A 118,741-nucleotide genomic window follows, 5' to 3' on the forward strand; every position below is an offset into this window, starting at 1 on the left:
TGCTACAAAGACAAATAGTTCATATTAAACTTGAGATTGGATTGTTTTATGGTATTAAATACAGTTTGTGGCTTGCTTGTAGAGAAAAAATGAAATTGAATCCATAAACATTAAATGCATCAAATAAAATATCATAGTGGTAATGTTTGTAAAAGAAGATCAATCACATTATATTAAAGGAGGACTGACTATGTTGTTTTCTCTTCAAGGTCTAAATTGACAATCTAAGGGAGGCGTTTTGCTGTGAGATGTATGCGAACGTTAAGATAAGAACGTGACATTAATATTTTACACTCATATTTTCCAGCATGTGCTGTGCTTTTCTTGATGAATGCTTATGATGATGAATGAGGTATATGGCTTGTAGACCTCAGGCTTGTGTTATCAGACATAAATGATATTGTGTATAAAAGCAAACACCCACACATATTTAGCTAATGGGAACATGACATTCTAACTAAATAAATTATTGAAAACACTTTGTATTTGTCGCTGACTTTATATCAACAGCTGTAATTTTAGACACTGATGCATTTGAAATGGTGAACTATACAGTGTATACGCACTTGAATATGTTATCCTGAAGAAAAGGAACTGCTAAATGATGATTTTACATTTTCTTGGGGATCTAGACCAAAAGAAAAAAAACAGTATTGTTAGTTTTGGCATTTAATAACATGTAGCAATAAAGAGGACAGTTGAGCACAGAATGTTCAGTAGAAAACCAGAATGTTCAGTCATTTTGCTACAAATTTCCTTTTTGTTACAAATTTCCTTTTTTTAGAAAACCCCAAACTCTCATAAGTGACACAATAAACATGAACTGTCACAATGAGGTGGTTCTAAAACACACCGACTACCCCAAGCTAAAACATTTCCTAATGTCGAGTCATGTTCTGAAACCATGATCAATGTTAAATAATTATGAGAGGCAAATATCTTGTCCCATCTGTCTCCAGTAATATACAGAAATAAATAATTGAGTTTAGTTTAATTTTTGGATCATAATTTAGGAAAATTTACTTTTATTGTCGAAATAAACTAAATATGAATTCCTTTCCTAATATGCATTTTGAGGTTACACTTCCCGTTCAATATTATCAATTATCAAATTACCAATTTTATTTACCTGTTAATATAATTTGAATGCACATCAAATCTTCTAAGCTCATTTAAACAACTTTGTCGTCATAGAGGAGTCTAACATGACAAGTTTAGTGACTGTCCTCAGTGTTATCTTCTGTACTGTATGGATTTAGACATGTATACATCTTCAAATCAAGTTAAAAAATTTGAAAAGACCATGCTTATGCTGCATATTATCTATATCATGATTACAATTGCTAGAATACAAAAAGATAAAATGCTACATTTGCTTCTCAAAAAGCTCTATTCCCTTTTTTTTACCAAATGTTTTTTTTTCTACTCCCCTACATGCTTCATATGGAGACCATTAACCATGCCATTTGAGCCTGGTTGCGGTGAAAAATGTTTGACGTCTATCAGGATGTGTGCTGTGATGTCATTACTAGACTTATGAGCACAGGGAGTATCATATGGGAGCAGGAGAGGTGGGAGGGAGGGGTAGGCCCTACCGCTAAAAACTGAAGCTTTCCAGATGATAGTACAAAAAAACCTCAACTGAGTTTATCTTAAAAGTATGATGATTCCAGACATGTTCATGGTTTTCAGGACTGACACGCAATGTAATGTAAAAAGCTTTGCACCAATGCATTACCATAGGTCAGTCCCTGTTTCAAAACACTTTCAACACTGCCTTTTGATGTTCTCTAAATATATAGCCAATGGCAAGAACCATCTAAGCGGATTTGACAATATAGGTCATTTTTGAGGAAAGTAGGACCCATACAAGAAACACATGGTCATAAACTATCCTTCTTTTGACACAGTTTTGGGGCCCAGAAGCACCTGAAAGTGATCATAGGGTGGGGAAGGGAATATTCTCCATGATGAGGGTTTAAATAGTGGCACATGCCGAAACATCACTTGAATTCGGTGTTTACACATCTGTGCTCCTTCTCACTAGGTTCTTTGTTATTAGTAAACGAAAGATAAATAGAGGATGTTTGCCTATCCTTTCCCTGGGGAATTAATAGATAGATACCCCTTTAACTCATTACAGTTGTGAAAGTCTTAATAGGCTGTATGTGCACATATATTACAATACAATATGTCATCCGATTTAAAACAAAATCTTGAACTAAAAGCAATGGATCCAATGAAAACATGACTCTCTGTTAGTTATTTTAATCTTGTGACAATTAAAAAAAAATTGACAGAAGTCATATACATGGGGCAAGACAGGTAGCCACAGGACGTTCGTGTTCATTCACTGAAAAATTCATATCTACTTATCTGTTCTGCTCTTCACCAAGACGAAGTGTGTTGCAGTATCCCATCTGCATCCCATCTGTCACAATGCCTATACCTTATTGTCTTTATTATGAATAAATGTATATCAGCGAACGTTAATAAGATTAATTCACATTGAATTTATAGAAAGTGTGACATGCAAAAGTAGCTAGGTTCCCAATACACATCTGCACAAACGTATGTGATATTTTCAAAATGTCGATAAAAATAATATTGAATAAAAAAAATTATGCGACCGAATTGCAATTTTTTCTTTTTGTGATAAGTCATTCTTGACAAAATTCTTTGGGTTTTATGGTGGGTTGCGAACCACGTTAGAGGTGCCACCTACTGTGAGGAATTGTTAAGAGAAATCTAGCGCAATCGACAAAGACATTTTACATTGCAGTTTCTATATTCCTTTATCGAATATAACACATTATGCGAGCGTTAAACTTTTTTAGTGATTTTGTGCTTTTGCGAAATTTATGCATTTCTTTTGAACGCCATTTCATGGGTAATGGAAAAGCAGTTACTGTTCCATTCATATCCCTTGTGAGATGAGGAGAAATGGCAGACTAGTGAGAGAGGGAGATTTGGGCAACTGTGGTTTCTCATATGACCAACATTTATTTAGAGCTTAAAATGTGAGCCATGGACATTTGACCTCTCTGTCTGTTACTCAGCGGATCTAAAATTAGTCGTAATTGCAGCCTGAGGGGTGAAAAAAGGCAGAATATATGGTCTGATGCAGCCACGGTTTGGCGGCTACTCATTCCCAAGCATTTGGAGGGACAAGAACAGCTTGTCCTCCTCTGGTAACATCGCTGTTACTTTAGGCCCACTTTTGCTGACCACAGAAACCACATTTTCTAGGAACATCACCCCTGTTCACACACACTAAGTCTAAACCAATCCAACACAGTCGGGTGTTCAGAAGAATGTCCATCCTCCATCACCGGAAATGAAAATAAGAAGAATAAAGGCCTGAGAGGCTTGATCAACAAAATTAACTTGCCATCACTACAATTCTTGAACTGTTTTTCACAAAGTTTAACGTAAAAAGTACTGACCTCAACAAGTCAGTTGAGATGTCTTGTGTAATATGTAATATTAAATGGATGTTTTACTGCTCTCTCTCTTTGATTTAAAGGTTACGTGTCCTCTTCACATTTGAATATCTGAAATATTCCACAGTGATCTGTTTGACGCAGGTTATCTTGGCTCATATAAGGGTGTGTAGGCGGGAGGTTCAGACACTTGAAAAAAACAGATAAGATGATAGAGCGATTATGATAACATGTCAAGCCTATCATAAAGTGAATATCATTTTGTACAACAAAAGTTTAATACAGCCAGTTTGGGACATCTCTTTTGACTCCTTGTTTAAATATTAGATTGCGTTTAACATTCTTTTTCGCCAGGCGGTTTTCATGTGCAATGTTGAAGCATTTAGAGCTTTACAAAAATGTTAATATAAAACAAACAAGATACAAGTTGTGTCATGTTTTCGGTCTGGGCAAGAGTTGAGCATTTTATGGTAAGCAATGTTCGTTTGCGGTTCAAACACAAATCTTAACGCTTAGGATAAAAGGAAATAAGGCAGATTTTATTCAGCGAGACGTGATGAGCGAATGAGAAGTGCAGCCAAGGTTTTTAATCCAAAATTCCACTGAATAGTTGTCTAATTTATCTGTGAGTCACACCTCAAATAAAAACCAGATGCCCCTCGAGGAGATGGAATTTCATCTATTATGTGAAAAGATAGCGACCAAAAAGCCAAACACAGGTATTTTAAATGAAGATATAAACCATATGCTTTGAGATAGCAAGACACGCACAAGTGACACAACCAAGACTCTCTACAATCGAGAAAGCATGAAAGACTATGAAATAGCGAAGGATGTCTTGGTTGGGGAGGAACAGAATGTTGCATGCACAAATCTTAGAAACAGCTGTTTCAGAGACTATGCCAAATTGAGAAAAAACAGAACCACAAATGTTCAGAGGTTCTGTTACTGTTGGTGAGCTACAAACACAACACAAGTAGTGTTAACAAGTGTGTGATAAATGTTGATATAAAGTCAAATAAATAAATAAAAGAACTGAAGTTGAAGTCATATCGAAAGTTCCTGCAGACACCTAGACATATCCAGCATGAATGGGAATGAGTAAGAGTGACTTACTGGTAACAGTTTCATGTTAATATGGAGACGCTCAAATGAGCAAAGTGATGTTTCAAGCCAAAGTAACCACTAAACATAATCACACACATTCAGGCCTATTCGTCATCGGTATGAAACGCACACGCTGTGATCTTCCACATGAACTCAACAAGGCAGCTCAAGATGAAACAGATATTAAAGTTATGAATGGCATTGTGGGTAATGACACATGTGTCCTTAAAGAAGCTGACAGTCAACTATAACCACTTTCTGTATTACTTTTACTCACAATGAAACATAACCTACAACACTAATGTTATGCAATGGTTAAAAGTGACATTATGGATTAATCACTGAATGCCAAAAATAGCTTAAAGATGCACAACATTGGTTAACTGGCCCTAAAATGAAAAAAGTGAAAATTTATGATGGCCAAGATCTTATGACAGCTATGTGACCAGAGCACAACACAACCTTCCTAGTGAAGAGAGAGAAAGAGAGAGAGGTGCTACACATCAAGGAGGTTCTTGGCTCTACTCTTGTCTGCACTTGCACACCAGATGCGCTCTGCCTCAGCTCAGGAATGTGTTTGTGAGAGCAGTTTAACCACTGACCCACCCAACCATTACCACAGAAATCTGATCCAGACAATCCTCTCACCCTTCTTCATTGTGTGTGTGTTCTATCAGCTATCTAGCATCCTCTATCCACTTTCTATAATCTCTCCAAAAATGTGCTTAAAATCTACCTATCAAATTTTGTTCCCACAAATTTCTTGTTTCTTCGACCATTGAATACGTTTACGTGTTCACTGGAATGCGCACACACACACTTTACAAGCACCACTTCGCGCTCATACAGACTCTTCGCTGATTGTGTTTTAATGGTAACCCATGAGCCGTGACAGGGCAATAAAATAAAACTTGAGAAGTTAAAGACGGTTGTTTATTCTGCCACATAAAAGCGGAGGGGGAAGGTTTGTCTCTCCTTTTTTCCTGGTATAAATACAGCACCCTAACAAGAACAGAAGTATTCAATGTAAAGTCAATAAAGCTAATTACAGTTAATAAATAAATGATGTTCTGTTAGTGTTATAATTTTCACAGGGGATATTGAACCCTCTTATTTGTCATATGCTTTCCAACTTCAGTGTTAACGGGTTAAAATTGTATAAATTAATTAGTTTTGAGAACTGTTAACATTTACATCTGGCAAGCACTTTTGGCCAAAGCAACTAACAGTCTGTCCAGGGTATAGGGAATAAGCCCACATTTTATCAGTATGTGTGGCCACTGGGATCAAACCCATGAACCGTGTCGCTACGGGGTATTTATTTAATGCAACAACACCATCTTACAAAGACGATTTCCAAGTCCAGGTTTGGAAGCCAAAACGAATACAAAACATGCAATCAAAACAAGCTCTGGGACCTATTCATACAAAAGGCCCCATCCTCTAGCTAGCCCCCATACAGAATCTGAACGGACCTTATTTCTTCAGTGGTAAAACATGGCAGGACTGAGATGTAAAACCTGTTGCAAGATAAAAGATTTGCTAAATATTTTGTGCTATATGTAAATATGCTGCGTTCAAAACATCTCAAAGGTGGGATTTATTGTTACTGATGGTTTAGTAGCATTAAAACATTGCAAGTATGTTAACTTTAAAAGAGCAACGTTCCATAAATTATTTCCAGGTTGAAGAGGGAACTATTGAATTTCTGAGAGCAGGTGAAGACAGCAATGTTCCAAAGACATGTAATGAGAGCAAATATGACCCTGGATCACAAAACCAGTCTTAAGTAGCACGGGAACATTTTTAGTAAAAGACAAAAATACAATGTATGGGTCAAAATTATAGATTTTTCTTTTATGTCATAAATCATTAGGATATTAAGTAAAGATTATGTTCCATGAAGATATTAGGTACATTTCCTACCTTAAATATATAAAACTTTATTTTTGTGACTTCAACTTCAAAGGCAATTTTCTCAATATTTTTTTTGCTCCCTCAGATTCCTGAGTTTTGAACGGTTGTTTCTGCGGCAGATATTGTCCTATTCAAACAACACACACATCAATAGAAATCTAATTTCATCAGCTTTAAGATTATGTAAAAATCTCAATTTCGTAAAATTGACCCATACAACTGGTTTTGTTGTCAGGGTGACAACAGTTCATGGAGAACTGACAAAAACATCCAAACAAACCTCTCACAACCTGCAGACCAAAACAGACTGCATGACTAAAATCAGGGCATTTTGAAGCAGTATTGGCAAAAATAAACATTACCTGTATACATCTGAACTGTAAACATTTTCGTCACACTTTGTGACACCTCAAAGGAAAGGATGTAGAAATTGTTTTAACACGTGGTGAATTTCTCTGAATTACAATCACTTTGTGCTATAACCGATGCAATTCTGACCCCTAGTGGTATCTAGAATCAAATAAACAAAAAGCAGTAGATGTTTGCTACATGGCTAATTTTAGCGTACTGTACCTGCTTCTTGTTATCACACATCGTACTTTGTGTGCCCACCACATTTTAAAAATTGGATTACGTTGCACTTACTTCGAGGACCCTGGTGTTTTATAAGATTTAGCTCTTCTTCAAACAACCAGTATTCCCCATGTAATTTCTACAGAGCAATGACTCCCTGAACAATGACCGCGCAAAACACTGCTCCAGGTGAGGCTCGAACTCACAACCTCGGCATTGCTCTGCTTTGTACTGCTGTATAAGTACCGCGCGCTAACCGATTGCGCCACTGGAGCTCCAGCGGCAAAGCACAATAAAACAGTTCAAGACTGAACAAAAGCGACATATTACGATCATCATTTGCTTCTATTTGTCTTTTAAGAGTCAGATTTTTTTTGAAAATCTAAGTATTATGTTTTCTTGCTGTTCTCCATATTGCTTTCCACCCTCTTATGATGTCACTCTGACATCAAGTGTATTGAAGTAAAATGTTAAAGTGAAGTCATTTCCACAATTATTTTGATATGCGAGTAGTAAATGGGATGTAATGGGGAAACAACCTCTTGTAAATGGAATATGATCGTAACCAGTAATTCGTTCGGGGTGATTTATATGTTATGTTAGCGATGTTAAAACGTAGAAAACCGTGGAGTTATTAAACAGGCTTAAAAAACATTGCACTGTTGAACGAGATGTAACGTATTAATGACCATACGAAGGACACTCCGCCTACAGTGGTCAGTGTTGCCAGATCAGCCCAAAAGTTCAATAAAATCCCCCCACTCAAACCAAAACCAGCCCAAATGTGACCTGCCAAAATAAAAATCCGGTTTACTAGAGATATTACATCAGAAATCTATTGCAATGTCAATCAACGTGATTGACAGGCGAGGCCTCCTTATCCCAGACCTGAGTGGTTAAACTGAACAAATAAGGGCTGTGTTAAGGAATAATGTGTTTATGACTGCACACACACATTATTTCCGAACGCTTTAAAATAACTTGACACATCAAAAGCAATGAAAGTGTAGGTGGGTTTTTAATTTCATATGCAGCACAAATTTTGTCCATCCGCCCAATGCATTTTTCTCCGGTCCAACCCGTTCACAAGAAGCGCAAACCTGCCCAATCTGGCAACACATTGGTCATTGGTTTCATTTCCCAAAAGTTTTATGCAATCATCTTCCATCCGGTAGTAACAGAAAATTTACCAGTTGGTAAGTTTGATTTCTTCGAATTTTTTACATTGCTAAATAAATTTAAGACTAAGATATCAATTTAATGAATTTATTTTTGTCCTAAATATGTTTAATTCAAAATCATCAGTATTTACATCCTTTATTTCGCATTACATTTCTGGCCAAGGCAGGAAAACTCCCTTAACTTTCTTATAACACCATTTTAATGTAGGCTTTACTTTTTTGGTTAGGTGAGGTAGTGCCATCATGAGGAACGACACTACTTGCATGGATCCTCTGGAACATGTTTCTTCATTCCTGAAGCCCATCTTCATTTTGGAGTTTGTTTTAGGACTGCCTGGGAATGTCTTTGCCCTTTGGGTTTTTTTCTTCAAGTCTCCATGGAAAGCCGGTAACGTCTACCTGTTCTGTTTGGTAACAGCTGACTTCCTGCTGCTCATCGGCCTGCCTTTCCGCATAGATTACCTCTTTCGTGATGAAGACTGGATATTCGGTGAAGACTTTTGCCGCTTTGTCCTCTACATCGTATCAGTGAACTACTCAGCCAGCATGGCTTTCATGACGATTTTAGCAGTCGACCGCTTCTTCAGAATACTTCGCCCACACCATCCCATTTGTCGACTGAGTGTGAGACAAGGAATAATGATGGTTAGTGCCGTTTGGGTGGGAATTCTCTTAATTCGCCTTCCACCTGCTCTGACCCTGGATCTTCAGTACCATACGAACACTTCGAAGCTCACATGCGAAGCTTCTCTCTCATGGACATCACCATCATTGGGATTGAGGATCTACAACTCAATACACCTGACAGAGGTGCTGGTAGCTTTCATACTGGTGCTCTACTGCTTTGTGCGTGTTTTTTCTTATGCCCGTGAACGCCAGTTGAAGGCCCATCGCAGGGTGAATCGAGCAGTGAGGTTGCTTTTGTTTATTGTGATCATGTTTGTTTTCTGTTTCCTACCCACTGGCATATCTGGTATTTTGCTTCAAGGGTTTCCCTGTTCTGAATACCTGCAGTTATGTCTCAATATCTCTTTAGCTATAACCTACATGAACAGTGCACTGGATCAAGTCATCTACTGCTACTCTAATGCCTGGTTTAGAGATACTCTTAAAGCCAAATCCAACTCTGTGGTCCAGACGCAATTCAAGATGAGTCTCAAGAAAAACAAAAAACCTAAACCTTAACCGGAGAAACATTAAATATGAAATCATATAGGTTATAAATGACAGATATTTATACTCAATGTATGTGTTGTACATATACAGCCACAGAAATTATTAGGAGACCATTTTATCATTTTTTTCTGAATTTACTATCTATGTGTGTTTAGGTAAAATAATGAACTACTAACAATATTTCTACCAAATTTCAAGTAAAATTATAGTTTCTATTTGCATTTTGTTGCAGAAAATAAAAACTGGAGCAACAGGTCAAAATAACAGAAAGGAGAACTTCTGTGACCCTGGATCACAAAACCAGTCTTAAGTTGCAGGGGAACATTTTTAGTTAAAGCCAAAAATACATTGTATGGGTAAAAATCATAGATTTTTCTTTTATGCCAAAAATCATTAGGATATGAAGTAAAGATCATGTTACATGAAGATACTTTGTAAATTTCCTACCTTAAATATATAAAATCTTTATTTTTGTGAGTGGATGACCAGTAACAGTGCATCTTATTAACAACTTCAAAAGCAATTTTCTCAATATTTCGATTCTTTTGCACCCTCACATTCCAGAGATTTAAACAGTTTTATCTCCGCCAGATATCATCATATCCTAACAACCAATACACCAATAGAAAGATTAATTACTCAGCTTTCCAAAAATTGACCCATAAGACTTGTTTTGTTGTCGGGGTTCACATTATTAACTTTTAAGCAAGGCAACAGTAATATATTTTGTACATTTATTAATGAAAAGTTTGAAAATTAATTTTGATGTTATAACCTAAATTTTTGACCATTTTTAAAAGGTTTTGTCATGCTGTCAGTCTTTAACATTGCTGTTGGATGACTTTATGTCACTCCTGAGGTTTGAGTTTGTTTAAATTCAACAAATGCAGATTAAATTAAAATTTCGAAGGGTCTCTTAACTCTTTTCTATTTAGAGTAAACATGCATTGAACAGTTGTCTTTACACAGACATACAATCTGTACTGCGCTTTTTTTATTAGGCATATTTCAGTAAATGTGTGACATACAATGAAACACAACATAAATGTATGAGGCATAGAAATCAAAATGAGCTTATCATTATCACGGTCACATGCTATATAAACAGCCTGGATGATGAATATTCCCATAGAGGAATGCTCTGAATTGTAAGAATCTCATTTGAAATAGTTAACGCGAAAGTCAAGTGCAAAAAAAATCGCTGTTTCTTTTTCCCCCTCTTAAGTCAACATGCCAGTGATTTTCTAAACCAAAAGGTGTTATTGAACACCGTAAACTGTAAAGTCTCTAATATTCTAGATTCATGATCAGAATAGTTGTTTAAATTTAAGGGGAAATGCAAATACTGGCATGACCTCCGCAAATCATTATATGCAGTAACAAAACATCATCAGGTAAAAGAATCTATTGAACATGCTCCCAGTTAAGATCATTATTTAAATTAAGGAATCGTCAATAACATACAATACTGTCGGACAGAGAGGTCCAGTCCTTGTTTAAATACAATATAAAAAACAGTTCACAAACTTGTACTTGTCATGATACACACAGAAGATATAGAGAAAAAAAGGAATCCATAGCAGAGCAAATGAACTTACAAAGAGTACATTAAAACTTCTCAAAAAAGTCTTTTGAGAGTGGTCAGCATTCGTTAGCATTGATCTGTACATGATACCTATGTGGCATGGCCAACTCCATTTAGTCCCTTCAGCCGTTCTTACCAAAGACCTGCTGATGCTATACCTCGCTTCCAGGTAAAGTGTTGAAATTAAACTTGAGTATTCAGTACTTACAAAATGGCTTAATGCTTTATTTACTATGTGCCTTGAAGCTTTTTGTCCAGAAGAGTAAGCGAATGTACAAAATTTAAAGAACTAGAAGCTTTTAAGTGGTTTGTGGCCTGTGCAGTGCAGATTTAGGCAGCGAATGACAAACTAACAGAACAGGCCGAGGGAGCATCGCAGGCGAGGGTCAGTCGTGGATGACGATCGGACCTCGCATCCGTAAACTGGGGTGGGGGGGTGCCAGTACAGGTACCTGCGCTGGCCCCTGAGGGATCCTGCACAGGTTGATCTGCTCACAAGGTTGTCTACACGCTCTTCTTAACTGTGAACGGGAGAGCATCCTTCTGGCTTTCCTAAAAGGAAATAAGAGAAATTTTATATATTGCTTTTTGCAAAACATGTCTAGACAGATTTTTGTATATTAAAGTATTTCTTGTGAGCAAGCCGTACAGAACTTATAAGAAGATGTTTGAAAGAAAACATGATTTTCTGTTTTGAGTTATTTGGTTTTGTCATGTTGTACATGAACCATAAAAGACTGATTAAATCAATAATCTGCAGTTATGAAAAATGACAGTGATTCAGCATGTACATGAACTCATCTCTGACGGTCATGTGGTAAATTGTTACTGATCATGTACAAACAGGATATTGCTAAAATATCGAGCAGAACTAACATGCTTTGTTCTGTTTTGCAAGTTTGTGGGATCTTGATGTTGCATATTGTTTCCAAACTCAGTAGAGCTGATGTCAATTCCCTTCTGAGAAAAATGAATAAAGTTTGTAAATTGTGTAGTAGAAACAGACGATAGACTAGTAGACACTGTCACAAGTTGATGTGTGATGACAACATGCCCTCATAATTGCTTGTTTGTGTAAAATACATCATGTTAAATGTATTAAATATATAATACCATTCAAACTTCAAAAAGTCCACTTGTTAAAATGCTTCTTTTGCATTGTAACAAATTTGCTTATTTGAGCAAATATCTTAAATCTTTTTAATGCATTTCTTTGATATTATTTAAAAACTATAAAAATTCTAAAAGTTTGTTATTTCCAAGTTCAGGATTTCAACGTAGACTCAGATGTTTGAATAGCAAAGAAAGAAAGAAAGAAGAAAGAAAGAAGGAATGAAAAAGAAAGAAATAGTTTTTGTGTGCACAGCTCGAGTGGGCACGTACGATAGATGTAACAGCTTGGAATTATTAGGTGAAAATGACATAAATCAACATGACTCAGTGACATAAATAATGTTCTACTCATGATCAGAAGCAATGTAAGTAATGGAAAATTGCCTGGGTGCTATGTTCATGCAAAAATGAATGTGGCCGACAGTCATCCACAGGGAACTGCCTTTAGATTAAATTGACCCTAATGACAAAACCATGAAAAAGGTCTCGAACAACAAATGAATGATTTTGATCTAAAATGTGCTGTGTGCATTCATAACATCAGTGTTTACTATATAAATCACACTACATGAGTGAATCCAAGTACACATTAATCGGAAGGAAATCACAGAAGACGCTGATGGATATGAGCCATTTAAGCAACCACAAACACTACACAAACTACAAAGTGACTGAGTTAAAACATTCAAGTGTCATGTAAAAAAACAACCTAAAAAGTATAAAAAATGTCAAGAAGAGGGAAACCTGACAGTCTGTTATGATGGTGTAAAACTGGTCTGAGCCACAGACCAAATTTCATTTGTCTCCAGGTTTCCTGCCTAGTTAAAGGCTAATCTTTCAGAACAGGGGCTCTAAATTTAGCCATGCATCCGTTTAGTGCTGAAGGCCAGAGGGAGTCGTGCGGGTCGTGGCTCATGGATGGGACTGTAATGGAAAAGCTTTTTTCTTACAGCTCCAGTTCACAGCTACTTAGACTTGGATTTTCTCAGCACCAAACCTCCTATAAATATCTGCATTCTACCCCACATTGGGAAAATTATGCAGTTTGAGGTGTCAACGCCAAAAAATAGCCAATCATATTCATTGCATTGGTTAATCCTGTGTCTGTTTTGGTCATACATTTTATGCATTTTGCAAGACTCCACAGGTAATGTGGTTTAGCCTTTGTGTACGGTGTGTGCGATCTTACCATGAGAAGGTGTCTAACAGCTGCAGCAACAAAATGAGACAACAAACAGTCACTAGTAAGTAGTCAAGAAAAAACGGATCCATGAAACAGGGTAAATCAAAATGTCTAATTTCCTCTACCCAACGTAACTAATTTGTAATTTAAATTAATACATGTTTTATTTAATGTTCCAATCTGTACTCCAGAGCAAACAGGGATGTCAGTCATTAACATGGTGGATGCGGAAAATTCATGCAGCTGTACATATTTAGTTAGGAATTCATTCAATTCTGCAGCTTGTAATCCTTTTATATTTCATTTCTGTTGACTGAGAATTAAAAGTGGATGAGTTAATATTTTCTGCATAAAAAAGTGTCAAGAAATATTGTGAAAAGGGGATAGTGGATTACTGAACTATTCTGAGGTGCTTCGCCATAACATTTAATAAAGGGAAATAAATCTAATTTACATTGAGGTCTGTGTATTTCTGCAGAAACACTACCAGTAAAGCGTTTAGACACACCAGCCTTATTGTTATTATTAATTCTTTGTATTCTATTTATTTAGCAGTGAAAATAAAGGTGAATAAGCTGTAAAATAAACTAAATTAAACTGCAAAATAAAATGATTATAATTAATTTAGATCATTCAAAACAGCCAGCATTTTTATTTATTTTAATTATTAAATTTGTAAGTTGCTATGTATGCCAAGCACTTTTGACTGTAAAAAACAACTATAGGATTTACTTAAGTTTTGCACAGTATTTCAAGTTAATTTTATTTGAATTTTTTGTCTTTTAAATAAAGTTAACTTCATTTTTTGTGTCAAGTTGTTGCACACTGTTTTTTAAGTAAAGTTAACGTTTTATAATAAATTTTACTTAATTTTTGTGTTAAGTTTTTGAACAAAGTTTTTTGAAGTAAAATTAAAGTAAAAGTACAAATAACACAAAAAATTAAGTAAATCTTACTAGTTGTTTTTTACAGTGTACCCTGCCACCCACTTAAAATAGTTTAAATTGTACTTGTTTACACAACTAATGTTGAGTATTTAAAACATCTTCAACACAATTTTTACAATCATGACTAACATAAAATCAAATCAAGTGTGTCTAAACCTAAGGTAGTGTATGTTTGTGAAGTGTTATATGATTAAGTTACCTGTGGAGTCTCTCTAGATTAAAACTAACCTCAATCTGCATCCCAAAATCAGGTTTCATTTATAGTAAACAAAAAGTGTTTTGTCCATGTTGCCCCAAATTTACAGGATCATGGATATTTCTAAATATAGCATCTTTGTAACTGAAAGATCACAGACATCTGTGAGATTGACTGACCCATTTCCTCCTTTGACAATTGCGGTTTAAGATCTCTAACCCGTCACTGTCACTGGGTATGACCAATGCAGTAATTACACTGTCACTAAAATCAGTCACGCTCACGTGATGGTTTAATCAAAATGATAGAAGCCTAATCAGATGTGTCATGCCATCTCAGGGGATAATCTCTGCAGGTGCCAATCATGAAAGAACAGCACAAGGGCTTTTTGACATCGAGCATCTCCGCCCTGCTGTTCTGTATTAAATTTCCCTGACGGCTCCGTGCATGGGCCAGAGTAAAGTTAATCAAACGACTGCACAGTGAGCGAACAAGGCACGTGACAAGTTTGGGTCTGAGGAGCGGACAGCGAGGTGGGGTTGCACACCTCGTCTCTCTGGAAACCAGGAAGAAGCTGTCATCCGGGGCATCGATCCAGTTGGGTCGTCTCTTGCGCTGCATCAGGCCACTGCCACGAAGGTTAGAACCACCGGTGCTGCTTCCGTTATGCTGCTAGAGAGGAACAGAGAAGGATAGTTTACATCTTCAGTCAAGACACAGACCTCCAATGAAAGTCTTATTTTCTTTAGAATTGTTTTCATAAATAATTTTATGAACAGTTTTGAATCACAAAATAGTAGTATTGACAATAAACGTGGTATTAAAACAATAATTATAAATACTGTTTTAATACCAAAGATATAATACTGTATCATAAAATTTCCACATCTGTTTCAAGTTTTGCCTTAAGAGCCAAAAAAGAAACATATCTCTGCCTCGCTACACTTTTAAATTTAATTCATTGGCCAAAAAGAGAAAACACAAAATAAACAGACAGGAGCAATATATATTTGAATTAAAACAACAAACATTTAAATGAAGAGATAAACGGATAAGTTATGAAGTTATGTTATACATTTTTCAGAAATCATGTTATTTATTGTGATTGTAAAAACATACTGCAGTTTAATTGTTTTGATTAAGTAATAATAACAAAAAAAGCAGTTAACTAACACAACAAAACACAACAAAAAACATGATAACATAATAAAAACATGATGTTTGAAGATTTTTATCTGTTTAAGTTATCTGTTTTTGCAAATAAACTCTTCAAAAAGATATCATGATAATATTGTTATCATGAATTGTTTCTACCAATGATAATTGCGAAAAGTCTGCCTGGGATCCCTGAAGTTTTGCGGAGGCATTTGCATAAAAATAATATCTGTAGCCATAAAAACGAGTGTTAAAGCAAGCCCACCATATTTACATTAGTTATCTCATGAAAGAACAACGTCTGCCTTCGCGTTTGTTTAGCTGTCTCTCATTTCTCATTTCCATTGTACCCAGCCGCAATAATCTGAGAGAAACCTTTGAGGCTGAAGATTGAAGCTGTCACCAGACCAATTTTCATCATCAGTAGCATCTGTGGTTGAAAGTCTTATAATACAGAACTTTTTCTCTTTCTCTAAGCAACAAAGAAGCCTTTGAGTTATTATTTTTTCCAGTACAGTAGAATCAGCAGATTTGAACGGATGTGATTGCTTGAGTCTAATGGGATCTCAGAAGTGCAGTTTATGCTGATGAAGTCTATGATACTTACCGGAACGGGTCCCACAACATGAGCTGGGTTTTCTAAAAAAAAGACATGTTGAGAGATAGTCATGTGGTTTATCTATTTTTTTACAGTGGGATACAAGTATTAGTATCATAACAGTTTTAATGAAACATTAACGCATGGAAATGAACATATATTCATGTTTAAGTATTTGTCGGTTTCATTTCAACACATGATAATCCATGTTAGACCAGCAATGGTCAACACAATGCACAATGCACAATGCAATGTAAATCAATGAAAACCAGTGCAGAATCGAAAACAATCCTTATTTTTTGTCTTTTTCTTTCTTAACCTTTGTTTTGTGATTGCTTACTTTCTGTCATAATTTACTCACCCTCTTGTCATTTCAAACCTGTATGAGTTTCTTCCGCTCATCACCACAGAAGATATTTTGAATAATGTTGGTAACTGGACCCCATTCACTTGCATTGATTTTGTGTCCATACAATAGAAGTGAACGGGGGCCAGTGTTGTTCGGCTACCAACATTCTTCAAAATATGTGTTCTGCTGTAGAAAAAAGTTATAAATGTTTGAAATGACCATAGGGTGAGTAAATGATGACAGAATCTTCCTTTTTTGGGTGAACTATCACTATAAGCTTGTTTTTTAACCAATGATTGATTTTCAATGTGGTCATTTGCATCACACACTATACGTTTAAATCACACAACCACCTTGTCCTGGTGCACCTGCCCTTCTCTCTGCGGACTCGACCCTGCTATGGTGATGATAGCTCCGTTTTCCCAACATGCCAAGCGGGCCGTGACTGGGAAGAGAAGAAAGAAGTCGCCGCGGGGGCTGCACCTGAAGGCCGGGGGTGCGGTGGGACCGTTGAACGTGAGGTGCCGGACGAGATTCTAAAACATCAGAATATCAAAACATCACTGTAGCATCTCAGTTCCAGCAGTGACCTCGTACGCAGAGAGCAAAAAGCTGTTCTCACCGAGATACTGAAGGACGCTGGTCAGGGTGCTCCTCGGAGAGGATTTGGGCTTCGTCGGTCGCCCCGTCATGCCTTCTGACACCCGGATCATATCTATTCATCAACCAGCAGTACAGAACAAACAAATGGAGACAGAGCCAAGTCAATGAGCTACAAAAAGACATTCTCAAGCACACACGTATACCGACGCAAGCATACTGAATAGGTCAGCTTGATGGATGCCGCTGTGATACACCGCCCAGTGGTGACAAATCTCTCGGGATTTCGGCACATAGAGTCAACGCATCGCTTCACCGCTCATTCTTTAGGCCCCGGTGAGTATCCCCCCGCCCTCCCGAACTATAGACTATTGATCTGATCCCAATGAACCCATTACAATCTCTCCAACTTTCAGCAGTTCATTTTAAAATTCATTAAAACTCCAGGAGTTGAAAGCAGTTTAAGTCATTTTCTTCAGGCAGTTCTTCGTATTGTCTTGCCAGAGCTCAGATGTACTGATGTACTTCAATTCATTGCCTCTTCAACAATACATCTAATGTGGAATAAGTGAACCAGGTGTTGCATTATCTACTGACATAAAACCCATTCTTTAAATTGAACGAAACCTTAGTGTCGGGCTATGCCTTTGGGGAAGTGCTGAAATAGTTCTTTCCATGTTAGATTTTTTTGTTTAAACAGTAAATGCTGGTTTAAATTATTTAAATAGTGCAAACAGTATTGTATAGCTTGAATGCAAAGAAAGTCACTAAAAACATAATGCAATAAAAAAATCCCATAAATAATTTACCTTGCACCCTATATTGATGCATGTTTTTTACTGAACATCATTTTGCTTTATGATTGTCTGAAATGGACCTGAGTTCCCATGCAAAACAAAATGGAATAAAATGACAAAAGCAATATGATTTTTTTTAGTCTGCATCTCACACCTTGATGCTATGAATTAGATTATTAAGTGATTCTCATGCACATGTCTGATTTATCCCAGGCAAAATGTGAAATGTAACCTAGTTAGCCAGCATGTAAAAATGAAGTTGAAAGAAGAAAAGCAAATGCAATGTTGCATTCACAGCAGCTTTTTATGAGTGCGCACATTCACCGAACAAATCAACACAATGATGTCACGACCGGAGCTCATGCTATCGGAAATGACAGACTTCACACGATCACTGCTCTGCTCTCGGTGTGCGTGCAACACGATGATGGACAGATACACGAGACACATGAAACTACAAGGACTCATAGGATGGTTTCAGCCATGGTTTTATTTGTGTTTGCTTGGCCACAAGACATTCACACAAAGAAAAACAAAAGAGAGACAAACCAAAGAGCATGCCCCCCTGGTCCCTTGAGATTCAGGACACAGAAACGTGTAGAACTTTTTATGGTTGGGGATACATAGAGATGTGTGTCCGGGGTGGAGACAGAGGTGGAATGGAAGCGCAGAATGGATCGTATGATTGAAGGAGGGCATTGCGAAGGTGGGCAAAAAAAGGCCTAGGGCAGGTGATTTGCTCCTTGATTTACATGTTAAACTGATTTACTTAAAAGTGCATGTGACGGAAATGGCGTCTGTGATGTGTAACCTCATCTGTGCCTTATTTAAAAGCATGTTGCACTTGAGGTTTTATGATATTGCAAAGTTTTTCCTGTCAAACATACCTACTAATTCATTTTATTTCACAACGCTTTCACATTTTATGTATTATTCATCTTTAGAAATTATTGCCATCAATATAGGATTGAAAACTAATTCAAATCTATATAGTAGACTATAGGCCCCAATAACACCACCAACGCTTGGTTTGGTAACAAAATACCAGCCTCAAACAGGCGTCTAAACTGCAATGCAGGACTATTTCTCCTTCCCTTGGTTAAAATTCGATTCAAGCTTTCTTGCACACCACGCCGGCTTCACACTTCTAAAAACCAGATGTCTTAATCAATAACTGCCATTGACCAACTTTCCCAGTTTTCAATTGACCATTTGATAAATTATAGTTTCAGTGTGCAAACTTTCAGAATAGGACTAACTTCAAACTTCGTCCCAAACAATAGGCAATGTCTACATAGACCTCTAACTGATGACTCAACATTTTTCAAATGTTTTTCCACTTGCTGTGCCTCCGGTTAATTAGATCATAAATTTTGCCAACACAGAGAAACCAATAGTCCATCATCATTCCATTACTGAAACACAAAGAATATCAGCTAACAAGAGTTCTCGCAAATAAAACAAACCCTCCTTCACGATGCCATTACATAGACAAAAGACTGGCAATGTTATTTACTTGATGGATCCGTTTTAGATTTTAAAAAGCAATTCCTTAAGCTACCTCACAATAGATCAGAAGAATTCTTCGGTTCCAGAGTACACCAGCTTGCAGCAATAAAATACAATTTTACAATTAAAGTTCTCTTAGTGATATTTCTTTGTTGTTAAGTGCATTGTTGAACTCCATTCTATTCTCATTCTATGTAAAAGATTGACTGTCCATATACAGGGGTAGACCATTAATACAGATTAAAGATGAGCTTGCATATACATTTATTCATCCTCATGTTATTCTAAACCTGTGTGATTTTCTTCTGCAGGACACAGATATTTTGAAGATTGTTGGTAACCAAACAATTTGGGAACCAATTGACTTCCATTGTATGCACACAAACCCACTGAGACATATCACACGTAAGAAAGAACTTGAGGGTGAATAAACGATAAAGGTTTAATTTTTTGTGTGAACCATCCATTTACCTGCAATTCTGCACTTTTCTCTATAGACTAGCTCGGGACCGTTCTTTAACCGTTTTAACCAAGTGCTATAGCCTACAAAACTGCTCACACATTGTACAGTCCAATATTTAAATCTCAGTCAGTAAATACGTTTTGCAAAAAAATATGAAAACACCATTTAAAATGTGTACAAATGAAAAGTCCCATGCTAGTACGGTTCACACAGATTGTTTTCGATGTCATTTTCTGAAAATTATATATAAAATATCCCTGTTCAAAACCTTGGAAGATATTTATTTTATGCAAAAGCTAAACGGCCTTCTGTCTTAACCAAACTTTCCCAAGAAGTACACTGCTACCTATAGTGACACTCAGTCCAGCAAATGTAAATACCCAAATTCAAACAAATTAAAGAATGTTTATTTTATTTCACACTATAAAAAGAAACCCATAGTCCATCAATCCAAGCCTGAAATCCTTCCAAACCTTCCGATCAATGACAAAACTACATCTCCCGGCAGTACGAAGTGAAACATTAAAAAGCTGTGAAGTGATTGCAGGCGAGCATATTGCTGATATTTATGTAGGGGAAAAAGGAAGACTTTCATCAAAAATTAATTGAAAAATATCAAAACATGTTACTGAAACATTATCAATAGTCAATTTAGTGCATCACAGTGTGCAGAATATAGCTTAATTCTAACAATGAAGCTTTAAATTTAAGGCTCCGATTATGATATGCATTTCAAGTATATTTACAATTTGGGGAAAAGCAATACCATAATATATTCAATTATCTTTGTGTGCTCTGTGTCCATATAAAACTCTCTTCACCAAATACAAAAAACCTCACAACACACTTAACCCAAGTCAACACGTATGCCAAAAGTGAATTTGAACTGAAAAGATGATTGAAACACAAATTATGGAGGACAGGCAGTCTTTATTGGAAATGGGGTGGGGGTATACAAAAACCAAAATAATAATATAATAACAATAATTATAATAATAATAAAAACAGTACAAGACAAGAATATGGAGGGGAGGAATGACACAGTGAGATGTGGAGACGTGTGGTCAGGGAACAGAGCGGGCGGGGCTTTGCGGGTGATGGGTGTGTGAGTGGGTGGATGTATGTGTGCATTTGTACACGAGGCTGAAGTTAGGAATTTAAAGAGCTCTTACACTCCGCCTTTATGGCGCCACAGTTAATGGGCACAAATGGGCGGCGCGCTGCCCGGCGCAGCCTGATGAGGTCACGGCACATGTGACGCGCCAGTTTGGTGAGGCGCGTGGCCTGCAGCAGGAACGCTTGCTTGGTCTTCATGGAGGATTTGGGGCTACCGCTGTTCCTCATCGGAACCATGTGGGAAGACGGGCGGGGCCCGTGACCACGAGAACGCACCTCCTATAGAGAATATTATTGTATTAAGGCGATTATACAAAGAGGAGACATTTAAAATCAGCAGGCTTAAATCTCAGCATCGATTTGAACACCCACTGCCATAATTCGTTCTATTCTAACCCCTTTTCCCCCCTATATGGTCCTTTCGTCACGATCAAAGGTTCAGCTACACAAGGCTGGCCAAATAAAGACAAGGAAAAGAGAGAGATAGTCTTCCTGACCTGTCTTCATTCAAAGTAATTCTTAATTCAACATGCACCTTTCGTCAAACACATACTGTATGCCACACTGTTGATCTGCACACTAAATACATTTATTACTCACGGTGTGTGAAGGACTTGGAGGCGTCTTTTCCTCTGCCCCCTCGGCTCTGCTTGGCATCTTAAGCCCACCATACTTTTTCCAGTACATCCAACAGGACACGCATAAGCGACACTGCATGTTCGGAGGACCCCAAGAGTACCACTGGGGAGACTGTACAGCTGTAAACAACAACAGGAGATTTAATGACAGCTACATTACAGGGGACGGATAATGAACAACTGCTCATATTCCGGTTAAGAAAAAAAATCCCAATGCAGCTTCATCCATAAATCACAATTTGTGATTTTTAGCGGTGTGTCATTTACTTTTTACTTATTCTTTTTACTTGTCTTTAATGCCATATCAGCAACAAAGGCTTTTTTCAATGCAAATTTAAAGACATTGAAGGTACATGTTATTCCATTTTAATGCCAATGTCGAGCCACTCAAACAAAGAAATTAGGAAACCGCGATAAAGCCATGTTTTTTACAGAATAAAAATCTACCTACAAACTGCTCAAACATGGGGACAGGAGGAAACATTTTACCATTGAAACAAAAAACTGTTGAAACTGCAAATAGCAATCCAAACTCAACTACTAAAATTGCTAAATTCTAGGCAGTTATGACAAAATGTTAAATAATAAAAAACTTGCAGATATCTGAGACCATTCAGGCTTCAATGCTGAATGCAATTTAAATCTAATCTTCAAGCAAACACTGAAAGAGGATTAAATGTTGAGAAAAATCGAAATATCTTTTTGCTTTCATCATGCGTTCGTTACTATAAAACAATATCGATCAAAACTTATCACTGTCGATCACACAGATTGGAAGATAAAAGGTTGAAAACGTAGCATCCCATCCAATTGATCACATTGAGAGCCTGACATGTCCTCTGGGAAGAGTGAATTGATTGGATGGCTATGCTGACTGTAATTGGATGAAGAGGGTGCTTACTCACCAAAACAGCTCTCGCATGCGCGGCCGCCTCCGGCCGTGTGGAAACTGCCTGTGCCCGCTGCGCCGTTCACAGTTGCCATCTTGCCGTTGCTTACGGAGATCTGGTTAGGGTTGGGTTTGTTGCTGTAGGGCAGAAAGCAAATGAGATTTCACACTTTAATTCTTTACAGGAGAAGTGACGCACATAAATAGTGCGAATTTAGGAGAGGCCTAAACATTTACAAGTATTCACACTTACTATGTTGGGATGTAGACTTGCTTCAGTTTGCTTTCTGCTTCGGCTGCTTTCAATCGTTTCTGAAGTAAAGAATAAACGCACAAAGCTAAATCAAGGAGTCAACAGTCAGAATCTTTTTCCGTGTAAACCTTTTAGCCATTAGAAAAACGTAAACAGCTACTCACCTGCTGAACATATCTGTCTGTGGTTTTCCACATGTAATAATACTCGATGATGCTGGTCAGCGACTTCCAAGGAAGCTGAAATAAAAGATAAGTAACTTCAGAAGGACCATGAGGAGGTTGAACCGAAGATGCACCTCAAGTTCTTGTTTAGCGGTCCAAAAAGCTCCTCATAATCGGCTCAATTGAGATACACAAAATACGAGCCCACACTAGTGGAAGTGCTTCTATTTTGCATTTTCAATTAAAACACAAGCAAACTTTAAATTGTATAACAAAAGAAAAAAAATGTTTTAGAATTCATTAGTATTTGATTAGTAACACTATTGTTATTGTATCTGTACCTGGAAACAAGACAACTAAACACCAGATTTTAATATTAACTTAAACTTTGTACCCCACAATAAAACTCCACATTGATTTTAATAGAGATGTAGAATGAAGTCTTTTAATTCGCACATCGTTTATTTTGTCTGTATGTCTGGAATCCCATGCAGACGCACATGATTATTCATGAGCACCTGCTGAGCGCAAGGAAGCGTTGAAGAAACGGGCGAAAAAAATTAAGAAATCGCAAATCAAGCTGGTCGAGCCCCCACTTTTGGCTTTCGTCTATGCAAGGCTGATCAGAGTATAAAAAGGAGCACAGAGGTGTTCTGTGCCGACAGCTGGTGTAAGAACATTCACATTAATATCCTGAGGTGCTGGAAATGTATTTTTAGCGCTTCATTTTGTGGTTACAGTATTTTTAACTTCTGTGTTTCTTGAACTCAAGACATAAGAACAATCATTAGAAATTGATCAATCTGGTTTTCAATTTGGTTAAAAATAAATGGATCAAATGTAAAGACACTTTTTTTAACAAAAAGCAGCAAAGTTCTTAATTTCTTTACCAAAAAAATTCTAACCCTGAATGTTTGTTTTATATATTGAATATTTGTATTGTATTTGTATATAAAGCGTCTTTTGAATCTTAATTTAAGTTTTTGCTTTTTTGTTTAGTTTAAATATATGGTACTTTTGTCTTAGTTTCAGTTTAGGAAAGCTTATCTGCTTTAGAAGGCTTGAAGATTTTCAGTAAAAAAAAAACTGTGGCCTCCCACTCACTTCAACCAGTTTCTGCCATTGTTACGTGTTGGTTTTATCAGATCAAGTGGTTTGATCCCTATAAGGAACCGGTACATCTGTGTTTTTTTGTGTTACAGCGGCCTCTGACTTCTCTTTCCTGTGCACCATCTCACTAAGGACACTAAATGAACATTTCACACGACACTGTCTTTCAGGTTGACACAGCTATTTTTAGATCACTGAAGAGGCAAGTGGACTTTTTCAAGTTCAAAACAGCCTAGCATCTGACACGCACGACAGCAGATTGATCCCAGTTTTAAGACAATTAACCAATCGAGATGAATTATGAATAGAAAAGAAAAGCCCAGACAGTTGCAGGGATGATGAGAGACTGTTTATCATCACTTCTCTTCTATCTTTCAGCAATAGTACAAATCAATCAATGATCGCTTAAAGACAGACAAGAAAATAAAGGGGAGAAAAGAAAGACGACCAGAGCAGCATTTCAAAGAGCTTTAATATAAATCAAGTCGATCTTTACTGGACTATTGAGTGGTGAAGAAGCCGGTCTTATTGTTTGCAGCAAATTGTTTCGGTAGAAGTGCTGCAGTTTTGTTCTGTTTTAAAAAGCAAACCACAAACTAACGAAAGCCCATTTCTCAGAGCAATAAAACCAGCTCTTCATCCTGATCAAACCCTCACGCTGAACATCTCGCTCCAGACCAGACACAAATAAGTACTCTTGTCTCACAAGATCAACAGCTCAACTGTGCACAGTTAGGTCAATTGGAATCACGCTCCAAGTCAAATCCATTCAGCTTTTTCAATCTTCTCATTGTTCACCCATACTTCATTTCTTCATTTCATTTCTGCTCCTCTTCATCCTATCATTAGATATACTACAAGTACCACACAGACTAGTTCTGTTCGAGCAGTTTCGCTATTTTTGTCTGTTCTTGTTCTGTTAGGAGTGGATATTACTAAGGATTCAATTTCAATTCAAGGGTCAAGATATGATTGCAAAGCCACGTTGTTGCATCAATTTTGTATCAACTTGGCATAAGAGCCACCTCATCCACAGACAGAAGGAAAGTGACCTTGAACAACTTTCTTGGATGTTAACAAATTGTGTAAGTACATTATTCTATTTAAAAACATGGGTTGGTTGCTTTCTGTTAACCCTGTTTTAAAATAAAGCTTGTTCAGCCATGACAAACTGGTCTGAAGACTCCTGACATTTGTTTCCATAGTGCAGAACTTTTCACGATACAAACGGTGCAGCAGACACGCCTTTTTGCAATATTGCACACCACTTTGTACTCATTTATGTGCAATGTCTAATTTTAACTGAACGATTACTTTTTTAAATTTATACTTTTTTGTGTACCAATCCATAACTAGTTTAGAAACTCTTCCACACCCATCTTTTATATGCGTCCAATAAAACAAACTGTCTGCTAGCCACTCACAAAGTCTTGCCGGATATCGTTGAAGTCCTTGCCGTATTTCTCCAGCGCCTCCTCGAACAGGTTCGCCTCTGAAGAGCTCCACTCCTCCATCTCGTCTCGGCACAACACAGGTCCTCCTTGAGGAACCAGCACGCTCAGGGCGCTGGACAGGTCATAGCCGTGCCGGTGCAGGGTGTCCATGGCATGAAACTAGAACACATGAGACAAGACAGAAGGAATCAATCCCTTTTATCACCTCTCTAACGGATATATCGAGTGAGAGAGAAGATGCGGGTGGGTACCAGTGTGATGTCTCGTGAGGCTGCCGCGGCGCTCATGTGTAAGCTGGGCTGTCTGACAGAGCTGCTGCAGTCCAACGCCCGGGCAAACGTACCGACAGCTCTGAACACAAATCACCAGAGTCACACAAAACTTTAAATATGCCATTATAATGAAAAGCACGAATTTTGGTGTCTTAAAGAAACAGTTTATAAGTTCTGAAGTGGGTTGAGATCAAAAAGTGGGTCCCAGTTTTCCACAAGGAAAAAAACAAGGATAAGGACAATTTATTAAAAGCAACCAATTACAAAAATGTGGATTTTTTGAATATTTAAGGATAAGCATGGTTTGTTCCTACAACGGAGTTGTCAAAAGCATGTAACTTGAATTTAGAGACATTTAACAAACTATGAAAGCAAGTTAACAAAACGCATAAGAAACCATGTGATCATTCGGTAATGTTAATAAATTTAAGAGTTAACATTTTATCGTCTTGTGCGATAAGCAATTTTGATACCGTCATCAATTGATGTCCAGTATATCTGGGTCTCCAAAAAACAGTTAAGAATGACTGTACCCTTTTGTTAATATGGCATAGCCAAGAAGAAAAATTTAAAACATACCGTGCGACCACCAAGAACTGGTCGATTTGCTTATTTGTCAGCGGACATTCTGGGTCCCACATCCTGACCTCCATTTTGGATTGGTCTCTGTCATCAGGTTCCCCTATAGTCAAATTTGATTTTGTTAGAACCGGCTGTGTAAAACCATATGATAAATATGCCTTCAACAATCCTGCCAAGTAAGCCCTAGGCCACTTGTTACCGTGGCAACTAGGTGAATCAACACATAAATCAAACCTGGCAATAAGTAATGATGGAAGCTCAAAAAGTTCACGATAAAGACCCAATTTTGTGTTTTATAAACACTGAACTGTAAATGGTTTATGCTAAACAAAAAGGTCACAATAATTGAGTTATGCATGTTGGCTCACATCTAATATCCTTCACAAAGATGATCCTCTGAATCAATCTTGTCAATGTATTGTCACATCTAGGTATGTTTGCATCATAAAAAAACTTCAACCGCACTGTCACAAGCCTCCTTTTATAGAGGATAGGAGTTGTTGACTGGACATTTTTCCAAGTTTAAGAGAGTGGTTATTGTGGGGTCACAGACTGACAGAGGAGCAATTTCACACTTGACTGATACTAGACGCTGATACTGTAAACGTTCCGTTTTTTCCATGTGATGCGCCAGTGCTCGCAAATCAAACTCGCTGGGAAAGTTAACACCGCAAATGTGCAGCAAGGCTCCTTGGCTCGATCAGTTCCAGAGGCAACAAACTTCACAAAACGCAAAATAAATCACCTTCTCCCCTCAGACCTCCCAAATAGAGTAATCAGACTCAATCTAACACATTTTTAGGCCCCCCCGAGCTAGAGGCAGAGTTCAAAAGCAAGGTACTGTTTGGCATTATATACTAACCTTCCTGTAGCATCTCGGGAACGTCAGCCTGAAAGCGCGGACCCACACGAATCTCCCCTTTGTCGGCCAACAGTGTCTTCTGTGTGGGGTCGTACACCAGCGAATAAAAAAATGTGTCCTGAGAGTCAGAGAGACAAAGCATCCCGAAAAATTAGACATCCAATCGAAGCAAAACACCATCTAAAAACTAACATATGATTTTACCTCTTTGTCCAGGTACGACAGAACCGATTCGGTCTCGTTCAGAAGTGCCACGCTGCATTTCCCCCTGTTTCAAAAGAAAAAGAAATGATTAAAAAGAAAGCCAATGTATGTTATGTCGTACATACAGCTGCCTCTAATCCACAGCACACTACAGAGGGGGAGGAGGGGGACTAACTAGATGCAAGATTACAGAAGACTGCATGAACGTGTGAGGGTGATATGAGCACAGATGAAAAGGTGAGAAAAGATGGGTGAGAGGACAATCAGGGAGGAAATTAAAGGGTTTGGAGAGAGGGCAGAAAGAGGAAATGGCTAACAGATAAGAAGCAGGCACAGTGGACTAGAAAACAATGTACAAAAATTAATTGAGGAGTGAATTAAAGGATGCTATTCAGTCTGTGCTCCTTTTCTAAATGATTCAGAGTCTTACCAAGACACAAACTGTAGATTTCTGAGCCATACGCTGCTCATAAGCATTTTAAATTGAATGTATTTAAAAGGCAATGAGGATCTCCTGTCATGTTTGGTATGGGTTATTTACAGAAACTGTCTAAATCAGCAGATTCATTCAAATTAATGAAACGACTGTCTAATAGGAAAAAAGTGACGGGGTTCGAGGAAACTTATTTTTATATTTTAATATCAGTTATTTTTGACATAATGTAAACAAAATCAGTGACAGTGCTATACATCCCAAATCCATGGTGGGGCATGTCCCCATCACTTTTTATAAGAAATTAAGAAATGCTTGCGGAAGGTGTATATTGTTTAAACTTGACATATATTCTCTTAAATCAAAAATAAATTCCATTAAAAACTAAAAGCCAAAACAACTATAGAAATGAGGAAAGAAAATGCCATTTCCTTTTGGAGGTTGATATCAATGTTGCTCAAGCACTGCGGGCATCCCCAAACCACAACACCAGCATTAGCTCAGTGAGCTCAAACCTAGCTGCTTGATATGTAAAGTCCAGCCACGACAAAAGAACAACCAGCACAACAGAACAAAACACTCACACAACACACACAATATGACACTATATGTCAGGATCCTGTCACCCTCACTGAGAACTTTTGTCAATACTTTGCTCTATTTCTGTTGATATTGATGTGTACATAGATACTTATATATTTTTATCGCAGAATGTTTATTTAAAATATTCCTGTGCTTTGGCATTGTCAAATTTGTTTTATCATGCAATAAAGCTTCTTTGAATCCTGAATCATTAATGTTGCTTGTAGGAGACTTTCCTTTGATTAGAAGCGCAGCCACCCGGCTCCCAGCTGCTAATTCATTTATCACCTGAATAACAGCGGGTGCTACAAAAGCCCTGGGGTGCTTTCGGGCAACAAAGGAATGGATGTGACTCACAGCCTAGTGAGAAGACTTGGGGGTTATGCGGCATTGCATGAGACTGTAATCGTGAAAATGCACCATAGTTTTGAACAAAAAGGCTATTAATGATATTACACAATCGCATCTGAAAGGTGGCCAGGTGAGCTCAGGGATGTGGTTGCCGTCATACCATTTACATTTTTTCGTATTTCGTTCCGACAACTTGTGATACAGGGTCAGGAGTGCATTGTGTGCGTTTACCTAATGTGTGTGGCGGGAAGGGACTCGTACTGGCGGGAAAGGAAAAGCTCTCTGTGTCGGAGCTGATGTTTCTGTTTTTCAGAAAAATCCGGCTCCATGGGAATTTCCTTCTCTTCTTCCAGGTCCTCTGTTCACATACAGGGAATTAGAATTTGGTCAGAAGGCACATACAAGTCAAATACAATAAAGTTGACCATTTACATTGCATAAGGATTCCTACGTTTTGAAAGTCTGACGCCCGTTTCACACCGCAAGCGTTTGCAGGTTGTAGGCAAAGCGGGAGCAGCGCATAGGGAGAGATTTGGCAGCGCGTGTCCATTGTCCTTTCACACCACCAGCGTATGCACAGTGCTGCCTTGGTACCGCAGTGCAACAATGCAAATTCGCATTAGGTTATTTTAAATCCATCAATGAGCAAAATATCTTCCAGAACTTCATCAAAGCACTTTGATCGCAATACTATTCGTTGTATCTGTTTCGTTCTCTTTTAGATCCACGTAGTACAAATAAAAATCCATCATGCTTTGAAGGATAAGAGGTCAATAAAGGGTTAGTCTCGTGCAGCCTTCATACTGAAGGTCTGGAACTTATCACCGCTTTCTTTGGCAAAGGCCCGAGTGGCCATATGACTGACAGGTAAAGCAACCAATCACTTTTTGTGCCGCGCCATGGAAATGTCTCCGCAGTAACAGACCCGTGTATATTCACAAACGTGTCAAAAGTTAACGTCAACAAAATGATTATAAATGTATGCCCTGAACCTCGCATACTTTTCAGAATTAAGTGTTTAGTCGATCGTGATGAATTCTTAAAGCAACCATTGTAAACTTGAAAACTTAATTCCATACTACCGTTAAATAATGCGACATATCTCCCAGTTTCCCTTTGAATTCAACCAATCAGATGACGACTTGCATGAAGCAGAGTACGAACATGGTGAAGTGCTTCAAGAAAGTCTGCCTCATGCATAAGACGTTTAGCAAACGGTCCGTGTGCGTGACGTCTGAGGCGGAGTCTACCAAAGGGTTAACTCACCATAGGAGAGTGTGAGTGAAGTCATAGCGACACATTTTGAATACTCTCATCTGTTAACATCTAAAAATAATTTTAACAATAAAACATGCGCTGCATACGCGTCCAGTGTAAAACGGGCGTTAGACTTCTAGTTACCTTTAATGTTGCAAAGTCTACCATTAAAACAGAGTTTAGGTTTAACATCAAGCAGAGTAAAATCAGTAACATAAGATATCTCTAACATGCGCATATGCCAGCAATATGTCCTTGCATTTAAAATGAACCATACCCAAATGAAACCAGAGCATTACAATTATTCACAAAACCTTTGTTTACTGTACTGGAGAAGCTAAATTTAGATATCTGCAATGATGAATGGTCATTAGCATTCTTCAAGTCTACTGGCAGTCTGAGACAGCAAACCCACAAATGTATCCCACTTATTACCTTTGATAATAGACTTGAGCAACTAATTTAGTCAAGATCTAAAAACTGGCCGAGTACAGCAAAACAGACATGTGAATTTGAAGAATCTCATTAACGCACGATGAAAATTGTGATTCGTAACCAGTTTATGAAGACAAATTTGTTGAGGGGCTCCGTTCCCCGAGACATTAGGAAATTAGAAAGCCCTGTTGCCCAATTACAGGCATCTGGTATTGTAAGTTTCCATACGTCACTGCTACCCCGCAGACTTGCAACAGAAGACAGACACATGCGCATGACCAATTTCAGTTATTTATCATTATCATGCAAATGACCACTTACACCTGGCACGTAACAGACCGTCCTTGGTTTCCTCGACAATACATTTATTCACGTGATAAAAACCCATGAAGAGCGTTCACTTACTTGCATGTTTGTCTGCCAGCTGAATGAGGCTCTGTGAGATGTCTCTTCTCCTGTAGAAACAGACCACCTTTGCCTCCACATTGCCGCTCGCCGTCTGAAAAGAGATCCAAACAGGGCCAGCTTGAGGAAACGTCACGTGCAAACGCACCCCCCAGTCACTGGGGACACGGAACCTAACACCTTTTTTAATCAATACTAAAAACACCTGAACCCTATGTAACAGTCTGTTGTTTAATCAGCAGTGCTGAATATAAAAACCTGCTGTGTCTGCACTCCTGAGAGTAAAAACAACAGCAATCCGGTGTGTATGGGGGAATTATGTGCATGATAAATGCAAAACTAAATTTGATCTGGAGTTTTTCATCATTTAAACAAGACCTTGCGATCCCACCTTTGTCACTTTGACAAAATGCCTACATAGGATTGTAGTTAACTTCTAGACTAGTCAATTCCCCTCAATCCTACTGTGTAGGACTACAAATCTGTGGAAGTGCTTGTGGAAATAATATAGGCTGAGCATGTCTCTGGCCACGGAGACAAAGTCTGTAGGAGAATTTTCACCTGCAAGCTAACTGAATTTGTTAGACAAGTAAATCCAGTCTTTTGACAAATACATCAAAAATGCATTGGATCAAAATGTGAAAACTAACCAATGGGTTTCTGCAGTTTAGCATTTTGACATTCACATCAGTGACAGCCAAGGCAGAACGTGACAATGAAATGGCTTTGCATTACTCACTTTGGCTAACAATACTAAATACGATAATATGTATTAAGCTTTCCTGTAGCTCAGTGGTAAGAGCTAACACTGAGGTTGTGGGTTCGAACCCAGGGGTTAGCACATGCCGAAGTATAAATGTATAGGATAATGGAATGCAAGTCGCTTTGGATAAAAGCTTCTGCCAAATGTAAAAAAAGTAAATGTCAGGCCAGACTTATATACATACATTTTATATACATTACATTCATAAATTTTTTCTTAATTTTCAAAGGTGTCCTGTTTGCAGTCTTGTTGCATTCTATGAGGTGCACAGATACAGTTTCTCAAAAAACAGCTGTTGGAAATAGTGGCAGAGCAGAGAAATGCCAGTTATTTGGCTCCTGTCAAGCTGGCTGAACACCCTGTGTCGATGTCATGACCGTGTTGTCTCCACACCCTACCGATATACCCAGTGATCAACAACGTACATTTTTCCCTCCCTGGCCCGAGGGCACCGTACCTTATTCAGTTCCTCTATTCTTCTGATCAGATAGGGGTTGCTTGAAGAGTTCTCAAAGAAGACATAATCTGCAGCAGGAAAAAACAAAATTAATATTTTTAACATCAGGGCTGGAAAAGGATGCAAAGACCGAATGAACTAGCCAGTATATGTATTAACCACCTTGTTTAGACTTCGTAAGCACAGAAAGAGATAAAATGGATACACAGTGCAAAGAGAAAGAGGGAATTAGTGCACCTGTTTTCAGTATTCTTTCTAGGTTTAAAGCCATTTACAAAAATCATATCAGAAATGTTGAGGGTTTTAATGGTTATAATGGGAATAGTACTGTTTTTGCCGGAAACTATAATGGTCTCTGTGGGTTTCTACTATAATGTCTTGGTTTCTATTTGTGGGATATTATGTTGTGAATGGGAACCAGAAGAACACCATTGAATCTCACTGGACATAATTTTGCAATGGTTGTGATGATAACAGCTGATGATTCATAATTAATTTGTAATGCAAACATTAACCTTAAAAATGGGAATGCAAAATGTTCAAATTGATTTGCATTTGTATATTAAAAACAAGGGTTTAACTCCATATACTTAATACACAATCTAACATCACTACACTCAAGTCAGGGCTTTCCTTAAATACATTTTCAGTAGATTATATGGCATTGCAGGCTGACAAACAAACAACATTCATGAAAATGAATATTTTGTCCATTATCATATTGGTCAAATTCCGATACACTGTATCATTAAAGAGCACAAAACGGGCAGAAGTGTTAGATTGTAATTATGTAACATTTTAATAAACAGTCTTCCTATTCAAACATCTCTAAGGATGAAGAATTTACGCTCGATGTGCAACAACCTTTGTATCTCCGCGAAATTAACGATACCATGAAACAATATGATATACCGCGGCATTGACTGTAACGTAGCAAGCTAATTCCACAAACAAACAATGCGGCGGATGTGCTGATAAAAACACGCTTTACAACAATATAACGTTAAAATAGTGGTGTTTTTGGTCAATTAGGGTCGATAAACTCAATCTGGTTGCTCTGCAGAAAACAGAGTCACGGGTGGTTGTAAAAGCTAGCTCGCTTTGCTACCTTGCATGCCGAATGAGGACCCGTAACTAATGGATACGTGCCAAAAGAGAGACAAATGATTACAAAGAAACACATCGCCGTCAAAAACCATCACGTCCTCGACCAAACCCCACGTTACTCTCAGAATGGTTAAAATCGCGATACGTGCTCTATATACGCCCTCACGTGAATTTTTACACAAAGTGATGATTATTTGTTTACGATGTGGCTAGCTAGCAACATAGCCCGCTCGCTAAATGCTAGTGCGGCTATGATAGTTTAAGAGGCCTGACCCACATCACAACCCAAAATATTCTCCATCCACGTTATTGCTACCTTTCACAAGGACATTACACGAGTTAACAGTTTATAAAAGAGCGACTGGTAGCGAGAATCCCGCTAAAGTGAGCCCTTGCTTTCCAGACAGACCTCACGGCGCTGGCCATGTTGTGACTCGCGTTTATTCAAAAATATAGACGGACATACCTCCGACCCGGTACATGTTGGCCGCCATTTCTGCCCTCCCGGAGTGTTAAAAAACCAAACCATAAACTAAAACAAAACAAAATGAGTACGTGAATCAAGAAGGCATCTACGTCTTCCGATCGGGTAAAGATCGATCTGAAGTGAGGTGTTGTAAGTATGGGGGGTGAACCTCAGAAAGAATGGGAGATTTTTTGCAGCCCCCCTCCCGAGATTCACAGTACAATACAGTAACTCACTCACGCGCTAGAAAAAGCTCGAGCGCAGCTTCCTGATGAGAGGAGGAGAGAGAAAGGAGGAGGAGGAAAGCGTGAATGAAATCCACAGCCTGCATGCCACTCATGACTATTCCACACAGAATGATAAAATTACACTTTGTTGACTAATATCATTTTATGTTATGTGACTTAAAACATTTCCATTATTTTTAAATGCAAATAAATGTAATAGTAATGTAGAGAAATGCGTTGTATCATGCCTTTGACTATATAGGCTATATTATATATAATATTCTCGATAAAACCTTTTTGTCAAAGTGGTATGCAAATTTAGGAAAGAAATGCATAATATTTGCGCGAATATCTAATTGAGCGGGGTGTCAAATATTTGCAAGAACTCTTGAAGTCAAATCTTGCCGAGCATTGCTTTTAATAGTGAAAACATCTTTTTCAGTGTTGGTTTCTCAGTGTCAATCAACAAAGACACAACCATTTAGATTGTACACTACTACACTACTGGTGACCCCACACATACATCATAAAAATCTTGGGAACGCCCGTTCGTTGGGAGTTCACGGTCACGCGCAATAGGCTTGTCGATCTGTGACATCACTGCATGAAACAGCCCACCGAGGGCTGGAGTTTAGATGATGCATAAAGAAGTCACTTTTCCACGGTTCTTCAAAGTGATACGCACGCTAAATCTGGAGGGAAAAAAAACATCTGAAATATTATGGGAAAGTGTTCGGCCCTTTGCGAGATCTGTTTGACGTACTTGCGGAAAATAGTGGATTAAAACTATGATTAAGCCATATTGTACGTCATTTCTTCTCCGTTTGCTTGAATCGTCGAATAGAATCTGATGCAAAATGAAGTTTGGGAAGAATATTTGCATCCTAAACGTTGGTGGCACCAAGTATGCTTTCACGAGAGAAGTCATCAAGGATTTTCCTCTCCGCAGAGTGAGTCGACTCCACAATTGCGCCTCTGAAAAAGAGGTCTTGGAGGTGTGTGACGATTATGACCGGGAGAGAAACGAGTTTTTCTTCGACAGGCACTCTGAAGCTTTTGTCTTTATTATGCTTTACGTGCGATCCGGAAAACTCAGGTTTGTCCCGCAGATGTGTGAGCTTTCTTTTTATAACGAAATGATTTACTGGGGTTTGGAAAGCTCACATTTGGAGTTTTGTTGCCAGCGGAGACTTGAGGATAGAATGTCCGACACATACACGTACTTTTCAGAGGAGGATATCAAGGCGGAGGTGGAGTCCAGAGGTGAGGAGGATCAGGTCAGCAGGTTCTCATCTGGCGGAGGGAACACGCGGTGGATGGAAAGGATGCGAAGGACTTTTGAGGAACCTGCTTCCTCTCTCGCGGCGCAGATCCTCGCATCAGTATCCGTGATTTTTGTCATTATGTCAATGGTCATTCTTTGCGCTAGCACTCTACCAGACTGGGATACAGCAAAAAACAATACCGTGGAAGAACACAGGTAGGCTACCTGCTTGAAAGAAAAACTTATGTGTTCTATGCTACAGCTATGCATATTTATTGCACCTCAGCCTTGTGCGCATTTCTTTCCAGATAGTTCCACGATTGAAAGAATAACACTTTTCTCCACACTTCTTCTCGTAGATTAAATTATTTTATGATACTGAATGTCCTCCATAAATTACATGGTTCTGCTTGTCCATGTGATTTTTGTCATATTTTTGTCCTTAGTTATGGCAGCTGCGTTTGCAGGCTCCATTCTGTCCAATAATTGTCCCACCAAAATTAGCATTTTTAAACTTACTAGTGCATTTACAACTTTAGAGGCAGTTCTTTACATAATATGAAACATTATGTTGTTTATGGATGCGTACGCTGGGCCTATGTCAAACATTTATATGAAGTGATCACGCAAGATCATTTTTATAAACAATAAAAAGCCTATAATTGAATAGTTTTTATATCCCTCGACGCATCACAAACAATCACCGACTACACAATATTACATTGACAGGAAACGCAACGTTTGCCCATTTAAACTTAAAGAAATCAGTTTAAAAGAATACATCACAGATAATAATCAGGATAGTTTATGAGATCCAATTTTTCATGCAATAATATCATTTTCTAAAACATATGTGAATATGAACTTCATGAATGACATCTGCAAATGTATTATGCTCAACAATTATTTAAAAAAACAAAATATATATTTACAAGAAAAGAGTATAACAATATTTTAGTAAATATTCAAGCAGAATTAAAAGCGTTAAAATGCAAAGGTTCTGCTATTCAAAATATTTCAATTGGCCAGTAGACGTCGCAAAAAAACGGTGACGTTTTATCGTCAAAAAGAGCTAAAATCAAATCATAGACAAATACATGTAATTATCTAATGTAAATATTTGCTCTATGTTTAGATTTCTATACATTTAAGGCTATTCCTGTCCTTCCAGCCGAGATGTTAACAAATCGAGACATTCTGTCATATTCACTGTTTAAGTCATAATTGTGGGTATTCCCTTGTTCCCATCTCTCTCTGTGTGGAAATATTTGTGAGTAGGGTTTTCTCCTCGTGTGTCCAGTGCAGTCTTGATTCCATGTTACACAGTGGACATTGTGTGTCTCAGGTATGTGTTTTCATATGTGAATAACAAGCTGGTAAAGGATGGAATTAAACCCAGGTTTGTTGTGCATGTATATAATTATAGATGGAGATCCTGTTTGTTTATTTGGTTATCACTTGTCTTTTTGTCTTCGCTTTTAGGTTTGCATTCAACTACATTTATTGCCCATAGATGTTAAAACGTATTCATCATTTCACTATAGTTTGTCCTGTTTAAAAGTGGCAACCACTACATTTGTGGGCAGACAACCATTTTAGCTTTGATGCTGGGTGTAAAACTCTTATATTTGTGGATCATTGTCTTATGAAGAGTCCTTATTGTGCAAAAAGTAAAAACTCTTACTATTTATGTCTGGTTTTCCAGTATAACTATTTTACAAAAAATCTTAAATCAAGATGTATTAACTTGACCTAAAATTAGATATTAAGTAATGTTTTTTCATTATCAAAATTTATTGACTTCATGCTTCAAATAGGAAAAATAATGCCAATAGGGTAACTTAAGATGATGGAATTAGGTTGAAGCTCAAGTTAAGTTTGCTTTTCTTGTTTCTTAAGGATAACGTCACCTAATCTTTTTTATTAGAAAACAAGACTTGATATCTCATCTTGATTTAGGAATTGTAGATATTTGTACTGAAAAATCAAGACAGCATAGATGAATTCAAATATTGAATATTAAATCAAATATTTTAAACATAAATATAAACTGAATTAAATGTTCTTTATAAGTGTTTTTTTCTTGAAGGTTTCTCAGCAACAGGTTGAAGTGTTTTTTATTTATTTGTTGTAACTGTGAACGCTCATTGAAGTATTTATTAGTAAAATTATTAGAATATTTATGCCCCTCCACCTCCTATAGCCTCTAACGCTTTCTTTTTTCTTTTTCCATCTCTCTTTTTTCTCAGGATTATCGAGGCAGTGTGCATTGGCTGGTTTACTGCTGAATGTATAGTTCGCTTCATTGTCTCTCGGGACAAATGTGAGTTTGTGCGGCGGCCCCTTAATATCATTGACCTGCTGGCAATCACCCCTTACTACGTGTCTGTCACTATGACAGCACTGACGGGAGAGAACCCGCAGCTCCAGCGCGCTGGAGTCACCCTGCGCGTGCTCCGAATGATGCGCATCTTCTGGCTAATTAAGCTGGCGCGTCACTTCCTTGGCCTGCAGACACTCGGACTAACGTTGCGCAGGTGCTACCGAGAGATGGTCATGCTGCTGGTGTTTGTTTGCGTTGCCATGGCAATATTCAGCGCCTTGGCACAGTTACTGGAGCACGGACTTGACCTGGAGACTAGCAACGAGGACTACGCCAGTATCCCGGCTGCCTGCTGGTGGGTTATTATCTCCATGACGACTGTCGGCTATGGAGACATGTATCCCATCACCATTCCGGGACGCGTGCTGGGTGGCGTGTGTGTTGTGAGTGGCATTGTGCTGCTGGCTCTGCCCATTACTTTCATCTACCACAGTTTTGTGCAGTGCTATCAAGAACTCAAATTCCGCTCAGCACGCTGTGTGCGAAGTCTCTCTTCTGAGTTTCTCAACTGACTGTAGCAATTTCATCCCGAGATCCTCTGAACCTGCTGGTCTTCAGCTTAGTAACATCACCTGCTCTTCTGTGCCTTTATTTTTTTAATATAAAAACTGTTAGTTCTATACTGATTGTAACACGCAGCATCAGCATTCAGACCATCTGTATCAACCTGTTACAGTATATCCAAATAATAACATTAGTACCTCTGTACTGTAGGACACATTCTGGAATTTACTGGCTTTGGACAATACAAAAGTATAACTTATCTCCTCTTAAAGCTGGAAAGTGCACAGAAATCATTATGATCCAAAGGAATTGAAGTAGCCAATGTTTGTGTGACCAACAGCATTAACCATATATGAAATGGACAACTTTGGCATTTGACAACTACAGATGGCCAAGCTGCCTGAAATGGGCATCTGGCGAGACCTTGTGTCCAGATAGCGCTTCAGGCTAGAAGGAGCTTATACAAATTCTCATGTTTCCATGGAGAGGTCCGTCTGACTTGTTAAATCATTAATTCAGCTCTACATGCCCTACAAGCTCTCCAGAAAGTGAAAAAACAAAGAGAAGTTAAGAAAAACATTTGAGGGAGTGACATTTGAAAATGAAATGAAAGCAAATACTGTGAAACACTACACTTATATTTGGCTTTATATTAAAGTCAGGCACCAATGTGCAGTTTTAAATCAAGTTGTTGCATATATTGATCATAGAATGGTACTAAATCGCAAAAAACAAAACATCAGCTGTTCCCGCAGACAGCGACAGATCTGCAACCTGTCCATACATGACTGTGTGATTCAAGAGGCGTTAACTAAATTGATTAGCAAACACATCACCCACACACTCAGCAGTAGGAGAGCTGTCACTCGCTTCCTTCTTCCTCTTTAAACACAAGCACAAAATCAAACCTTTTTTCATTCGATGGACCTTTTACATGGACACTTTACAATGCATTTAATATGGTAAACTCGACAGATTGGAGGAACGTTCATAAAGGAAAATATTTTGAACATGTTAAAAAGCCTACAGATCTTTTCTAAAGCTAAATAGATTACAATTCAGGTCGTAATGACATCAAGGTTTGTCCTTATGTCATATAATAATGTGAAGATCTTTTTAAATAATTGCACAAACACTGCTTGATTGACACATCATGCATCCATAAGGAAATAATGCCTCCAGATCTGTATCGTTTTGTAGCTATGAAGGGAATTGCAAGAGATTTATGCTTCAATGTTTTTGTGGCTGTTTGGAAGGGGTTGAAGGACTCCATTAAAGATGCAAAGAAAATCCTATGTAGCTCTATTCTCTGACCTAAAATGTATTTTAATTGGTTAAAACAAGATATTGATGTCTATGAAGAAAATAAAGAATGTTTATGAATTTGACTCTTTCTTTCACCTAATATATCAGAATTCATACAGAAGAATAATATCGTTTTTGCCTTCTGATATGTTATGGTCCTTATAATCTACTACAGTGAACACATTAAGCGTTACATATATTTTTATTATTATTTATATCTTTAGTTAAAACAAACAGGCATAAATTCACAAAACATTAAAGAAATTAACAACTAAATACATCTAAGTAGCACAATAATAAAATATAGAAACAATACTTTTTTATTGTTGATTCATTTGATTAAGCGCTAAATAAAGTTGTGTCCTTTTTAATTGTACAGCATGTATGTGACGTCATATCCCCGCGACAAACTCACGCAACACGCAAGGAAAAAGCCGGTTGACAGTTACCCTCACCTCAATCTAACCGGTTATCGCTTAATAACAAAATGTATTATACATTTAGTGGATTCACACAAAGACTGACGGGAGCCACGTCATCCTCTGCCTATAGTCCTCAGGTATGTTATCGATTTTTTAAGGGAACATTTAGTGACCTTCATCTGCCCATATACTAGTGTGCTGCGTTTGATCAGCATAAGTATTAAAGTTAGCAGATGCCGAAAATAGCGTTAATTTGCCTAACAGTATTTTAACTAAAAATAATGATATTTAACAGCTGGATTAACCTGTTCACAGTCACACCAAGGTTTTGGTGACATAGTGTTCATTGTAATAGATATTCTTTTCCCTTTCTTACACCCTATGTTTTGTGGTTAAACTATAGGAGCCTACATTTTTTTATTCATTTACAACAAAACCAAAAATGGTTATCTAACTTTTATCAAACCATGGATAATTTTCATGGTCAAAACAACCCACTCATAACTTTGAATATGATAAAAAATATCTGTATATTACAGCTATAAATTGAGAACAAGGGTTTCTATGGTTTCTCAATTAAATTTAACTTTATGTAAATGTATTCAGGGCTTGGGGACAAACATACCCTCTGAATCCCCCACCATAATCTTTGCCACCCCAACTAAAGTCGTATCTCAGTCAGGTCCTGTGGTGGAGTATATGGGAGCCAACAAGGTTCCAGACCTCCAAAGAATATTCCAGGTATGTAACATTAATCAATACAACTAAATCAATAAACAGGACTGTATTTACATGTTTTGCTTCATCCTGTCCTGTTTTTCTCTCCCAATTTATTTCAATTTTTCCAGGCATCAGATGAGATTCCTGTCCATCTGAAGCGAGGTGTTCCAGACAGACTCCTGTACAGGACCACCATGGCTCTGACAGTCGGAGGAGCGCTCTATTGTCTTGTTGCACTTTATATTGCAGCACAACCCAAAAATAAGTGAACTGTACCCAGCTTGTTTTCATAGACTCGCCTCATCATCTGGGACATATTAATATTTGTGAGATGTTATTTATTCTATTCATAATGAGCATTAGGAAAGCCTCCTATGCACAGTCATTTTTCAAAATTAGTGCTTCTGCTGACATAAAAGAAGTGATATTATTATTGAGTGCTATAGCTTTAGATCAAAACATGTGTAAGATCAAAACATGTGTAATTGCTGGTGTCAGAAAGAGCTATAGTTAGTACATGTCTAATTTATTACTATTAACACCAGTTAATCCTCTGGAGCTCACGGCAGATGTGGGATGTGATGTTTTTGGTAGGGCTGTGAAATAGAGGGTGAGACCTGACACTTTTCATTAGTGTCGATTGGTACAGTTATATTATTTTCTCATAGAGAATCCAAAGAAAGAATGTAAAAAATGTATGTTATAGTTGGACATGTGTTGATGCTATGCAGAGCTGGAATTGAGAGGATTACATAAATATGAAGCAATATTTAAGGGAATCAAAGAATCTCAATGCATCAGATTTCATGCAAATGTAGGGCACTGTATGTGATATCGTATATACGTCGTCATTTCACAGTCGTGATAAATATTATCCCAGAAGGAATGTTGCACCACATCCCTAAAATGTATGTGTGGATATGCTGGTTTTTGAAACCAGTCATTTGTTTCAAACTTCATTATGTTTTTCGTTAAATATTTCATTATGTACTTATTTTGACTAAAGTGATACACAAACCTATTTGGGCCTCAGATTTTTGTATGAAGCTGCTTACAGTGTTTACAGGCTATACATTTTTCTTTATCAGTGGATATACATTTACATTTAGCAGAAGCTTTTATCCAAAGCGACATTTTACATAGGTATTTGCAATCCCCTGGGATCAAATCCACAACCTTGCGTTGTTAACGCAATGCTCTTACCACTGAGCTGCAGGAAAGCTACAGGGAGCCATGGAGCTACCATGGATGCGGTTCCTGTGAATCTAATGCATAATTGTGGTGTTGCTAGCTCTTACAAAGCGATCTATAAGCATGTTTTTCTTATTTATGAACCTTTTTGAATCCATAAAGCAGTGTAACCTACAATGGGGGAACGTTTAAAAAGCTTTATGGTAAGGTATAGTGGATGCTATATAAAAATTAAGTTTTTCCCATTTTCAGATAATAGACTGAATGCTGTTCTGTGCTGCATATAGTTCTTCTTTTGAAAAGCTTCCTGTTCACATGGCAACAACGTTATGAGGCACGGTACACAACAGAGCTTCCAAAAACCCGTTCAATTTGTCTTTTTTGCCAAAGCACTGCAGAACTGAAAAAAAAGAGTTCCATTGTTCCTAGATCTTATTTTTCCAAGTGTCTTTATAGTCGGTCATAATCACAACATGAGGTTGACGGACTGTCTAACTGCATGTTAGCACTTGATAGCCTGTCAGAACACAAAGCGAAGTGAAACAATCTAGCACAATGAGAGGCTTTGATTCATCCATGGGCTAGATTCATTTAGTTTTTTCAAAAGAACATCTTTGCTCCGAGGACAGACTAGTTAAATGATTGGTCGAGCAAGGGTTTTCACAGGAGAATCTTTTAAACAACAAGAACAAAAATTCTTGTTCCTAGCTCAGCTGGTAGAGCATTGCTTTAGCAGCACAAAGGCTGTGGGTTTGCAGGGAACACAAATACAAAATATATATTTTCCATGCACTGGAAGTCTCTTTAGATAAATGCATCCGCCAAATGCATAAATTCAAATAATCTTTTCTTCTTTGAACCACTGACTTAAATGCGTGTAGCCATGACAACCAGAAGACTCTTTCCATTTGTGCAGATTATGGATGCATTAGTCACGTGTGCATTTCATATAGAAATGAATATGCAATAAATAATTGTCTTAACATAAACATTGAATGTAAAAAGTATTGACTGATCATTAGCCCAACCATTGGTGTTAAGCAGCCAGAAATAGCGTTCTTTAATTCATCTCTTCTGTATGCCTACTTGAGCCTGAATGCATGAAGAATTGATTTGTTTTGTGTCTCTATTTTGAATTTCAAAATTGTCTGAATTTTTTACATTTAATTAGTGTGAAGTGGCCCAGGCATTTAAAACAGTTTTGCAGATATGTTTATTTATTTTTAAATAAATGATTTGTTCATTTTGTTCAATCACAATTTGGTGTATATAAATGTAATATATTTAATTATTTTAATTATAGCATACTCAACAAACAACGATGACTATCATTCTACGTATATTATCAGTGCACTTGTCAAAAACTGAAGTATTTGCAAGGGGGCCATTCTGTTTTTTAGAGAGAGTTTGTATTTGATTTGTGCAAGACCCCCGATGTCTATGGAACTGATCGTGACTGAGAGACAAATCTCCATCTGTAACCCTGCTGCTTCCTTGGCTAAGAAAAGCTCTCTCTCTTTCTTTTCCTCTTAGTATTGTGCGGTTACGTTAAGCTTATAAGAAGAATTTATGTAGTTATTTATTATTTATTTGAATGAATTAAATAAGCTGTTTCATGACAATCCTTGCATCAATTGTACAGTAATCTAATTACACTATTGAATATGTAATTAGTAACTAGTAATGAATTACTTTTTCAGAGTAGTTTACCCAACACTGGCTACAGTTTCTGGAAGGTTTCACAAGGTTTTCAATGCATACATCATTATGGTTTTGGTTTCTGGTTTGGTTTGCTTGCTTAGGAGACTGCTGCCATTGGCTATAGGCTAGGGTTTTGTACATTTGTTAATATAACTTTTAATGATTCAACTTCAAACTTAAACACTTCTCAACTTCATTATTCTTATTATTGCAAATTCTCAATTGAGTACACTCCTGTTCGTGGATAATTGTCTCTTATTTTTAAGGGCCAGCATGCAAGCTGGAAAGACACGACTGGTTGAATAGGATACACCATCTGTTGCCTATAATATTAATTGACTAAATGTCCTATAGTGTCAGAAAAGTATAAACCATTTGAGTAGATTACAGTATTTCTATGCGCACAGTAAAATGCAATAATGCCAATTTAACCTATATATAAGCAATATTATTTTTATTTTTTTCTATTAGTGAGTTCTTTATTTTCTTGTAAAGCTGCCTTGAAACAATGGATAATATAAAATATTATTTGATTTAAATTGGAAAAATGAAGACACACAGCTGCATTACGCATGAAAATGTTAATAAAACAAATGAGCACAAAAGAGTTAAAACATATTTGATGTTTAATTAGTCTAGCTTCCTCTATTATTTTGTATTATTGCTTTTTGTCCCCTGATTATTCTTTGTTCCTCCCAACACTCTCCTACTGTCTTCAGTCCTTCACTCTGATTGCAGATTGCATATTAATCACCTTTGAGAGTTACCTTTGACCCAGAAAACAAACTGGTCAACTGGGCATCCCAGTTGAGTCAGCACCTAATAATCAAGTATTAGATTAGTTTAAATGTATTTCATATCTATTATTAAAGACTCTCAGAAGGTTACATGAGAGATATCGGTTATGGGAGGCTCCATTTGAGGTCTGTACTTTCACAAAACGTGGAGTTCAATTGTGAAACGTTCTGTAATAGAATCCGTTAACCCAACCTCGGAGAGTTCTCGAAAGAACAAGAGGACAGGGTTGCAGTCTACAGCATTTGCTCTGGCTTTGAGCCACACCAACTGTTCGTAGGACAAACACCCACAACCACACAACAAGCCAAAGCCTGAGAAATCTGCTCGGGAAACAGTTGATATTGGACAATCCACATCAGGCATATGACAACTGTTGCATTGGAAATTTATCAGTATTCTAAATGCCATAATCCTTTCACATTGAATTTCTTGTGAAAACTTCATCTGCACCTAATCAAAGGTCAAAGAAAATAGGAAATATATTATGGAAATAATTTGCATTTTTTTATACTATTCAACTATTGGTCATTCAAAGCACAGCGTTATAGTTGGGTTAATAATGTTGATAATTGTTTATTTTGTATAGACCTAATTAAATGCACAATGTAATCTAGAATCAAAATCACTGAAACATATTCACTGCGGTCAATGGATATGGAGTGAAATATGGGTTGAAGAGATAACCACACACACACACAAAATATGTCTGGAAAATAGGATCTATAAATAATTGTACTTTGATAAGACATTTTGCGATGTTCTATTCAGCTGTCACATTGACCTTTTCCACATTTTTCAGTGTGATTGTTTTCTTTGTGTTATCTCACTCTTTGTCTGAAAATCAACAGAGCTCTACTGGAATGTCTGTATAAGGCTAAAATATTGCCAAAACATTCAAGTGTGTACAGGTGCAAAAAATAAATAAAACCGATCTCTTACAGAATGACATGTCGTCAAAAAAGTTTTGGAAAGTACATACTGTCTTTCATATTGAATAGAATATGGTTGCTATAAAAAGTGTATATTACTGTGTATATAACTAGTTTAATTGCACTTATGTATTGTAGCCCTTGTGTCAACTAATTGCTTCTATTGTTTGCCTCATTTACATCACTTAGGATATTACGTCTTCTAAATGACTAAATGTAAAATTTGAACCACTTTTGTCACACTATCGTCTGTAGAATATCATTATATGGTGTAGCATTAATATTTGTGCTCATGAAAATGAAATACCTGTTCATGAGATGCAGCGTCCCAATACGTTTTTGCAAATAGCGTATATGGTCATACGTTACATTTGAGTTAAAAACAATATGAAACAATACGAAACGTTTCGGATAATTAATAGACCCACTACTCTTCCTACTGTGTACTCTGTAGCTTGCTCCATGTAACATAAACTAACACAAAGAGAAAACAGGGTTTTTTATTTTATTAGCGTAGTATATTTTTTTCATCTCTGTTTGGAATATCCATTTGTAAGTACAACAGATAATAGCGGAAATCTACAGATATTGAGAAAAATGCAACCAGTTTTCCAAACCCAGAGGACAAAGAATAATGGTCCCTTTTATGAGTCACAATAGATTCAACACACAAAATAAATTTTCACTTCACATTGAATCTCGAAAACAAGTATTTGACGTGTATGATTGGTGTCTGGAAAGGAGATAACAATCTACTTGTATTATCTTTGGGGAATCAGTCATCTGTCACTGAATGGTTAGAGTGTCGCTATTGTTTCTGCTATCATTTTTTATTTTAAATAAAGTACAATCATGATGGAGTCCAACCATTAATCTTCAAGAAGATTACAACAAATGATCTAGATATCAAGTCATTCACCGCAAGTGGACTGCAATATATGCATTAATGGTATTGTTACATTGTATGGATATGATTGGTCTGTACTTTCTGAAACAGACAAAATGTTCTCTCCAGGTAATCATACCTTCCATCAGATCCTAATATCTCACTACAGTCATCCTCACTGTGATCTTCTGTAAAAGCTCTTCCGTGATTTTTCCTGAGTCTGCAGGCTTTTTAGGGTGTCTCATTTTACCTCTCCTACTCTTAGCAGTGGCCTTTGTTACAGAAGTCTGCTATTAAATGTCTAACACAATCATTACATCACTGACAAAAAGCCTTATTGCTAATCAACCTGGGGAGGTCGCTATATGTTGTTCCCTGCGGCTGTTTCCTTTCAGCTTGATAAAGTAGCAGAGGCAGAATTCATCTAGAGAGCGGGCTGTGTAATCAATGCTAGCTCAAGAGCTTGTCGGACTTGAAAGAGAAAGAATGGATGGTTAGCAACTTTCAGATTACATGGGGTTGGAAAAGAACCTGTGATCTGCTTGTACTTATTTCATTAATATTCCTCTCACGCTCCATTGGGCTTCTGTTTGTATTTGTCATAGCGGTTGTTGAAGCTGATGCCAAAATAGGTTGTAGCAAAAGTAAACTTGGAATTATCAAATGCTCTCGAAAAACCATAAGGGCTTGTTTATTATAGCAATTGTGACCTTTAAAAACAGCTATGTTGGAAAGGGCTTTTCTGTTTTAGTCGTATTATGAATGGCAAGCCTTCTTATTGTTTGTTTTTTCCACTCTTGCTCCATGAGGGAATAAATTCAATTACGCAGATTTTTTTACCTATTGCAGTTTACCTGTGGCGCACTTATCATAACAAAGCTGATTTCTCAAAGGATCTCACAAGAAAACTGCTAATTAGGATCTTTGCCCCAGCCTTGGGTTATTCTAGATCATAAAGATGTCTCATCATAATAGGCAGAACATGGGCTTTGTAACTGGGCTTTGCTGAAGGCAGTGAATATAATCATTAGAGTTTGGAGTGAGGAAGGCAAGGCGCGATCACGGTTCAGATTAGCTGTGCTTCTTCATGTTTCCTACGTGACCTGTTCATATGGGAGCCCCACGGTGTGAAATGCAATTCAGCTCCTTCTGAAAATAGGCTAGCTCCAGCAGGACTCAGCCCCTCAAATCGATGAGGACTGAAGAGTGGGGCTTAACTCCAGTGACCTGTACACATGATTTTGGAACAATGAAATTCTACGTTTTCAAAAATGTGTAAAAATCATGTGTTCTTAATGTGCATTCCAAGTAGCATCTAACTGCAGCTGGGTTGTTTTGATTAAGTAGTAACTAAAAAAAGCAGCTAACGAACACAATAAAAAAATTGTCGAAATGAGAGTTTCTGGAAATAACTCTTTGTTTTCTAATGAGACATTAAAGATCTGACCATATGATGTTTATAAATCTTTGTCCTTACATTTTAGACTCTTAATCCTCCTGTTTTAGTATGATAAATAACTTACAATTTAAATTGTTTTTTGCTTTTATACTCACATGAAACATACCTCATATTTGAAATAAAATATTACAAAACATAACTTTATGATTTGAATATGTTGTATCTGTACATTTGTACAATCCTGTTAATTGAATGCCAGCAGAAATCACAAGAAGCTGTTTATTCTTATAGATTCAATTTCCGGCTAGTCAAACAGTGCAGAACAATATGCAAATGGTGGTGAGGAACCCAAAACTCCAATGGAGAAAAAACCAGGGGGCCCAACCAGGGGATTCCAGTTCCCCTCTGGCAAAAGCTTCAGCTTATAAAAAACAAAAAAATCCTAGTTTTAAGGTAAATTATAGGTTTAAGAGTATCATAAATAATCTAGCAGTTTCAATTTTGTAGTGAAGACGTGTTAAGTCGCCGCGTACTGTAACACGAGAGTTAAAAGATTTGCTTTTCTCCCAGTGCAAAGCAAGAACCATTTTTGGTTCCCCATAGAATCCTTCATTCAAAGGTTCTCAAAAGAACCATTGCTTTATTTTAATAGTCTAAACAACTTTTTAGACAAAAAACTTTTATGAAACAGAAAGGTTCCTCGATGTCAATGGTTCCTTATGGAACCAGACAGCCACAAATGGCATTAGCAATTTGGCATTGTGAGTGTTACCATTTTTAAAGAAATTGAATCTTAGATCTTGTCATTATATTTACAAATTACATATAAATTACATATATTTCCTTTTCTATACTCTAGATTCTGGAGCAAAAGAGAGCTTGTCATTCTTTCATCATTGGAACATAAGGATATGATCTCGATTTCTTTGTGAACTGTAAGGTTTTTCAATAGTTGGGGTGTCAAGTGGGACATCTTGATGTTCTTCAGATCTAAGGACGAATGTGAGGACAGAGAAAATATAATACCTTCATCATGTTACACACAGGTGTGTTTAGAACATCTGCTGTGAGCAGTATCACACATTTTCTATAAAGCGTTCATTGACTTAATACAATTGACTAGTGAAGCGATACTTTATATATTAAGCTCCAATAAAATTCCCACTTTGATTTATGATTAAAATCAATAATCTTACTGCATACTATAAACTGGCTTGAACTGGCAATGGAAAATATAATTTCCTCAGTTTCAGCTTACCATTAATCATCATACACCTAAAACAGTGCATCATTTATATTGAATGATATTGATTTATATTTTATTATAAGAGGGATTCCCTGGAGCTGCAGCAGATGATTACAATGTAATGGAAAGTGGGTTCAATCAAACAGGATCACCGTAGAAACCAGCACGAAAAAAAAAAAATGTCCAGAAATGACTCTTGAACCCACAAAACCATCTTGGTGGACCACCTTCTGTGACAAAATTAACTTTCTCCGTGGGGGTTTAACACATAGACACACACACACACCCCAGACACCAGAAACACTCACTTAAAAAACCTCCAATAAGATTTCTGGAAGTCATTATTTAAACCAAAACCACAAGCTATAATATTTCAGCCTGCTCTCTCGAGGAGATGATTAGGTAGCCTGAGTTATTAAATATTTACAACTTCGGTCCATATAAAAAGTAATAAAAGGCAAATATTTACATCCTCTTCACTGCTTCAAGCTTTATTTACCTGACAGGTCACACGAAGCTGCCCTGTCTTTTCATTCGCTGCTAGATGATTGATACATCAAGCATTACTTTCTGCACCCCGGATGTGCACAATGGTCTGAGGCTAAACTTAATGCCCTCGATAAATTATAACTTCATATTTCAGAGCGAAATTAAAAATTCATGCCCGTTCCTTCATAAGATCTGTCAAGTGTGTCATACTGCCCTAATATTAAAATGGCTCTTGTTTCTTTCTCATTTGCAAAGCTGAAGGGGAACTTCACCAAGTGGTTCCCCAAAATGCTCAATGGTTATATAAATACAGATTCGAGCATAACAAATTCAATTGACATACATGCATTTTTAGAGGAATGAGGGTCCTGTCAAACCTTCATGTGACACAAATAGAGTCATCTCTAATGATTTGCATGTATGCATTTGACAGGTGGATTTCCTGGAAAGCAATCTCATGACCATGAGATTCGGCATTGCACCCGGGCTTTACCGGCTGAGCTTTTTTTCCCTTACAGAATATCTTATTGTCATTATTATCCATACGACTGAAAAATAGAAGTGCATGTCTGCAACAGACAGGGCAGCTTCATCTCTTGTTTAAAGGGTAAGTGGCACTTAGACAAACCATGGAAAAGCATTAGTGTCCCTCCTTCCGCTTGTTGGTCTTTGTGCTCTGAGATCCCTTCAACAAGTGTCAGAAAAAAGATTGCTCTTTGCATTGGATATGAGGGATAGAAACACATCAACTTATGTGAATAAGGCAATCGCATAGACCGAGTAGATGAAGTTTAGCTGAGCCAGACACTGGACTATTAGCCCGCAGGCAACCAATTACGATCCACAATGCAGGAAAGGCAATGTTTCAGAGAGCTATACATTATTTATTAGTACTAATACTCCTTTTTTGTGTGAGCCTTGCGCTGAGTTTCTCCACTTCCTTTGCCTTTCATTTTTAGTGAGTCACAAAGGAATCATCTCGTTTTTAAACTTAATAGGCCAGTCTGTATTTGATCACACTCCCTTGTAATGGTGTCATTGCCTAGTTAAGTCTAATGCTAGGATTCATAATTTAAGAGATTGAGGTATTGAATTGTTCGTCATGAGTACGAATTAGTAAAGTGCTTCAACTGTGGGAAACATTTTTGTGTGTTTTAATGAAGCATCGCTGATGATTCTGTCATGTGATTTACTGATGGAATCATCTAGTTCGGCCAAAGTATTATTGCACTAATACGTTAGCGCCATCTATTGGTTGCTGCTGCAACTAGACGTTTGTCCGTCCAGTGCACGTTTAATTAAGTTTAAAAAATAGATTTATCTAACCATAAGTTACGTTTAAACACTTTAGATATACATGCATAAATGAGTATGTATGTGGTATTACATCTGGTGATCGTTCAAAGTCCTTTTTCTACAACTGTTTTCTCATATTCTAATTAAAAAATGCAATGCACACCTAAATATCGAAGTGTAAATTACAGTTTTATAACTCGGACCTAAAACATTAATAATTTAATATGAATATAACTATAATTTTGTTTTTTATTTTATTACAATTATTACATAATAAAAGACATACCACCCTTATATTTTCATACTTTCACATTTTCTAAATGGACAAAATTATTATTTATGCACAGAAAGTCTTCATTCATGTTCGTGGAATACCAATAAAAATTATTCTGATAAAGGAAAAATGTAAACATTTATCCCACAAATATATTATAAAGCGACACTGCAAACTTTTTATATATGAGATCGAATGAGCAAAAAATATGGAATCTATTGGACTAAAATCTAAATTTAAAACATTTTATAATACCTGCAAACTCAACCAGTTGTGAAACTGAAATACAGAAAAAGTCCACTAGATGGAGACCTACTTCAACTTTTCTGTCCTGCTGTCTTTTCTGTTTCTCTCCTTTCTAGTTCTGCTCTCACAATCATTTTCCAGTTTACATTTTAGTATGGTTTAAAGCAGCAATGCGCATGAAATTTCAGATGAATTTAAGAAGCAGATTATTTTATATGCACATTAGTTTTTATCATAGCTATTCTTATTTCAGCACTCCATATTTATCACACAGCTGCTTGTCTTTGGGATATCCCAAACAAGCTATTTATAGCATAGCCTTATTTCACAGTATAAATTCTGATGTACTTTACATTTATGACATGGCACTAGCAAAATAGTGTAGCAAACATTCATTAAAATCCACAGTGGGAGTTATTCTAAGTAAGAGTCACAATAATTGCTGCTTTGTGTACGGGAAGTAATTTAAAGGAAATGTTCAAATATACCAAACCTTTTATATAAGTAAAGTAAAATATCACACAGTAACCCAGTTACACATTCTAAAATGCAAAAAGAAATATTTAAGACGTTTTCCGCCATTACATCTCCAGATGTATGAATGCCAAGTAGCTCTTGCAGTTTTTCTAAGAAGATCTGCCCAGACACAGTGATGTCAAAGCGAATGGGTGCGCCTGCAGCACACCGTTATATGGGTGCGCGCCCACACAAATGCACGCACACAGACACACACGCTCGCAAGGTATGAGGTAATTGTTTGGTCACATGACTCCTGCAGTAGCTGTCAAAAGTGATACAGCAGCGCATCCTTGACCAGCCTGCCGCTTCCAGCTGATTGGACTGCGATCTTAGGGATCCTCTAGAAAGTGCAAAAACGTAAAACGTAAAGTCCAAAAGAGACGATTTAATGTAACGCAACAAACATTAATAGAAAGATCATCTGCTACATAATATGAATTACAAGCGCAACAAGTTCAAAGTTAAACAATTTGTAATCATTTAATTGTTGGAAACACAATGCAGCAAACCACCTGTGATGTCCCTAGAATAACCAGACAATTATACCAGGCGTTCTGTCTGATACAAATTTAATTTAAACTATCCTCTCAAATTTACGCAAAAGACCTTCAGCGGAAAACCTGACTTGGTAATGACACGAAACGACAGTAAACCTTTATACTTGGTCCCTTGATCCAGAGTTGTTACCCCACCTATGTCGCAAGTCAATCCATGTTGGGTTTATAAGAGTCATATGGAAGGTGATACGAGGGTTGGAAAGTAGGGAAAGTGGGACAGCACAGGGGTCGCAAGGTGTTGTGCACGCGCCTCGGCATCGGGGATTTGTCGCTTACATCTAGATGTCTTGACGACGCGAAGTTAATCGCGTGCGTCCAGTAGCGCCACGCGCCGCAGTGTGCCAGTATTGAATATACCTCAGTCATGCCAAATTTGGGAAGCGGGGTGGAGGAAATGGCATTTCAGCTCTTTAGGCGTATCAGACCGAGCTAGGCGCTGCTGCTGGTGGTGATGACGCCTTATCAGTAATAAAGGAGGATAGCCGATGATGGTGCATTCATGTGTTTTTGGGGCATGGCAAACGGTACCGGCAGCATCATGTTAAAATGCGTGGTTGTCGGCGACGGCGCCGTTGGAAAAACTTGTCTGTTGATGAGCTACGCCAACGACGCCTTTCCAGAGGAATATGTGCCTACCGTGTTTGATCATTATGCAGGTAAATCCATCCACATTATACTGAACATTATATTGAAGTTCAATCGGTGATATTCAAAGAGTGTTATGGACTTGCATTGTGTTTCTATGATCGAAACCACCTGTGGGTTGAGGGCGCAACTGGTGTAGCATCCCTTTTTCCGCACAGTACCATTGTAAATAAAAAACTTGCAAATTGCAAATGTAATCAATTGAATCCAAAATACATGAAATAACAGTTTGCTGTCTTGTTTTTTAGTGAGTGTTACGGTTGGGGGGAAACAATACCTGGTGGGGCTGTATGACACTGCGGGTCAGGTAGGGTGAAGCCATTTTCTCTTTGACTTGGGTCTTTTCATTAGGCGTGAGTGGACTTTTTTAGATGTTTTCCGTTAATGTATTTCGTCACCTTGCATCTGTGTTTATCTGTGTAAATAGAGTCGCCCAGTCCTTGCCAAACTCAACAGGTACCTCCACACTGAAGTCTCTCAGGGCACAGATATAAACACATGGAGTTTATTTACTTATTTATGTCGCATATTTACTGCTAACCAAGTTTCTCAAGTTGCTGTTCAGTTGCTGCTGTTCACAAATAAAATCTGGCCCTGAAAGGCAGAACCTCTGAAATACACTTACACTTTACATGAGTATTTAATTTGAACAGTTCGACCAATAATGAAAATTCTGTTATCCTTTACTCACCCTTAAGTTGTTCCAAATCTGTATACATTTCTTTGTTCTGAAGGACACAGAGAAAGATATGTGGACGAATGCTTGCCTTGTAACCAAACAGTTCTTGGGCACCATTGACTAACATAGTAGGAAAAACTGTTTTATAAATGTCTGTGTTACATTGAACACAAAAGAAGATATTTTGAGGAATGTAGGAAAGCAAACAGTTCTGTGACGCCTTTGCTACTACCTTTGCTACTTTAACCTATTGTAGTCAGTGGTGGCCAATAACTGTTTGGTACAAGCATTCTTCAAAATATCTTTCTCTGTGTTCGACTCGAGGGATGAAATGATGACAGATTTTTTTTGGTGAACTGTCTCTTTAAGATGTTTGAGTTGCTAGAAGTGTGCATTGTATGGCCCATTTCAGTGCATTTTATGTGTTCAGTCTATCAAGTATAGATTGAAGAAATGTAGATTGAGCCCTGAGTCTTGTATCTGGTTATATTCTTCTCGCCTAAGGCTAATAATTCATAGGCACTCTTTGCTGTTACTTTTGGAAACATCTCAAATCTAAATATGTGTCGGGACACTGGTCTTTGATCTTTGATGAATTATTTATACTAGGCCGCATGTCTAGTAAAACTTTTTTTCTCTGCTGACAGCAAACAAGGTTCACATCAGACTTTCTTTCAAATCAAAAGTTGAACACTGCTGATTTCAATTAACATTCCATGCTGTATCAATAAATACATTAGAGTGTATATAATGCTTTGTGTCAGAGACGGACTTGCATTGAAGACATGCGAAGTGTACATTTGCATGCTGATTTTGACCGTGAAGCAGGTTAAATTTAGCACATAAATGCACCCAAACTTTTGTCAAATCAAACGCATCCTCTTTGAAACATACAGTTTCTTGAACATAATGATGTATTGCGTCTTACACAGCATTTTTTCCCCATATGGGTAACTTCTAAAAATTTCCCCTGTTTAAAATAAATAAATAAGGGGGATGCAAGTGATGGGCCAGATGTGTAGAAGGGTAGTTAAGGGGAGAGTGGTGGGGATTAAGTTTCCAAGAAGTTCAAACATAGAAAACCCTCCACATATGCACGCTTTCTCCATACCTGGCATCAGTTAGGACCAAACAGAAACCGCAACTGATCAGTTGATCAAGAGGGTTCATTTAGCCCAGGAACAGGAAGGAAAGCTTGGGTAAAATTAAGAGCTGATGTTATACAGATGTGTTCATCTTTTGTAAAGATCCATGGGTTCTTTTTATACAGGCTCTGAAAATAATATTTTACAGTACACACAGAAACTAGAATAGTTAAATTGCATTCATAAACATTTTATTTATTTACTATTTTTCAACCAGTTACTACCTGTTCAGGATTTTTTTGTTACAGCATTTCAAATGTTCTTGTCTCATTGGGATGAATCACTTATGTTTTCTACATCTGTGAGTTGGATAAAAGCATTTGATAATTAATAAATAAATGTAATGCAAAACAGATGGAAGCAGATTGCATTTGGCTTTTAAGAATATGCGGCATGCAGCCACCCCAGAGGGAGTTTAACAAAGCTTTACTGATTTACCTTTAACTGTCATCGCATCAACATTGCATTGAACTTTCCAGCTCATTGAACCCTTTCTATACAAGGGCACTTTATGGGCAGCCGACATAATACAAGTAGGTAAACTATTAGCAAAATCTACATTAAGACATTTTTAGTGCACAGGAAACTATTGTTACAAAACAGTTTTATGTTCGAAAAAATCTTTCCGAAACCTGTACGATCGCTGGGGGAGGGTTTCTAACACAGAATTACTACTTAATACGCCCAACTTGTTTTTTGACGATCAGCACCCCTTTAAGATGTGGAGAACCGTAGAACACAAGACATGACTTAACACAGGCAGGACCACAATTATGTAGCCTCTTATTAAATGAATGTGAACTTATTCATATCTTATGTGAACTTATTTATATTTTTTGGACAGACCCGTCATATTTGAGAAATGGTGTCTGACGACTCCCTCTTTGAACAGATAACATGCCTATTCATCACTGGGCAAAAACTAACCCTAACATCCATCTCGATTTTGTAATCTTGATGCATAAATTTCATAAAGATTACCTTAAAGTGAAAAACCATCGGTGATTATTTAAGTCTGTTTATGTATAAACTTTCAATGGGGATGAGCTTAAAGGGAGCACACACTGAGCTTAATAGTAGCAGTCACAATATTTACATTTTACATTAAACTTAAAAGACAAGATTTTACAAAATAAATACTCCAAGTTTTTACATAGTTTAATATGAACAAAAAATATTGACAATATCTATAAAATTATACTTTTTCATGTTGACGTCCCACTGAAGCTCTGTGATTTTCATATAGTGTACACTTTAAGCTCACCTTAAAGGAGTGTGAAACCGAAAACTGTCAATAAATTGTAAAAAAAATATATTCTGGATTGTAAAGTAGAATCCAATATCACCTGTGACGTAATATGTTAGTGAAGCACAGAATGTTACATAGCTAGTGAGCTGATTATTTTCCATAGCATCCGCTCTATTTTGAAAAATCGTTTGATGTAAAAGTAATTATTTCCCACATTCCTGATCCAGGTTATGCAAATGCTTAACATTAATCTCTTAATTTTGCAGGAAGCAGTGATTCTTACCCTAAATAAAGTTTCATATATCTAAAAACTCCACATTAAAAGAGCTACTCTTTTGGTGAAAGTTTTCAGACAGCTTCAGAATGGACACCAGAACACCCGTATCTCCATGTGTAATCGTCCAATTGATTTAATATTACAGGAGGTATGTCATAACAAACACGTCAACTGTTTAAGACATCAAGTAGGATAATACGTTATTTTTTCTTTTGATAATCTGTGCTCAAAGGGTGAAGTGTGCTGATGGGAATGTGAACTTAATAGGGACGTTTACCCTATATGTTTTGTATCCCAGATATTTTAGGTCTTCGAGTGTTAAATTGTTTTGGGAGAACCGTGATTTAAAGATCTTATGATTTGGAATGTTTTTCCAAAGACCACACCCAATAGTGAAAGGCACTTATTAGATATCTCACATCTATAAGTTGATTTGTTCAAATAGTATGAAGAAATATTCTGATTTAGTACCGTACACTCCCCTCTGCATCGACGCAATGGAAAAACCTCCTCAAAATTGCCTTTGTATGACTTCTGGTGACATCGCATATCTACGACACGTTGTTTAGTAAGTGTCTTCTCCATAAGCGTGGCGCTTCATGTATTGCACTATTGATATCAATATTGGAAGATAAAGCAGGTGTACATCTCATTTTAGCCTGTTAAAAATAGTTTCTGTGCATAGTCTGTGCTTGCCAAGTGAAGGGCGTCGCTTGGCTCATAAGCAGATGCATGTCAGTTGAATGACATCACAGGCTCTCTGTATGATTGGTTGTGACACGCTAACATCCCCAGCAGTCAGAAAGGGAGCTGGCTAGTGTCAGAGAGAGGCAGTGTCAGAGAATGAGGGCAGTTTTAAGATGTTGGCATCTGTCTCCCAGCTCCATCTCAACCATCTAATCCTAACCTTTCACCTGGTTCCACATATGTGATGGTTTAAGTGTGCATTGAGCTGACATGCTCATCTTACGGCTTCAAATAGGGAACTAGGGCCCCAGATGTGAACAACATCTGTAATTTGGATTTCTCTTTAAATCCAGTAGACTCCCACCCTCTCCCTGTAAGACATGTTTCTGTTGCCATGGGCTTGAAGCTACCTCATGACAAAACAAAAAAACCAGAAGGGATTCGGTCATGGTGGAATCGGAACATGAATATTTTAAAAGCTCTCAGATCTTTTGTTTCTGTTATTCAAAACAGCCTCAAATTCTTCCCGGGAGGAAATTTTATTTCTGGCTTGAAAGAAGAATGTTCAGTTTGAATCCATGCATACACCAACATGCATATATAGTTATAGTAGTAGCCAAAAGTGATGTCCAACTTTGGAAAGTTGACATTTCCGCTCTGATTTATTAACAATGCATTAAAAATGTCGTATGTGTGTTGCATTGGTGTGTCTGGAGTATGAACTGAAGTTCTTAAAAAAAAATTACACACATGCATATGTGTACAGTTTATAAATCATTGCCCAGGAGAATGATACAATGATGCCACAAGAGAGGACTAAATGCTGATGACAGATCACATTGCGGTCAGGTTATGCTTTATTTTCAGTGAGCTTTTTGATTTATGTGCAGTTTTTTTCCGTATTAAAATGAAATGTTGTAGTTTTCCTATTTTGCCTAATTATTTTGCCCAATTAATACATTTATAGTGTCCATTTTTCACCATATAAATTATACTTGCAGGGGCATTAAAGTGAAATATTCTATAAATATATCCTGACTGTATGTTTTATACTGTAAATTGGGGCGACAATTATTTTGTTGTGTATTAACAGTTTTAAGTATTATTTTATTTCGAAAGTCCATTGCTAACTGGCTCTGAAACAAACAGACAAACCATGGGTCACATAAGGGGTGGGTTGATTTTCAGTACTGGCTGGGTCATGGCGTCACCACGCGTCTCGACCAATGAGAGCATTTAGGGTTGGCCTATTACAGTGGTTCTCAACCTTTTTGGGGTACTGGACCCTGCACCATTCTCATGGACCCCCACCCCATCCCATTTTCTTTCCCCAGCACAACAACATAGTTCTAGTTAATTCGGAATATAAAAGGATAAGTTAAGTCAAAAATGTTATATTTGTTAAATCAATAAATGTAAGCCTAACTTAAAATGACACGTGACCTTTTATTGGTTTTCAGCTGGATAAAAATGATACAATAATCACAATTATGTTGCTAAAACATTAAATTTCAGTATCTCCAACAGTAAAGTATGTAAAGGAAATACTTTTGTGAAAACGCACCGTATTTGTTTGAATTGTCTGCAAACCAAATCTTATTGCACTTTTGTTCATATAGGAGTTCTTTAAAAAAAAAAAGTGCACAATACACTACTTTTAAATTCATTATTGAATTCTATCCTTAAAAATGTGATTAATCATGATTAATCACAGAAAAGTCATGCGATTTAAAAAAAATGTTAGAGTGTCAAAATATTACATCTTCAGAGTAGAAAAGAGCATTAAAAACCTAAACCTGTAGAAGTGTGCTGAAGTAGTGTGGTTTTCCAGAGGCTGTTGGGTACACCAGCACCAGAGCCTTGAATTTGGAGCAAGACCAAGAGAGGCACTGCCGTGTTTTGGACCACATGTAAACATATGTTGGACCACACGTAAACACATGTCACTTATCAGGTGGTTTGTTTTAATTGGTAGTTAAAAAGAAGTATGGGAGGGGAGCATCTGTGCAGAATCTGACTCAACCTCCGGAGGAAGAGTAGAGGAAACAGAACTGAGCGAGGTTTATCTGGGCTGAGGGATCTACCTGCTTGCGTGTTTACTCGCTATAGCGCATAGCAAGATCACTTAATCTGCATCGTTTGAGTTAACACAGCCATGACTAATAATCCTTGGAGAACGGCACAGGAACGTTTCCCCTTCCCGCTCTTTATCTCTCACCCCTCCTCAATTCCTCCCTCCTTGCATCCCATCCCGAATGTTTAAACATCTGTAGAAAATCATCTATTCTTGCATTATATTTCATACACTACATTCCTCTATAACTTGTATAAGTGGAGCTTGTGGGTAGTTTTAGCTTTCTCATCTTTCATATTCTTGCTCTGTTATGTAAGGAATGAGGTGCTAACAGCAAAACGGGTATCAACTGCAGATTGACCCACTTATTGCACCACAGCAAATCCACAGAAGTACATAGATAAACATAACACACACTTCAATATAAAGAGAATTGACAGAAATGTATTGTCTTAGTCGTAGAGTTTAAACCTAAGGGGATAAACAGTATAGACATGAATAAAAGCAGTAAAAGGCAGACCAGAGAGACTGGGCAGATACATGTTTTATAGGAAGAGCAGTGTAAAAACACTTTCTTTTGCTATATCTCTCTCTCTCTTTCTCTCACACGCTCTGATTATGGGAATCTTAAAGGAGTATTATAGAGGCAGCCAGATTAGATTCTTATCTGTAAGGTGAGGAACGAAAGAGGGGCCAAGACTGGCATATGCGGATGTGTTTGGGTGTAGATAAATAGATATATTATTTTTATATACTGTACATGCTTCAATCCAATATTGGAAATTGTAGTGTATTGTCTGTCCACGTGATGCATAGAACAATACAGCCTACATTACACAGAACATTTTGAATAATGATACAACATGGTGGTTGGCGACGTCTACGTAGCCGATGGCAGATATAATGTTTATGTAAAACAATACAATTTAACAATCAATAGGATGTGCAAAAAAGTGTTGAATATTCACACATATTTTTTTCTATATGTATTAAAAACCCACTAATTTGGGCATTTTTATCTAGCCTAGAGAAACATACAGAGAAAAACAAGAAATGCTTGATTGGTGTGTACCTGTATCACCCTATTACCTATATGCCACAGCTTAATCACAAATGCATTTTTAAATATGCGATGGGTCGGAAGAACGATTATTTAAAGGAGTCTGTGTATCAAGGAAAGTGCATCTCTGTACAGATAACACATGACGGTCTCACTCTCAGACATTTCTTTTGTAAAAGAGAGGAAGAGAAGAGTCAGGAGTCAGATTGTACAGTACCATGTGTGGAGAGAGACCGTATACAATTGACTGTATTGTCACAGTCTCCATACTCCCGGAGAAATGCATCTATTCAGAGACTGTGCGTGTGTTGTGTGAGGGCTGATGTTGGTGGTATCAGCTGGAGGGTGAGCTTTATGGTAATGATTCTATCAGGCAGCTGTGAAGGGTGTTTCCAGGTTCCCTGCATTATACTGCTTTTTTCCAATCCATTTCCCTCAGCGCTCCACAGACCTCACATCACCTCCTGTGATGTCACGGAACACACGCTTTCCACAGAAATGTCACATATTTCATTGTTAAAAAGCTCTGGATCGTGATAAGCCATCATGGTCTTTTCCTAGGGAACAGGCATTAATATAATAATGTTTTTAATCCACTTGTTTTCCTATTTATCCACAAGCAAAATGTATTTTAACCTTTTTGTAAACAGGTTGATTAACAATGAGTTACAATGAACTATGATAAATATATTAAGTATGTCTTAAAATATCATCATTTGGGGGAATCTTTGTTTAATAAGCAACTTAAAATATAATTTTGGGAAAATGTATAAATTGATAGGATAAACATAGTAAAATGGTCAAACTAGTAATGAACAACAGCATTTAAAGGGACAGTTCACCACAAAAAAATCCAAACCTGTAAACATTTCTTTGTTCTGCTAAACACAAAGAAATATATTAAGTAGAATGTCAGAAATCAAACCGATCTCATCCCCCGTTGACTCGTAGTATTTATTTTCCCTACTATGGCAGTAAATGGGGATCTGTTTGTTTGGTCTTCCAAATATCTTCCTTTGTTTTCAGCAAAACTAAGACATTTATAGCGGTTTGGAACAACTGGAGGTTGAATTATGACTGAATTTTTCCTTTAATGTTCTGTCATCATTTACCCAGCTTAAAGTTGTCTCAAACCTTTATAATCTTTTTTTGTTCTCTTGAACACAGAACGGTTTGGTCTCCTCCATTATTCTAAAAATCTTCTTCTAAGGCACCATTGAAAACCATAGTAGTTTGGTTTCCTACTATGAAAGTGTCAAATCTGTTTGGTTACTGACATTGTTTTGCTGAACACAATGAAAGATATTTGGAAGAATGTCAGTAACCAAACAAACAGATCCCCATTTACTGCCATAGTAGGGAAAATAAATATTACGAGTCAACGGGGGATGAGATCGGTTTGATTTCTGACATTCTACTTAATATATTTCTTTGTGTTCAGCAAAACAATGACAAATTTATACAAGTTTGAAACAACTTGAGGCTGAAAAGATGATGACAGATTTCTGGGTGAACTTTCCCTTTAAATGTACAGTGTTGCTAAAACCGCTTAAAGGGACAGTTTTCCCAAATCATTCCAAACCTGAATGACTTTTTTATTTGGAACACAATTTTTTTTTTTATGAATGTTGGTAACCAAATAGCATTGGACCCTATTGACTTACATTGTATGGATACAGAACCACTGAGACATTTCTTAATATGTCTTTTTTGTGTTTCAGAGAAGAAAGTCATACAGGTTTGGAATAACATGAGGGCGAGTCAATGATGCAATATTTTGCATCATTGAACCTACCCCTTTAGGTATTGTAAAAACCTACCCCTTTAGTTATTGTAAATTATTATCATTCCAATTTCATTTACTCCTTAACGTGATATAAATACGCAAACGGTGGTCTCTGGACTGAAGCATAAGTTACAATCGAGATGTGGGTGATATGTTGCCTTATTCTATGTTCAGTTTTTCGCCAGCAGTAAATAATACCCCCTTCCACCATCACCCCCTGAAGAATGCTTCAACCAGCCAGAGGATGGGTGGCGGAGGGTTTATTTGTATCATAAGTGGCCCTCGGAGACAGACATACACTTGCACAAAAGTCCCGCAGATGCACCTGCTTAACTTTTGGTCGGGTTTGGGTTACAACAGGAACTGGACTGTCTCCCTACAGGAAAAAGCAAACCCAGACAAATGATGTGGTTTACACTCTGTTCTGAGATGCTTTGAGACTACGGCTGTAATTCTTGAGACTATCGTAAATTCATATTTCTGAAAGAGAACAGCTCATTGGGCCTTGGAGCTTTGACAGTTTCAAATTAAACTGTCAGATTATATATCATTTTTCAATTTATTTTGGGTCACACCCGTTGATATATGAGCAGGTGCATCTGCTGTGCATCTCTGTGTGTTTACTGGATGCAGCTCGCAGTGTCCAAGCGGAAAATCTTGCTGTGAGAAACCTTGAAGGGCCTCATGGCGCTCACAGAAGTGTTTTCTCACTCGTGATCTTCAGTTGGCAGTCGCTAGTAAAGTCTCACAGTTTGGATGCTCCTATACGAGAAAACGTCACGGTAAATAAATGTCTGAGGCTCAGAGATTTAACTATTTCACGTTTCTAAGGTTTAATTTCTGTTGCAAGTTAACTTTTTATATACTGCCATGCATGGCCAGAGCAGAGGCACATGGTTTGGCACTCCCATTAAAAACTATACACTGTGGATAATTGGATGCAAACACAGACAAACACACACACACAGGGCATGGATACACACATATACACACTGTGAAATAAACAAGCTCCCAAAAATATCAGGCACATCTCCCCTGTAAATCCAAGTTTATCCAAGGGTCTCTGGTTTCTGTTGCTGCCTCAGAGATGTTTGAGGCCATATAGGAAAACACTTGTGAATGAAATATGGATTTTTCGGTGGTCTAAATATGAATCATATTAATCTATGCTTTATGATTCAGACCCGTGTAGTTTCTGGTTTCTGAATGATCTGTGGCTGATAATGCTTTATTGAAGGACATTTGTGGTCAGTGATTCAATACAGTGGCAGATGTTGTTGGGTTAAGATTTTAATCGCAAAACAGTTATTTATTAGTATAAAAAATTATCATAATAAATAAAGTGTTCTCTACCTTGTACAAAGCATAATTCTAACATAGGAATGAATTATTTGTGCATTTTAGTGTTTTTCTGCAGCAATTCTCATTACCTTGACACTGTCTGAGTGCACTATATGTTGTAATTTAAAACAAAAATATTCTGAAAAAAATATTGGATGTTCTCACATGACATAAACGGAAAAAAACAAAACATTTACAGAATAATTATGTAAAATAAAAGTGTAAAAAATAAGTATCCATGAAGGATGTTCTCATCTTCCGTAACATTTTTAAAAGACTGTCAAGTGTGTAAACACAGAAAGATATTTACACGGAGTTTGATTTTATGTAACCCATCTGCCAGTAACTTTCAAATAGCTACCACCAGATTACTTAATATATTTTTTGTTAAAAGCTTAATTTTCTCTTGTCACGCTGTGTACATTACCTTTTCATTCTCATTCCCGATAAAGATATTTTTCTGCATTAAAAAATATATACTTGATAACTTATTAATAAAGTTTTTAGTAAAACATGCTATGAGATTGACAGTTTTAAGTGGTTACAGTAATGAGAAGACATTTTGGAAAAACAGTAAAACTTTCAAAGTAATGTTTTTAAACATTATCTTTCAACCAATTAAATGGAAAGTGTTGATGTGAGTTTTTTTTTTTTCGAAAATCATGTTTAAGATGTAAGCAAGATTTTGTGAGGAAAAACCCTGTTAGTTTAGATTTGTAGGGGAGGATTGACTCTCTGTGTTCCAAATATATACTGTTAAAGATGTGACTGGATTATATCTATACGGGTACTCTGTGTCTTACTGTCGGACATTTTAATGTCTCTTGTATTACAATATTAAAATAAATGCCTGAATAAGACATCGAATACTTGTTTTACCCAAAGTCCTGTGTTCTGATAGGAGGACTATGATCGCCTACGACCCCTGTCCTACCCCATGACGGATGTCTTCCTCATTTGCTTCTCGGTGGTGAATCCAGCCAGCTTCCAGAATGTAAGAGAGGAATGGGTCCCTGAACTCCAGGAATATGCACCCAATGTCCCTTACCTGCTCATTGGCACTCAGGTATGCACACTTGCCACACTTAACAGCATATGCATAATGCATTGCACATTATGTAATAGTTTTTTAAAAGGAAAGTAATACTGTGGATCAGGACGTTAGCGTTTTAAAAGGTACCACATTGTGTCGCTGCCTTTGGCTATAGCATGAATTTGTGGGGAATGTGGATTCCTTGTGCATGAACAACATGCGTTATAAATATTGTAAATGTTCTTGTTTTAAAAGCAGTTTCCGGTAATTTATTAATGGTTCATTTATTAATAGCCTTACATACTTATGAATCACAGGTGGGGGTTTGCAGGTGCTATACATGTCTATGTGTTAAAAATTAGATTTTATAATCAACTCCAGCCCTGAGCGGTCATGTTTATTGCTGTGTCTACGGTTCCGGTCTAAATCAGACCCCTGAGTGAGGTGAATACAAATGCAGAGTAATCGATAGCAGAGGGGGCCGAGTGAGTTGTGCAGAAGTGAAAGCATGAGATCGCTTGCCTCTGTGTTTACAAAGCTCCACTGCCAAATCGAATCTCTACCAACATATGAATCACATCAAGTTAGAAAGGCTTTCCTAATATTTGAATTGGTAATTCTCCGTTTTTTCATCTCGACATACTGTGGGATTCAACCTGACATCTGTGAGTTCACCTTTGGTAGATTTGAGTGTTTTAAAGATACAGGTCATATTTATATCCATTCTTTTTTTTTTACAAATGCATACAATATGTTTGTGTCCCATATGTTAAGTTGAAGGTGTGAAGTCTGTTTTGTAGATTTAGCAATGCTTTACTAGAAGTATAGAGAAGGCCTCTATATACATCTGGAGTAGCTGGCAGAAAGTCAGAATTGGATGAGACGGAATTTTAATTGGAAACAGTGAAGACCGAGACCCTCCCGGGCAACTGTAGCGAAACTTTTTAGGTGAAAGGGGAGTTTGTCGACGTATGCAACCATCTGGTCTTGGATTGAATTTCCTTGCTGCTCTAAAAACAAACCTCATCATATGGAGTCTCATCTACTAACCTTAACATGTGCACAGTTAAGAAGTAGTTCAACACATGTAAAGATACAAATGCTGTCGTTATTTACCCACGTCTCAAACTTTTATCCTAAACAAAAGGTGAAGCTGAATAATTCACACATCATACTCATTTGACAGGAATTGTTCATTTTTTAGTAAACTATTCATTTAACCACTTCTCTCAGAATCAAAGTTTGGGGCTTTCCATGTTATTTTAGGGCTAACTATGTCTTGTCTCATTTCTTGGCTATAGATTGACCTGCGGGATGATCCCAAGACTATTGCCAAGCTGAATGATGTGAAGGAAAAGCCCATTGTGACAGAACAAGGCCAAAAGCTAGCAAAGGAGGTGAGGGACAAGGAAAGCATCCTCTTCCTGAATGTAAAAATGAAACATTGGAAAGTAAAAACTCGCACATAAGTTGAAGTGTTCAAAATGTTCAAATCCTGAATGTCAGAGGTTCTCAGGAAACACGGAAACTGACAAATGATGGATACATGTGAAATGCTGCTTATGAGGTGATATAAGATAGAAATGATGTCTCATTAGACCGTTTCTATGGCTTTCCAGATTGGTGCATGCTGTTATGTCGAATGCTCTGCGCTGACGCAGAAAGGCTTGAAAACTGTGTTTGATGAGGCCATTATAGCCATACTGGCTCCTAAGAAAGGCGTTCTCAAGCGAAGACTGGGCCCCCGCTGCATCAACTGCTGTCTGATCACATGAGGTGGACTGACAGAACAGCTCAGAAGACGATAAACAGGAACTCAACAATTGACGGTGATGCCATGATGAACTGACAACCAGAGAACAACCAATATCACTGGATGCAATCGTCTACAAATAGTGTTAACAATTGAGGCTCATAGTTCAAGTTGGGAGATTGAGAAGAGCATTATTCAAAAATAAATGTTCTTCAAGGATAATTGACACAAACACTAAACAATGAGGTGGGCTACAAGGAAAATGGTTGGAGATTCTAAATTATTGAATTGACAAGCACAGAGAATAGAAAATGAAAGATGTACAGTAGACTAAAAACAATCTGTTTCCATGTCTGGCTCTGTGAGCACAAGTTCACTTTTAGGGTTGAAACGCAGACAGCCTCAACAGCACAACCAAACCCTTGTGTCATTTACAGAAGTAGGACTTTATTTAACTTCAAAAAGGGAAACCCGGTCTCGATTTGAGTTGCAAAACATTTGCATTTTACAAAACTATTCTGCTGGTAATCGCTTTATTTTATGAAAGAAGAAGAACAATGAAGTGAATATACTGCCAATCGGAGCATACAAGAGACAAAATATTTTATTCTTCAAAAAAAAAAGACTTTAATAGTTGTAAATGTGGCCTCTGAGTCAATGTCATTTCGAGGATCCAGAATTCACACTTCTGGGAGGACACAAATGTTTCAAAAACAAGCCTGAATTTCTTTCTAAGTTCCCAGTGGCTTAAGACTTGAAGTGCTTATTTTCCTTATTTAAGCTTGTAAGTGAGAAGTTTGCGATGCCAGTGGATCCAAACAGGTGCAACGAGGAGGCCAGTCAGAAATCCAGCAGTTGCGCCAAGCGTACAGGAAACAGGCCAGACCTAGAGAGAGGATTCAGAAAACAAACAGATCAAAACCATTTAAACCTGCAGGAGCACAAGTTGACTGACTGCAAAATCACTGTGGTGTTTTACCAACCAAATTTTGTATACAAGAGCGCTTTGTTCTGCTTTCTTGATTTTTAAAGTAGAGTTTGTTTTATGAGTGTTACTGTATGTATTTGCGGCCTCGCCTCTCAGGTCTGTGCTGACTGCTTTGCATTTTGAATTTTTGCTTTGTATGAACAAGTGGTTTCAAACATTATTTGACTTTTTCTCATTTCTTGCAGTCAATGCAAACTTGTGGCATGGTCTTTAAAGCTTCCGGAACATTGCGAAATAACGAAATCATTTATATCGCAGTGAAACCGTAAATATGGAATGCAGAACTAAATATTAAAGGCACAATGGATTTTTGAGAAAAAAAATGTGATGCCCTATGTGGAGTGAATATGTTGTAAATTCAATGACTTGCCACAAAATATTTACTGTCGATAAAACAGCTTTTTATAACATTTGTCATTTTTGACTTATTTCTTATAACTTTCTAGTATGAACATTTTAAAAGATGCTTTTTTGTGCGGAAAGCTAGATAACCCTACACACCCTCTTCATGTATATTTACAGAAACTGAGATCAAATACAACCTCGCATACTTTATCGCAAAATTTCGAAGGATTGACACGAAAACAATTAAAAAGCTGTCAGTAAGATTGATTTCCCCATTATCTCATAACTTTGAAAATGATACGGGTCTAGTACAGTGGCTTGTCACACTGCTCTCTAAAGGAACGGATCTGGATTCAACAGCCCAAGTTTCTCATTAGTTCACACTCCAATCATGTGTTCACTTTATGCTAGAAAAAACGCCCAGCTTCCTCACTGCCATAATGCGTCAGCATCATATCTGTGGTCACGTCTAGACTTCTGTGTGCAGAGAGCGTGTCAAATGCACACATGGGAGACATCAGCGTGACATTTTAAGGGCAAAACGAGGGCAAACACTGGTCTCTGATCAATGCCTTTGTACAATACATGAATAATTGAACTACCAGAGCCGTCCTTCTATGCTTTGAGAACAGTGAATTTTTCATGAAGATACATTCCCAACAAAACACGTCTTTGGCTGGCCTGGCAGATTTTATCAACTGTATGTTTTCTTGACGTTTTCTTGAGTTAATGATTGATTCATTAATTGGAAGTAAACTGCAAGGTAGTGGTCCTACTGTATACTTAAAGTGAGAAAATGTCAAGTCTATGGGCAAAATAAAAAATTTAACGAATTCACCAAAAACAAGTTTTTACAAATATAATGCAAGTATGTAGGTCTAGAACAGATCTGTTACTGGATACTTGGTTTAAAGGGATAGTTTCCCAAAATTAACAATTCTCTCATTATTTACTCAACTTCGACCTTATTCAATACCATAGTAGTATATATTACTTTATATTTGTGTTTGTTCTGTTGAACACAAAAGAAGGTATTTGAAAAATGTATGACACCAAACCATTCTGGAGCACTTTTGACTACCATTATCATTTTTTCTAATATGGTAGTCAAGATGTCAAAGGAACTTGTTTGTTTACAAACATAATTCATGACAGGATTTTAATTTTTGGGTGAACTATCCCTTTAAGAAAATCACCTTTAAATCAAGGGACTCCTGAAATTCTGCTGCAATTGCACAAATCTACATGGTTTTATAAGCATAATTAACGTAGCGTCTCATTAATCAATACTGTAAGAGGGCGGGGCTTTGCCTTACTTGGCAGTTTATAGCAGTGAATGACAGGAATTCATTAAGATAGACGGTAAATGGAATTGGCATCACAGGCAGAACTCAACCCAGAAAAACCCACAAGAGAACCCTGGTTTAAAGGGGTCATATGAGATGGCTAAAATGAATATTATCTTTTGTTTTAGATGTAATGCCATGTGTATACACGCTGTATTTCCCACATACCGTGCATGTTTGTGTCTCCCCTTTCCCCGCCTCTCTGAAACATGCAGATTTTTTACAAGGTGCAGCGTTCTGAAAAGCTAGGTGTGCTATGATTGGCCAGTTAAACAGCGCGTAGTGACCCCTCTTACCATATTTGGTATGCCCATTTTACTTGGGCATACTAGGGATGCACCGAAATTTCGGCTGCCAAATTTTTGTCAAAACTTTTTCTCAAAACCAGCGAACAAAATTTGATTGTCGGAGACCACGCGACTTGACCCGTGCTCATTTCAAAGCCAAATTTTACAAGCAACAGACTCTTCACAGACGTGAATGATCAGTGGAACGAACTGTCAGAAACTGATGATGTAGCTCACATGGACTGTTGCAGGTGCTGATATCACTGAAGCTCATGTTAAGCCTGTTTACATGAAAAGATTCACTGCCCCTCTGTGTTCTGCCTGTTATTTTCATTAAAATGATTGTACACCATATAAAAACTTCTTGATTTTAAGTTTGTCAATAACTTGACTCCTGTAATGCTTATAGGCCTAATAATTCTAGAACTACAATGCTGAGATGAGCCGTAAAAAATGACAAGGAAAATTATATTTGTTGTATTGTTTTAAAATATTTTCTCCTCAATTTGTGTGTAATTAATAGAATTCAATAAAAACTATTTCAAAGATTTTTTAACTAATTTTCAGAATCGGCTTTCGGCCTAGTGCATCCTGAATTTCAGTAATGGTTTCGGCCTAGAATTTCCATTTCGTCGCATCCCTATCATATACATTTGATTGGTCTTCTTGTTCAAATCATACCACAAACTGATGTAGATTTGTGGGGCTGTGGTTACATGAGGCGTTTCAGGCAGGTCTGGGTGAGCATTCACTTTTAGACCGAATGCATCTTCTGTTCCTACACTTTAATTTTTGCAGTTTTACATGTCAAATACATGAATGGGCAACTAATAACACACCAAAGACACAGAAAACACGTATTCCTGCCACATGACCCCTTTAATTTAAGTCCTTTAACACTTTCTTTAATTCATGGAATTGGTGAAACTAGGCTGCCAGTGCAACATGCTAGCAGTGAGGATGTAAAACATGCCATCGTTACAGTGGAAAGAGGTCATATTTTGGTTTATGTTTAGACAAAACACTAACCTGCCAGGGTCTGTCCCAGTCAAGGGGAATAGGGAAAGCTCCCAGCCAGGCTCCAACCAAACTACAGCCAGTTGTAATCTGAAGAGACGTGTCCCACACTGACAACGCCCTGAAAAAAAAAATCACATCCTTATCAATCATCACTTTCCTGAAAAAAGAATACATATTACTAAAACAAATTCCCATAGACAATATACAGAAGGTTATATGAACAAATGACCTGTTAAACCCTGACATTTCATGAAAACTGCTAAGATGCTCAATTCTGAGTGAGTATATCCCTCAAAGAGACATTGCTTAAGCAGATATCACTGCTGTATAAAACACAAATCACATTCTTGGACACCAATCACAAATAATTTCTATGGTCTGAGTTACTCTTAGCCTTTCATATGGGCTACACATGCAAAGCTTTACTGATTTTATTAATTCACAGTACTGAAATGTGAAAGGATCAGAGCAGCTCATACCCAACCCAAGGGGCTATGGGGGGACTTTTGTCTAAGAGCATAAATTCTAGCACAACAATGTGGATTTCAAAATGTCTTTGTGTGATTTAGTGTCATTTTTAAACAGCGCATTAAAATAATCCCTATGAAACAGCATGTGCACTGTTGCACTCATTTATCAGGTTGACCAACGTCTCCATCTAGTGGAAAACAGACATTACTGACTATGACAGTTTCACTTCAAAATTGTAAATGAAACAATTAAAGGTTATTATAATTTATTAAATATTACAGATGGTTTCTAGTGAAATATGATTGTACCCACCCATCTCTGCTAAACACCCGGATCCACGCCTGTATATTAGGACCCAGTATGCACAGACATCTCAGTGTAGTGAATGTGGACAGCAGCACAGCCAGAGAAAAAGTGTCCAGGGCAGTCCTGCAACATAACATAAACCTTAAAGATGTGCTCTTGATGAAGTACACAGACACATGTTGCACCCAATACTTACTCTAGCAGAGGTGCGCCGTATAGTACTACCACAGTATGATAAAAAATACACGACAGGAGAAAGTACAGACAGGATCTGAATAATCGATTGATCTGTGAAACAAATGAAAGCATCACATAAGTCAAAGTAAGTAACATTTCCAAAATACTTCAGTGTTGAAACGTGTTCTAGAGTACCTTGAAGCTCAATGTGTTCTTCTTTGTTGGTGGGCTTATGCCTAAAAGCCAAAAGACTGCAATGTTGACCACCGCTACAGATCCAGCCACAGAGTACAGCCACACCATGTGGGAGCCATAAACAGAGAAGTTCTCCAAAAACACAGCAGGTATTACAGTTGCCAGAAATATGGAGGAGGCAATAATGGCATGAGCTGATGCCATGCCCCTGATCTCAACATCCCACATGATGAAGGTTTAGTGGTGTACCTGTTTAAAATATTGAGAGTAATGGACGATTTAAACAAGGAATATAAAATCAGTGTAAATGAACTTGCTTAGACTTTGACTATATAAAATATAAGATATAGTTTTGTTATACATTCGAATGGTCAGAAAATCTGCATTTAATGGCATGGGTTCATTCAATAAAAATCAATTCATTCAAATACTTTAAAAAACGTATATAATTTAACTTACTCTGACGTAAAGACTGACCAATGGTGCCCGTGCCCGTGGTTGTTAACCTTAATATCCACAGATAAATGACCTTCTTAACTTGCTGAGTCGCCAGTTTTACCAGCGCTCAATGAAAATGGCACAACCCTTCAAATACACAAACTGTAACCGTTCTTTGACATATTAAGACTATAAATAACAGTAAACAATGGAAGTCGAACACTTTATTTACAAAACATGGAGACTGTCGTGTTCTTCCGGTTAATGAAGTCGGCAATAACTGCATACCGCTTAAGCAAAATAAAAGTTGCTGGATAAAAGTTTGTCTTGTTGAAGACAAAACACATAAAAAATAAAAAAAACATAACATATTCTATATGAAAACCGATGATATTGACTAATCTGTACACCTCCATTGTTTTTCAGAATGTAATTAATATTATTATTAATTTCACTGTTTTCAGAATTATATTAGCTGTACATTTCATTGCCTATAGCTTTAAATGACTAAGATGAGTGACGTTTATCCGGGCTTTTATTTTGAATATTTACGTCACCACGAATAGGACGTTGACGTTTCGAGATTCCTTTTTAACAACACATAGGAGGACTGAAATTGGTAGTCGCAATTTTACGAGACGTTGAAGATGGTTTGTGAAAAATGTAAGTCGTTATATTGTTAATCTGTTGTAAATAAGTATATTGTTTGTTTTACTCGAGTAAGCAAACGTAATTTAATCATTGGAATGAAATCTATTGGGTTTAGAACATGATTTGCTCGCTAGCAAGAAACAGTAAAAAAAAATGTTGTAAACATTACTGTCGACTTTCGTGTTTTACATCAGCGATTATAGACATATGCTGTGCAAAGTTTCATCAAGATTTAGAAAACACGTATGACACAAAAGGTAAGGAGCATATTGCATATTTGTGAATTACGGATGTTTTGATGTGTCCCCCAGGTGAGAAGAAACTGGGGCGGGTCATCACTCCTGATACCTGGAAAGATGGTGCTAGAAACACAACAGGTACATTTAAACTGATATTATTTTAATGGTAACGTATTTGTATTAGTACCTGAATGTGTATTTGTTCATTTTGGATACCTTTATAAATACTAAAATGTTTAATTACAGAAAGTGGGGGTCGAAAACTCAATGAAAACAAGATGTTAACATCAAAAAAGGCCAGGTGTGTTGCTTTTGGTGGATTTTCTTTTACATTGTAGTCTGGCTTTGTTTCTTGATGTGTAATTTGAACTTGTATAAAATATTTTGTACCATTATGAATAGGTTTGATCCTTATGGCAAGACTGGATTTGCCATCTGCAGAATATGCAAAAGTTCTGTCCATCAGTCTGGTTCACACTACTGCCAGGGATGTGCCTACAAAAAAGGTGAGATAGACAGTCTTTAAATGATTTGATTTTTGACATATTACATGTATGTGATCTCCTCCTTCTCTGTTTCTCTTTTTGCAGGAATTTGTGCCATGTGTGGAAAAAAGGTTATTGACACCAAGAACTACAAACAGACCTCAGTTTGATTTTGGTTTCTGGGGGTATACAGGATTTCATTGAGAGAGGGGTGTTTGTGGATGATTGTGTTTGTTTTTAATACGGTCCTCCACTGTGTGTGAAGGACAATATGATCATTTAAGATCACTAAAAAGTTCAGCATTTTGTTGTAGTGTTTTGTGGCAAAGGGATGCAATGGTTTATAACTATATGTGAAAAAATACTTCACTTTTGTCCTCTCTCACGTAATAACTTTAGAGCAATATATTGGCTGGAACTGTTTGAACAAAGTAAATGCCTTCTAGGTTAAACCGTGGTTATCTCATTCAATTCCAACAATTCATTATTATTTTCTTAAGGAAGATCGTTCATCAGTTCTTTATATTACAAAACATCCTGAATGTGCTTTGGAAATTCAGATCAACCAATCACGTTCGCAGTTTACATCATGTTAATTAGATTTTCTTTTCAACAATATAAGCCTGGCCAACAGTCAACTGGTTGTTCTTCATCAACACTGTTACAGAAAAATGTATATCTTGCTGTTTCCTTTAAAATGGCATTGTGAAATTATATTGTCCCATTCCTTTTTTAGATGTCCCTGAACCCCCTGATTGTATGATAATATCTGTAGATTCTTGTTAATGCTTTTACAGTAGGCCTATGTCTAATTAATTGCCAAATATAGCAATATCTAGACACTGTACATTATTGCCTTCCTTTCTATTAAAAATGTCAGGGACATCTTTTAGGGGACAGTTTTTATGTCTGTAAATATTTATTTTCTCGCAAAATAAAAACAACATAGAAAACAACATTTTCCAGATTACTGTCTTTATTGTGAGAACGCAGGAAAGTTTTACAATGGCACTTTAATGTATTTGATGTTCACAATGAGTTTCTTTTAACACAATCCAATATTGTTATAATTCAAAAAAGTTACAATATACATACAAATGGTGCAAACACGATTGTAATCACGTCATTGGCTTAGTATAATTTTGACTTTTTAACAACAAATTATTCAACATTTGACCCCTTAAATATAACTATTGCAGTTATTAAGTAATACCTGAAATTTTTCTATATTTTAAACATTAATTGGTTAAATTTGTAAACATGTTACAGGATTATTTGAGACAAAACACTAACTTAGTTTGAATATATTAAAAAGCTAAAACATAATTTATAACAAAGAGAAACACAAAACAAAATAATAGGAGTACCTGTTACATACTAAAAAGCAAAAAGTTAAAATTTGTTTATCTATTTAATAGGCATTCTGGTATGTTCTGAAGGTGCAAATACTTCAAGGACTGTTTTTCCATAAGAGAAGTGTGGCGTCACTAATCCTTTAAGATTCACATTTTAGATTTTAGGCATAATATATGCAAATAGTGAGGAGCCCTGAGTTTCAGCTGCACACTCGTGTCACAGCAGCTGGTGGAAAGATCTACAGTTCTCTCTCATTGAGATTCGCTTAGCACCATGGAGGATTTTCAAAACAACCATTGACCTTTTTGCCTCTAAACACATTAATGGATCGGAGCTGCAAATTGACGGTTAATATGCACTTTTGGTCAGGGCCAGGAACTCCTCTCGAGTCTTTGGGTCCTCCCTGAACATGCCCAGCATGGCACTGGTCACAGTACGGCTGTTCATCTTCTGCACTCCACGCATGACCATGCACATGTGACTGCAAAAACAAGAGTTCATTCAGAAATGCATAAAGCTTTAAAGTTGTATTGAACTGTATAATATTGCGAATACTTACGCTGCCTCAATGACAACGGCCACGCCTACAGGCTGCAGGGCTTCAGAGATTGCCATTGCAATTTGCTTAGTTAGGCGCTCTTGAACTGAAATTAAAAATGATATACAGTATATTGTATTAATGTTACCAACTAGCAACAAGTATGTTCCCTAGTCATTTATATTACAAGTTACTTACCTTGAAGTCTGCGACTGTAGATTTCAACGATTCTAGAGAAAGCACAGCATTATTAATTAGAGTATGACAATATAAACAGGATATGAATAAGAGCCGCATGATTAATCGTTAAAATACTGCGATCTCAATTAAAACATCCACACGATGTAATTAATGAAAATCCATGATTTCCGAGTGTCTATTAACTTATGAGAAACATTTATTATTCTGTTGCATATCAGTGCACATATTTGGTCTATTATTAAATTTACATAAAGTTACGTAGATCAAGTTGCCTGCCTGTCTATCAACGTTTGTTCATCAAATCAAAAGTTCTGTCGCATTTCATGAAGTTCTTTGAGTTGGCTCCTGCCAATTCCAATAATCGTCTTCAAAACTTGTCACATGATTTCCAGTAAGGGAACATAGGGAGCATTGATGCTCCCTGGTTTTTGCCGAGAAATGTGGGAATTTTTAGGGAACGAACATTTCAGTGCGCTGGAAAGATTTTGCGAATGACACACGTTATTACTGTAAAAACACGTCTTTTGAGTGTGAGGCACTTTTCACTGTATTTACGGTAATAGAGAAGCTGTGCTATAAGAGCTTTCATCAAGGTGCCCAGCATTTCCTGTTTTCAGGTTTTTTTATAACTGTTTACAGGTGATAATACTGTGTTGTTGTGTTTATCAGTTGTAAGACCCAGTCAAGCAGTCTGTAGATGTCAGGCAAATTGATAAATCTGTCTAAAGACCTTTAATTGTAAGTTTCACCTTATGAATTTGTTTTACTGTACAAATATCTAATATACAAGTTATTTCAATGCAATAATACTTTTAAGGAAGTTAAGCTGAAAAAAAACACTTTAGTTTACCTATTGTATTTGTTCCCTTTATAAAAATCTCACTAAAGTTACTGTAGGTTAAGCATGAAATATGTAATAATTTTTAAGAAAATTCCTAAATATTACAAACCTATATAAAAATGTCTTTGTCAGAACCTCTAGTAAATGATGTATTACTTTCAGTCATCATTCAGAACCGTAAAATAATCGCAATCTACATTTGAAAATAAAATCATGATTCTCAATTTATCCAGAATTGTGCAGCTCATGAAGTTTATCTGTTTTTGCTTTGATAATGTCTGACTCTAAATTCCTGGTTATTTCATCTCTTATTTCACATCTTGCAGTACACCTGAACTCCAACACAGTTTTGTGTATAATATACATTATTTTAGGGGAGGTTTGCAATGGCAATGGTTCCCACAACCTCTCAACACTGGAGGTGGGAGTTGGGGGATTTCCTCATCACCAGAAGTCAGCAAGTCTGGCTTTTTTCAGATGGGAGGGGACACAGTGCCAGGCTTTGGATCTAAGCCTCAAATGAAAGGGCTATGATTACAGAAGAACTCAGCCATTTGTAAATAACATGTTCTCTTTTTCGGTCTCACTATGATGTGAGAACAAGCGCATTTACTGCCTATCTAAGACTGGAACACTACATTTTATATGTGTGTGTGTGGGTTTCGTACTCACCTTGCAAGCTTACTGAGGCCAACAACCTTTTTACTTGGCAGATATCCTATGTGAACCTAAGAATTAGACGTAAAATAATTTACTCAGTGTGGGTCTCGTGTACTGATACACAGGATTGAACCTCGCAGGATTGAACATTCTCTGTGGTCTAGACAAATCCTGTTAAGCTGCTTTGTATTCGCTACTGGCGTGACATCACACAAAAAGGAAAATGATAAATTAACCACTAAAAGCAATTCAGGGAATAATAATGTAGATTCTCAGACATACCTTGCCAAAAAATGGTACTAGGTGATGTTCACAAAGAGAAAACATGTCAATATCTTTCACGATAACCATCTCCTCATGGTCCTCATCAAAGATGGCATCATTAAGGATATCTGTAAAAAACAAATATTTATTGCATAACACTTGCTTTTGTTTTAAACTGTATGCCTCGGTTTCCACAATACGTATCACGATAATTACATGCTCATGATACCAGCCACATATTGTTTGCAGATTATACGGTTACAAAAGTGACATACAGTATGGATCAGCTGAAATGGTTTTGTGGAAGAACGTAAGAAACAATAGACATTAAAACCTCTTTCATAACTAAGTTCAGCTCAGAATAAAGGAAATTGCTAAGGAACTTAACAGTGATTAGTTAAAGCAGCCCTTCTTGCCAACCAAACCACTGAAGTGGGACCTTTCACCATCAGTTGCTGATGTACAGTAAATAACAGCAGTAAGGGAATATAGTAGTCATGCATGGTCATATGCATAAAACACGCATATAAACCAGTTTATTAGTATAGTGTTCCTTGATCTCAACTGGTAGCACATTGTGTAAACCTAAGCAACAGGTTATGGGTTCGAATCCCTCGGAACACACAATGTTTAGATGGAAAGTATCGAGTATGTGAAAGATCAAAGCACTTACCATAGATGGTTTCGTGATACCCTTTGGTCAGGAACTGCATGGCTTTGGCAGCTCGCAGCGGAGTTTTGAGGAGACCCTGTCGGTCAGTGTTTTCTCCAAGACCTCGCAGTATGGTGGTGTATGCCGCCTCTATAGCCGGTAACCGCGACTCGTCCTCCGCCTCTTCCCGGGACGTCTCGTTTTTTTGCTGGACGGCGACTTTCTTCGATTCGACCGACAGCTCGCTGAAGCCATTACGGCAGAGATACTCTGTTACAATTTTGCCATTGCACAAACTGTTCAATTCTGTCGCTTTTTGGTATTCCATTGTATCTACTTTAATAGTAATTTAACAGAGAGTAAATAAGCGAATCTTCAATACAATCAGAAGTCTTTTCTCGTAGATATTTCAGCGACGTTCTGTATTTATTGCAGCCTTGATGCGTTAGGATGCAGTTGAGTGTACACCGTATGTCCGCCTCCGCGTGGCATTTATATGTGCAGTCCACTATGAGTGTGTCCAATTGAGGACGTCGGTGACCACGTCAAAATGTTTAGTGTGACTGTGAGCTCTGCTATCTCGTATATTAGTCACTCCCATTTTAAGCTGTGTAATTGAATAATGCGTAAACGTCATGCAAACCACGATGACTGATTCGTGATTTGCTCCTATGAAGGTAAAGACACAACGGCGAGTGTCAAACTTCTGAACACATGACCTCACGTGCTCTTACACAAGCTAGACCTCTATAAGCTGCACTAGAATTGTAAAATCCTTTAAAGCCTTTTGAACGTATGAAGCTGGCAAGTTGTTAGTATCATTAATATTTTTATAGAGTGCTGTTATTAAAATTGTATTAAAGACAATGATTACACACAAGAGATTTTGCGTTTCACATCCATCTCGTCATGAAGTCAAATGACTGCAAGCGTTAAAGATATCGTTTTTACAACGATATATCAAGGACTGCGTGCACATAAAAAACTTGACCCAAATCAAATATTTTTCTAGCAAAAAAGGTTAGTTATCCTCTGTGGTTGGGATTTTTGATAGAATTTTAATCATGTAAATGTCAGCCTTGGACTAAGGCGCTTTTTTTATAGCAGGCAGCTGAAGAATGTCAAAGATATGATAGACATATGTGACAGATTTGACAGAGAAGGGGGATTAAACAAGATATTAAATAGACTAAATAAAACGCAAAACAAAACCCACGAGGGGGGAAACAATAGAGGAAAAATAATTAACTAAAGCAAAGGCTACGTACTCACTAGACTACAAAAGAATCACTTTGTACTACAAAAACTAAACTTACAAGACACGCGGTAACGGGGGAAAAGGAACATCGAGTTCAGTGTAGAGCGACAAGTTACAGCATTCAATTTAGTAAAGATTACAATCCATGAGAACAGGACAATGAACAACATGATGTTTTAAAGGGGAACAAACACAGGATAATTAACAAGGGGCAGCTGTGGGTAATGAAACACTAAAGAGACAAAAGGGCGAGAAACACCGACGAGACACGAGAAAGCGCATGACAAGCCAAAATATAAACATGACATGATAGCGGAATCTATTTGTTTAATATATAGAAAAGTGTGTAAGGTATGTATATTAAAGTATGTAAAGTATATATTAAAAGTATACACAATCATTTAATTATGCAATTATTTGTCCAGTACTATTGTTTACATACATTTATATCTTTAGAACATAAAAGAACACAAAATGCAAGATCATAAACAAAGGGAGATAACTTCTTTATGTAATTTACCAAAAAAACAGTATTCCAGCAATAATCCATAAACATGTTGCGTCATTTGCCCCCTTCTGTTTACCAAGGGTTCTGGTGAGGCTGACCTTTGAAAGGCCAAATCCAGGAGGCTAATATAAATAACACTTTGTTTTTTAAGAATCTAGAGAAAAGAGCTCAGCCTGCTCTTATGACAATGGCACTATGAATAGAGAAATAGGAATCAGCGTAAACTGCAATATTAAAAAACTGTTTCGTGTGAGTTTAAGAGATGTAACTGTGGTGAGTTCTGCTGAGCGCCTGGATCATTGTAGTTCTGGTCTGACAGTGCACGAGGTTCTGCTTTAACAGGCATGACGTCATCTGTGGATGACAAGATCAAGATATAAGGGAAATCACAGCATCCATGCAAGCAGATCAAATAAGGCATGTTACCGTGGAAACCAGGCGTACAAAATGTTTGCCCTGTGGGCTTGTGGACCCATGTGCATGAACAGAGGAGATCTTCATGTAAAAATAATTAAATATAATCTTAGAAAAAACAAGTATGTGTTTGTGAGGTTGATTCATGTAACTATAAAAAGTAGCCTTTTTTCATATTTTAAGATTTTACCATCTCAATTACTTAAAGGAACCTACTTTTTTAAATAATTTTTATTTTAACAGTTTAAAAATGTCAATGAACTCTTGCTCTTATCATTCAATGGTGTTATGGCAAAAATGTATTTTTTAATAATGATTTAATACTGGTGAATTATGAGATATTTATTTGTGTATTTATATAGTGGCATTGTTTCAGTAGTGAGGGTGAAGGAGTCTCTTTCATTCGCCATGTACAATCATTTATGAACCTTACTTAAATGAAAAGTTGAACTGTGTTTTAAGGGTACTTCTTATTATGAAAATGTCAGGTTGGGGTAACAATGTGCTTTCAATACGTTTCTTTTTTTAGTTGGCTGTGACAATTTTGTAATATACTATAAGATTAAACGTAGCTTTCAATACCTTTTTGTAGCCAAGATACCATGTTACAATAAGAAGGAACTAATGGAACTAAAGGAACTCATGTTAACTAAGAGACGTTAACATGAGAACACATACATGTGCAAATCAGTCTAAATTCCTGCAGCAGAATTCATTCAATTGTATTTCACAACTTGAATTTTGGTCATCCATTCTAGATCCCCCTCATCCCATTCCACAAACTATGTATTTCAGCCAAAGATCTTGTGATTCCTTGAAGTTCCTTCTAAAGCATACCAAATCATGACCGTGAAGCCATTTTAATCTAAATGACCGTAAAAGATCTAGTCACAATATATTTATCTTTGTAAAAGCTGTAAAAGTCATACTTTTACTATAGACTGGTTACTGAAGTTACAAAAGGTCAATACAATTCACAGAATAACTGTGAAATAATTTACATCACCTAATACAATGAAGTGAATTAAATGACCGCATCATTAATCTAAAAAAGTACCAACAGAACAGATAGTTTGTAGAGTAAGACGGATTTAACTTTTAAGTCAGTAGACTTCTAATTTATACTGTACCTGGATGCTGAATGACCACAACTAAAAAGGCACTGAACGTAGTAATCATTTGAATCAGTAGAGGGCAGCATATTACTTTAATTATCTTATAAAGAACAGTTTAAACAATTTGGAATCAGCAATATCTGTCATAATGAACTTTGTCTTAAGACTCAAAAAGGAAATTTTGCCAGAAATGTAAGTACTGAGCACTACCGTGTGTCAAGATGAGGTATCTTTCACTAATCTTTCTTATGTCAAAACTGCAGTTTGACTTTCTATAATTGTGTGCTATTCTAATCCACCTATAGAGGACATGAAAACACAGTTTGAGTTAAGAGGCCATTTTGACCAGCAGTTGACAGCCTGGCTTACAAAAGGATTTTATTAAACAGGCGGTCTTTGTCACACACGTCACATGTCTAGGTTGCACGGAGGGGACATGGGCTCACTCACATGTGTTATTCCAAGACTTTTAAGCTTTGCTCACCTTCCCCAAGCAGTTCAAAGTACCACAAAGTTGAAAATACAGAAACGGTAAAGGTGTGAATACCTCTTAATTATACATTTTGTACTCTAGCTGTAATCAGAGTCGTAGGAATGGGCCAGGCAATTTCATGGGGCCCCGATGGCTGCCACTAAAACAGTCTATCTTAATAAAACGCTCAACTACATTTCAGCAACCCACTTTTCTGGGCCCTCTCGCCCGCTATGATATCCGCGAAACATATGACAACAGCGACCGACATCGGTTATTTTGCGCCCTCTAGCGGGAGTTAACTTCAGAAAAAGAGATGAAAGTGTGTGTGTGTTTACTGCTATTTGCTATGACATTTGCTTACAGTATGTGCAGTTCCTTGTTATAAATGCATCTTACATAACGGGACGCCCCCTGGGGCAACACAATATTCCATCTACTGTAGTTTTCACTCTATCAAGTTTTCGTCTCATTAACACACAATACAGTTGTTTATCTCCGAATAAAGCGCTTCACGTGTATGACATACTTACGAAAACGACCTGACGCATTTTCATTTAGATTTAAAACATTTTATTCTGTATGTGGCATTCGAATAACTCAAACTGTAGCACAGATGTGACTTAGTCGACGGCAAAGAAAGAAGAAAATACTTACTGATAAAAAATGACCCAGCTAAAGATTGTGACGTTTATTTGAGGGATTTATGCTTGGGTTGTCCTTTTGAATAATAAAGTTTGTTAAACTTGACAAAAGTGATGCTATGCCTTTATAGGAGCATTTCTTAATTTTCAATGTATCTGTAAAATTCGATAAGTATTTGGGGTATTAACTTTTAATGTTGTAAAAGTAAACATTTTGTTGTATCACATGTATTTTGACTGTACTTTTATTGGATCATTGTGCAATTCTATTTTAAGGACAAATAAATAATCCAAAAAAAATGTTATAAGGGGCTTATTAAATAATTTTGCCTTGGGCCCCCACTTTGTCGGTTCGCATCTGGCTGTAATACAAGTTTTTGAGACAAACAGCGTAAAAACATCTTTCAAAACACTTGAGTTGTTGTCAATATAATACAACTAATAAGTTCTGCAAAACGCACCACATCGATGCGTACGGTCTTTGTTTCAAGTTTCAAACAGCCCATTAAAAGCAATACTGCATGACACGTTAATTTATACCGCATGGTATTATACAACCCAGATGTCAAAGAAATTAAAAGTAAGTTAGGCAAATAAGAAATTAAAGGTTTACCAAGAAAGTATGCTTTTAGGTTATTCTTTCTTTCAATCGAGACAAGACCAAAGCAGCAACATTGCTTTGGTGTGTGCCTTAGCTGCCAGTGTCCCGTTACATAATCGTCCTATATAACGCTTCTTTCAAGAATCAAAAATACGTTGTATAAGTTACGTCCATTATGATGCGTATAATTTTACGTTTTCCTCAAACGTCCATCTTGAATGGCATTCAAATATGTGTGTTGCGGCTTGCGGGACAAAACACCTCGCCTCTCTAAACTCCCAGCTGCCTCCCGACGAAATCCCTCATCCATGATCCATCTCTCCCTCTCGTTGGAATTCTAGGCGGCAGTGACGCGTCCTTTCAAAGTCCCTCCCCATCCGTTTCCGGCGGAACACAGGGCTCCGCATAATTGGAGTCTCTAGACGTCAGTCAAGAACAGCTTTGCCACCACCTCTCCCGATACTCTTCAGCGCTGCACTTGGAGACCATACAGGCCGGCAGGGAGAGAAAATGCCAACGGGAGGATGAGATTGTAGGCCTTGTATGTACAAACCCTCAAATGTCTACCGTTTTTTCGACGCGTCGATGATCTCCTCGATGATTGCAGCGTTATGACTGCGGTCGACTCCCGTTCGTGTGTTTTATCCGCCGCTGTCTCTAGCCTCGGGAAAATGTACCCGACTGTTCTTGATCTAATTTTTTTCACAAACAAAAGAAGACACCCGAAAAAGCACTAAAAGAGCACGACAGAAGGATCGGTGAGTTTATCTCTCCGTGTGTTGTCAATGCGCATCGATTGTATCGTGATATCGCGTGTTTGTGAGGCTTTTAAGAGTTTTTCCCAGTCGGGCCCCTTCTAATGTTCGAGCCGGTTTAACTAAACCAAAGCTGGGGAAATGCATAAAGACACTTCTAGTGACGTGTAATAAATTCATCAGGTTTTAATTATGAACCACATATTATTTGTGGACTTGTGTTATTGCATTTCGTTAAAGTGACGTTAGGTTACGTGTGGTAAGGTCTGCATCTTTGCATTCTGTTGAAAATGAAGGTAACGTTATCCGCTATTTCAGTGTCTGAATCGGCTTCCGTATCGTCTTAAATTATACAATACAAGTGCAAATAATACGTTTGCATGGATGTATAAGAGTTATTTTATCACGAGGACATAGCTAAAGTAATTTGTTGTTCATCCGAGATTTATTTATTTATCTAGAAACTTATCTATTTTATATTTTACATTTGAGCTAGTCGTGCACAGTTGGGTTTAAATTATTAACATGATTGGATATCAATAATACACTAGAAAAGATAATATTTGCTAACTGAAATTCGAGCAGAGAAGATATGTTATGAGATGTTACCATCACACGTCATTCTATCAATGTTATCTTGTAAAGAATAGGGACCAATATTTGTATAAAAAGTCTCTATGTGCTATAAAGGCGGTTAATTGTTTTATTGGTTTATCCAGTGGTGTAACCACAGCAGGATCAAAAATCGTACAAAGGTGTGTAGTATTAAAAGGTCTACATTTCCCCCAAATTGTAGTATGATATGCAAAAAAATGAGCATTGTCTACTACTGTTACAATGTAATGATGGTCATTTTGAAAACCCATTTGCTTTTGAAATATTATCTTCTTATTCAAGGTATCAGTGACATTATACTGACACACAAGACGGTTAGAAGAGGTTGAGAGACTTTGTAAACTCCTGCTGGCATTTTTCAGTGTGCAGAGATTAAGGCCTGCCCATTTTAGTTGTCTTGAGCAGGGCTTAGACATGGCAGCAGACTTTTCCTAGAAAGCTGCTTCACTACACTAAGTGCATCTGTCAGTCACCCGGGTATAACCTCCATTTGACCAGTTTACATATTCAGGTGACTCAGTGTGTAGACCTGACTTAGTCACCAAAATATCAAATTGCTGATAAATGAGATGCACAAAGATTTGTTTTGGTCCAAATTATGAGGTTCTGAAAAGGTTTTATGGCAGTACGTAATGTGCTTTATTTTGTAAAGAGGCTATCTTTTGTCCAGAGAAGTAAAGTGTGATGTCCTTGTGCCATCCAGAACATTGATGTTTGCTTTTTTCCTCCTCTTGGTGTATTTACTCATGCTTTACCAAAATATTCATGAAATGTTGTTTAAAGCTATATCTTATATTATCAAAGGCGAGTGTCCGGTATGAGAGCGAATCGGACTGCTTCCTCTTCTGGGGCTTGAGTTCTAGAGATGTCTGGTGTAGAATTTGGCTGCAGTATCAGGTGAAGAGGGAGAGGGGTGAGACCTAAGGATGAGGGGGGTGTGCAGAGGGGGCCGGGCTCACGCTACCAGGAAGCAGAAGCTCTGGGCAAGGCTTGTTAGCGTTCTCGGTAGCAGAAACCCAAGCTGAGCAGAGAATAGCATAGTATTTAACGGGCTAGTGTTTAGTGATGTAGTGCCAGGGTAAGTCTGCAGATGGTCGTGTGTCGCATGTAATCGACAGTAGAACAAGGGGAACTGAAGGAAAAAATGCAGTGACTGTTTAAAGTAGAGACTTGAGGTAAATAACCTCAGATTATTGAAGTCGACTCTTATGTGATAAAAGTTTCGTCGATGTCGACACGACCAACAACAACTAAACTCAAATTAAACTATTTTCAAGCGCGAGGTCGGTGGTAGTGGTGCTAGTAAAAGAGCAGGAGGTGGATCTCTACAGTTACTTCAGATCTAAAGCGTGTTAACAGACCAAACTTCCTTTGCATTTACAAGTCACCTATTGTTACCTGTTGTGGTAATAAGCATGTTCGGGACGTCATAATGGTGTACTTGCATTCACTCGAATGTACTGTATTATAACACAACCGAATGCCCAATAAAGCCGTTATTAATTACAGACAACTAAATTATGCTCATATGTCCAGTCAGTAGCAATGCTTGTAAATAGTGTTTTTACTTATCACTCACTTACTAACTTACAAGTGAGCTGCGGTTTGGACATGAATGTGCTGCGTCTGCCGCTCATTGAACAGCATGACGCCGAGAGAGACATTTTTCAACTCACGGAAAACTATTGTTTATCCAAAAAGACGGCAGTCGCTTTTCTGAAGGAACCACTGCGTACCTTTGTGTGTATGCGTGCGCGTGACGCAGGGGCTGAGTCACAAATGCATCTGCACTTTTAAAACGGACCAGGCATTGTAAGTAAGCGAATGAATGGGAAACACATGTTTACTTTACGATTGTGTGAAGGGGAGGAATAGTAGCCCACAATCACCCTCTAATGAAGGGAAATGACGAAACGTAACATTGTAATTATTGTAATCCGTCAAAATGACAGACGGCCTTCAGAGTTTTCTGTCACTGGTGAAAAAATTTGCTTAGCGATGACAGACGCCAGAAGAGTGCAAAGTCCAGGTGCTATGGAAAGAAAGTAGAACGCAGTGCAGCTCACGTTTTCCGTGCAGTTTCAGACGCGAAATGTTAATCGGGCCTAATAATTCTCTGTTAACGTGACCTCTGCCCTGCGGTACGTAGTGTGGTTGTCCCTGGCTTTACAAAGGGGGGGATAAGCCAACTAACTTACTCCTAACGGCTATCTTGCGTCTTGAGATCAAACGTCTTTAACAGCGTTGCTATTTACTGTAAGCTAGCTCTGCCCTCAAACCGTTACACAGCTAATATTACAACCACAACATATCTTGGTTCTAACATCAGAAACACCAATGTTGCTCACATACTGATCCAAATGTTTCTCTCCAATGTCTCTGCTGGAAAGTATCTCCATCGATATCAATGAGTATCTATGCTAAAAGTCTTAGTACCGCGGGTCCTAACCATAGACTATATAAAATATGGACTTAGTGTCCGTGACGTCACCCGAAGGTCTGTGAATAAAAATGAAGTAGGCGGAGGCGCTCGTTGCCATCTTGGCATCGGGTCACTCCCGGATAATCTAAAATGGGCAAAAAGGCGGGACTTGGTTATAGCTGACGTGCCTGGTTTGCTGAAGCCACTTGTCACTCTACTCTAGTGGCCACGCGCCTTATTTGCAATAAAAAGAATTCACCTTTCTCACAGTTGTCATGAAGGGTAAAATTAGATATCCAGAGCAAAATAATTGTTTGTACCAGGCTGTAAATGTTTTTTTTGCCCATTTTAACATGGAGCTCAATGAGATTATGCTCTCTTTTTGAGCCAGTCTCTAGAGTCAGTAAATTGCAATTAAAGTCACTTCCGTGTTGGCTTCATGAGAGCGATCGTAAGGTTGCCCCTTGTCCTAACACTTCTCTGCTGGAAAGTCTTTATAATATTAACGCAGGTGCTTACTTTTATCCATCTTTTTATACTTGAAATCCACAGACCCTTTATTTTATGAAATAAATAAGACTTTGCACTTTCTAATTCCTGCATGAGCTCTTCCCTGCGTCAACATGAGGAGACACGCTGTTGCAGCCGACTAAATATTTTTGTACTGTGGTGGCCACCATCATGTTTCTAAAGGTTGGGGTGAGCGGAGGACTGAGAGATTGGTTGCAATTCTCAAACTCACCGCTAGTGGCCGCTTTAGATTTTTTTCTCCCATTAAAATGTTTATGTAAAGCTATGAATAGCTGTTTGATAAAATAATGAGTTAAAATGATTTACCCATGTCCTAGAATGGTAGTTGGTAGTAGTTCAGAAGGTCTGATCTTGTGGGTGTTCTTCATTACTCTCAGCTGGGACTGTTTCTAATACTATTGCGGTCCAGAATGAACTCTGCTGAACCTCTCATTTATCATCTGGACCTCTCTTCTGAACTTTTGCTGTCTGCTGCAATTGGTATTCACCTTAGCCCTTAGTTGTTTGGACTTTGCGGCCGCATAGTTTGGCAAAAAAACTTGTGGAGATTATTTTCAACAAATTTGTTATAAAATAACGTTAAATACAAATTATAATACTAGTCTATAGAATTGTTTCTACAACCGATGTCTTTTTAGAATATTTTTAGTATTTAAATATTTAATTTATTTTAATTTATCATTTTATTTTTTCATTTTAAAAATATTTCCAGCCAATATACTTAAATGTCAGTTGTTTTTAATAATGTGGTAGTTCAACCAAATTCTGATCTCATTTACTAACCCTCTTTTCATTCCAAACCTTAATGGCTTTCTTTATTCCGCACAAAAGAAGATATTTTGAAGAAAGTTGATGACTGAACAGCACTGGCCCCCACAAAACCAATGCTAGTTAATGGGAGCCAGAAAACAACATTCATAGAAAGTCATACAGGTTTGAAGTGACATGAGGGTGAGTAAATGATGACAGAATTGTTTGGGTGAACTGTCACTTTAACTAAGAGCACACAACTGTAATGCAATGCTGAAATTTTTATTACTGTATTTTTATTCATAACCCTATATTGAAGATAGAATTAGAAGTTCTTATAATTATAGTTATTCTTATAAATTATACAGTTCTTGTATATTACGAATTATAGCTGTTATTATATATATTGAATGTGTTTGTCTCTCTATAATGTTTTGGCAATTTTTTCAATCTTTGGTTTAGTGAAGTTCCAGTTAAAGTAAAAATAAATTACTTGGGCTGTTTGCGTAACAGAATCTGAAATAGATCAAGGTGAACGTGGCAGGATAGGTATGATTTCCGTTTAGTTGAGAAAGGGGCGCTGCAGATATTTCACTCCCATCCCGTTTTTGAGCCAAATATTTTAAAATAGTGTTGTTTAATTCCTTTTGGGGTGCGGTTCTGTCTCTTAGCCACAAAAGGGAGGCCTTAGCCAATAAGAGGCCTCGTCTGTGTCCCATGTGAAAGAAAACATTATTGATGGAAGCATTAAAGGGGTCATATGAAATGATTTTAGGTTAAAAAACGCTGTATTTTCCACATACCGTGCATGTTTGTATCTCCTCTTTGCCCTGCATCTCCGAAACGTGTGAATTTTTTACAAGCTTATCACTCTGAAAACATCAGGTTGCAAACCAATTGTACTGACCGACACGCCTATCTGGCTTGCATATACATTAGGGCGGTCTTAGTCAACTCATACCACGAACTGACGTAGATTTGTGGGGTTGTGTTCACACAAGGCGTTTCAGGCAGATTTGGGTGAGCGTGCATCTTTAAGAAAGCATCTTTTGTTCCGACACTTTCATTTTTGCAATTTTACGTGTCCAATACATGCATGCACTTATAAAACAATAGACACTGAAAAACACACATTCACACCATATGTCCCCTTTTAAAGTACAGGCAGATTCATTACAGCGTGTATGCATTATATGTTATTGCCCAGTTTACTGTTGCATCGCATCATTGCCAAGTTGGCCATAGCGTAGAGAACACATGCCTTGCAACACACACTTATCATTCTTTCACATAAAACCCCTCAGGTCAGAACATCAAACTAGGTGGAAAGATGTTCTCTAGTTCTGGGAACTGGTCTTTAATACCGAGCTATAATTTATTTTCTGCGTGCCGTGATGTCTTCTGTTAGCCGTGCAATGGGACCTTCATCAAGCACAGTATACCCTAGTATACTCCTTTTGCAGACAGTGCATTGCAAAGTTAATGTATATTCATTCTCTACAGTTTGCCTCCCAATCTGGCTTGCCAAAGGTTATATGAAGTCAATTTACCAGTGTTCTTGTCAATTCAGTAGTGCTAACATTGATCACGCAACATGTTTTGCGCAATCTTGTTTCAATATGTATGCAACTTTAGATTGAGAAAATCTAGGTGAAAAAACAAGCAATGCTCGAGTTAATATGCACACAGAATGCATCCTTATGAACTCAGTGACCCCTTTTCATGTGCACTCCTGACCACACTACAACACATTTTACAAATGTTTTTCTGCAGTGCAGGATCAGTTTGAAGTGGAGCAAGGTTCCTGAGTTTGGGGGAAAGGTCAGGCTTGTTGGCCTCTATGCACATTGTAGCCATAGCTGTACTGCCCGATTTGAGCTTTGATTTATGGCCATTCTTGTTCTCAGACTGACTTTAAAAAGGGGCAGAGTGGGAGAGAGGAAAATGAATGGGAAGGGGTGTAGAGACTGCAGATGGACAATGCTGAAAGTGAACTGGGGCTTTGCTCTATGTTGCCATACTAGCAATAGAGAAGATGGTAGGATCTGATTAATCTAGAGCTTAAATTCTTTATGTAGCAGTCCTTTAACGGTACTGAGTGTAATTTGGAGGATCTTTTGACAGAAATGCAATATAATATACATTACTATGTCTGAAGAGGTGTGTAGTACACAGTAGGCCTAAATGGACATATTGCTCTGCTTCGTAAATACACTATCTCCTTAAGCAAAGAAACAAAAACGTGATGACATCTTAGCCCTGTGTCAGCTGCCTTAGTGCTTCAAAGGGAGGGGTGGAGTGAGCCATTGGTTGCAATTCGCAATCTCACCACTAGATGCCACTAAATTCCATACACTGGACCTGAAAAGTTGATGAATTTAGAGACATGTTTTATGAAACTCACTGAATGTAGCAGTGTATTTTTTTAACAACTAATTCTGGCAACCCAGAAATACATTTTGAAAATATATACAGTAGTTTTACGCATACCTTTGCTACACCAGTGTTCGTTTAAAAAAATGCATCTGCCTCGTAGTTGGCTACTGATGCTAATTTGTTACTTGCATGTCATCTGAAAAGCCATGACCAAATGGCTGTAGAATAAAGATCACACAAGTGAGCCAAAATGTCACGATGTTGAGAGAAAGAAAATGGGGTGAGAGTTTATATGTGTAATATTAAGACTTCCTTTTTTAACAGCAGTTTGTCACCCATCCAGTTGTACAAAAAGGAAACAAAGAGCACTTGACATCCATTTGGGTCCTGTTTACGAAACTAACCCTTACCTTTAAAGACCACACAGTTTTTGACTAACCTGATTGAAGCAAGTAAAGCTGGTAAAGGATAAATCAACCAAGATATTAAAGGGATAGTTCACCTAAAAATAAAATAAGTTCTCTCATTATTTATTCACCCTCATGTCGTACAAAACTTGTATATTACTCTCTTTTCTGTGAAATTAATAATTTAAATAAATATCATTCTGTACAATGGAAACAGGGGCCTGTTTTGTTTGGTTACCAACAATCTTCATAATATCAAATTTTGTGTTCTGCAAAAGAAAGTCGTAGGTTTGGAATGACAAAATGAAAGAATTTTCATTTGGGGTGAATTATCCTTAAAGAAACCAGGTTAAAATGACTGTAGCTTCCCCCTTAAGCTTCTGTCTTTGTCCGATCTGTGATTGATATCAGCCTCACAAGGCATTAACTAGTCCATCTCAAATGTTTAGATAGTTCACACAACACCCAGAAGCCTCCAACAACGTGACACTCATCCTTTTCGTCTCTACCATCTCCGAGAAGGTGAATAGTGCACTGTTGTTTATCCCAGCACTTGACCTAAATTCTGTTGTTCCTTCTATCAGGAGACTTGATCAACTGTCATTAAGTATTCATGGCAAATTTCCTCTCTTTCAGGCTACTGTTGTGACATATTTCACTTTAAATTATTTAAAGTCTTGGTTTTTGATTGTGTGCAATTGGTGCAGTGACGGTTAATTTTTTTCTGGCTGTTATTTAAACAAAGACGCTTCGCTGTGGTTTTCTGTTGAAGGATTATGTTTGAGCTTTAGTGCTTGCTTTACATGATATTTTGTGGAAAGTTCAACCCTGCTTAATATGGGTTGATGTGAAATGTGCTCGATACAGAAGCGAGTTTGTCCAGGCACAAGCAGTTCTTGAGCTCATGCTTCACTTGCAGGGGGACACTCCGTATTTTGCTGATTCACGTTTGGACTATTCTGACAGTTCACAGCCAAGGGAACATGAGGTGTTAAAAATGAAATTAGTATGTGACATTTTGATTAATAACTTTTAATAAATTAAAGGTCATGCTTAGTCCGGGTAGTGCTAAATCTTTAATTTATTGAAAGTTGTTCCAGTTTAAACCAAATCAAAAGTTCACAAAACTAAAATCAAAAGGCTACAAAGTCTGAAAGAAAGTTTGCATTTGCTAATAGTAAAACCTCTCAAAAGCTGTTAAGTCCTCTGCTATAGTAGGTCAGAGAAAGACAGGCCCAGACCGGCATTGTAACCCATTCCACGGCAGCAGGTTGACTGGGAGTTGTTCCACGAGTTCATTTTTAGCGCTGGCCTTGAGTCTCAGGGAGTCTGCCTGGCAACACTTTACTCGGTATTGCCCTGTTTACACCTGGTATTAAAATCCGATTTGGGCGATGTGATAACAAGGGGCAGGCCAAGAATTGTTGCTTGCAATTCATCAAGCATCTTTATTAGCTCATCCTTTATTGTTTGAGCTTCAAAACATATTGAAAGTTCTCAATTAGGTTCCAAATTTTCAGGTCCCTCGCATTTCAGACTTTAACATTGTACAAATACATTTGTATTGACTTTATTTCACACTCTAATAGAAGACGTCCTTTGTTTTCCAGGTCCAGTTGCCCCCACCTAATGGAGAAAGTTGGCAAGGTGTGGAGCAACCTGAAGAGGGGATGTCAATCTCTGCTTCACCCAGAAGGTGGATCCTGTGTTGAAGGGCCACAACAGCTTGAAACCCACACAGACACGTTATGCCACAGTGTGAACAGGGCTCAGGTAGAAAACATCTTTGAGGCGGCTGGTACATCTAGCAGTGAGGCAGCCCTCCCTCTAGTATCATGGAGGACCAGTGGAGGTGTGTCACGACGGGGCCATAACTGTGTAGCGGATGTACCCCAGATACTAGAGATAACAGTTGAGCAGGACACTGAAGATACACGTGCTCCCCTGGGAGCTCGCAGAGATTCTTATTCACGCCATGCACCTTGGAGTGGAAAAAAGAGACACTCGTGCTCCACGAAGGCTCAGAGTTCTCTGGAGACCACGGAAAGGCGATCAGGCCGCTCTCTGCGTAGACACGGGACTGGTAGCAGCCGGGAGGACATAGAACCAGGAACATTACGTTCACTACGTCAACAGATCCATGATACAGTGGGTCTGTGCCTCCCGTTGCGCTCATCCTATCGAAGCAACAACCTTCCACATCCCAAACGAAAAATCCAAATTACAGAGCTAATGCTGGAGACGTGCCCCTTCGCACCGGGATCAGACCTGGCTCGAAAATGGCATCTTATAAAACAGCACACAACACCGGTCAACGTGATGCAGGTGGATCCATCATCGGACGCCTGCGGTGCTACCTGCACATCACCAGAGGATGAAGAGGAACGCTTGCGAGAAAGGCGGAGGCTCAGCATTGAGGAGGGTGTGGAACCACCTCCCGATGCCCATATCCACACTGTGGATGCCACCACACCCCCCTTAGCTTCTCTTTATAAGCTAGGACCCAAGCTGCCACCTGGAATGGGTGAGTCCTTAAGTGGGGGGTCAACTGCAGTTAACTGTGACTCTGAGGACGATGACACCACCACACTTTGCTTGCAAGCTCGCAGGCCAAAGCAGCGTCACTCTTCGGTGGAAGGCCATCTGGGCGGCAAGCAGACAGGTCCTTGGAAAATACACACCCAGATCGACTACATCCACTGCCTGGTTCCAGATCAGCAGCAAATCACGGCACTGCCCTGCTACTGGGGCGTGATGGACCGCTATGAGGCCGAAGCGCTACTGGACGGTCGGCCAGAGGGCACCTTTCTGCTTCGGGACTCTGCACAAGACGACTACCTTTTCTCCGTTAGCTTCCGCCGCTATGGCCGGTCTCTACACGCACGCATCGAACAGTGGAACCACAACTTCAGCTTCGACGCGCATGACCCTTGCGTATTTCACGCCGCCACCATCACGGCACTATTGGAGCACTACAAGGACCCTAGCGCTTGCATGTTCTTTGAGCCACTGCTCACGGTGCCTCTGAGTCGGACCTTCCCTTTCGCCCTTCAAAGCTTGGCACGAGGCACCATTTGCCACGGGATCACCTACGACGGCATTGGGGCGCTGTCTCTGCCTCCTGCCCTTCAGGACTACCTCAGGGAGTATCACTATAAGCAGAGGGTGCGTGTACGCTGGCTTGAGAGGGAGCCAATCAAGGCCAAGTAAGGCAGGCTCCTCAAGTCCAACAGGAATTGTCCTTTCAGCACTTTGCCTGGATAGAGGAATTACACGTTTTTTGGGACTGGACGGGCTTTGATGTTTTGGGAAGATGGGACCTGAAATTGAACACTATATATAAGCTTTTAACGTTTTTTATCACTCTAACAAACAAGAGAATACGTATATAGGTTAAAGTGGCTCTCCAGTGTGCACATTTCACTACAGCTTTTGGACTAGACAGAAGAAACCGAGATCTTAGTTTTGTTTTACCTTCTCTCTTAGTTCTCAAAGGCTTGTTTAAAGTGGAGCTGCACTTCTACAGAATACTTTCATGCCCTTCTTTCATAGCTTGGCTGTGTGGTAACTTCATCACATACTTTAAGTCAAACACTTTCCTGTCTACCCCTTGATTCTCTTGTAATATTGCTGGCAAAATTGGAAGGGGAGGCGAAATGGCAATCTTCAAATATTTTCATCATCCTTAGCTTTCATGGCGCTCTGTCAGTGGTTCCCATGGTAACGTTCTGTGCTCATTCCGTGGCTAAAGGCGGCAGTCTGCAGCAGGAAATAAAAAAAGAGATCTACGAAAGATAGATTGGATCTTTGTGTCCAGATGGCTTCAAAATGCAGTGCAGTTGAGAGAAGGGCTCTGTATTCGGCTTCTTTTACACGTCCAGGAAGTGACAAGGATGACGATGCACAAAACATCACGTGACATCAGAGCACTTGGATTAAAAAAACGTTACCCACATGATGAGTTCTGTTTCTTTCAGTGAGTTTTTCTAAATGTTTATTCCAACCACTAATTGCACAGGGGGTGACTAACTCTATATAGTCGTTTTTGTATTGTTGTGAATGGTCTGTCAGTGCCCTGAAAGCTGGGCGCTGGTGAAGAGCACTTTAACTTTAGCTGTGCTTGTGTTAGTGGGAGCAGCAAAGGGCAATACAAGAACCCGCTACACTGGGACCATTGTTGTTAGGTATGAACACCCTTTTTCTAGGAAAACACTCACTTTGTCTAATCCACATTTGTCTGTTGAGGACAGAGTACGTTATGAGGTGACCCATCAGTGTCATAGAGTCAGAATCAGGAGGGCTTGTTGTTACGGCCTTCGTGATTTTGGGATAATTTTAGTAATTATTTAATGATTATGAGTACGTTTGAGTACGATACGCTTATTCATTTAACACTTTTCCCCAAAGTACCTTACAAAGGAGGTAGGGATTTTCAGGGTTTACCTAGAATAATCTTTATAATTACATTAAAGGCCTCTTATAGCCAAACCAGCTTCTTGATCAGGAAAACAGAATAAGTCAGAGCCAGCTCTTAAAAATCTTGAACTAAATCAAATGCTATAGAAATGTGTTTTTGATTAATATAAGGTGGATATAAAGACCATATGAATATTGTTTTACTTTTGGTTCAGTCCCAACATCTACATCAACAGAAATCCAATGACTTAAAGATAGCTCACCCAAAAATGAAAATTCATTCTTATTTAGTCAACCCTATGTCATTTCAAACCTGGTGGCCAAATAACACTGTACTCTGTTGATTTCCATTGCATGGACACAAAACCACGGAGACATTTCTCAAAATATATATTTTAGTGTTGTTTAGAAAAAAAGATTCACATACAGGACTTGAACCACCTGAGGATACATAAATGATAATTTTCAATTTTGGGTGAACTGTCCCTTTAAGCAATGTGCCTTCGTGCATCTAAACCTTTTAGCTTATATGGTGTGCTAAGTGGATGTTACTATCAATTTTCCAATTGGAAAGACATCTTAGTCCAATGACTCTGCTTGCACCAAACAGCAGAGAATTTTCTTTATGGGCGTGGTGAATGATGCATTGATGGTACTAGGGCTATGGCTTTTTAATCTCAAACATTTCTGACTTGTTTTCATTTGATGAGACCGATCAGGTAGAGCTGCCAAATGCTATCCTAAGGCTAAGCTCAGCCACGCAACACAAACAGCATGGCACAGTGCAAGCTTTGTGTGCTTATGTGTAGGTTGCAGTGCCCTCGTCCTCCCTGTCTCGAACCGTTTGAGATTGAGAAAAGTTCCGTTTCATTTGCTCCTCCCAGACTGCAGTAATTTATCCTGTTGCATTTAAAATCGTCTTCCTGTACATTATCCCATCGAGTCTTTTGTTTTCCTTTGCACAAGAGGGGATTTCAGGGTCTCCATAGGTACATTCAGAGACATCACTTGAAATTAGTGCAATTTAGAGGCTCGGCTGGGAAGGTGTCAGTGTAGCAAGTTCCTGTCATCAGATGCTTTAAAATCTGAAGGGGTCAGATGTCCTGCTTACTGTTCACCTGTAAGGTGTGTCATGCTTGTCTTGGTTCGGACACTCCTCAGTGCACTAATCCATTAAACTTGATGTGTACCTGTTTTCATCAGGGATTGAACTTAGTCAGATGAGGATGGAGAAGATCTTGGTGTCGTCTTCTCTAGTTTCCCTCTAGTTTTAAATAATTGACTAAAATATATCTTTCCTCTCTCTCTCTCTCTCTCTCTCTCTCTCTCTCTCTCTCTCTCTCTCTATATATATATATATATATATATATATATATATATATATGTATATGTATATGTGCGCCTGTGTGTATATATATATATATAGATACAGATTTTAAAATGAAATATTTTTCGTATTAGAAGGAAATGCAATAATGTTCTTGGGCTTAGTTGTGAAAACCACATGTGAAAAATATCTGAGGTCTCCTTTGAAATTCTCAGGGGAGTGTCATTCACATCGTAATATATATGATCTGGTGCAATGTGTCAACGTGTTTGAGAGGAACTATAAAATAATGTGACCAAAGGTTCTAGTTTTTATTGTCACTGAGGGAGAAAATGAATGAAAATGTCATTGCGTTCAGTAACCATCCTTTTGAAATTATTGCAAAAATGTTAGAAAATCGAGCATTTCTAAAGAATACGGGTCTAGTTTTAGACCTAATAGGTGCTAATTGGCTCACTCTATTGATTTTTTTCATTGGATTTTAAAAGTGCCTTTTCTTAATACAATACAGTCTGGCAAAGTTGTTGTTGAAAATGCACCAAAATTAGTATTTAGTTGTGTAATATCATCAAAATGAATAAATGTACACAAAACTTTTAATCCCCCATATTTAAATTGCTAAATTAATAAAACCATATTTATTTGAGCTCCTAACAGAACAATATAGTTAAATGTGTCCAATGTATAAACCATATGATTGACTTAAATAATTGCACAGTTAGAGATAATTTGCATGGATGAAAGCTATGTGACAGACTATAAAGAAGGTTCTAGGATGTATGTGATACTAAAGCTTTAGATTGGCAGTATGTGGTCTCAAATGATGTATGGCTGTCAATAGTCTTTATAGAGTAGATGGAATTCAAGACATTCTACTAAGATGTAACAATACCATGTCAAAAAAAATAAGAGAATGTTGCAAGCATTTTTCTGCACATTTCCAACAAGTACAGTGTTTTCTGTTCAATGTTTTTTTCAAAATAATAAAAGTCTCTCACGTGAAGCATCAAAAGTCTGTCACCTTAAGGCTCTATATTATGCACATTTGTTTTAAATAAAGGGGCTGAAGGGGTGGGCTAGAACTGTGTGTCATGACGACCCTACTTGATAATGACTGGACTAAAGACTCTTGCACCACCCATGACCTGCCTTTGTTTTTCTGATTGGACACTTGGGACTTAGCCCTCAAATACTATCTGCATCATACACCATGGGTTCTCTGGAGTGACGTGGATATCACTGTCTCTGGCCATCTTATGTATTTCATTTTTTTACTTTTTTTTTACACGGCCCAAGATTTGTACTGTACAATGAAATTTTTGGCACCTCTTTTCCCCTCTCTGTTATCTTATCCTCATGGATTCTCTTTTATGTACAGTTATTGATCCCAACCCCCAGGCTGTTACTGAGTTGTTCAGTTGTATTATTTTGTTTGACTATTGGTTGCAGTTTGCTGTATTTGGGGGGCAGAGGGTCGTGGGTCCGCGTGCCCCTCTTTCACCAGTAGCTGTCACTCTTGGTGCTCTTGGCTAATGCTTCATTGTCTTAATATTCAAAAATAAAAGTGTTGTATGTGTATCTTCTTGTCTCTATTGTCTCTTCTCTCTGATTTACAGAATGTCATTTTTGGGTGAACTATCCCTTTAATCTTGAGGGTAATGGAAAATTTGTAGAGGTTTATGTAATAAATAATCATGCTTTTAGTTGTGCCCCATGAAATGTTATTAGCCTCGGTGCACGTGGCGAGAGTGATCGTATATCGTGTGTGGGTACATCGTACCATCTCTGCAATGCGACATTCAGAAGCATTCAGGATGCTCAAATGTTATTGTTTTTGGTTTTTTTATGTTGACCATATCTAACCTCACCTCAGCCTAATAAAATGACGCGTAGTTTTCAACAGACCGGGTGGCGCTAACCGTTTACCGGTCAACACAAACTTTCCTGGAGAGTTCTTATTGGTTTGCTGCGGCAAACTAGTGAAACGATTGGACCAGATTTTGTTTGTCACAGACGGTCGTTTTTCGATTTGGAGACTTTTACATAATCTGAAAACTGGATAATTAAGCTTTCTGTTGATGTATGGGTTGTTAGGATAGGACAATATCTTGCCAAGATACATAAACATTGAGAGCCTTTGAAGTTGTTAATCAGATGCACTGTAGCAGGCCATCCACTCAAAATAATGGTTAAATATATTTAGGGTAGGAAATTTACAAAATATCTTGATGGTAATCTTAATGAATTTTGGCATAAAAAAATTGATAATTCTGACCCATACAATGTATTTTTGGCTTTCACTAAAAATGTCCCTGTGCTACTCAAAAACTGGTTTTGTGATCCAGGGTCACATACAGGAAGGGTATGTTCAGGAATGTACAAGTTACTCAGTATTTTAAAGCAGAGGTGACAAAGACCAGGATACACAAAATAAATTTGACCAAAAATACAATACAAATAACAGCGTCAGTCTAGTTTAAAGCCTAAAGCATTTAGTATGCGATTGCTTCAAAGTATTTACATGGCCCTGTTCAGGACTCTTCAGGTCAGTGGATGAATGTGTAGGGAACAGGACATGCAGGAGTTCAGTATCGTTGAGACTGCTCTGTGAAGACACTGTTCTGTGCTATAAATACACACAGACATCTGGGCCTTGCAAATATCTCTTAACAGTTATGAGTTTGCTGTAAAGCCCTCCTTGGCTTATGTTAACCACATTGCAATAACAGTATTCTGTCTGGTTCATGACCTGATAGCATATAATAACCAACTTTGCGTGTTGTCTGTGAGTCACCCAACACAAACAAGGTAAGAAAACAAATGTGATTTACACTTGAATTTGTATTACATTTTTTCTTCAGGGATTAAATAGGCGTTAATGTCCAAAAAGTAACCAAATCACGCAAACTTGCAATTTCAAATAGGTTCTCCTGTTCTTCATACTGAGGGGAAAGAGTTTTACGGTTTCGACTTAACAACATAAACAAACGTTACTGCGCATACAACTAATTTTAACTAATAGTTTATTCAATACAATTATTATATAGTACAATAATAATACTTAATATTAACATAAATTAAACAAAATATGAATAGTTATATTATTATACTATAGCCAAACAGAAACCGGAAGTTGACTGGGGGTCAGACGCGCGCGAGTCCGATGAAACGGTCTATGGGCTGTAGTGTGGGGAGTTACTAGGCCACACACATCTAATTTCTAGACATCATTGAGATTCCTCCAACTCTGCTCTTTGATGGTATAGTACGTTGTCGATTTGTCAGTTCATCACCCTGGCTCTACCTCTCTTTCGCAGAAAAAGGGGAGGGGAAGGGTCGGGTTGCATCCCATCTCCACACCATGTCTGGATGGGTTTATGAGACACCCATGCTTCCCCCCCGTCTGTCACAAACCACTAGATAAAAACATGCACCAAACCTATTCATCAGACAAAGTGTCGGCTAGAAGTATGTATGCACCTGTGTATGTGGTGTTTATGTTAGGTTTAATATCTCTGGGGTAGCAGATTTTTGTTGGATTGTTCCCAATGCCTTTCAGTTTAAGTTCTATAACTGTGACTTCCTAGAAGTACTTGATTTAATATTGATTAAGAGTTCCTAGAATTCACTCCTGCCAAACACATAGGGATGCAATGGGACCGTGTTGACTTTGCACACATAGGCCTTCACACAAGAGAGGCAGATATCGAATGAAGTAGGTATGATAGTAGGCTCTTGAGCTTTAAGTTAACAAAGGTGTGTATATAAATTGATATAAATAATAATATTTGTCAAACAAAATCTTTATTTTGTTAAGAATAAACAATAATTTAATAAACAAGTGCATAAAAGATTAGTGTCTCCCTACTTCACCCCAAATCACAACGGTGGCTTATAATAATTATTCTTTAACATAACTGTAAGGTTGGTTTTCGGAAAAATGTCAGTGTGACGTCATTTGACTCACGTGAAGAAAAGTACGTAAATCAACCCAAAATTTTCAATGTACAAAGTTTTGATCTCTGCAGCCTGTAGAACGGCAGGTGGGTTAAGGCCAAAAACTGCAAGTGGGAGGAGCTTAAGCCGCAAGTAGGCTGGATTTATACGCGGTGATTATAGGTAGAGACAGTAATGAAAACATTATTAAAAATGACATTTTCATCGAAATTAAAGTTTTGTTTTATGACAATTTGTCAAAACGCATCTAATGAAAATACGATAAAATTAATAGCTTTTTTTTAGCAAAGCACGTTTTAGTCCACCGGAAGTTCAATGCATCGTGAAGTTACGGCAAGCATGGCATAGTAAAAGTTTCACCACGTACACACTAAGCAACGCAAATGTCTTTGTATAAAAATAATAATTATGCGTATTCTTGTAGTTAATTTCAGAAACCACAATTTATCTAAACCACTGCGAGGACTGCAGTGTCTATTTATGTTAACAATTATTTAAATGGTCATTCGCTGCTGTTCTGACAGTTTGTTCTACCATCAGATTGTGAGTAAGGTTTAGGGTTTGGGGGAAGGTTTAGTCTTGTATTTTTTTATGCAAAATACAAAACCAAAAAATATTCCAAGCCACCAACTGTTGTATGTGTAAATTGAGATTTGTCCAGCAGGGGGCAGTAAAGCATTGTGTATGGGGCATTGTCAAAGGCTCCGAAGAAGCGCGCTGTGATGCTCCAGCAAGTAAATTTTTTGCATGTCTGAAGCTGTGATGGGTCCTCAATAAAGTGACAATGGAGAATTATGGCCTTCTCTGAGTCTTCTTTTTGTTTGTGTCCCAAGATGCTACTCTAACTGTGGACCATGAACCAATGCTACAACACACGCCATTAAGTAAACCAATCAAATCCTCTAGGGGTGTGCGGTTGACCCTCCCATCTTTTTTCCCATCCCAGCTCAGTCCTTCATTTTTATCTAATTTCAGATTAAGCGAATCTGACCATGTATAGGGACTGCAACTTTTTAAGGGATGTTCACTCAAAATGAAAATTCTATCCTCATTTACTCACCAATCAGGTTGTTTCTAACCTATATACATTTATTTTTTCTGTTAACACAAATAAATAAATGTTCAATTTTTCAGTTCTGTCACATGTCATCTACTACAATAGTAGGAAAAACATATTGTTCTGTTGAGCACAAAGTGAGATATTTTGAAGATTTTAGGAACACAAACAGTTCTGGGTTTTCTTTGACGACCATTTTATTTTTCCTAATATGGCAGTCAATGCAGTCATGTTCATCAGAACAAAGTAATTTATTCAGGTATGAAATGACATGAGGGTGATCAAATGATGACCGAATTTCCATTTTTGGGTGAACTTTCACTTTAAGTTAAGCATGTGTGTCCAGCATGTGTTAGTCCAGTTTAATGGGAAAAGACGCAGCCAAGCCTATTAGAGGGGTCTGCAAGTTGCATACATGCAAGTACGTTTTATTTGAATGCCTTTTTAAACATGCTTGTGATGTGAACTCTTTTGGTTTATTACTTTCATATGCTTCTATCTACTGTCTTACCTTCTGTTGTGTCTTTATGTGGATCTTCGGTGCTGAAGACCAAACCATTAGAAGACTTTGTGTGCTGAAACTCGCTTTGACTTGCAAAATATAATACATAACTCACTCTCCTAGTCTGTCTGAGTAGTATTATTCCCACCCTCCTTTTCTCTCTCCTGCACTGCTCCATGCATCTCTGGTTCAACACTACTCCTTGCACAACGTGACTCAGCATAAGAGCTCAGAGGCTGTGATGTGCACACTTAATGTGTGTGTTTGAGTCATAATATCCAGTGCCCTGGTTTTCATGAAGCTGACATAAATATACTAGCGTCAGTTTAAAAAAAAAGGATGTTATATGGGCAGAAATAGAGGAAGAAGGACAAAAGTTGTCGACTATAGCAAAGACTTAGTGAGTATTCTCAACTCTATGTCGCAATGCAGCTGCTGCATGGATGCTGTTGCTAAGCAACCACCGCTTCACCAGAAGCTGCTCATGGTTATGCAAGACCAGTGGAGTCTCTCTCTCTCTCTGCTTCAGTGTGTGGTGGTTACACCTATCAGAACTGTCATAAATATCTAAGTACACCTCAGATTTATGCACGTTGTGATTGGTGGATTGAATATTGGATGTGGACGTATTTATATAAAGTTAATTTTTATCTTTGTTGTGTGCAGCTTTTTATACATTGTGGGAATCTACAAGGTTGGTAAACGATCTGCCTAGTGCCTACAATTAGGAACTGTGAAAATACTAATAACTAGGTGTTATATTTCCAGAGTAAAATCGTTGGGGCATGCATGTGTAAATTTCCTTAGCCTAGGGTGTGATGCCTTAAGCTAGGGTGTGATGTCACCAGGGATTTTTCCAAATACTGATAGCTAGATGCTAGTTGCTAGGTGTTGCTCAACAGTCAATCTTTAGGATTTTTTTAGCATTTTCTGTCAGGTTAAAATCATCATAATTATTTGACCCATAGCAGCTTTGCAACAGAAACATAGCATTAGGAATTCTGCTTTGAGATGACTGTCTCTCCCTTATGCAAAGAAAATATATTGTCCTCTATATTAACTTTCAATATATTGACTTGAGTAATTTAATACAGAATAATACATAGATTTTTGATAAAATGAAAATTATACACACTTGGTTTGTTATATATGAAAATACATTACTTAAAGGTATAATTTGTAAGAATTTTGTGGTGAAATATCACAAAACCGCTTGGCCAATGTTATATATATATTTATTTATATTTATATATTAGTACTTACAATATCATTAAACACATGCGGAAGTAGTTTGTAGCATCGGTCCGTGTTGCACTATTGCAAATGATGTGGGTACGTTCAAAATAACTTTTACTAAGATTTATTTGAACACTTAAAACTGCTCAGTGTTATCACACCATCGAATTTAACAATTACTGTAACATCTATGACTAACAATTTAGTTTTAAACCTCACATTACTCGGGTCTAATTCATTATAATGAAATAAGATGAATCCATCAAACGCAATATTTATAAAACTGTATTACTTTACCTCTTCCACTAACATGATTTCTCGTTCCCGTCTGATTGATGTATCAGCGGTACCATCAGCGGTCCAGTTGAAGACAACATATCCCATCATTCCATGCTTCTACACAGAGTCATCAAGCTGCGCTATTGTTGTTGTTTTGATCGTGCGCCCTCTTGCGGCGATTTCTACAAACTGTACCTTTAATATATTACATTATATTTTCAAGTATATTCTGTGTGTAATTTTTGAAGGATCTATTGAAAAAAATGCAATATAATATACAAAGCTATGTTTTCAGGGTTGTATAAAGATCTTACATAATGAAGCGTTATGTTTTCATTACCTTAGAATGAGCTATTTCTATTTACAAACACCTTGGATCCCCTTACATGGAATTTACCATGTTGTTTCTACAGCAGCCCTAAAAAGACATACTCTACAGAGCGTGTTTTTAAAACGTTTACTCCTTAGGGAAAGAAGCGAAAATGTGACGACATCTTAGTCCTTTGTCAGCCACCGTAGTGCTTTGAAAGGAAGGGTGAGCGGTGGAGGAAGCCATTGGTTGCAGTTTGCAACTTCACCACTATGGATGCCACTAAATTTCACACACTGGAGTGACTGGACCTTTAAGAATCGGAAGATTGCAGTAATGAGCAGGCAGCTTTTAGCACATCCTGCTGATCTAAGGGCAACATGTACCAAGCGTATCATCTCCCTCTTAGCATTATGCTGTGAGCTGTCTGTCTGTGTTTCTCTCTCTCTCTCTCTCTCTCTCACCCTCCATTCTCTGCACACCCAGTGATGTTGAATCAGGCCACCCACTTGGGTGCTCTGAACTAGAACATCAGCCTACTTCTCAGTGTAATTAGAGCTAAAACCAGAGAGGTGTTTGAGTGTTGAGGGAGAAAATATGGCCTTGGTTGTGTCACTTTGTCTTGAATTAAGCAAAGGATTAAGAAACAGTTAGAGCTGTATAGTGGCATGGCAAAATAAAACACGTCCGTCTTCAAGTGATGAAGATAATAGCAAACATAGAAAGATTAGGACCTCTGAGAGTGGGCATATACCGCCTGGGATTGTGTGCACAGCTGGTTAGGGTGTGTGTAAAAGAGATTGTTATGAAGCTCAATTGGATGGACAAGAAGCTCAGAACTAAGAAACGGAGGAGAGGTCCTTAGAAAGAAACATACGTTTTTTTTGTTGTGGGTAAAGGCGAGTGCATTAGTGTTGCATTAGCTCAGTGTTATGGAGCAGGATTTTGCATGATGCATACAAATGTAATTATTCTCAATTACAGGATCTAGAGAAATTAGAAATTAAAAATATGCGAACAGCAAAATGCTTTTAGATGATAAAATGGCTCAGCTTGTGATTATGAGGTTACAGAGGAGTCAAGTGAACATTTGGGCATTTTGATATTGAGTATTAGAATCGTTATTTATAGAACCGTGAGTTGATGGAATGATGTAACAATGAAATGATGGAATGATGTAACAAAATAGAAAAGAAAAAGAAACACAGAACAATCTGTATGGATGATGACACGTTATATTAACGTTTTATTATGTGTTTTATGAAAAGTAATCCTGCCTTATAAATGTATAAAATAGAAGTACAAGTATGTTTACATAAACCTACTGAATTCTACACTTTACTTTCCCTCAGCCCCTTTGGGTCATCCTTTTTTAAGTCTAGTGAGTAACTTCCCAGAATCCTTATTATTATCAGAAATAGCCAACACCAATAACATTTAAACAGATTCAGTGATGTTTTCCTCTTAACCAACAGAGGGCGCTCAAGAGCTCTGTGACCGAGAACGCTCTCTTTAGGGACTGTGAAATGTTTCTGTGTTGTGCGTGTGTTGTGTGTGTGCATGAATCACTTCTCTGTAGTTGTGTTATTCAAAGTGCCAGCTTATTAACATGTGTGCTAAGAAAATACCTACATGCTCCACGGTCAGAGGGAAATGAGATGAGAAGTGAATTATAATCTACACACATCACATTCTGGGATGCTGAAGATGCTGAGGGTGGAGAGGTCCATAGGGTATAAAGCAAGTGGGAAAATGAAAAAATGTTTGAAGTATGCCAGCATTTAATAAGCAATACTAAGAATTTATCTCTGCATATAATTTGTATTTATTTATTTATTTCAAGGAGAATACAAGCTGGAAGCACAGTCGACATTGGCATTCACAGATAAATGTTGATCTAACGCAGGTTAACGAAGGTTTCCATTTTGTTTAAGGAACCAGTTTTGGGCACCTAAAAATATACCAAACATAACCCTTACATTATTACTTGTAGCCTTGGTTGTATTTGTTTTGTGGCTGGCATGTCCGTTTACTAACCCTCAAGTTTCTTCCAAAAGTGTATAAAATTCCTTGTTCTGTTGAAAACTAAATTAGATATTCGAAGAAATTAAGAAAGTAAACAGTTCTTGGGCACTATTAACTTCCATGTAGTTTTTCCCTACCATGGAAGTCAATAGTGACCCAAAACTGTTCGGATACAAGCATTCTTCTAAATATTATTATTACATTACAATTTTTTGTTTTCGGCGAGACAACAAAATTGACGCAGGATTGGAACAACTAGGGAGTGAGTACATGATGAGAGAATTTTGATTTTTAGTGGCAATATCAGAGTAAACACTTTTATTAACATGAACTCCAATCTTTCCAAATCATATTAGTACCTGTGGACCCAAACTGGAAATGGCAATACCACACTTATAGCTCAACTGGTACAGCATTGTGTCATCAATGATTATTGGTTTGATTCCAAAAAGTTGTATAACACAGTATGATTTGTGTATTTGTGCACTGTCCTCTCTACATAATCTATAGAAATTTTTAATGTACAGTAAATCTCTTCCGAACCGTCTTCTGAAGCTTGATCATCCTTTTCCTCATCCGTCTCTCCGTGCATTTCGAATCACAGAGCGGACGTTCCTCGCCCTTTCCCTCTGACCTATTTTTGATCTTCTGTGCATTTCCCACTCCATGCCAGATTAACATTTCACCAAACAAGACGAGCGGAGACAGAGAGACAGCATCATATAAGACGAAATGACAGCTCTATACGCCCACACTCTCTTCGCTTTTCAACTCCTTGCCCTGCTCTCCAGCGCTCCTCTGTTTTCCTCCTTTCCTATCCTTTCATCTTATCTCTCCTCTGCTCTTCTTCCATAAGCCAGTCCTGCTTGGCTGCTCGGCCGCTCGGGACCTCATCAAATATCCTATTTTTACAATTAATTTGTTGACATCCTCATTGATATTTTAGCTTGAGCGAGACTTTAACTTTGCGGGAGAGAGATGGGGGTTTAAACATACATGATTTCATCATTGTTCTCCTCCTCTCTTTTCTGATGTGTTTTTGGTGTCGGAGGCTCACATGTTGCAATTGTTAAATATTGTTAAATAAGATGCAATGTTTAATACGGACATGGCGCATGCAATTCTTTGGTCAGGTTGATATAATAATAGTATTGGGCTAAGCTCTGAATATCTGTCTGTGTAACTTCCCATGTGCCGGCGGTAATGAATGCATGCATGCATCAAACATTTGCACAGCAGCTGTACTGTCAAGGGAGAGGAACTGCATTTTACAACCTTACGACCAAGCACCCACCCAACCCCCCTACCCCCATCTGTTTCAGTGACCTCACAGTTGCCAGGGTTACGGGGATTCCTAGCTCATGGCAGGATCTGATTGGTTCAGAGACCGAAAGGAGCTTCTAATTGGGTCAAAAGAACCACAAACAGAATAAACAAGATGTTACCAAATACACAGATTTACATTTATTATCTTGATAATCGTATCTTGTTTATAATCTTCAATTGGTCTGTTTTGAGATGAAACCGTCAAAGGAACACTGATGCAAATATGATGGTAATGTTGCGGACTGTGATGTAAGTGAAAAGCCAACAACAAATGACTGGGGGGCACATCTGTTTTGTGTCAACCCTGGAGCTTCATCAACCTCATTTCAAAAGCAGATTCGTCCTCTTCGGACACACTGTTCCTCAAATAAATCTCTAGAGGATCACTTCGAACAGCTTGGCATTAACAAGGCCGCTGCATGAAGGAGAGAAACAGATGAGATAAAGAACAGTAAGAGAATATAGAAAAAGCTGGTTGTGTAATCTGATTGGACAAGGACAATTCCAGTAGTGATTGTATTAGGATAACAGACACAATTCAACGCCATATTGTTATCATAATACAAGTTATTAGACATTTTATGGAAGTTTACATAACTTGTAGTAAAGTAATATCAGATCTGCAATTGCCGGCAATTCCTGAAATATAATTTCTCCTCAAAGAATGTATTTATTACCAATATATTGAACCATCTGTTTATAATTAACTAAACCCCTAACAATAGAGTCCAGACATTAGAAAAATATCAGTCACGCTCAAAAGTGTTTAAATGGTTCTTCACAGCGATACCATAGAAGAACCATTTTTTGGTTCCACAAAGAACCATCTCTTTCTTATGTTTTTTATAATCTGTAGAACAGTTCTTTATGGAACCAAAAGGTTCTTCTATGGCATCCAAGAACTTTTTAAAATAACCTTTTTGTAAGATTGTATACACAGGTTATGTATTTTAAAAGAGGGAAAAATCCCTCTCAAAAATAACACCTCTCAAAGTGATGAAAGTCTTGCCATTGATATGACACATAATGTTCTCGTGGCTTATATGGCTAGTTCAAACAAAAAATATGAATTATGTTATCATTTATTTACCATAATTTTGTTCAAAACCAGTTTGACCTTCTTTCACCTCTGGAACACTAAATAAGATATTTAAAAAAACGTAAGAGAACAATGGTTGTCAATGGGGGCAATTGTTGTTTCGTTTCTAACATTCTTCAAAATAGTTTGTGTTCTGCAGAAGAAAGTCATACAGGTTAGAAATTACATAAATTTAAGTAAATGGAAGAATTTCATTTTTTGGTGAACTATCCCTTTATGTGACCAAATGAACTCTATGAGTGCCAATTGTAGGTAGTCTTTAAATAAGCAAACACATGATAAGACATCAACTGTATGCCCGTCTCTGAATGTTAATGTGTCAGGTGCAAACCTTTGTGCTTTATTTTGTATTTAATGGAGTTGAAGGTCTGAAAACATCTAAAACCTCATTCAGTCTAGTGTGTCTTTGTTTTGTCTCTGTGTTGATGTTTTCGTTTTGTTGTGATCACATGGTCCCGCTTTACAGCTAGCCATGTGTTCTCTTGTCATTGTTTGCCAACCCGCTCTCTTGTTATCCTGATCATTCCTTGTTTTTGTTTCACTCCCCTCATCTGGGTTTTGTCATTGCTTTCTCTCTCTCTCCCCCTGTTCCCCGTTTGTATCCCGTTTATATTCCGTTATTGTTTCTTTCCCTCATTTCCTCCTTCATTAGTCTTGTTTCCGTTTACCTTCCTCACCTGGTGCCCTCATAATTTTGCCCTATTTATTCCTCTGTGATTTCTGTGCGACATTCTGTCACCCATGTGCCGTCATTAGTTTGCCCTCAAGTCTTGTCGTGTGAATTACTCTCAGACCTTGTCGTATGGATTATTCTCTTGTCTAGTCGTGTGGACGAACTCTCTTGCCCAGTCAGATTATTCTTCAGCCTTTTTGATATCTACGCTTTCGTTTGTTAGATGTTTTGACTTTCCCTGTTTTGGATAACTAACTCTCTTTTTTTTGTTGTCCCAGGCTTCAATTTTTTGTTTGTTTATGCCCCCCCCTCGCTGTATCCTCAGCTTGTGTCCCGGGTCCCCAGCGACCAGCTGCTACGGCCCTCCTACAGGGATTGATCACCCTGCCGAACATGGCATTAGCCCCTGGCCTGGACTTTTCCCCTCATCTGTGGAAGCCTGCTCTCCGGGCGTCTCATCTGTTTACATGGGTATTGGAATCCCGTGTGTGAACTGTGTCTCTCGCTTAAGGGATATCCTGTCCCAGCGTCTCATCTGTTATTCTCCCTCCTAGGTGAACTACCTAGCTTGTTGCCCCCCCCCCGAACTGCCTCTGGCACTACCATTGTTTAATTTTGCCCTGTTGTGTTGTTTTAAATAAAGTCTGTTAACTCGCATTCTATCCTTGACACATCATCTTCTTTGCTGACTTTTAAGTGATATCTGTGTAGTGTTTGTCAATAGTTAACTTGTGAACGAGTTTAAAATCAAACTTATCATGACTTATCGTACAGAAATGAGTCTGAGCTGTCTGTTGAGTGTTTGTGCATAAGTATGTGTTGTGAAGATGTGCAGTGAGGGAATTTGTAAACTTTCCACAGTAGGGGTTGAGGAGGTGAGGGAAGCACAAGCCCATCCTCATTCTGGTCACACTGGGATATTCCTGGTTACTGGATCACTGGGGCAGGTGGGGCCAGTTGCTGTTCTCATGGGAGTGGTTTGAAGGTCCTGTTTTGGAGAAACTATTACCAACATACCAGTCATAGTTGTTGTCTAATTCAAGCCATTTTTAAATACCATTCTGTTCTAAATCTAATATCGAGCCTTCTAAAATGTGTAAAACTTGTCATAGTTTCTTATCATGTTAAACATGGTGGCTCACTGGATTTATTGAATTGTATTCATGGAATGATGTATATTCAGTGTTTCGTCATTATAGGAAGCGAGCGTATCCAAAGGAATCTCAGAAGGTCGAAAGGTCAAACGGAAGCAGGGTGTCGAGAGAAATGGATACATATTTAGGGCTCAGGGTTAAACCTCATACTTAAAGTACTTGGGGTTTGTTTTGAAAAGAGACGGTGTGTGGTGTGCTTTCTAATGCCAAAGCTCTTACTGCTTGATGTTGGTCTTTGATAAATGTTTGACTGTCAGATTGCATGCAGTGTGAGTCATGTTCACACTTGTCTGTGCTTCATTTGGATGGAAGAGGATGAGTCAGAGTTCTTGAAGTAGCACATGAAGGCTCTGTTTCTCTGTGGGTACAAACCAAAGAGAACATACTGCTCTCCAAACAGTCAAAATGATGCCGTAATCACTTCTGCTCTTATGTAAATCATGCTGTTTCGATTCAAATTGACAAAAGTCTTTTACAGCTTGACTGCTTCCTTTTTATGTTTAGCATATGTGAATGGGGTTGTTTCTTCTCAGTGTCAATTTTATGCTTTATTGGTTTAGGTGAGGGCTTTCCAATAATAATAATTGTATAGATCCTTCTGTTAATGGGGTGCCGTGCCATGCGTTACTCTGTTGTATACTGTGGATATTAAAAGGTTGTGTGCTTATCTGGTACAATTATTTGCTACAGTTTTCCCCCTTTTGTTGTATTCTTTTTGTTGTTTTGTTACTTTGGTCTTTTCTTTTTGTTTCTTCACTGCTAGTTTACTGAATGTTACTGAGAAACACTCACAGGTCAAGCCATCATTTTTCCCCCCTACCTGATACCTTCACACATCTCGAAGTAGCCTGCTCGAGGTCTAATGTATCCTGATGAGTAAAGATTTGTCTTAAATTGTAAAAATGCATAAATGCTTTATTATAGGGTTAGGTTTGGGTTATTATAGTGTCTATGGAATATCTATGGAATATCCTCAGTTAAATAGATGAAAATAAATGTGTGTGTGTGTGGTTCTGATAGCGCAATCTGAGATCCTGCATTGTGCACCTACTAAATTATGCTTATTTGGCAATATAAATGTGCAGAAAGCTTTTTGGTGAGGTTAGGTTTAGGTATGCGGTTACAGGGCATAGAAAATACTATCAGGTCAGTATAAAAATAACAGAAGTCTGCGGTAAGTTATACAAATATGCTAAAAACAACCTGTTTGTGCGGGCCTGTTAAACCCTACATTGTCAGTGACACAAAGACAGTAATACAAGTTTCAATGGCTGATTAATCATAAAAATATATATATATACTAAATCGTTTGCAGGAAGTTCTCTATGCAGTTTAAAAGTCATTATATATGTCCCACGAAACTTGAAAACACAATTTTTGTGTGCTGGTGTGTTAGTAAGGATATGATCCGCTGTAGGCTGGCTGTGGGTGTGAAACACCAAAAGAACACTGTGAATCTGTAAGGGAATTTTGATATTGTTACTTATGCATGCTTATTCTCTCTCTCTCTCTCTCTCTCTCTCTCTGCAGTACTGATACAAAAGCTGTGCTCAAATCCACTACCTTCACTAACTTCAGCTAAACATAGGTTCGGGTGATTTCCATATTGTAAATAGGCTAAATGTGAAGGATTTGCATTGTCCCGAATTCGAAAAAAAGTGACATAATGGACAAAGGTGTGTTTAAATGAGCCCAAGTGATTTGCATGAGGCGCTCGCTTTCTTTTAGTAAACAAGCGTGTGCTGCTACATGCACATCCATGTGTCTGCTTGGTAAAGCAGCTCATCAGCAGAGCTCTGAGTAAAACGAATATGAGGAGGTTGAGTGATTCACTACAGCCTGCCGGCGAGGGCCGTGGGGGAGAGGGGGGGTATTTTTGGAACAGTACTTACACGATTCCTTTCTGTTTGGCTTTTGTCTGTAGTTCTTCTGGTGGAGACACACACAATTAAGTTACCCTGCTTCTCTCCACATCAACACAGCTCTGTTTATTGCATTCGGTTGAGATGTGCTGGAAGATGCTTTTATTCGGCAATGGGGGATTTTGAGATGATGCTTTTATGTACTTGTATGTGTTTGTGTACGTTTGCAAAGTATGGTTTGCGGGGTGGTGTGGTGTTGAGCTAAAAGCAACCTCCACTTATTGTATTTGTATGTGGTTGAGGCGCGGACAGACAGGCCTCATTAATGGATGTATGTCCAAAAACCACTAACTGGCTGAGTGTAAATCATCAGTAATGCACTACAGCATCGATCCACTGCTTTCTCACATTACCATTCTCAAGATCTCTCTCTCACACAAATATATATCTCAGCCTGGCTTTTCACAATCTCTCCATCTGCTCCAGAAAATGACTGAAGTGGGACTATGTCATGATGGGTATATTGAAAGCATTGTGGTTGTGACGATATGATAAATAATGAAAATGAGTGTACATTTGCCTTTTATGTGATGAATGTTGTAATTAGTTTGTGGCCTGAAAGTTTCTCATTTTCCACGGAAAATGTGAGGGACCCTTTCCTTTATAAAACTCGCCATATTGACGTCATGGATCTGTGATGTGTCGCTGAGGTATTCTGACTGGTTTGCAGTTAGGAGGTTGCTAGGTGGTGACTTACTTGTCCAATTTAAAACAACACACGCCAACTTTTTACAATATTCATGGTCTCAGAAATATGACAGAAATAAAGTCTCTGTTTTTTTTTGTTTATTACCTTACGATATTTTTTTTTTCCAATGTCAGGGTCAATATTACATCATTTTTTTGTTGTTGTTGTTGAACAAGTCTTATAGATTTTAAGCAGATTTTTGAAGCAGGTGTGTATGCAAGGTCTGTACACCTCTGAAGACATGGTTATGTATATTATATTGCATTTCTGTTATCTGTATTATTTACTTTAGAAATTCTGTCATCATTTATTCACCTGCATGTCATTCAAAACCTGTGTGACTCTTTTCTGTGTAACACAAAAGAAGATATTTTGAGAAATGTCTTAGTGGTTTTGTGTCCATACAATGGAAGTCGAAGAGGCCCACCAATGAAGTTCAAATGATCTTCTTTTCCGTTCTGCAGAAGTAAATCATTATACTGGTTTGGAGTAAAATGAAGTTGAATAAATCAAAATAATTTTAATTTTTGGTTGAACTATCACTTTAAGTGTGCAGTACCACACCAGCATGAGGCTGGGGCCGGTATCCACAACATAATGTCATATGATATTTGCGTATCATAGTAAACATTGTAGATTGTCATTTCAGTCTTTCTGACTCCTCCTATCTTTCCATGATGAGGTTGTGACCCCCAGGGTTTTAGCTTGAGTGAGTGTCATCTCCCGTCCAATTAAACCAACGCTGCAGTATGATGAGACGAGGGGAAGCTGGGTGTAGATGTAGATGAGGTCAAAGCACTTCTGACCTGCTTTTAGACTCACACATGCAGACAGATGCCTAACCTTCCTGCATTCAACCAGAGAAACACACATTTTAGTGTAATTTCATTCTGAGGTAAATTTACTTTCAGGCAGAACTGGCATAACTATGGAAACCCATTTCCGCCAGGGTTGGGATTTTTTTTAGAATTAGTTAGTCATAATAATTACTTAGTATCTCATATTTCGACTTAGTAAGTCATAATAATTACTTAGTATCTCATAATAATGACTTAGTAATATAATAATATAATATATATTATATTATTTTTAACTTTTCTTTTTTCCTGTTTGCCCCTGTAAAGCTGCTTTGAAACAATACACATTGTGAAAAGCGCTATATAAATAAACTTGAATTGAATTGAATTGAATTATATAATTATGAGATACTAAGTCATTATTATGAGATACGAAGTCATTATTATACTTGATGCTTAGTCCAAATTTTCGTCTTAGTAAGTTATAATTACTTAGTTTTTTCATAATAATGAGATACTAAGTCCAAAATTTTGACTTTAAAAAAATCCCAACCCTGGCGGAAACGGGCTTCCATACATCTAGTGAAACTAAATATTCGTTCAAAAGGAACAAGTTTGGGTCTTGTAAATCATTCACCGGATGATTGTTGATCATCAAACAAATAAAATCGTTTTTAAAAGAGAAAAAATAAGGAAGAAAATATACTTCCAACAAAATATGGCCATAAATCGATCGCCTCAAAATGGCTGTTCTGAGGCTAATTTTTTTTCTTCTCATTTCAGTGGGTTGCATCATCCAGAGGACGTGTGTGTGTGAGGGAGGAATAGAGGGAAAGTAAAGGGCAGCAGAAATTGTTCACATACTTACAATTTCAATGCTATGAAAGGTGTCTGGCATCTTCTCAAGCATGCTTTCTACTCATATTTGCTGCTTTTGTTTCAAAAGTTAAATGTAAATGAACACATAGTAGTTGGGTTATGTGGTCAATCTCTTGCCACCTTACCAACACATAAACACACATACATACAAACACATCTGATCTGTTGAGATATACTCTATTCTCTGTCAACACCAAACTTCATCATACTCCTCTAATCGCCGCTGCTTCTTCTTATAGACAGTTGCTTCCTTGTGCATGCATGTTGCCAGGGTTGAGAGTTTGTGTGTGTTTGTACAGCATCCACAAAAAGTGTTTAAACAATAAGCCGCTGCCACACTTGAATGTTCGAACACATGAATGTTTTTGCATTATGTAACCAAATGTCAAAACAAGTGGCATTTGTTTAAAAAAATGTTTATGAAAACACAAAAAAACTATTCCTGTACGCCTGAATGTTGATTGTATTTTAAAAAAGCATGTAATCATGACTAATGGTTTGGATTTTGGAGCCATAAATGTCAAATCTTAGTTTATTTAGCACCAGTTTTCCAGCATAATCTACAAGACTGCAGTATAGTACAATATCTTTAACTGCAGCTAACTTCCGGTGTAATGCCGAGAAATGCATCCCTGCCAGATTTTGCACCCTCCCTCCCCACAATGGTTAGGGTTAGGAATAGGTGTTAGGGGAGGGGCTAGGATTGGGAGTGGGCAGGGGTTAGAATCAGCCAATCGGACAGCAGCGTTATTGAAGGGGTGCATAATTGTAACCCAAACATGCCCGGTTCGAGCCTCAGTACCAGCAGGGATTGTAGGTAGAGGAGTGAATGATAAGCGTCTCATCAACCTTCAATACTAGGGCTGAGGTGAGACCCTTGAGCAAGGCACAGATCCTCCAACTACTCCCTGTGAGCCGCAGTAATAGCTACTCACTGCTCTGGGTGTGTGTTCACGGTGTGTGTGTTACTCGCTGCTGTGTTTGTGCACTTGGATGGGTTAAATGCAGAGCACAAATTCCGAGAATGGAACACCATACTCGGCCTCACATCACTTTCAGTAATCTGGCAAGGGTGCATTTCTCGGGATGACACCCTTCTGTGTTTGTTTATGTGTCTTACATAAACAATGTTGAATGGATGCTGTAGTTTTGTCTTATTTACAGAGACCGTATGGGACATCTAGCGGTTGAGCTTGATATTTTTATTTTTCTAAATTTAATATATTGGAGAGGCAAGTTTAGTAAGTAATGGCTTGACTTTTCCTTGTCATCAGAAATAATCTGCAGCTAGTCTTGTCTTGTCTAGTCTAGTCCATACACATCTGATGCATTGAACCTAAAATGATCAGTGTAAAATGAAACCCACCTGTATACCAATATTGAATATTTTCATAGTTAATGTAATTAAGTACATCTGTGGTTATGCATGAAAACTTAGTGTGAAATTGCGGTAAACTGACTTTATGCCAAAAAAGATTTAATAAACAGTTGTATTGCATAAATGTCTAGAGTAGTAGGTAAAGCAGACACTGTTTGGAGATGTTAAACCGACGCATTTTTTGTCATATAATGCAGGGAAAGTTATACATTTTATCAGGGTCGTGTAGTAAATGTGGCTCATGTCTTCAAACAAGTGTAATTACAATTGTAAAGAAGTAGATGTATCCTGTGAATTTTATGAAAGTCCTTCAACATCTGCCAGCTGCTGTTATCCATTAAACAATCTTCTTTAGACTTCCATTCCAATTTGACCTAAAAGCTTTGAGTATTATAAAGATAAAAGATACCCTAGTGTGTCCACGCTGTGTAAATTTGGAATCCTATAATACAAGGGTCTCATCTGGACTTCGGACAGACTTTTTGTGTGTTATCTCCGCTCTGGGTCAATCGGTCAATCACAGACATGAGTCTGTCACCAAACAAGAGAAAGCAGAACACAGAATGGATCAATACACTCTAGACAGGAAGAGATATTGCGTTCAAGGCCAAGATGTATTTGAGGCTGGATGGGTGGGTGGGGGGGGTGGGTGTTGGTCATCTGTTTCTACTACTATAAAAGCACCCAGCCATCTCCATTAGTGGGATGAAGACCTGAGGCCATAGCTACACAATTGTTGTGTGAATAATTGAATTGAGTATTTATTCCATTGGAATAACATCCTTCCTGAGAATGCACAAAGAAATGGGTGTAAGAAAAAGGAAAAGGATAGACGGGCTGGGTAGGCGGTCAGTCAGAAAAGATCGGAACCGAGTTCTTCATTGTGTGAAGATTTATGTAACCATCTTGGTATATAAATAGATGCCACAGTTTCTGAGCACATTCGCTCCAAACGTTTGACAAGGCGGAATGTTTTATTAATTTAATTATGGTCCAGTTCTGTCCTTCATAGTCTACCACATATTAAAATGGTTGCACAAATATGTTTTGTGCATTTATTAGTTATTAAAATATCTCTTACGTTTTGTAGCCATGTTTTTGGTAAAAACATATTGTCGAAAACTTTGGATTTAGTTGTTAACATTCTGTTTATAGTGTAGATCCCTGTGAGCATGGCATCCGGGTTGAGAGGAAGAACAGATGACATCATGCAATTCTAGAACAGTGATTCCTATCTAAGGGAGCTTAAAGTGACAGTTCACCCAAAAATGGAAATTCTGTCATCATTTACTTGCCCTCTTGTCATTTCAAACCTGTCTGACTTTTCTTCTTCTGCTGAACACAAAAGAAGATATTTGAAGAACAACAACGGCACCCATTGACTTCCAGTGGTTTTGTATCAATATAGTGAATCCACCATCTTTGTTTACCAACATTCCTCAAAATATCTTCTTTTGTGTTCTGTGGACGAAAGAAAATCATAAAGATTTGAAATGACAGGAGCGTGAGCAAATGATAACAGATTTTTTGGGGTGAACTATCACTTAAAGTGGGTTCTAAGGGTTTCTGTACGGAATTTGGCTTTGTTTTGTTAATACCTATTCTACTTAAGACAATTGATTACGATACACTTTTCTAAATGATTTGCTCCTCGATACGTTCTACAGCACAGGTTGTTGCTCAAATAAAACCCATGGCTGACCTTGGCCGATCGTGGCTTTCCATCTCCTAAATTTTCAATTACCTGTCAACAATCTTTCACTCTGCGGGGTAAATTACACAATTAAAGTATTGAACTCTTGGCCGCTGCGTGACAGAAGAGATGCTGATTTGCGGGGAACAGCCTGAAAGAGGCAGATTAGAGCATGAATGGTTAAGAACTCTCTTATGCAGGGCATGTAAGGTGAGGACTCCTAGATGCAGTGTCAGTGTCTAATCCACTTATCCTATTCTGCTGTATCCCACAACAAAGATCCCAACAGAATCCTTAAGATCCGTAGGAGAGGTTTGCTTATGATGGGGGATGTGATCATGTTCCGTGTTGGTGGTATAATGTTGGAAATCAATACCATTTGAAGTAAAGGTGATCTTGTTTTCCTCAACCTCAAATGTGGGAGGTTCTTTCCCTGCATAGGTCTGCGAAAAGTGAATTCATGACTGACTCTTACTGGAATAAACTCACCTCCTCCATTCCATACTCTTTACTATCAAACTGCCTTTCTTATCAGGACGAGTTGTGTTAAATTGTACAAGTTGTCTTTTTTACGAGTATTAAGTGTGTTAACTATTGAATTATACAGCTAGTCCCAGCCCTCGTTTCTGATTGGATACGAGGTGGTGTAATAGTGCTCCAATAGTTGCTCCATTTCAAATGTTTTCCTCATAGAATATTGTTTCATAAAGAGATGAAGCATGGCAAACTACATTAAAGGAACAGTCACCCAAAAATGAACGTTCTTCATCTTGTTCCAAATCTGATGAACATAAAGATATTTGGAAGAATGCTTTTAACCAACAGTTCTTGGCCACCATTGATTACCATAGTATGAAAAATTGCGTGTTGAACACATAAGAAGATATTTTGAAGAATGTATGAAAGCAAACCGTTCTGGGGCATTTTTGACTACCATTATCATTTTTCCTACTATAGTAGTCAATGGTGGGCAGAACTGTTTGGATGCTTAGCCAGAACTCTTTGGATGCAAGCATTCTTCCAAATAACTTTCTCTGTGTTCATCCGAACAAAAACATTGATACAGATTTGGAACAACTCAAATGTGAGTAAATGATGACAGAATTTCTATTTTTGGGTGAACTCTCCCTTTAAAGCTTGCAAGTCACTATTCATTACAGTGATTGATGGCATTATGTTATTTTTCCATGAATCAGTTATGAACAATATTTGGAGAAATGGCATCTCCTTAGTAGCACTATTGGACAAACAACACTCCCTCTTTGTCTTTGGACCACTGGCCCATTCAAGCTCATCAAAGTTTCAAGAGTCATTCAATCGAGCGCTGCGACCCATCCAGGGGAGCCCGTGTTGGCAGAGGAAATGGATACTGGGGCACCTGGGTCCAACTCCATCACTGAAGCCGTGTCAGGGGGAGTGACTGGAAAAAAGACAAGAGCACGGATAATTCAAATGTAATGCCAATATCGCACATTTATGTTAATTGATTGCAAAGATCTGTCTGTTATCTGAATTGTCTTTGCGTAGCTTCAAGATGAATCTGAAGGTCAAATGTGCTTCTTGCTCATTTGCCTTTATGATTTTTTATTTAACTTTTCCCTCAGGGAGGTTCGGAAAGGTTGAGCTGAGGTCACTGAGAGATCTCATTTTGCATTTAGCTTAATGCACCTGTCTGGGTGGTGAGTCTAACTTACATGTACATCAGATATGTCCGTTTTTTAGTTAGTAGTTAGAAGTATACAACTGTATGTTGGAGATCTTATAACTATCACAGCAGGTTAGCTGGATCTAAAGATTGGCTAATGTGTGGACATAAAAACTGAGGAGATTGCTGACTCTTCGTTGTTACATCTAGTGTAGGTAGTATAATAGAAACCTATTGTTTTGAAAACATCTCTCTGAATTCCAAGAACTGGTT

The 118,741-nt window shown here is 37.8% G+C and overlaps 9 protein-coding genes and 1 non-coding gene across 16 annotated transcripts; 6 read left to right on the forward strand and 4 right to left on the reverse strand.

The window, feature by feature from the left end:
- Nucleotides 1-7,221: 7,221 nt before the first annotated feature.
- Nucleotides 7,222-7,315, reverse strand: trnai-uau (transfer RNA isoleucine (anticodon UAU)). The gene is made up of 2 exons: nucleotides 7,278-7,315; nucleotides 7,222-7,257 (listed from the first exon to the last, which is right to left on the reverse strand). It is a non-coding gene; the product is annotated as a tRNA-Ile (tRNA).
- An 856-nt stretch (nucleotides 7,316-8,171) lies between these two features.
- hcar1-4 (hydroxycarboxylic acid receptor 1-4) lies at nucleotides 8,172-10,310 on the forward strand. The gene is made up of 2 exons (XM_056770784.1): nucleotides 8,172-8,236; nucleotides 8,449-10,310. Exon 2 carries the CDS (start codon nucleotides 8,465-8,467, stop codon nucleotides 9,404-9,406), a length of 942 nt encoding a protein of 313 aa, XP_056626762.1. The 5' UTR covers nucleotides 8,172-8,236; nucleotides 8,449-8,464; the 3' UTR covers nucleotides 9,407-10,310.
- A 42-nt stretch (nucleotides 10,311-10,352) lies between these two features.
- mta3 (metastasis associated 1 family, member 3) lies at nucleotides 10,353-33,953 on the reverse strand. 4 transcript variants are annotated; one of them, XM_056770782.1, is made up of 20 exons: nucleotides 33,693-33,953; nucleotides 32,120-32,187; nucleotides 30,900-30,993; nucleotides 29,034-29,160; nucleotides 27,437-27,500; nucleotides 27,233-27,350; nucleotides 26,368-26,470; nucleotides 25,768-25,867; nucleotides 25,487-25,675; nucleotides 22,953-23,027; nucleotides 22,789-22,847; nucleotides 22,552-22,673; nucleotides 21,609-21,766; nucleotides 21,065-21,287; nucleotides 17,146-17,238; nucleotides 16,877-17,059; nucleotides 16,184-16,215; nucleotides 14,969-15,093; nucleotides 13,285-13,304; nucleotides 11,397-11,534 (listed from the first exon to the last, which is right to left on the reverse strand). In XM_056770782.1, the coding sequence occupies exons 1-19, from the start codon at nucleotides 33,718-33,720 to the stop codon at nucleotides 13,298-13,300; spliced, it is 1,968 nt and encodes a 655-aa protein (XP_056626760.1). In that variant the 5' UTR covers nucleotides 33,721-33,953; the 3' UTR covers nucleotides 11,397-11,534; nucleotides 13,285-13,297. The 4 variants fall into 4 exon arrangements, with proteins under 4 accessions (XP_056626759.1, XP_056626758.1, XP_056626761.1 ...); XM_056770781.1 differs by lacking the exon at nucleotides 13,285-13,304 and having other exon boundaries at nucleotides 10,353-11,534; nucleotides 14,969-15,090; XM_056770780.1 differs by lacking the exon at nucleotides 13,285-13,304 and having other exon boundaries at nucleotides 10,353-11,534.
- Nucleotides 33,954-34,554: 601 nt separating this feature from the next.
- Nucleotides 34,555-39,428, forward strand: kcng3 (potassium voltage-gated channel, subfamily G, member 3). 3 transcript variants are annotated; one of them, XM_056772210.1, is made up of 3 exons: nucleotides 34,792-35,015; nucleotides 35,150-35,399; nucleotides 37,433-39,428. In XM_056772210.1, exons 1-3 carry the CDS (start codon nucleotides 34,928-34,930, stop codon nucleotides 38,076-38,078), a joined length of 984 nt encoding a protein of 327 aa, XP_056628188.1. In that variant the 5' UTR covers nucleotides 34,792-34,927; the 3' UTR covers nucleotides 38,079-39,428. The 3 variants fall into 3 exon arrangements, with proteins under 3 accessions (XP_056628187.1, XP_056628188.1, XP_056628189.1); XM_056772211.1 differs by having other exon boundaries at nucleotides 34,895-35,015; nucleotides 35,104-35,399; XM_056772209.1 differs by having other exon boundaries at nucleotides 34,555-35,399.
- Nucleotides 39,429-39,792: 364 nt separating this feature from the next.
- Nucleotides 39,793-41,538, forward strand: LOC130439167 (cytochrome c oxidase subunit 7A-related protein, mitochondrial). The gene is made up of 3 exons (XM_056771632.1): nucleotides 39,793-39,934; nucleotides 40,404-40,538; nucleotides 40,646-41,538. Exons 1-3 carry the CDS (start codon nucleotides 39,863-39,865, stop codon nucleotides 40,784-40,786), a joined length of 348 nt encoding a protein of 115 aa, XP_056627610.1. The 5' UTR covers nucleotides 39,793-39,862; the 3' UTR covers nucleotides 40,787-41,538.
- A 10,658-nt stretch (nucleotides 41,539-52,196) lies between these two features.
- rhoq (ras homolog family member Q) lies at nucleotides 52,197-66,216 on the forward strand. Its single transcript, XM_056771277.1, has 5 exons — nucleotides 52,197-52,704; nucleotides 52,942-53,000; nucleotides 63,893-64,057; nucleotides 65,326-65,421; nucleotides 65,644-66,216. Exons 1-5 carry the CDS (start codon nucleotides 52,548-52,550, stop codon nucleotides 65,797-65,799), a joined length of 633 nt encoding a protein of 210 aa, XP_056627255.1. The 5' UTR covers nucleotides 52,197-52,547; the 3' UTR covers nucleotides 65,800-66,216.
- Nucleotides 66,217-66,357: 141 nt separating this feature from the next.
- Nucleotides 66,358-71,604, reverse strand: pigf (phosphatidylinositol glycan anchor biosynthesis, class F). The gene is made up of 6 exons (XM_056771276.1): nucleotides 71,372-71,604; nucleotides 70,913-71,161; nucleotides 70,737-70,828; nucleotides 70,547-70,663; nucleotides 69,773-69,881; nucleotides 66,358-66,663 (listed from the first exon to the last, which is right to left on the reverse strand). The coding sequence occupies exons 2-6, from the start codon at nucleotides 71,138-71,140 to the stop codon at nucleotides 66,550-66,552; spliced, it is 660 nt and encodes a 219-aa protein (XP_056627254.1). The 5' UTR covers nucleotides 71,141-71,161; nucleotides 71,372-71,604; the 3' UTR covers nucleotides 66,358-66,549.
- A 280-nt stretch (nucleotides 71,605-71,884) lies between these two features.
- On the forward strand, nucleotides 71,885-73,683 carry cript (cysteine-rich PDZ-binding protein). The gene is made up of 5 exons (XM_056772155.1): nucleotides 71,885-72,013; nucleotides 72,313-72,378; nucleotides 72,487-72,541; nucleotides 72,643-72,746; nucleotides 72,831-73,683. The coding sequence occupies exons 1-5, from the start codon at nucleotides 71,998-72,000 to the stop codon at nucleotides 72,893-72,895; spliced, it is 306 nt and encodes a 101-aa protein (XP_056628133.1). The 5' UTR covers nucleotides 71,885-71,997; the 3' UTR covers nucleotides 72,896-73,683.
- A 36-nt stretch (nucleotides 73,684-73,719) lies between these two features.
- On the reverse strand, nucleotides 73,720-77,850 carry gch2 (GTP cyclohydrolase 2). The gene is made up of 6 exons (XM_056772156.1): nucleotides 77,259-77,850; nucleotides 76,604-76,713; nucleotides 76,334-76,389; nucleotides 74,818-74,849; nucleotides 74,641-74,725; nucleotides 73,720-74,562 (listed from the first exon to the last, which is right to left on the reverse strand). Exons 1-6 carry the CDS (start codon nucleotides 77,563-77,565, stop codon nucleotides 74,430-74,432), a joined length of 723 nt encoding a protein of 240 aa, XP_056628134.1. The 5' UTR covers nucleotides 77,566-77,850; the 3' UTR covers nucleotides 73,720-74,429.
- A 4,806-nt stretch (nucleotides 77,851-82,656) lies between these two features.
- On the forward strand, nucleotides 82,657-97,426 carry socs5a (suppressor of cytokine signaling 5a). 2 transcript variants are annotated; one of them, XM_056771341.1, is made up of 2 exons: nucleotides 82,657-82,790; nucleotides 91,716-97,426. In XM_056771341.1, the coding sequence occupies exon 2, from the start codon at nucleotides 91,735-91,737 to the stop codon at nucleotides 93,313-93,315; it is 1,581 nt and encodes a 526-aa protein (XP_056627319.1). In that variant the 5' UTR covers nucleotides 82,657-82,790; nucleotides 91,716-91,734; the 3' UTR covers nucleotides 93,316-97,426. The 2 variants fall into 2 exon arrangements, with proteins under 2 accessions (XP_056627319.1, XP_056627318.1); XM_056771340.1 differs by having other exon boundaries at nucleotides 82,684-83,007.
- Nucleotides 97,427-118,741: the final 21,315 nt, after the last annotated feature.

The sequence above is a fragment of the Triplophysa dalaica genome, chromosome 17 (genome assembly GCF_015846415.1).
Source record: "Triplophysa dalaica isolate WHDGS20190420 chromosome 17, ASM1584641v1, whole genome shotgun sequence".
Classification (NCBI taxonomy): domain Eukaryota; kingdom Metazoa; phylum Chordata; class Actinopteri; order Cypriniformes; family Nemacheilidae; genus Triplophysa; species Triplophysa dalaica.

What these genes read in the sequence shown, in the direction of transcription:
- mta3 (XM_056770780.1), bottom strand. Translation starts at nt 33,720, where the DNA reads ATGGCGGCCAACATGTACCGGGTCGGAG. An exon ending in CAACATGTACCGGGTCGGAG is followed by an intron (nt 32,188 to 33,692) that starts GTATGTCCGTCT and finishes TTCCTGCTGCAG; the next exon opens with ATTATGTCTTCTTTGAGAAC. An exon ending in GAATAGAGGAACTGAATAAG is followed by an intron (nt 30,994 to 32,119) that starts GTACGGTGCCCT and finishes ATCTCTTTTCAG; the next exon opens with ACGGCGAGCGGCAATGTGGA.
- gch2 (XM_056772156.1), bottom strand. Translation starts at nt 77,565, where the DNA reads ATGGAATACCAAAAAGCGACAGAATTGAACAGTTTGTGCAATGGCAAA. An exon ending in GGCCTCAGTAAGCTTGCAAG is followed by an intron (nt 74,850 to 76,333) that starts GTGAGTACGAAA and finishes TGCTTTCTCTAG; the next exon opens with AATCGTTGAAATCTACAGTC. An exon ending in CTACAGTCGCAGACTTCAAG is followed by an intron (nt 74,726 to 74,817) that starts GTAAGTAACTTG and finishes TTTTAATTTCAG; the next exon opens with TTCAAGAGCGCCTAACTAAG.
- kcng3 (XM_056772209.1), top strand. Translation starts at nt 34,777, where the DNA reads ATGAAGTTTGGGAAGAATATTTGCATCCTAAACGTTGGTGGCACCAAG. An exon ending in AATACCGTGGAAGAACACAG is followed by an intron (nt 35,400 to 37,432) that starts GTAGGCTACCTG and finishes CTTTTTTCTCAG; the next exon opens with GATTATCGAGGCAGTGTGCA.
- cript (XM_056772155.1), top strand. An exon ending in TGGTGCTAGAAACACAACAG is followed by an intron (nt 72,379 to 72,486) that starts GTACATTTAAAC and finishes GTTTAATTACAG; the next exon opens with AAAGTGGGGGTCGAAAACTC. An exon ending in GGGATGTGCCTACAAAAAAG is followed by an intron (nt 72,747 to 72,830) that starts GTGAGATAGACA and finishes CTCTTTTTGCAG; the next exon opens with GAATTTGTGCCATGTGTGGA.
- rhoq (XM_056771277.1), top strand. Translation starts at nt 52,548, where the DNA reads ATGTGTTTTTGGGGCATGGCAAACGGTACCGGCAGCATCATGTTAAAA. An exon ending in CGTGTTTGATCATTATGCAG is followed by an intron (nt 52,705 to 52,941) that starts GTAAATCCATCC and finishes CTTGTTTTTTAG; the next exon opens with TGAGTGTTACGGTTGGGGGG. An exon ending in ACCTGCTCATTGGCACTCAG is followed by an intron (nt 64,058 to 65,325) that starts GTATGCACACTT and finishes TCTTGGCTATAG; the next exon opens with ATTGACCTGCGGGATGATCC.
- socs5a (XM_056771341.1), top strand. Translation starts at nt 91,735, where the DNA reads ATGGAGAAAGTTGGCAAGGTGTGGAGCAACCTGAAGAGGGGATGTCAA.
- LOC130439167 (XM_056771632.1), top strand. Translation starts at nt 39,863, where the DNA reads ATGTATTATACATTTAGTGGATTCACACAAAGACTGACGGGAGCCACG. An exon ending in CCTCTGCCTATAGTCCTCAG is followed by an intron (nt 39,935 to 40,403) that starts GTATGTTATCGA and finishes AAATGTATTCAG; the next exon opens with GGCTTGGGGACAAACATACC. An exon ending in ACCTCCAAAGAATATTCCAG is followed by an intron (nt 40,539 to 40,645) that starts GTATGTAACATT and finishes CAATTTTTCCAG; the next exon opens with GCATCAGATGAGATTCCTGT.
- pigf (XM_056771276.1), bottom strand. Translation starts at nt 71,140, where the DNA reads ATGTGGGATGTTGAGATCAGGGGCATGGCATCAGCTCATGCCATTATT. An exon ending in CGGGTGTTTAGCAGAGATGG is followed by an intron (nt 69,882 to 70,546) that starts GTGGGTACAATC and finishes TTTTTTTTTCAG; the next exon opens with GGCGTTGTCAGTGTGGGACA. An exon ending in ACTGGGACAGACCCTGGCAG is followed by an intron (nt 66,664 to 69,772) that starts GTTAGTGTTTTG and finishes TCCTCTCTCTAG; the next exon opens with GTCTGGCCTGTTTCCTGTAC.
- hcar1-4 (XM_056770784.1), top strand. Translation starts at nt 8,465, where the DNA reads ATGAGGAACGACACTACTTGCATGGATCCTCTGGAACATGTTTCTTCA.